General features: G+C 45.2%; 1 protein-coding gene and 2 long non-coding RNA genes across 11 annotated transcripts; 2 read left to right on the plus strand and 1 right to left on the minus strand.

Annotated features, from left to right (window-relative positions):
* Nucleotides 1-6,974: 6,974 nt before the first annotated feature.
* On the plus strand, nt 6,975-121,645 carry mapkap1 (MAPK associated protein 1). 9 transcript variants are annotated; one of them, XM_061293491.1, is made up of 14 exons: nt 6,975-7,146; nt 24,664-24,965; nt 53,620-53,709; nt 67,700-67,848; nt 69,071-69,243; nt 69,313-69,489; nt 76,651-76,725; nt 102,639-102,748; nt 111,227-111,334; nt 111,568-111,708; nt 117,437-117,453; nt 117,511-117,574; nt 118,159-118,256; nt 121,435-121,645. In XM_061293491.1, the coding sequence occupies exons 2-14, from the start codon at nt 24,683-24,685 to the stop codon at nt 121,555-121,557; spliced, it is 1,608 nt and encodes a 535-aa protein (XP_061149475.1). In that variant the 5' UTR covers nt 6,975-7,146; nt 24,664-24,682; the 3' UTR covers nt 121,558-121,645. The 9 variants fall into 9 exon arrangements, with proteins under 9 accessions (XP_061149475.1, XP_061149478.1, XP_061149479.1 ...); XM_061293494.1 differs by having other exon boundaries at nt 24,664-24,817; nt 24,911-24,965; nt 117,437-117,574; XM_061293495.1 differs by lacking the exon at nt 53,620-53,709 and having other exon boundaries at nt 24,664-24,817; nt 24,911-24,965; nt 117,437-117,574.
* On the minus strand, nt 24,681-38,348 carry LOC133163523 (uncharacterized). The gene is made up of 3 exons (XR_009716409.1): nt 36,542-38,348; nt 30,027-35,406; nt 24,681-25,227 (listed from the first exon to the last, which is right to left on the minus strand). It is a non-coding gene; the product is annotated as an uncharacterized LOC133163523 (long non-coding RNA).
* LOC133163522 (uncharacterized) lies at nt 53,720-55,800 on the plus strand. The gene is made up of 2 exons (XR_009716408.1): nt 53,720-54,761; nt 54,859-55,800. It is a non-coding gene; the product is annotated as an uncharacterized LOC133163522 (long non-coding RNA).
* Nucleotides 121,646-121,896: the final 251 nt, after the last annotated feature.

The following is a 121,896-nucleotide window of genomic DNA, read 5'->3' on the forward strand; positions in this document are numbered from 1 at the left end:
CTGCGACCGTCGCCAGACTTCGATCCAGCTGCACACAGCCCCGCCTTCCGAATGCCGCTGATCGCGGTCCAGACTTCCAAACGCCGCCGATTGCAGCTCTGACTTTTCGTATGCAGCCGATTGCAGTTCGTGTCCCTAGAGTTGCCGCCGATTGTGTTTCGTGTTCCAGAATTGCCGCCGATTGTGGTTCGTGTTCCAGAGTTGCCGCCGATTGCAGTTCGTGTTCCAGAGTTGCCGCCGCTTGCGGTTCGTGTTCCAGAGTTGCCGCCAATTGCGGTTTGTGTTCCAGAGTTGCCGGCGATTGCGGTTCGTGTTCCAGAGTTGCCGCTGATTGCGGTTCATGTTTTAGAGTTGCCGCCGATTGCAATTTGTGTTCCAGAGTTGCCGCCGATTGTGATTTGTGGTCCAGAGTTGCCGCCGATTGCGGTTCGTGTTCCAGAGTTGCCGCTGATCGCGGTTCGTGTCCCAGAGTTGCCGCCGATTGCGGTTCGTGTCCCCAGAGTTACCGCCGATTGCGATTCATTCAAGATTCAAGATTCAAGAGTTTTTTATTCGCCATGTTTGAGCGTGCCAAACAAGGAATTTGACTTCGGTAAAAACACACCCTCTGTTCAACATTTAGGTGACTAACAACATTCAGGACATGTGGATAATGGCAAAAACAGTGTAGACAAATTCAAAAAGGTGTGAAGAGCAGGATTCATGTCCCCAGAGTTGCTGCCAATTCCGGTTGATGTCCCCAGAGTTGCCGCCGATTGCGGTTCATGTCGCCAGAGTTGCCGCCGGCCGCGGTTAGGACTTTGCCGTGGTCGTTGAGGCCATTTGGACTGGTGTGCTTCCCCTCCGCCCCCCCATTTACCACGTGGGGGTTTCAGTTTTTGGGACGTCGGGAGCCGTCCCTTGTGGGGGGGTACTGTCACGTCTCGTCCCCAGCCGTTCCACTATGTGTCTGTTGTCATGGTTTCTGTGTGTGTGCTCGCCCATCCCCTCCTGTGTGCCCATGATTAGTTTGATTATTCTCACCTGCCTCTTGTTACCTGAGATTTTTTTTTTTAACCAAATCACCAGCAGGGAAATATGCAAATAAGAATAAACTGTTGTTACAAATAAGCAACATTTAGTACAAAATAGTATCTTTTACGACGTTGTGTAAACAAAGCAACTTTGATTGCTTCCTCTGCTAGTCAATCAGTTGAAAAGATCTTAGCACTTTGTTCTACTACTTTTGTTATGACAGGACAAGCTAGGTAAATTATTACAGGTTACATTCCAACATAATCATACGATGAAGATATTCTGTAAACCCTAACATAGCCCTCCTGTTTTATCATATGATTATGTCAACCCCGATCGATCAAACATAAGTAAGAAAATACAATGACAGCAATAATTTCCAGTGAAGATGAGGTTTTTCCTCAATACTCCAGTGCAAATTTTGTATGAGTGAACAACCTGTGGCTAGATATTATTTTGCAGGAAAAGTCTCACACGGTCCCTCTGCCTTAGGCGACCAGAACGCTATCAATAATAACAGTTCAAGACAAAAATTGCTCGTGATTGTTCAGCCGTTGGGGGCTTGGCACGCCCACTGGTGGAGGGTGAGCACAATTCTCACCCCCTTCGCAGCTCTGCTCCGTCCGGGGAGAACTTGGAAATATCTGCTGCGTGGATGTTGTCTTCAGTGGCTCAGGGTGGACTACTTGGCCACCAAGGGGGAAGAGGATTATTCTGCCTCTGATTGAACTGGGGGCGGGGACGCTGTCGATGGCGGATCTGGTTCCTTGCAGGAACCCTTCACTGGGGCGCACTGGGACAGATGATACCACATATCTCCTTTGCCGGCCAGCCGGACGGCATGTGAGATGCGCTCCACCAATTTATAGGGTCCAGTCCACGCAGGCTCCGTCCCCCTTCTTCTTGGGACCTTCAGCCAGAACGTTGGGGTGATCTGGACCTCGGTCTTTGCTTCCGTATCCGCAGGAGTCTACTGAGCAAATCCCTATCTGGATCCACCACCGAAGGAACAGCAGCACGTCCGGAAAAACAGCAAAAAACAGCACCTTTTCTGCAACCTTTGCATTAGTCATTTAAGAGGTTTCTTCTGCTCCTCTCATCACTGTTTTTGTTGCCCTGGTTACAGACGCGTTGCTACACTAAAGGGAGGGGAGATTGTGTCTGTAGCAACACTGATTAGCTAAGGAATGTAGTGTGGTGTGAATTAGCACTTCATTGTCGGCCCGTGACGCCCGCAGAATCTGTCCTCTTTCCTCAACCAGCTGTTCTTCTCTCATGGTTGGCTGACTCGTCCTCGAGTGTGATCAGATAACTCAAATTGCCGCTTTCCTGTGGAACAATGCAACTAAACCTTGGCTAACTTTATCTACTTGGTAAACCAACACACAATAATAATAAGTACCGTTTTTTTCCGTGTATAATGCGCCCCCATGTATAATATGCACCCTAAAAATGGCATGCTGATGCTGGAAAAAAGCCTGTACCCATGTATAATACGCACCCAATTTTTATGAATTTTTTTTATTTTTATTTTATTTATTTTTTTAAGTCCCAATGATCGTCACACACGCAGGGAGGCAATGGGTCCCATTTTTATAGTCTTTGGTATGGTCTTAACTAGGCTGGATGTAATGTTTTTTGTTGGCGTTGATTTCTCCGACTGCCCGTAAACGCACCACCGCGCTCCGTGCGCGCATGTGAAAAAGACGTGCGGACGTGAAAAAGGCGGCTCTGTAAAATAAAAACACCCTTGGAAACCAAAACTTGCCCCTCGTCGTGACTCGGAGCCGCAACAAATGTTTCGGATTTGTATAGGGTACATTGTGACAGACAGCAAACGAGCAGGTGATCGAGCAAGCGTCTGATACGAGAGCATTGCGGTCGTATGTTGTACCATGACTTTCTTTAAAAAAAAAAAATTAAAAAAAAAAAAAATTAAAAAAAATTTGTACCCATGTATAATGCGCACCCCAGATTTTAGGACAATAAATTAGTTAAATTTTGCGCACTATACACGGAAAAAACGGTAACTTGTCCTAAACACTAAAACAAATGTTAAGTAAATGTAAGGTAACTGGTATGCAGTTCCTTAAACAAACATTGAGTAAATATAGGATAACTTGTACACAACTACTTCAAACTGTATATCAAAGTCAAAGTCAAAGTCTGCTTTATTGTCAACATCTTCACATGCCGAGACACACAAAGACATCGAAATTACGTTTTCCCTATCCCACGGTGACAAGACATATTACACGATAGACACACAAGTAAACAACGCAATATGAAAAACAAGAAGGCACAAACAATAAATAAGAGTAACAATAAATAATAAATAAATAGATAACACAACGAATAAAAGCCAGTGTGCATACAGACAGTAAAAGTACAGGACGCTACGCAGAACGGGGAAGCAAGTTCAGGATCCTGACTGCCTGGAGTATGAAGCTGTTTGAGAGTCTGGTGGTGCGCGAGCGCAGGCTTCTGTACCTCTTCCCAGAGGGCAGAAGCTCAAACAAAGAGTGAGCGGGGTGACTCACATCACTCACAATCGTGGTCACCTTGCGGGTGAGATGGGAGGTGTAAATGTCCTTCAAGGAGGGGAGCGAAGCACTAATAATCTTACCAGCCGTGTTCACTATGCGCTGCAGGGCCTTCAAGTTGTAGTCAGTGCAGCCGCCACCCCAAACAGCAATACAGCTGGAGAGGACGCTCTCAATGATGCCGCGGTAGAATGTAGTCATGACGGCCGGAGGAGCGCTCGCTCGCCTGAGTTTCCGCAGGAAGTACGCTGGCGCTGGGCTTTTTTTTGCCAGTGATGCGGTGTTGGTGGACCAGGAGAGATCCTCACTGATGTGCACCCCCAGGAACTTGGCGCTGCTCACTCTCTCCACCACAGCACCGTCGATGGTCAGCGGCAGGTGTTGGGTGTGAGCCTTCCGGAAGTCCACAACAATCTCCTTGGTCTTGTCGACGTTCAGCAGGAGGTTGTTGTCCCTGCACCACGTGGTCAGAAGGTCAACCTCCAGCCTGTATTGAGTCTCGTCTCCCTTGGTGATGAGACCCACCAGAGTCGTGTCGTCAGCAAACTTCACTATGCGGTTGTCGCTGTAGGTTGCAGTGCAGTCATGCGTCAGGAGGGTGAAGAGCAGTGGACTGAGCACGCAGCCTTGGGGGGCCCCCGTGCTCAGCGTGATGCTGGCGGAGATTTTGTCGCCAACACGTACCACCTGTGTCCTCTGACAGAGGAAGTCCAGTAGCCAGTTGCAGAGGTAGGTACTGAGGCCCAGCGTGTCAAGTTTGCTGATGAGGCGTTGTGGCACAATTTCAACCAAATAAGAACAATTCGCCTATGCAAATAAGCTCTGCTCATTGTTAGTGAAGGCCTCTTACAGAAACAAAAACACACAGATAACTTAAGGACAGGAAGGATACATATGGCTGACAGGGATCAAAAGACATCCCTGACACTAAAGAGGAAGAACCTAGATAAAAGGAAAGTCATAAACTCGTAAAGACAAGGCCTCCAGGTCTGGCAGGCCAAGGCTTCACTTAAATTATTCCAACATTTCCCTTCTCTTTATAACATACTTGCTCAATTTTTTCATTACCAAAAACAACCACTTCTCTCGATGTTCAGTTGTCGGATCACAAGTATGAGCACAAATATTTCCACCAAAAAGGATAAATGTTGCATCATCATCATTCGAAAACACACAGATCTGGGAAGAAGTCTGTAAACTCAAGTGCAAAAATTGCATCATCATCATCGTCATCATCAACATGCTGGTGTTCAGACATTAGGCATACCCGGGCCATCTCGTCTTCCATGGGCGATATTGCTGTAGTGATGAGACGTTTAAACAGAGCACGGAGACATGGAATACAACAACATCCACACAAGGTGGATATAGCAGTAAATACCGCAACTGATGTTATAATTGAGCACACATTCTGGCATACTTTCCCAGCAGACCCTCACAGAGCGTTTGGGTCTGCCAGGTCGGACCGGCATCTTCCCCCACCATCGGAGCCAACCCACCACCAGGTGGTGATCAGTTGACAGCTCCACCCCTCTCTTTGCCCGAGTGTCCAAAACATGCGGCCGCAAATCCGATGACACGACTACAAAGTCGATCATCGAACTGCGGCTTAGGGTGTACTGGTGCCAAGTGCACACATGGACACCCTTATGTTTGAACATGGTGTTCATTATAGAAAATCCGTGTCGAGCACAGAAGTCCAATAATAGAACACCGCTCGGGTTCAGATCGGGGGGGCCGTTCCTCCCAATCACGCCCTTCCAGGTCTCACTGTCATTGCCCACGTGAGCATCGAAGTCACCCAGTAGAACGATGGAGTCCCCAGAAGGAGCGCTCTCCAGCACTTCCTCCAGGGACCCCAAGAAGTGTGGGTACTCTGAGCTGCCGTTCGGTGCATAACACAGACAACAGTCAGGACCCGTCCCCCCACCCAAAGGCGGAGGGAGGCTACCCTCTTGTTCACCGGGGTGAACCCCAATATGCAGGCGCCCAGCCGGGGGGCAATAAGTATACCCACACCTGCTCGACGCCTCTCACCGTGGGCAAGTCCAGAGTGGAAGAGAGTACAGCCCCTCTCGAGAGGGCTTGTACCGGAACCCAAACTGTGCGTGTAGGCAAGTCCGACTATGTCTAGTCGGAACTTTTCTGCCTCGCACACCAGCTCGGGCTCCTTTCCAGCCAGAGAGGTGACATTCCATGTCCCAGTTTCTGCAGCCGGGGATCAGACCGCCAAGGTCCCTGCCTTTGGCCGCTGCCCAGCTTACACTGCACCCGACCCCTTTGGCCCCTAACACAGGTGGTGAGCCCATGGGAAGGGGGACCCACGTTTCCTTTTCGGGCTGTGCCCGGCCGGGCCCCATGGGCGAAGGCCCGGCCACCAGACGCTCGCCTTCGAGCCCCGCCTCCAGGCCTGGCTCCAGAGGGGGGCCCCGGTTACCCGCGTCCGGGCGAGGGAAAACGAAATCCATTTATGTTTTTCTTCATAAGGGGCTTGTGTGAGCCGTGCTTTGTCTGGGCCCTCACCTAGGGACCCGTTTGCCATGGGTGACCCTACCAGGGGCATGAAGCCCCTGACAACATGGCCTCTAGGATCATAGGGGCACGCAAGCCCCTCCACCACTATAAGGTGACGACTCACGGAGGGGGTTTATCATAATATAAAGGTTTATTAATATTAATGATATTAGTATTTCGTTTTAGAAAACAATGTGTTGGGTCTTTGTTCAAAAGGCTAAATTCATTTCAATATGATTTAATAAGCATTTAACCAGTCCGGCCCTCGGCTTGTAGCAGATTTGTTTTTTTGGCCGTCGGTGTATTTGACTTTGACATCTCTGCGGCTAGACCCAACAATGCAGAGGAGCTGAAGGCGACGGTCAGAGCAACCTGCGCTCTCATAACACATTAGCAGTGCCACAGACTGATCGACTCCATACCACGCCACATTAATGCAGTAATTGAGGCAAATGGAGCCCTGACCACGTATTGAGTGCTGTACATACATAGAGTTAGGCAACATTTTGATGTAACAAGTCATGTTCTAATTCTTTGAGATACTGTATTCTAATTTTTTGAGATACCGAATTTGGAGTTGTCATCAGTTGTGACTAATAAATTTCAAAATTAAAAGAAAGGAACATTTGAAATACATCAGTCTGTGTGCAATGCGTGAATGTACAAGTTTCACCTTTTGAATGTAATTACTGAAATAATTCTAATTTACTGGCCATCACCTGTGTGTGTTTGCACTATTAATGGATGGAAGGATAGATATTATAGTACTTTTCTTCTCCGTGTTTTGATGTGAATGACGCGTATGCCGAAAACACAAGCGCATCCTCACTAATTTATTTGTGATTCCTCCGTAAGTGTCCGTTATCCACACTCCGGAACTGAAAGTGGCAGTAGTGCGCCGGAAAGCAAGCTGAAAAATATGAGAAAAGAAGACGTAAACGGAAAGCAGTAATGTCGTTATGTGACCATCGGAGCGTTACTTTATTTATACGTCAGATGCACCTGGAATATTTTATTCACAATGTTCAAATGAATTCTGAGTGGCCGCTGTAATAGTGGGGCGCGATCAACCCAGGTAACGTTTAAATATATTACTTAGAATAGGGTGAAATGGTGCATTTATCGTTTCTTGTTTACAATGTAGATGTGGTTTAGCACGTTTAAACGACGCTTCGCGTCATCTAACTTCAAACGGAACTTCCTTGTGTTAAAAAAAGAAAGAAAGGACTATTGTGTAAAACCGTCTTGGTCGACACGAACGTATCCTTGTCGATGTTCACGTAAAAGGAGGATCCAAGTACGACCTTTCAACGTTTTCACGTCAAATGTCGAGTCGTGGTTCACCTAAACACGAGCGTGCTAGTTAGTACCCCGACGTGCAAGTAAGTACCCGATGTGGCTAGGGTTGCGAGGGCCCTTTATAGTCACTACCGGCCATAGACATCCCAAGTTCCAAAAACTCCTTTCAGGGAAATGCTTATTTTATTGTTATTATTAGTGTGAAGGTGAAGACCTTCACACTATTGTTATTCCTGTGCTTTATTATTCAACATCTTCCGCTCACTTTTTTGTCCATTAACTAGTTCCACATACTTCAACCGATTCACTCCGTTCCACTTTTCACTCATTCCAAAAATTCATGGCATGGGTGCTCACATTTTTCTCGTTCCAAAAATTTTCCGTTTTCGCATAATTCACAAATTTATGGCGATTTTTGCCCCATTCATTCTTAATGGCAGATTCAACATCTCACATTTACGTTGTTCCAGTTTGATATTCACATAATTCAACACATTCAAATCACATTGGGGACATTCCCAAACTTGCCAAATTCAAAATTTCCACGTTTTCACTTTTAAAATTTGCATAAAATTTTGCAAAATTTCATAAAATTTCATTTTTCACTTCTAACTTCTACATTTTTCCACCGATTCAACTCGTTCCAACTTTCAACTGTTCATCTTTTGCCTAGCTATTCCACAACTTCCCACTTACCAAAAACTTCACATCTTTTATTTTGAAATTCAACCAAAATTCTCTAAAATTTCCGTTTTTCTACTCTAATTTCTACATTTTTCAACTGATTCAACCCATTCCAACTTTCAACTGTTCATCATTTTTCTACCTATTCCACAACTTACCAAATACTTCACATCTTTTATTTTGAAATTCACTCCCAATTCCTTTTTCCCTTCTCATTTCTACATTTTTCAACCAATTCAACCCATTCCAACTTTCAACTGTTTATCATTTTTCTACCTATTCCACAACTTCCCACTTACCAAAAACTTCACATCTTTTATTTTGAAATTCACACCCAATTCCTTTTTCCCTTCTCATTTCTACATTTTTCAACCGATTCAACCCATTCCAACTTTCAACTGTTCATCAGTTTTCTACCTATTCCACAACTTCCCACTTACCAAAAACTTCACATCTTTTATTTTGAAATTCACACCCAATTCCTTTTTCCCTTCTCATTTCTACATTTTCAACCGATTCAACCCATTCCAACTTTCAACTGTTCATCATTTTTCTACCTATTCCACAACTTCCCAAAAACTTCACATCTTTTTTTTGAAATTCACACAATTCCCTTTTCCCTCCTCATTTCTACATTTTTCAACCGATTCAACCCATTCCAACTTTCAACTGTTCATCTTTTTTCTACCTATTCCACAACTTCCCACTTACCAAAAACTTCACGTCTTTTATTTTGAAATTCACACCCAATTCCTTTTTCCCTTCTCATTTCTACATTTTTCAACCGATTCAACCCATTCCAACTTTCAACTGTTCATCATTTTTCGACCTATTCCACAACTTCCCAAAAACTTCACATCTTTTATTTTGAAATTCACACAATTCCCTTTTCCCTTCTCATTTCTACATTTTTCAACCGATTCAACCCATTCCAACTTTCAACTGTTCATCTTTTTTCTACCTATTCCACAACTTCCCACTTACCAAAAACTTCACGTCTTTTATTTTGAAATTCACACCCAATTCCTTTTTCCCTTCTCATTTCTACATTTTTCAACTGATTCAACCCATTCTAACTTTCAACTGTTCATCATTTTTCTACCTATTCCACAACTTCCCAAAAACTTCACATCTTTTATTTTGAAATTCACACCCAATTCTCTTTTTCCTTTTTCCCTTCTCTGTTCTACATTTTTCAACCGATTCAACTCGTTTCAACATCATTCTGCAGCATTCCTTCAATATGTATTCAACTTCTTCACCTTCACACGCAATTCCTTCAGGAATTGCAAATTCTAGTTATTATTGTTGCTCGCAGTAATAGTTGCAGACGCCCCAATTCCCAAAAATCATTTCAGGTAGATGCTTACTGACCACCTAACCTCGCAATTTCCCTGCCACTTCAAGGTCATCATTGAATTTGTTAATCTTACAAATGTTACAATTTGTTAATCAGGTTCACAATAGTTTGGTGAGGCATCTGACGCCTGACTTCTGTTTTGATATGACACTCCAAACTGAATGCTTCCTCAGATCACAATTGGAATTGGGTAGAACCACCAACAGCTTTTCTGCAGAAAAGAACTGTTTTCCAGATAATTAGGCCCATCATTTCTATATATTTTGTACAATTAATTTACCCTTTGTTAATTTAACCTACATCTATTAATATACAGTCAGACCTCTACATATGATTTAATTGTTCCGGAACCTGCTTTGTATGTGAAATGGTTGTATTTTGGATTAAATATTCCCACATGAATACACTGGAATTTGTTAGATTCGTTCCACAGCCAAAAGAACAATGATAATTATCTAATTCTGCAGATAATTACACATAGCAAAAAAGAAATGCATTAACAGAGATGTAAAAAGAAATACATTACAAATAAATAATAAATAAAAAGAGGTTTTATTGTTACTACCTTAGAGACACATAGAGGTACATAAATTCCATAACGTACTTTAACTGACAGTATGTGGACTTCAAACTAACTTAGCTTTTTAATTTTATATTTTATATATATTTTATATTTTTCAGTTTGGTTTTTATCTGACTTGCATAACGTTAACATAACACAATATTTGGCACTGACTTTCTAACTTATGATCGTTTCGATCATGATTTCGCCAGCAATCTCCTTGTCCTTTATCCACACAAGCAAAAGGCGTTCCATCTTTTCCAGGGTAGGGCTGCGACGTTTAGAGATGATGCCGATGCCCTTGGATGGCTTGACCGCTTTGAGGGCTTCTGTCTGCTTAATGATCATCGAAATTGTTGACACATTTTTACGGCCATATTGTTTTGCAAAATCACTCCGTGCTCATGTTGTCCTGGGATTTCTTGTTTTAATTGTCAGGAAATCATCACCTTCCTTTTTTTACCACTAGATTTGCGTTAACCTTCTTGGGACGCTAACTGACATCATCCCGACGTGCCGCCATCAAGCGAAATTACCATGATGACGTCGTATGTTGGGAATTACTTCCGATGCTGAGACAAATATTTGATAACATTTCACATATGTTTAAAAACAATGTACCGTAAAATCCGGACTATTAGCCGCACCGGATTATAAACCGCACCAGCTAAAATTGGGGGATATTTTAGTTTTTTTCTTATATAAACCGCACCGGACTATCAGCTGCACGTGCACACGTGTTTTTTACAAAGAAAGACCGTTCACAGAAAGCCTTTTTAAAGTTTTAATAACATACTTTAACATGTCTTTCTAAACATTGCCTGTGACGCAGCAGTAGTACCGCAGCAACACGGAAGTGTGCACGCGAGTTATTAACAAAGAAAGACTGGACACAGAAAGCTTTTTTAAAGTTTTAATAACATACCTTAACATTTCTTTCCAACGCGAGTTATTAACAAAGAAAGACTGGACACAGAAAGCTTTTTTAAAGTTTTAATAACATACCTTAACATTTCTTTCCAAACACTGCCAGTGCCGCGGCAGTAATACCGCAGCAACACGGAAGTAACACAAGACTAATAAAAGTCACTGAGACGCGGCGGTAACACAGCAGCAACACGGTAGTACAGCACCAACAGGGCTCGTTAAAAAACATACCAGTAAAAGTAAAAAAAGAGCTTCATTGTCTTCATCTTCCTCCTGTGCAAGGTGAAACCATCGAAGCCTTCCTCCTCAGCGTCCGATTGGAATAGCGTTAGATATCCTTCGCCTTGTGGTGTGCAACAACGGGCAGACTCTTTTCCCTTTGAAATCCTAACACACACTCCACTAAACAGGAAAGTCACACACGTGTAAACTGTCCCACCGGAACTAGGTAACGTGAACTTAGGTTCCGGGTGAATTATGTCAACCCACTACAGCCTCACACTTTCTCAGTCTCTCTTTCGTCGTCGCTTTTATGCATTTCTTTGAGTGTGATGAGGGTCTGTTCATGTTAATTTTATTCATGCACGAAGCGCTAAATTACATTAAACTAGCGAGCGACACGTATAGCTCCCGTAGACGGACGGGACCACGAAATAAAGAAAAGGGTGACGCAACCGTCTTGACAAACTATCACGTCATCTTCGGCGCATTATCTCTTCTTCGTCTGTCTCGCTCTTGCTTCCTGCTAGAGCGCCCCGGAAGCGGTAAAAATCCATAAATACGCCGCGCCGCCATTTAAGGTCTATTTCCCTCTTTGACAGCCAAATCGATTGCTTTTAACTAAGCTGCATCAAATGCATTTCTTCGTATTTTCCATGAGGGTGTGTGCATGATGCGCGAAACGTTCAAAACACAAACTAGCACGTCTTCTTCGGCGCATTATTTCTTGTTTGTCTGTCAGCGAGACAGACGAAAAAAAAAAATAAGAATAATAATAAGAAGCAATCCTGCTAGAGCGCCCCCTGGAGGCCGTAAAAATCCATAAATACGCCACGCCGCCATTTAAGCCTCGGGGTTCAAAGTAACCTTCTGAATAAAATGCATTAAAAGTTCACGTTCATTACAACTTGTTTTTGGTGAGCAAGAAGAATTTAATTTAAATGCTGATTGATTGGGTTTTAATGCAATGCAGAGGGTCCAAACAGCGCCACTGCTTTCAGAGAAAATGAGGCTTAAGTTTCATCTATCCTCCAATATTTCATCTTACCGTATTTTCCGGACTATAGTCAAATCAAGTTTATTTATATAGCCCTTAATCAGAGACAAATCTCAAAAGGGCTTCACATGTGCAACATTGACAATTCTAGACATCCCTCGCTACTTTGCGGTTCATTTATCGCGGCCTCAGTACATTGCGAGTTTTTATGAAAACAAATATTGTGCATATATTTGGTCCATCGTGGCTTTTTGAGGCGTCACTTGGAGCGCAAGGGCTTTGTCTGCCCATATGACTTTACAGCACACTATTGGCCGGTAGGAGACCAAGGGGAACATGTTAATCTGTATAATTGCCGATGATTTGGTTAGAGCTGTAAAAGCAGCTCTAACCAGGCTTTATCTCAATCTCCTGCTATGTATCCCCTGCTCCACTTTGTTTGTGTCAGCAGAATCAGCAGCATCGCTGATTCGCGCTTCGTTTTGTTGTCACAAAGCAGGCAGGACAACCAAATGCAACACGGGCTCTTTATTGAGGGAAAGTTTAAAGGAAACAAAGAGGGCTGGAATGCCGGCAGAGCAGGATAATGAGGCAAGCTGACGAGCTGGTCAGCAAGCTCGCGTCGTGCGGGCATCTTGTTACACAGTGGGTCAGGCAAACGAGAATCAGGTGGCAGCCGTGCGTGTCAAAGCAGACAAAAAGGTGAGGACTGACCGTTAGCAGCTCCGTACTGGCGACCTCAGAGGTCTAGCGCAGAGGGCGCGTGAGCCGGTCAGCAGGGTGAGAGTGAAGACTTAACACAACCGCGCACGAGAACAAGTGCGGCTGGGTGCCGCGCACGTAGGAAAAAAGCACTGCCGTTCAGGGTTTGCGACAATGAGCACTAAATGCGCGAATGCCCTCGCGCTGGGCCGCCGGGGCATGTCAGCACGGCAATAAATGTTTCTTCTGAGGTAGCAGTTATGATATCTATTGACTTAGACTTAGACAAACTTTATTGTCGTTTTGTCTGCACAGAGTGCAGACAAAACGGAATTCCGTTGCATACATCTTACAACAATGCAGTGATATTGCGGTTGAATAAAAATAACATACTATATAAAAATATAAAATAAAACAAGTAAAGTGCAGCAGTGATAAATATGTAATAGTGCAAGGAAACAAAATTGTATTTAAAAAGTGTGCAGAGGAATGCTAAACCAGGTTGCGTACTTTTAAATTTACGTGGATTATAAAAGTTCAGGAAAGTTGGCAGTGCAAGATAGTGGTTCGTAGTGTCATAATGTTCAGTTCTGTGTATGTGTGATGCAGAGTCCAGTTTAGAGTTCAGTAGTTCAAATGTTCAACAGTCTGATGACAGCAGGGAAAAGCTGTTGCAGAACCTGGTGGACCTGCAGCGGATGCTGCGAAACCTCTTCCCAGAGGGCAGCAGGGAGAACAGTCCATGGTGGGGGTGTGATGGGTCACTGATGATGTTACGGGCTCGGGACATGCAGCGCTGAGATGAAATGTCCTGAATGGAGGGAAGAGGAGCCCCGATGATGCTCTCTGCTGTCCTCACCACTCTCCTCACGTTCTTCCAATTGGAGGCGCTGCAGCCTCCACACCACACAGAGAGACAAATTGTCAAAATGCTCTCTATGGTGCTTCTGTAGAACGTCCTCATGCTGGGTGGGGGCAGGTGGGCTCTCCTCATCCTCCGCAGGAACTACAAGCGCTTCTGTGCCCTCTTGACCAGTGCCGTGGTGTTCACAGTCCAGGTGAGGGCGTCTGTGATGTGGACCCCCAGGAATTTGGTGCTGCTGACCACCTCCACAGCTGAGCTGTTGATGATCAGTGGAGCGTGGCGAGGCTGCTTTTTCCTGACGTTGACGATGATCTCCTTCGTCTTCTCCACATTCAGGATCAGGCTGTTGTCTCTGCATCAGCCCACCAACTGCTCCACCTCCTCTCTGTAGTCCAGGTCGTTGTTGTCTCTGATGAGGCCCACCACCGTTGTGTTGTCTGCGAACTTCACGATGTGATTGGTGGTGAACCTGGGGATGCAGTCGTGTGTCATCAGGGTGAACAGCAGGGGGCTCAGGATGCAGCCCTGAGGGGAGCCTGTGCTGAGGGTGATGACATTGGAGGTCTTCTGTCCGACCCGGACTGACTGAGGTCTGTTAGTGAGGAAGTCTAGCAGCCAGTTGCGAAGGGGGGTGGGGGTGCTGAAGCCCAGGTGTTCCAGTTTTCCTACCAGATGGCGTGGGATGATGGTGTTAAACGCTGAACTGAAGTCCAGGAACAGCATCCGCACATGGGTGGTGTTCTCCTCCAGGTGAGGCAGGCTCAGGTGAAAAACGGAGGAGATGGCATCCTCAGTGGAGCGGTTCTGCCGGTAGGCAAACTGGAACGGGTCGAATGTTGGGGTAAGTCTAGAGACGATGTGTTCTTTAAGCAGCCCTTTGAAGCACTTCATCATGATGGGAGTCAGTGCAACAGGCCGGTCGTCATTAAATGAGGTGATTTGAGGTTTCTTCGGCACCGGAATGATGGAGGCAATCTTGAAGCATGCTGGCACTGTTGCTTGGCCCAGCGAGGTGTTAAAAATGTTTGTGATGACACCAGCCAGCTGACCTGCACATTCCCTGAACACCCGCCCAGGTATGTTGTCGGGGCCTAGGCCTTAAGTGGGTTGACTCTCCTCAGAGTCTTGAACACGTCGGCTGAGTCAAGGCAGAGTGCCTCCTCTTCCTGATGGGGAACAGTTTTAACTGCTGGAGTTCTGTTTAGTGCCTCGAACCTCCCAAAGAAGTTATTTAGTCCATTAAGGAAGTCAGCATCCTGACTGAGGGTGAGTTGTAGTCTGTAATCGCCCGTATGCCTTGCCACATACTCCTGGTGTTGTTGGCGTCGTGGAAAAGATCCTGAATTTTCCGACTGGCTCCGCTTTGCTATCCTGATGGCACGGTTCAAGTTGGCTCTCGCTGTCCTCAGGGCCTCCTTGTCGCCAGACTTGAAGGCTGAGTTCCGTGCTCGTAGCGTTTGACGTACGTCCTCAGTCAACCAGGGTCGTTGGTTGGCCCGGGTAATGATGTTCTTAGTGGTGCTGACGTCCTCGGTGCATTTGTTGATGTAGGCTGAAAAAGTCATGGCGTATTCATCAATGTTGATCTGGTTGTCATACGTTTCTGCTGATTTGAACATGTCTCAGTCAGACCACTCAAAGCAGTCCTGGAGTGCCTCCATGGCCCCCTCAGACCACACCCTCACCTGCTTCACTGTGGGTTTTGCTCTGATCAGCAAGGGCCTGTATGCAGGGATTAGCATAACAGATAGGTGGTCTGAAGAGCCGAGATGGGGGCGGGGGGCTGCTCTGAATTCATCTTTTATATTGGTGTAATCCAAGTCTAGAGTGTTCTCTCCCCGAGTTGGAAAATCCACGTGTAAAAATGAGGGAGAATAGTCTTCATATTAGCCTGGTTAAAGTCCCCAGCAATGATGAAAACATCCTCTGTGTGCGTGGATTGCAGCTCACCGATTGTCCGATAGAAAACGCTCATGGCCTCTTTAGTATTAGCGCTGGAAGGCACATACACAGCAGTGATGCTAATAACAGTAAACTCCCTGGGCAGGTAGAAGGGTCTGCAGTTAACAGTCAAAAGCTCAATGTCCGAAGAGCAGTAGCTGGTGACAGATCTAGCATTTTTACACCAGTTGTTGTTGATGTAAACACAGCCCACCCCCTCGGGATTTACCGCTTAGTTCGCTGTTTCTGTCGGCGCGGAATGTATTGGTAGAACATTCCAAAGCTCTGGGGCCGAATAGAGACTGCTCTAGAAGCTGCGGACTTCTTTTTGGCCCTCGGGGTCACTGAAAGACCAGCGCTGTGCGAACAAAGGTTTCTAGACAGAACGTAAGAGACAACTAGGTTGACAAGATATGAAGGCGCTAACCCAGGGGTGGGCAAACTACGGCCCGCGGGCCACATCCGGCCCACGGGACCGTTTAATCCGGCCCGCCAACCCTGAACAAATTGTATTATTAAACTTTGTTTTTGGGTCATTTTGCCTGCAATGACTGCGTTTCCCCAGTAGATGGCGAAGCGCTCGCCTGCGCATTTACTACCGCAAGCCGTGTCAGAAAGCTTGGTGCACACTCACAAGTGCGTATACGTACTCAGTAGTACGGGCATGGCGCGCTCTCGCTCTATTCGTAGCAGTCCCGAATTTAGAGCGTGGGCTGTGACGACAGCATTCTTGTAATTCGCGCGCTGAATTTTCAGATGCAGTTTTGCGCTAAAGCCACCCACAAACCTTCCCCTGGAATCATTCCATTAAAATGAGTGGCCCGAAGAAAAGAAGTGAGTGCCGAATGTTAAAAAAGAGTGGCCAATTTGGCTCGACGTACGCGACGTGACGTTCAGCCACATGAACGTCAACATCAACCCGTCACAGATCGAGGTAAACGGACCAACACCTCGGATCTCTCCTAAGAATTGCCACAACAAATTTTACTCCAGACTATGACGCACTAGCAAAAAAGGGAGACCAACCACACTGTTCCCACTGAAAATGAAGGGGAGGCATTTTGAATAGGATTTATACACATAGCACGGATTGAAACTAGCGACCATTCTCATTTTCAAACAATGCAGGATGCTCAAGGACATTGATGCACCACCTATTTGCGACTAATCTTAACCTGTAAAGTTCTTAAGGCTTACTTTAAGGAAGTGTTTCCCGTTTCCTCACCTCTGTTACCAGGTGTTTGTGAGTTAAAACTCTGCTCTGATTTTCAGATAACCCTCACCGTGTTGCTTTTTTGATTACTTTATTTGGATGTATGCTTTCACCGATTCTTCAAGATCAGCTCAGTGGCCTAGTGGTAGAGTGTCCGCCCTGAGACTGGAAGGTTGGGGGTTCAAACCCCGGCCGGGTCATACCAAAGACTATAAAAATGGGACCCATTGCCTCCCTGCTTGGCACTCAGCATTAAGGGTTGGAATTGGGGGGTTAGATCACCAACTGATTCCCGAGCGCGGCACCGCTGCTGCTCACTGCTCCCCTCTCCCCCAGGGGATGGATTAAAATCACACGGGGATGGGTTAAATGCAGAGGACAAATTTCACCACACCCAGGTGTGTGTGTGACGATCATTGGGACTTTAATCTTAATCTTAATGATATATTTGGTCAGAATGTTTGCCGTTTGATGTGATCTCATAAAATAAACATCTTTCATTAATCTGACCTGCAGGCACTGAAGTGATGGAGACTGTTATTCATAATAACAGTGTCGTATTTTATGAGAATCACTGATAGCAGTTTTTTAGTGTGTTTTTTTTTTTTAATGCTGTTAATAAATGCATTTGTTTTCAAAAAACTTGTCTGGAATATCCATGCTTTACTACCTACTAAAGGCCAAAATCTTTTATGCAATGACCTTTACAGGTCGCTTATATGACTTCACACAAAGCCTACGTCCATCTGCTCCTGGTTCGGCCCTCCGGTCCAAATTTAGAACCCAGTTCGGCCCGCGAGTCAAAAAGTTTGCCCACCCCTGCGCTAACCCATACAATGTTTCATAGGTTAATAAAAGAAAAGTCAAAGTCAAAGTCAGCTTTATTGTCAATCTCTCCACATGTCACAACACACAAAGAGACCGAAATTACGTTTTTCTCTATCCCACGGTGACGAGACACATAACACGATAGACATACATGTACGCGACACAATATAAAAACAAGAAGGCAAAAATTCTAAAAATCAATAGTAAGAGTGATGAATAAATAATAAATAAACAGATAACACAATAAATAACGGAGCCAGCAAGCATAGCGCAAAAGTAAAAAACATCATAAACAAAAAGGCACAAACAATAAATAAGAGTAATAACAAATAATAAATAATAAGAGCCAGTGTGCATTCAGACAGTTCAGACAGTGAAAGTACAGGACGCTACGCAGAACGGGGGAGCGAGTTCAGGATCCTAACAGCCTGGAGTATGAAGCTGTTTGAGAGTCTGGAGGTGCGGGAGCGCAGGCTTCTGTACCTCTTCCCAGAGGGCAGAAGCTCGAACAAAGAGTGAGCGGGGTGACTCGCATCACTCACAATCGTGGTCGCCTTGCGGGTGAGATGGGAGGTGTAAATGTCCTTCAAGGAGGGGAGCGAAGCACCAGCAATCTTACCAGCCGTGTTCACTATGCGCTGCAGGGCCTTCAAGTTGTAGTCAGTGCAGCCGCCACCCCAAACAGCAATACAGCTGGAGAGGACGCTCTCAATGGTGCCGCGGTAAAATGCAGTCATGACGGCCGGAGGAGCGCTCGCTCGCCTAAGTTTCCGCAGGAAGTACAGGCGGCGCTGGGCTTTCTTTGCCAGTGATGCGGTGTTGGTGGACCAGGAGAGATCCTCACTGATGTGCACCCCCAGGAACTTGGCGCTGCTCACTCGCTCCACCACAGCACCGTCGATGGTCAGCGGCAGGTGTTGGGTGTGACCCTTCCGGAAGTCCACAACAATCTCCTTGGTCTTGTGGACGTTCAGCAGGAGGTTGTTGTCCCTGCACCACGTGGTCAGAAGGTCAACCTCAAGCCTGTATTGAGTCTCGTCTCCCTTGGTGATGAGACCCACCAGAGTCGTGTCGTCGGCCAAACTTCACGATACGGTTGTCGCTGTAGGTTGCAGTGCAGTCATGCGTCAGGAGGGTGAAGAGCAGCGGACTGAGCACGCAGCCTTGGGGGGCCCCCGTGCTCAGCGTGATGCTGGCGGAGATTTTGTCGCCAACACGTACTACCTGTGGCCTCTGACAGAGGAAGTCCAGTAGCCAGTTGCAGAGGTAGGTACTGAGGCCCAGCGCGTCAAGTTTGCTGATGAGGCGTTGTGGCACAATGGTGTTGAAGGCAGAACTGAAGTCCACAAACAGCAATCTCACATACGAGTCCCTCCTCTCCAGGTGGGTGAGGGCCGAGTGGAGGGCAGAGCAGATGGCATCCTCCGAAGACCGCTTTGGCTCGGTACGCAAACTGGAAGGGGTCAATGGTGGGCGGGAGAACGGATCGGATGTGCTCCATGACAAGCCGCTCAAAGCACTTCATGATGATGGGCGTAAGTGCCACGGGGCGGTAGTCATTGAAGCAGGACGGAGCGGGTTTCTTCGGCACAGGTACGATGGTGGCAGCTTTGAAACACGACGGGACGATGGCCTGCTGCAGGGAAGTGTTAAAGATGTCCGTGAAGACATCCGTCAGCTCACCAGCGCAGTCCTTCAGCGCCCGACCCGGGATGTTGTCAGGGCCCGCCGCCTTACGGATGTTGATGGCGGCAAGCGCCCTCCTCACGCTGTCGGCGGAGAGGCACAGGGGCAGCTCGTGTGAAGGGGGAGTGGCCTTCAGCGGGCAAGTGCTGTTCTGAGCGTCGAAGCGAGCAAAGAAGCGGTTGAGGTCATTGAGCAGACGGACGTCGCCTTCACAGCTCTGCGGCGCGGGCTTGTAATCCGTGATGGTCTGAATACCCTGCCAAAGGCTCCGTGCGTCCCTGCTGTCCTTGAAGTGGGCGGTAATTTTGCACGAGAACGCCCTCTTTGCTTCTTTGATGCCCTTGAAGTCTCATCTTAAATGGACCGGGAGCCAATTCAAGTTGGCTAATATTGGGGTAATGTGATCAAATTTTCTCGTCCGTGTGAGCAGCCTCGCTGCTTTTTGTACCAACTGTAGACTTTTAATACTGGATTTAGGAAGACCCGAGAACAATACGTTACAGTACTCAAGGCGCAACGTAATAAACGCATGTATAATAATTCCCGCATCACGAGTTGAAAGAATCTAATGAATCTTAGCTATATTGCGGAGGTAGCTATATTGCGGAGGTGAAAAAACGCAGTTCTATTTATGTTTTTAATGTGTTTTTGAAAGTAGAGTGTTTGCTCAAATATAACAAAATCTCGGTTTTATCTGGGTTAAGATGTTGGAAATTGAGAAACATCTATTGTTTAATCTCACAAAGGCGCGTCTCAAGATTATAACAATCCCGCGGATTTGTCATTGATAACGTCTCATATAATTGGGTTTCAGCCGCATAACCATGAAAACTAATGTTAGATTTACATACAATGTCCCCAAGCAGAATCATATGAATACAAAATAGTTTAGGTCCGAGTGCCAATCCCTGCGGGACACCACATATAACATTGAGCTCAGAGGTCGTGTTGCCATGGACTACGCCAGTGCTTCTCAATCATTTTCTGTGATGCCCCCCCCCCCCCTAGGAAGAAGAAAACATATTAACATTAAAGAAAACAAAAAATAAATAGGAAAGAAAGAGCAATTTACAATAAAGAATAACTTGAGTAATATTGTTTTTTAGTCTGTAACAGAACAGATTCAAAGTGCATCACTTTGCCTGAAATTAAAATATAAATTATAATTATTCAAACTAGGGATGCACCGAAAATTCGGCCACCGAAGATTTTCGGCCGAAAATGACCCAAAAGTCCATTTTCGGTTTTTGGCCGAAAGACCTAAATCACCGAAACAACACGGCCGAAACTTGTGATGACGTGAGCAAACAGCGCAGCCAGCAGGCGGGAAAACGGGATAAGAGCCAGCATTTCTGCGGTGTGGACTGATTTCACTATCTCAGAGAAAGACCCACGGATAGTGATTTGCAAAACATGCAATGCTGAAATTTCAAGAGGGGGTGCATCTGCAAAAGGTTTCTCCACGTCGGGTGTAATTCATCACCTGAAATCCAAACATCCCGATCGCCATTCTGAATATGAGAAGAAGGCGACACAGAAAAGGAAACTGACACCGAGCACGCCCACTCCGTCTGTGGGGGACGTTTTTGAAAAGGCAAGAAAGTTCTCTTTGTGTTTTTATAAGAGAACATATTTAATTTTACGGTCTTTCAGCAGGCCAGTCAGTTATAAGCCTGTAAATTATTATTTAATGTACACATGAGTTGGGTCAAGTTAAACATTTTATTTTATTTTATTTTTGAATTTTAATTTATATTGTGCATTGTTGTAATGTCAGTGCTAAATAAATATTTTCATACTTTTGTAAGTGGTTTATTGCAATGCCTTGATTTTAGTGATTTAGTGAGATTAGTACTGTGTAAATGCTGTGGTTCTAATAACTGACATTTCTTTTGGTGTTTCGGTTTTCGGTTTTCGGCCTTGGTTTCCTCATCGTTTTCGGTTTCGGCCAAGAATTTCTATTTCGGTGCATCCCTAATTCAAACTATAAATATTCTTGACCAACTGCCATTTTATGCTGAAAAAAATACAATAAAATAATAATAAACATACATGATATTAAATTAAATAACAGCAATAAGTAATATTCAATTCAAAGTAATCAGCAAAATTAACTCAGGAGCACAATATACAAAACATTTTAACCTACAAAACAAAAACGAATAAAACACTTTGTGTTGTTTTTTTAATCAAAATGAGGCAACATGATGGAGACCATGTCCACGGCTGCAGGTAGTATCAGCTCTTCTGCAATGGTGTGGGTTTCTTTTTTTGCACTGGGCAATTTGGTACGCTGCTTTATATGATGCTTACAGTGCTTGCTGATTGACTGATGTAGAATTCACAAAGTGGGATGATTGTTCGCAATATTCAGCTCGTTTTTGCTGAAAAACCTCAAGCATCTTATCAGCGTGATTGGGGTGCAATGACTTTATAAGTGCCGCCTTACCGTTTTTTTCCGTGTATAATGCGCAAAATTTAACTAATTTATTGTCCTAAAATCTGGGGTGCGCATTATACATGGGTAAAAATTATTATTATTTATTTATTTATTTTTTTTACTTTTTTTTTTAGAAAATCATGGTACAACAAAACCAACAACAGGACTGACCGACAAAGTCGTGGAACAAAAAGACAGGGTGACATTACCAAAGACAGGAACAGAAACCAAACAGACATCATGACAGTAACACATGCAATGATCCGACGGTGAGCGAGGGGCAGACAGGACTTAAATACAAAACACGTTACATTGATTGAGGTGACACAGGAAGGGAGGGGCGACGCGAACAGAAACTATGGCAACCTAGACACATAACAGAACTGGGGACGAGACATGACAAATCTCCCTCGAAATAAAACTTGAAATCACCTTTCTTCTTGTTTGTTGTCAATCGTGCATCGCATTCAGCCATCCTGCCCAACACACTTAGTCAGTAAAATTCATAATTGATGACACATCGTTTGATGCGATGGTGCAATCCTTGATGGTGTGTTATTGTCAAATATTGTTTGGTTTTTAATCTCCATCGCAAACCGGATAACATACGGAGGCCGCCATTACAGATGCGCAGAACGGATGCGCAAGACACGTCAGCTATATAAAGAGCGAGAGTTCAGTTCTCCACCTAATTCCGTTTTCTTCCGTGTATAATGCACCCCCATGTATAATACGCACCCTAAAAATGCTAAAAGTTGTTTTCTTCCTATTAGTTTCAATTCACAGTTTAATTAGCAGTTTCAATCAGCAAATAACAAAATGCGTATTACAGGTAATATTTTATTTCACAACACTTTGCCTTGTTCTTTTCGTCTCTGCTATTCACTTCAAACACGCTCCATACGACCGCAATGCTCTCGTATCAGACGGTTGGTCTATCACCTGCTCGTTTGCTGTCACAATGTACCCTACACAAATCCGAAACATTTGTTGTGGCTTCGAGTCAGGACGAGGGGCAAGTTTTGGTTTCCAAGGGTGTTTTTATTCCTCTTCAATGTCTCTCCCATACAGAGCCGCCTTTTTCACGTCCGCACGCCTTTTTCACATGTCCGCACTGATCGCGGTGGTGCCTTTACGGGCAGTCGGAGAAATCAACGCAAACAAAAAAAATTACATCCAGCCTAGTTAAGACCATACCAAAGACTACAAAATGGGACCCATTGCCTCCCTGCGTGTGTGACTATCATTGGGACTTAAAAAAAAAATTGGGTCCGTATTATACATGGGTACAGGCTTTTTTCCAGCATCAACATGCCATTTTTAGGGTGCGTATTATACATGGGGGCGCATTATACACGGAAAAAAACGGTAATTTATTTGGCTTCATACTGTCCGCTGCCAACATTGTAAGGCACAGTAAACACACTGGTCTTTCCTCGTCTCCCATCATAGTCACACTGAAGCCGAGCGCTACGTACCCTTCGTCATAATTCTCTCAATTCTCTTATCTCTGTCTCTCTCCGCCGTTCTTTTGAACCCTGTTAAATACTTTTCCATGGTGTCCCACTGCACTTTTTATCGCCTGCTCTGTGCTGTGTGTGCGTATGTTCCGTGCGCTCTACACTGTAGAGCGAATACTCCTTGCGCACACTCTTCCAGTGATACCGCCACTCCCACCTATTGCAGTGGATGTCTAATTACACTTTAATATAGTACCGCCAAAAGAAAAGCATGTTCCTTGATGTCACATGCGCCCACCTTGGTATCGCAGGGCGCGCTCCACTATATGAGAAGGGCTGGGTCCGGTCAGAGAGATAAGAACTAAACCAACAAAGTGCTGACCCTGAAATACCAACGCAGGTTTTGAGGCGCTCTAATAAAATATAATATATACACATATATTTATACACAATCTTTGAACCCTGAGGCTTGTAGTCCGGTGCGACGTATCTATGGATTTATCGTGATTTTTATGTCAACTACACCGGTGTGGCATATCTATGGATTTTTTGTGATGTCTAACACACTTGTACACTCATTACTAAAAAGGTTGTGGAGCGCTGTTGTGCGGCACCGCTTTGCTCGGCGGAGGGATATGTGACAAGACACACGGACACTGGGGAGAAGAGTGGTGCGTAGATCGCATGTCCTTCCGCCAGGCAAACAATTGACACGAACAAGAGACAGAACAAGATCAAGATGGACATTACTGGAGAAAGGAAGCTTTTATACACAAACCCTCATTATAGGGAACAAAAGATGATGGCGCACTTAACGGAGGAAATAGAGCTGCTGCATCTATTGTAGAGGGATCTTCCGGCCACTCGAGGGCACTAGGTTGTTGTTGATGGAATCTTGTTGCGTCACCCTTTTCAGTATTCTTTTCCTGGGCCATGTCTTCTCTGCAGCTTCACGTGTAGCTCGTATCGCATTGCCAACTTTACCCCTGTAAGTGGTCCCATTTTCTTTATTATTAGTTGTGTGTTGCTCGTGTTCCCTGCACGTTAAGTTTATTATGGTCGTCGCTGAGACTTTTTTGCAGAGCTCCTTCATCTCTATCAATAAACGTTATGTTAATAAAAGGTATGCGTTCCAAAAGAACCATATTTTCCCTGACAGTCCTCTTTGTGTCTCTTAAAATGGTAATTAAACATTAAAACACCTGCGGCTTATAGTCAAGTGCAACTTTTATATGAACAAAACAAGATGTTCCCCTAATTTTAGCTGTTATGGTTTATAATCACGTGTGTCCTATAGTCCAGAAGTTATGGTATAGTTTTTACTGCTTTTTATTGTTTTTTTACAACTAAAGTTATTTAATGGCTGTTGGTAAAGTTAGGAAAATAAACTAATTTCATTTCTGTCTCAGTTTTTACAAAGGTGAAGAAATGGCCTTCTTGGACAATCCAGCTATTATTCTTGCCCACATCAGACAATCCCACGTGACCAGTGATGATACAGGAATGTGTGAAATGGTCCTAATCGATCAGGATGTGGATCTGGAGAAATGTCATCTGACCCAGGTACCTGGTAGCGGCTATGAGTCAGCAATATTGAGTTCCTTAAATGAGGGATTTGGCTCCATGACAGACGGTTACACTTGTGACCTCTCCCAGTCTATGGACATCACCTCCAGCTGGGACTTTGGCATCCGACGACGCTCTAACACAGGTAGGTTGTTCTTAAAGGCTCTTCTGATGAGCAGGACAGGTTTGTTGTGAGGTCTTTCTTGCACTAATTTGTGCATGGACAGGCAAAAATCCCGCTTTGTGCTGTTTGAAGGGTTTGTGTGACCATTTTGGCCTATTTAAAACTGTTATTGACATTGTTCAAGATAACCATTGAAATCTAGAACAAATATAAATAAATAAAAAATACCAAAATATGCACTCCTCTGGGGCTCTCGTCTTGACAAGTTTGGCTTCAGAAGATCCTACAAGGTCAGATACAATGAATTAGTGGTGGGCGACACGACAATATTAGATTGTGAAATAATTTAACGTGTTGACGATCTCATGAAGCCAAAAAATCAGTAGATCGTCTGTAAGGCACATTGTATCAAGATATACGCGGGGTTGTAAAAGGTATTTAAAGGTAGTAAACGAAATTAGTGAAAAATAAGGCCATTAACTCTTTGCATGCCAAGCGTTTGAAAAAAAAAGAAAAACTAAAATCCCAGCTGGTTTCAAGCATTTTGACTACCGTATTTTCCGCACTATTAGGCGCACCTAAAAACTTACATTTTACTAAAAAAAACACAGTGCGCCTTATAATGCAGAGCGCCTTATATATGGATCAATTGATGAATTTGTTAATCCATACTGGTTGTACACAGTGCTCTGCCAAAATGTTTCAGTACGTTTTAGTACGACTAGTAAATTACAAGGTCGCATCGCTTCCCAACATTACGGCAACTGTAGTCAGGTGGCGTCGCCGAATAGCTGTTGTACCCGCGAGGCTATTTCATTTCAAAATAGGCTGCTCCGTTAATGTTTCAAGTAAATTTACGGATTGATATGGGAGGGAAACATAGGTAAGCAGTACCAATGTGTTAGATCGAACTTTAGTCAGTTCCGATCATTTTAGGAGATAGTTTGAAAAACGCAATTGTTTACACTTTGCTGAGGCTCATGGGAGATTGCGAGCTGAGGCTCATGGGAATTTGCGGATGGCTAATGCTATAACGATAGCTGCTATACGCACCAGGCTATTTCATGTCAAAATAGGCTGCTCTGTTAATGTTTTGAGTAAATCTACGGATCGATATGGAAGGGAAACATAGGTAAGTAGTACCAATGCGTTAGATCGAACTTTAGTCAGTTCTGATCATTTTATAGGAGATCGTTTGAGAAACGCGATTGTTTACACTTTGCTGAGGCTCATGGGAGATTGCGAGCTGAGGCTCATGGGAATTTGCGGATGGCTAATGCTATAACGATAGCTGCTATACGCACCAGGCTATTTCATGTCAAAATAGGCTGCTCTGTTAATGTTTCAAGTAAATCTACGGATCGATATGGAAGGGAAACATAAGTAAATAGTACCAATGCGTTAGATCGAACTTTAGTCAGTGCCGATCATTTTATAGGAGATCGTTTGAGAAACGCGATTGTTTACAGAGGGCTCGTTGGTTATTGGCTAGTGGATGCATACCGCAACCCTAGTCAACCTCAGTTTGTTGTAGTATAGCTTCTATTTTATGCGCCTTATAATCCCTATATATGGACAAAGTTTTAAAATGGGGCGTTCATTGAAGGTGCGCCTTATAATTCGGTGCGCCTAATAGTGCGGAAAATACGGTAATTCCCAACATAAATCATCATGGTTGGCCCGCTAGACGGTGGCACGTCCGGATGACGTCAGCGTCACGTTATCATATCGTTATCAATGGTAGTAGTGATGAAGTCAAGCTATCGAAAAGGATCACCATTACCGTTTTTTTTTTTTTTTTTTTTTTTTAAGTCCCAATGATCGTCACACACGCAGGGAGGCAATGGGTCCCATTTTTATAGTCTTTGGTATGGTCTTAACTAGGCTGGATGTATTTTTTTTTGTTGGCGTTGATTTCTCCGACTGCCCGTAAACGCACCACCGCGCTCCGTGCGCACACGGGAAAGACGCGTGCGGACGTGAAAAAGGCGGCTCTGTATGGGAGAGACTTTGAAGAGGAATAAAAACACCCTTGGAAACCAAAACTTGCCCCTCGTCGTGACTCCGAGCCGCAACAAATGTTTCGGATTTGTGTAGGGTACATTGTGACAGACAGCAAACGAGCAGGTGATCGAGCAAGCGTCTGATACGAGAGCATTGCGGTCGCATGGAGCGTGTTTGAAGTGAACAGCAGAGAAGAAAGGAACAAGGCAAAGTGTTGTGAAATAAAATATTACCTGTAATACGGATTTAGGTAGAGAACTGAACTCTCGCTCTTTATATAGCTGACGTGTCTTGCGCATCCGTTCTGCGCATCTGTAATGGCGGCCTCCGTATAATATCCGGTTTGCGTGTGTGCGCGTGAGCGTGTGTGCGCGTGTGCGAGAGCGAGAGACCGCGAGAGAGAGAGTGTGAGAGAGAACGCTCAACCGTAGCGCGCCGCCGACCGCCCAACTGCACCGCGCTGGTCGCATTATTGTGACAGAGCCGTCGCTGAAATTTAGAAGATATTTTTAAAGTCCTGATGTACTTTCTAAAATTTAAGTGGACCTCAGTGCGCACTGCGCAGGGAGTTTAATTTGGTGCGGTCGCGCAGCCGCAGCGCGCCGGGCGCTCACTGTCGCATTGCTTAAAGAGCGCCTTTGTGTTTTAGGATGAACAGCAGAGACCAAAGGAACAAGGCAGTGTTGTGAAATAAAATATTACCTGTAATACGCATTTTGTTATTTGCTGATTGAAACTGCTAATTAAACTGTGAATTGAAACTAATAGGAAGAAAACAACTCTCGCTCTTTATATAGCTGACGTGTCTTGCACAGCCGTTCTGTGCATTTTATTTCACAACACTTTGCCTTGTTCCTTTCTTCTCTGCTGTTCACTTCAAACACGCTCCATGCGACCGCAATGCTCTCGTATCAGACGCTTGCTCGATCACCTGCTCGTTTGCTGTCTGTCACAATGTACCCTACACAAATCCGAAACATTTGTTGCGGCTCCGAGTCACGATGAGGGGCAACATTTGGTTTCCAAGGGTGTTTTTATTCCTCTTCAAAGCATTTACTCCCGGAAGCCGCGTCAGAAAGCGCGGTGCAGACTCACAAGTGCGTGTACGTACTCCGTAGTACGGACCCGGCGCACTCCGCGCTCTATTTCTATCAGTGCCGAATTTCGAGTGCGGGCTGTGAGGTCAGCATTCTCGTAATTCGCGCACTGAGCTTTCAGATACAGTTTTACGTCAAAGCCACCCACAAACCTTCCCCTGGAATCCCTCCATCAAAATGAGTGGCCCAGGGAAAAGAAAGGTGGACACTGACTGCCGAGTGTTTAAAAAAGAGTTGACAACAAAATTTTTTTTTGCTGAAGTCGGATCAATGCCGTTATGTCTGATATGCCAAGAAACGGTTGCAAGGAGTACAATATTAGCCGTCACTTTGCTACGAAGCATGCTAACTACGCTAGGAGTCAACACATGAACGGGCGGCTACAGTGGAGAGGTTGACAGCTAATTTGAAGACTCAGCAAAACTTTAAACTTTTTTCACCGACAAACTGCGGATCTAAAGTCAAGTACATGGGCAAGTTTATGATGCACCCTCTATTTTCGACTAATCTTAACTTTTAAAGTTTTTAAGGCCGACTTTAAGGAAGTGTTTCCCGTTTCCTCACCTCTGTCACCAGGTGTTTGTGAGTTAAAGCGCTGCTCTGATTTTCAGTAAATCTGTCACCGTGTTGCTTTTTTGATTTCTTTATAAGTCATTTCTATATTAGTACTTTATTTAGATGTATTCTTTCACAGATTCTTCAAGATGATGTATTTGGTCAGAATGTTGGCCGTTTGATGTGATTTCACCTCATTAGATAAACATCTTTCATAAGTGTGACCTGCAGGCGCTGAAGCGATAGAAATTGTTAGTCATACTAACAGTGTCTTATTTAATGAGAATCACTGATAGTAGTTTTTAGGTAAAATAGATTTTTAATTCTGTTAATAAAATGCATTTGTTTCCAAAAAACGTTTTTCCAGTATCCATGCTTTACTTTCCTACTAAAGGCCAAAACCATTTATGCAATGACCTTTAAATGTCGTTTATATTACTTCACACAAACACTACATCCATCTGCTCCTGGTTCGGCCCTCCAGTCAAAATTTAGAACCCAATTCGGCCCGCAAGTCAAAAGGTTTGCACACCCCTGGTGTAGGGGGTTGGCTCAGATGGTTATGCTTTTTTCGCCCCCGAGTGTCGGTCAGAACACAGGAGGGAAGACATGGTTCAGTTTTGATTGCTTTGCTGAATTATTGGCAAAAACGTAACAGGCACTGTGGCTCATAGGTGCATACTGGTAGGCACATGTTTGGTCGTAAGGATGTGAGAGCAGGTGTGTGTAGTGTACACGGGTGAGTCTTTGGGTGTGTGAATGTGATTCTTGTGTGTGTGATTATTGTATGAAGCGTGTGTGTGTGTGTGTTTGTGTGTGTGTTTGTGTTGTCAAACGGGCACTTTTTTTTCGAAGTGCCTCCGGCTCCCCAGTAACGGGTTCAATAAGCCGGGGCGAAGGGACTCGCCCGTAGCTGACCACCCGAGTTAAATTAATTCTACCAGAATCAATGTCATTTCTATACGACGCCAACCCCTTTCAAGTCATCCGACGCGCGAGCCGAGTAACTCAATTCGAGGCAAGTCGCCGGTATGACCGCGCCGTAATGATGGCTCCCTTCGGTTGTTTGATGCTGGTATTACGTTACGGATATTTTTTAGATGCCTTTGTTAAGACCTCAAGGATTCGTTAATTTACTAGAGCGCCCTCGCCCTAGCTGAGCTCAAGATAACTACTTCGAACCAGATCTGACAATTCCTGATGTTAAGGATTAAAGCTGTCTTCACTTTAAAAAGAATTGAACGGATTTAAAGAATGACTATGATAGGGAAATAAAGACATTTTAAAGTTGTAATTACCGCATATAACACCATGCTCGACATACTCAATATGAAATAATCAATACCGAATTAAGGCTCAAGAAGAGATTTAATGAATAAGCAAGAAAAAGAATTGCAAGTCGAAAAAACAAAATAACAAGACTCACCCAGACAGAACGAGAGGAGACTAAAGGTCTAAAATCCTATTTGGTTGAACAAGCCGAGTGATCGGCTCTCCTTTGTTCCAAAATCCGAATTCTGTTTAAAAAAGAAGAAAGGTCTGGCCATGAGGAGAAAGTAAAAGTGGCAACTTCCCCTTTTCTGCCCGGTGGATTTCTCCCCTGCTTTTCTCGAAGCTTAAAATTTGACAAAGTCCAATTCGAAGACTCTGGAAATTCATTTTAGTAGATTTTGGTTCAATCTCAAAAAGAATGCAAAATCCATCTTCATTCTTTTACTCCGGGCAGCGTCACGGCCATCGCCCTGACTAGGAAGAAGCGCGCCCGCTCTGTGTCCGGGCAACCTATTTATAGGCTTCTGGCATTAGCTAATTGGAATTACATCATCTGGCACGTCAGGTGGCCTTCCTGGAAGTTTCTGGAAGTTTCGAGAATGTTCCTTAGCTGATGCCTGTCCAGGCCAGCTAAAAACCACTGGTTGTCTTGGCAACCTTGCTTCAAGCAGAAATCACCGGAAACAGATGTTTCCTGTTTTGCTCGTTCTTTACTTTTAGTATTAGCCCTTAAGTCTCCTCTCAACTTAATGCATTCAGGTATGGATGGAACACCAATGTTAAATACAGGTTGGACAAAACATTGCAACATGAATCACATATATCTTGTCTAATAAAGATCAATCTCAACACATAATAGTACTTAACACAATAATGGGTTCTTCCAACCTAAACACATATATTGATATTGCTCAAGCTGTTGCATCTTAAAATTATGGCATAGCAAATTCATATTCCAAAATTGTGCGTTGCTACGTGCTAGAACAGGTCGTGTCCTCCCAATTGCTAACTATTTAATTTATTAGATTTGTTAATTTCCATCAGGTCACCCCTATGTCAAGCTTTAACACCATCTCCTGGTGAAATTTTGAACTACTACATGTTTTGGGATAGCCAATGTGCCTGGGCCAAATTCGCTACCTAATTTTACACCATCTCGTACCACCATGTCACTTGACATCCCCTCCTTGAATCCCGCAAGCCCCTCCGAAGCAAGCACTCCACGCGGTCCTGAATGAACACGCCGCCGTGATGGACGCTGATGTCGCCGTCGCTGCCGTTGCCATTGTTGTCGATGTTGTCGTTGACGTTGACGCCCCCCTCAGTGATGGCTTGAAGAAGAAGCCGTCACCGGACCAATGTCCGAGGCAAGCCACGACAGGAGCAGCATCGGGTCCCTCTACTCGGGTGTAGAAGTCTTTGGACACAGGATGATGAGCCAGGCTAACAGCCACACACCGGCCACACCGCCAGTGGGACGTGAAGCATTGTGAACCGTCCAGGTGGCTCTAAGCCATGTGAACCAGAGGCCAGATGGTGCGACAGGATATCACTCTGTCTCAAAACAAGGACAACCCATGGTCTCGGTGGGCCGTGGGACGTCTCGAGCTGCGTTGCTGATGTCATCAGGTCAGAGTAGCCACCCCATCTAAGGCGCTCATCTTAGCCTGCTCTCCCAGCTTGACATTAGGGGCAAGCCATTTAAAGACGGCGGGGATGTGGGAAAGCCACAGCTCACTACAACCTTCCGACCGTCCAGGCAAATTTCGACAGATTCAATCTACTAAGAATGCACCTGGGTGCATTCAAAACACGTACTTGTCTGAAACACATAGACGCACAAGTCTAGAACATAGAACGGTCAATCCCTCCGCATGGCAGAGGGACTGGCCGGCAGGTGTTTCGCTCATTTGCTTCCAAAATAAAACCCAAAAATAAAATGGTAGTTGCTATTACAAAACCATTCTACATTATACTTTGACACTCTGACAAATTTTCCTAAACAGGCTTTGAGGAGCCCTGTTAAGAAGACGTTTAAAATTTGAAAAGGAGGAAGTTATCATTACTAACTCCTTTAAAATGATAAAATCAGGACTTATTCTATCTAATTATTTTTGACACTCTCCAATGCCTTCCCAGACAGGCTTTTTGGAGCCCTGTTAAGAAGACGTTTACAATTTAAAAAAGGAGGAAGTTGTCCTTACTAACTCCTTCAACATTATAGAATCAGGATTTATTCTATCGAATTCTTTTTGACACTCTCTGACAAATTTATCCTCCACTTACATTTGCAAATCAAATCTAATGTAAGATTAGCAAAGTTGGCTGGTGCGTTAAACTACCAAATTTACCTGTCTAAATTTGCACCATTCTATATCACCGTTGCTGAGGAGTTACCCCATCAACTCAACATTGCTGGGACAGTAAGCCTACACACTCACTGGTCACCTATTTATCTTGCAAAACATCTGGAGACCCGGGGCCGCAGAGGCTCCGGGAGTCGCCAAAGGTCAGTCCACGTCACGTGTCTTGCCTCCGAAGCACCGATGTCGTCTTCCTCCTGGAGGCTTGGGTCTTTACTTCAGACTCCTTCCACTTGACAACGATGCTCACAAATGCTCACACGGTGCTTCGTCGTCCCTGTTCCAATAAAAAGAGTCACATCGCCTAGGGACACAGCCCCGTGTGGCTCGTCTCAGCAGGTCCAGGGCCCGACCGGCCATTTTTCCGTTCTGTTTTCTTCGTATGATAACCGCACCTTTGCATGCGGCCAAACACACCAAGGCGGGGACAGCTAAGTTGTCAGCTGTAATCTGGTTCTTTTGGTTACATCTTAGCTCGAATCGGGTCAGCTGGCATTGGTTTCAACTGCTCACCCTCTAGATTTTATTCTTCAAGCGTCTTGATCACGCTCACGATTCCTGTTGGCGTCGGCTCTTCTCACAGCTTCCAGCCCTTCATGTCTTGACAAGGAGTCCACAAGCACACCTCTTGTGCTGTCAACTCACATGGGTCCAGCGACATACTGGCCCCCATGGCACAGTGCTTGAAAGTCAATCCGTCTGTTCGCTGTCCTCTGCGACCTGTGCTGTACCTGTTACACAGTTCATGCAAGGCAGCACGAATTGCACTTTCGGAAATCCAGAGCTCCAGCTTCTCCAACTCCTTCCGTGTAGGCACGGCTCTTCCGTGCCCTATCTTCATGTACGGCCGTTACCACATTCTTCACGGACTCACATATGGGACCACTTTCCGCGAGGGGTTTTGTCCCATTTCTCAACTCCTACAACTATAATTATCCTTTCTTGGACGTTTCGATGAACCTTCATTCTTCCAGCAGGCCCCCTCCTAGGGCCCATCCGGTCTTCCTTTCACACCCCCGTAGTCATGTTCTTCCCAAATGGCCAGAACGTCTATGAGGGCTTCTTCACCATAACGGCTGTCGGTTATGACTCTCACGCTCCCTGCGTGTCTGTTCACAACCTCCAACAGTCTTTCTAGCACTGTGGGAGCAATTTCTCTTGCCTGTGCGTCACCGGGCGTTCTTCCCCAACGTCGGTAACCCCTCTTAGGGATGAAGCCCCAATGAGCTTGCAGGTCTCCATCCTTTCTTGATCCGTCTCTTTTCGCAGTGTCTGCTTCTGCGGGCCTGTCTGCAACTCGTTTCCTTTTGACATCTCATCAGTCCTGTGTGTGTGTGCTTGTGTGCTGGACACATGCATATAGCTTTCTTTTTGTGGCAATTGGACTGCCTCTACAACATTTTTTGCTGGCACATGTTCTTCAGTCACGTTTCAATAATCTCCTGATTGTTCACAGCAAAAATGTTTACAATTTTGAAGAAAGAAAAAAAAAAAAGAAAAACTTAAAAAATGTTCAGCTTCTTCTAAGTCAGCCAGCCTCAGAGGTCTTACTCAAGGCTGTCGACAGTTCCCTTTTTCGAGACAGCTGTTTCCTCTTTTTCTTCTTTCAAAGATTCTGATAACTCACTTCCCCAAAAAGAAAAGAAAATGGATTAAAAAAAACAGCTGCCAATATGTAGATTAATCAAAATTCTTGCTGCCTCAACTTTATATAACCTAATCTCTCTTATTTTCCTGTGCAAATACTTGTATAGTCTTGACACAGCCAATCCACTAGTTCTCCTGACTTTAGGATTGGAATGTCTTTATTTCATAATTTTGCTATTTCAGACAGAAAGCTCTCTGTCCTAAAAAAAAGGGGGAAAAAAAATCAAAAATTCTATTAGGGCTAGACCAGTTCCTGTAAACAACTAATCCCCCCACTTTTTTTTTTCTCCCATTTTGCGGTGCAAACCAGACAAACTACAGTCCAGCATATTCTTCAGTGCACCATTATAGCCAATTTCGTCTTACAACACATAACGCCATCAGACAACATAGAAACAAACAAGCAACGCAGCGCAAATGTCATCTTCTCCCCGCTTCAAACACCCTGTGGGAAACACAGACTGTCGCTTTAACACTCTCCCCGAGGACACTCAGCCCCCACTGGGCAAACGGCCTGCTCTGCTCTTCCTCTTTAGCTTTTTCCTTTTTTTCATTCTCTAATACTCCTTCCTCAAAAAGCACACACACTACACAGCGAGGCGCCGCTCCCATGCCAGCTTTACTATGTATTTAGCAAACTCTGGAGGCCAGCTTCGCTTCACAAGCCGCCTCCAAAAAATAGTTGAAGGTTCGAGCTGTCTCCTTTTGAAGCCTTTCCGTGTGCACTCGGAATAGGGACGATACAGCTCTTAGTTACTCAACGGCGCCTTTTGCGTCGCCTCTACTCAGAACACCAATTCGAGAACTCCCGCCTCGCTAATTGATGCTCTCAACGGCGGGATGCACTTTCTGAGTTTCAATGTACCGCCACGCAAGAAACGTGCCCATGTACCGACCCCTCTAGCTTTCGCAAGTTCTGCCGAATACTCTGCGAACAAAACTCATCCTTATAGCAACGTGCTAAGGGGTAGCGGTCACCGTTTACTATTACACAAAACAGTTCTAATCCTCCCATGCTTTAAAATGATCTTTTCTAGGAAACTCTATTCCTTAAAGCGACTGTTTTTATGTCACTCAAGGCCGTTCTGACATTTGTTTGTATCGGTGAGCGGAATTATGACCGTTCCTAGGAAGAAAAAACTGAAAAAACTCCACACATATTCGTTTTGGAGCTGCGGGCAAACATCTATTAATAAATCTTAACTCACAACCCCCCTCCACTCGTTGGCCGCCAAAATGTCAAGCGGGCACTTTTTATCGAAGTGCCTCCGGCTCCCCAGTAACGGGTTCAATAAGCCGGGGCGAAGAGACTCACCCGTAGCTGACCACCCGAGTTGAATTAATTCTACCAGAATCAATGTCATTTCTATACGACGCCAACCCCTTTCAAGTCATCCGACGCGCGAGCCGAGTAACTCAATTCGAGGCAAGTTGCCGGTATGACCGCGCCGTAATGATGGCTCCCTTCGGTTGTTTGATGCTGGTATTACGTTACGGATATTTTTTAGATGCCTTTGTTAAGACCTCAAGTCAAGTCAAGTCAAGTTTATTTGTATAGCCCCAAATCACAAGCAGTCTCAAAGGGCTTCACATAGACAGAAATTGACAATTATTCTCAAAGCATCCCCTGATCTTAAGCTCCCAAAAGGGCAAGGAAAAACTTAAAAACCCCTAGCAGGGGAAAATGAGAAACCTTGAGAAGGGACCACAGATGGAAGGATCCCCCTTTCAGGATCACCAGGTTGAAATGGATGCAGAGAGGGCACAAATGATACAACATGAAAATCAATTAAATAAAAAGTGGATGTCCATGTCACAGCAGAGGGCTGCCGAAGGAGCCCTCAATTGTCCTGGCAGTGCTCTTCGAGGAGGTTGAGCTGCAGTTCCCCTATCCTGAATTGGCCCACGAGAATCCAGATAGCCGCTGTCAGCATGGGTGCCACCTAACCACCTCCCCGGCCGGGGAGGGGGGAGGGAGGGGGTGGAGAGGGAGAGAAAACAAACTCCAGCCGAATCGGCCACTACAGGTTAGTTAAAGGCCATGTCATAGAAATGTGTCTTTAAACGTGTCTTAAATGTTTCTACTGAGGTAGCAATCCTAATATCCATTGGTAGGGCATTCCAAAGCTCTGGAGCCCGAATAGAAAATGCTCTAGAGCCTGCAGACATTTTCTTAGCCCTCGGTGTCGCTAAAAGGGTAGCGTTTTGCGAACGAAGGTTACGAGACGGAACATAAGGAACAACTAGGTCGACGAGATATGAAGGCGCTAAGCCATGCAGCGATTTATAGGTTAATAGAAGAACCTTGAAGTCACATCTTAAATGGACCGGGAGCCAATGTAAGTTGGCTAGTATTGGGGTAATGTGATCAAATTTTCTTGCCCGAGAGAGCAGCCTTGCAGCGGCATTTTGTACTAACTGTAGACTTTTGATGCGGGACTTAGGAAGACCCGAAAATAGTACATTACAGTAGTCCAGGCGCGACGTGACGAACGCATGTATAATAGTTTCCGCATCACCGGTCGAGAGGATCGGACGAATCTTTGCAATATTACGAAGGTGAAAAAACGCAATTCTGGTTATATTCTTAATGTGCTTTTGAAAGGAGAGAGTTTGGTCAAATATTACCCCGAGATTAGTTACAGTATCGCTTTGTCACCTCAAGGATTCGTTAATTTACTAGAGCGCCCTCGCCCTAGCTGAGCTCAAGATAACTACTTCGAACCAGATCTGACAATTCCTGATGTTAAGGATTAAAGCTGTCTTCACTTTAAAAAGAATTGAACGGATTTAAAGAATGACTATGATAGGGAAATAAAGACATTTTAAAGTTGTAATTACCGCATATAACACCATGCTCGACATAGTTAATATGAAATAATCAATACCGAATTAAGGCTCAAGAAGAGATTTAATGAATAAGCAAGAAAAAGAATTGCAAGTCGAAAAAACAAAATAACAAGACTCACCCAGACAGAACGAGAGGAAACTAAAGGTCTAAAATCCTATTTGGTTGAACAAGCCGAGTGATCGGCTCTCCTTTGTTCCAAAATCCGAATTCTGTTTAAAAAAGAAGAAAGGTCTGGCCATGAGGAGAAAGTAAAAGTGGCAACTTCCCCTTTTCTGCCCGGTGGATTTCTCCCCTGCTTTTCTCGAAGCTTAAAATTTGACAAAGTCCAATTCGAAGACTCTGGAAATTCATCTTAGTAGATTTTGGTTCAATTTCAAAAAGAATGCAAAATCCATCTTCGTTCTTTTACTCCGGGCAGCGTCACGGCCATCGCCCTGACTAGGAAGAAGCGCGGCCGCTCTGTGTCCGGGCAACCTATTTATAGGCTTCTGGCATTAGCTAATCGGAATTACATCATCTGGCACGTCAGGTGGCCTTCCTGGAAGTTTCTGGAAGTTTCGAGAATGTTCCTTAGCTGATGCCTGTCCAGGCCAGCTAGAAACCACTGGTTGTCTTGGCAACCTTGCTTCAAGCAGCAATGACCGGAAACAGATGTTTCCTGTTTTGCTCGTTCTTTACTTTTAGTATTAGCCCTTAAGTCTCCTCTCAACTTAATGCATTCAGGTATGGATGGAACACCAATGTTAAATACAGGTTGGACAAAACATTGCAACATGAATCACATACATCTTGTCTGATAAAGATCAATCTCAACACATAATAGTACTTAACACAATAATGGGTTCTTCCAACCTAAACACATATATTGATATTGCTCAAGCTGTTGCATCTTAAAATTATGGCATAGCAAATTCATATTCCAAAATTGTGCGTTGCTACGTGCTAGAACAGGTCGTGTCCTCCCAATTGCTAACTATTTAATTTATTAGATTTGTTAATTTCCATCAGGTCACCCCTATGTCAAGCTTTAACACCATCTCCTGGTGAAATTTTGAACTACTACATGTTTTGGGATAGCCAATGTGCCTGGGCCAAAATCGCTACCTAATTTTACACCATCTCGTACCACCATGTCACTTGACAGTGTGTGTGGTTCTGCAACAGACCAAAATGCAGAACGTAAGTCGACTTCTGACGTCACACAACACTAGTAGACGGCACACATTACATCACTAACTGGGCGTAACGGTTCGGCTATACTAAATAACCATAATGAGATACTCTCGGCAACACACCAAACATAAGTCATCGAAACAACAAAATACATTTGGTGGCGACCGTTAGTTGCCGTGCCACTGCGTAACGGCTACTCGTAGGATGCGAGCCAAACTTCAAGGAGCGTGCTGTCAATCAAACGGCACACACACAAGGCAAACTGCGGACAAAGGGCACAACAGTGGACACTTGTAACAATGAAATACTCACTTTGTGTCAAAGACGCACACGATCACAGCAACTTACTCAGTCGATACCAGCAACCTTTAACTTACCGCTGCGCACAAGTGCATGGGTATAATGTCTGTACCCCGAATGTAAGACGGCCCCCACTTTTTAAGTCTTATTTCAATGCAAAAAACCATCATCTTATACCAATACGGTATATCTTTATTAGGGCGTTATTGTTGTTTTATTCGCCTGTGAAACGAATTAATTGAATTACAGTGTATTATTATGGGAATATTTGATCCAACATACGACTACAGTCAAAACCTCGGTTTTCGAACGTCCCGGTTCTCGAACAAATCGGAATCCGAAGGAAAAATTTTAGATTTTATTTCTGCTTCGGTTGTCGAACGAAATTCGGAGGTCGAACCTCGCGAGATAAGCCGAAAGGACCCGAGAAAACCCGACCGCGCGGCCCGGATGCCGACTGACTCTGTTCGTTATTGTATTTTCGTTACTTTGAAGATTATATTAACCCCTAATCATACCTCCAAAGAAAGCAAGTGAAAGCAGTAACACCATCCTAAAACACAGACGCTCTTAAAGCAATGCGACAGTGAGCGCCTGGCGCGCTGCGGTTGCGCGATTGGACCAAATTAAGCTCCCTGCGCACTGAGGTCCACTTAAATTTTGGAAAGTACATCAGGAGTTTAAAAATATTTTCTGAATTTCAGCGACGGCTCTGTCACAATAATGCGACCAGCGAGGTGGTTGCGCGGTCCGCGGCGCGCTACGGTTGCGCGATCGGACAAAAATACGCAAATGAAAAAATGCTTAAAAAAGGCGTTTGTTTTAGTCTTTGAACCGATTACATTTTTTTCCATTATTTGTAATGGGAAAAATAGATTCGGAATTCGAACGATTCACTTCTCAAACCGCCTTCTGGAACGGATTGTGGTCAAAAACCGAGGTTTGACTGTATTTCAACATACGAGTTCGGTCCTGGAATGAATTAAATTCGTATGTAGAGGTTTGTAATATTTTTTGGTTCTGTGACATCTCAAATATCTCAACAGACCTTTCTGTCTATAAAACATGAACAAAAATAATGAAAATGTCTTTTTGATGGCAAAAACATTTATTTACATATTACAAACCGAATTCGGTTGAAGTTGGAAAATGGTGTAAAATGATTTGAAGATCCTTCTCAACCCATATTCAATTGAATGCACTACAAAGACAACATATTTAATGTTCAAACTGATAAACCTAATTGTTTTTTGCCAAATAATAATTAACTTAGAATTTCATGGCTGCAACACGTCCAGTAGAAGTCGGGGAAGGTGGCAAACAATACTGAGAAAGCTTAGAAAAGCTCATCAAACACCTACCGTTTTTTTCCATGTATAGTGCGCAAAATTTAACTAATTTATTGTCCTAAAATCTGGGGTGCGCATTATACATGGGTACAAAATTTTTTTAAATTTTTTCTTTTTTTTAAATTTTCTTTTTTTTTTTTTTTAAGTCCCAATGATCGTCACACACGCAGGGAGGCAATGGGTCCCATTTTTATAGTCTTTGGTATGGTCTTAACTAGGCTGGATGTAATTTTTTTTGTTGGCATTGATTTCTCCGACTGCCCGTAAACGCACCACCGCGCTCCGTGCGCGCACGGGACAGCAAACGAGCAGGTGATCGAGCAAGCGTCTGATACAAGAGCATTGCGGTCGCATGGAGCGTGTTTGAAGTGAACAGCAGAGAAGAAAGGAACAAGGCAAAGTGTTGTGAAATAAAATGCACAGAACGGATGCGCAAGACACGTCAGCTATATAAAGAGCGAGAGTTGTTTTCTTCCTATTAGGTTCAATTCACAGTTTAATTAGCAGTTTCAATCAGCAAATAACAAAATGCGTATTACAGGTAATATTTTATTTCACAACACTTTGCCTTGTTCCTTTGGTCTCTGCTGTTCATCCTAAAACACAAAGGCGCTCTTTAAGCAATGCGACAGTGAGCGCCCGGCGCGCTGCGGTTGCGCGACCGCACCAAATTAAGCTCCCTGCGCAGTGCGCTCTGAGGTCCACTTAAATTTTAGAAAGTACATCAGGACTTTAAAAATATCTTCTAAATTTCAGCGACGGCTCTGTCACAATAATCGACCAGCGCGGTGCAGTTGGGCGGTCGGCGGCGCGCTACGGTTGAGCGTTCTCTCTCGCGCTTTCTCTCTCGCTCTCTCTCGCTCTCGCACACACGCGCACACACGCACACGCGCACACACGCAAACCGGATATCATACGGAGGCCGCCATTACAGATGCGCAGAACGGATGCGCAAGACACGTCAGCTATATAAAGAGCTAGAGTTCAGTTCTCTACCTAAATCCGTATTACAGGTAATATTTTATTTCACAACACTTTGCCTTGTTCCTTTCTTCTCTGCTGTTCACTTCAAACACGCTCCATGCGACCGCAATGCTCTCGTATCAGACGCTTGCTCGATCACCTGCTCGTTTGCTGTCCCGTGCGCGCACGGAGCGCGGTGGTGAGTTTACGGGCAGTCGGAGAAATCAACGCCAACAAAAAAAATTACATCCAGCCTAGTTAAGACCAAACCTAAGACTATAAAAATGGGACCCATTCCCTCCCTGCGTGTGTGACGATCATTGGGACTTAAAAAAAAAAAAAAAAAAAAAAGATACATAAAAATTGGGTGCGTATTATACATGGGTACAAGCTTTTTTCCAGCATCAGCATGCCATTTTTAGGGTGCGTATTATACATGGGGGCGCACTATACACGGAAAAAAACGGTAATTCCATCCATCCATTTTCTGTACCGCCTAGTCCCCCACGGGGGTCGCAGGCGTGCTGGAGCCTATCCCAGCCGTCATCGGGCAGTAGGCGGGGGACACCCTGAACCGGTTGCCAGCCAATCGCAGGGCACACAGAGACAAACAACCATACGCACTCGCACTCACACCTAGGGACAATTTGGAGTGCTCAATCGGCCTACCAAGCATGTTTTTGGGTTGTGGGAGGAAACCGGAGTGCCTGGAGAAAACCCATGCGGGCCCGGGGAGAACATGCAAACTCCACACAGGGAGGGCCGGAGGTAGAATCGAACCCGCACCCTCCTAACTGTGAGGCGGACGTGCTACCCAGTGCCGAGCCGCCTTCTAAGTTAATTATAATTTGAAAAAAAAAATAAAGTTTGAGTTTGAGCATTGCATATGTTGTCTTCGTAGTGTATTCAATTGAATATAGGTTGATAAGGATTTTCAAATCATCGTATTTTGTTTTTATTTACAGTTTACACAATTTCCCAACTTCAGCCGAATCCAGTTTGTAGATAACGTGCACAAACAGCAACATTTTCACATTTAACAACCTTCTACAATTTTTGGGCTATTTACAGAGATGTTTGCGTGTGTGCTCACAATGCGTGTGCGTGTTTTGCTATTTACAAAGGATGTCCGAACTGTATCACAAAGCCCGAGCTGGCCGGCGTTAGCTTGTGATGCGGACTTCCATGTCTGTCGCGTACTCACAACCTCATCTTCTAAATTCACTCTATCGTTTTGCTCTACCGCACTCAAGACAAGCAATGGTTTGCTCGATTGTAAGCTGCTTGAAAGCCAATCGCTTCTGTTTCACCATGTTCCAAAACTCCAATTGCCACTCAGTACATGTATGCCTGAGCTGGCGGTGGCTTTTCAAGTAGACTTCAGTGTTTGTCGCGTACTGAAAGCCATGTCCTCTAAATTTGCTCCATTGTTTTGCTCTACCGCAATCACGAAGAACAATAGCCTTCTCTTTTGGCATTTTTGCTCACTCTCTGATTTCTTCCTCCCTAATTTACAAGTACATTCTCCATTGTTCTCCCGTGTGGGCTGGGCTTACAGTTTACATCACCTCTCTATGAGCCTGCTAGAGCAACTCTGCCATCAAGTGGTCGAGGTTAATCACTACAATGACTTGATTTTAAGTGGAGAGGTGGCCGGGATTCTTATCTACCCATTATCATCATCGGTTTAAAGTCCGTGTTCCAGGCGCCGCTGGGTTGAACTGGATTCTCAGTATGGCTTTCTTCCACCGTGGACAGTCCATGGCCATCTCGTGGTTGAGAGTCCTATACCAAGAACATTTTTGGAGCAAAACTTTTTTACAGCCGGATGCCCTTCCTGACACCAACCCAAGGGGAAATTGATTTTCTGTAGGGGTTGACTCCCTTAGCCCATTCCTCTCCCGAGTAGCCCACTGGGCAGTGGTACTATTTAACCCAGGGGTGGGCAAACTTTTTGACTCGCGGGCCGAACTGGGTTCTAAATTTGGACCGGAGGGCCGAACCAAGAGCAGATGGACGTAGGCTTTGTGTGAAGTCATATAAGCGACCTGCAAAGGTCATTGCATAAAAGATTTTGGCCTTTAGTAGGTAGTAAAGCATGGATATTCCAAACAAGTTTTTTGAAAACAAATGCATTTATTAACAGCATTAAAAAATAATAATAATTAACTAAAAAACTGCTATCAGTGATTCTCATAAAATACGACACTGTTATTATGAATAACAGTCTCCATCACTTCAGTGCCTGCAGGTCAGATTAATGAAAGATGTTTATCTTATGAGATCACATCAAACGGCAAACATTCTGACCAAATATTCTTGAATTCTTGAAGAATCGGTGAAAGCATACATCCAAATAAAGTAATCAAAACAGCAACACGGTGAGGGGTATCTGAAAATCAGAGCAGAGTTTTAACTCACAAACACCTGGTAACAGAGGTGAGGAAACGGGAAACACTTCCTTAAAGTAAGCCTTAAGAACTTTACAGGTTAAGATTAGTCGCAAATAGGTGGTGCATCAATGTCCTTGAGCATCCTGCATTGTTTGAAAATGAGAATGGTCGCTAGTTTCAATCCCTGCTATGTGTACAAATTATATTCAAAATGCATTTTTTTTACAATAAACTTGAGAGCCTCCCGTTCATTTTCAGTGGGAACAGTGTTGTTGGTCTCCCTTTTTCGCTAGTGCGTCATAGTCTGGAGTAAAATTTGTTGTGGAAATTCTTAGGAGAGATGCGAGGTGTTGGTCCGTTTACCTCGATTTGTGACGGGTTGATGTTGATGTGGCTGAACGTCACGTCGCGTACGTCGGGCCAAATTGGCCACTCTCTTTTAAACGCTCGGCACTGTGTCCACCTTGCGTTTCCTTGGGCGACTCATTTTAATGGAAAGATTCCAGGGGAAGGTTTGTGGGTGGCTTTAGCGCAAAACTGCATCTGAAAGCTCAGCGCGCGAATTACAAGAATGCTGTCGTCGAAGCCCACGCTCTAAATTCGGGACTGATACGAATAGAGCGAGAGTGCGCCATGTCCGTACTACTGAGTACGTACACGCACTTGTGAGTGTGCACCGAGCTTTCTGACACGGCTTCCGGTAGTAAATGCGCAGGCGAGCGCTTCGCCATCTACTGGGGAAACGCAGTCATTGCAGGCAAAATGACCAAAAAAAAAGTTTAATAATACAATTTGTTCAGGGTTGGCGGGCCGGATTAAACGGTCCCGTGGGCCGGATGTGGCCCGCGGGCCGTAGTTTGCCCACCCCTGATTTAACCCATAGTTGGGGGCTGGTTCGTGGGCACCAGGGCGTGTCCACACACCGGTGGGCCTGCGTGCCGCACGTCTAGGGGCCAAACCTCCTCCGAGTCCCTTGTAGTTTAGCCTGGGTCCGTGTTGTACCCAGTTACCATGTGTCGCCGCGTGGAGGCACTACATAGGGCTTGCTGTTAGAGAGGCTTTGTACTGGCAGGGAGAGACTTACGCACTCGGCTCTCCCGTTCGCATACTGCTAGCCAGCGGTGAGGGTTGACAGTGAGAAGTGACATGCACTGGGCCCTCCACCAACACATTAGACGCATCATAACAACCCGACTTGGTCTTATGAAGTCAGACACACTTATGAAGTCAGACACACCATTAATAAAATAAAAACAAGCTGATGGGAGTACTCGTCGACAGTACCCTGTGTCATTAATGTCGATGACTAGTATGCTCGTCGCTGGCACACAAAGCAAGAAGCAAGTAGATATTACTTCACACAAACACTACATCCATCTGCTCCTGGTTTGGCCCGCCAGTCAAAATTTAGAACCCAATTCGGCCTGCAAATCAAAATGTTTGCCCATCCCTGGTAGAGGGGTTTGGCTCGGATGGTTATGCTCTTTTCCCACCCGGGTGTCGGTCAGAACACAGGGGGGAAGACGTGGTTCAGTTTTGATTGCTTTACTGAATTATTGGTAAAAAAGTAACAGGCCATGTGGCTCATAGGGGCATACAGGCAAACTGGCAAAAGGGTATATAGGCGTGTGTAGTGTAGATAAGTGAGTCTTTTGGTGTGTGAATGTGATTCTTGTGTGTGTGATTATTGTATGAAGGGTGTGTATGTGTGACGTGTTTGTGCGTGTGTGTGTGGGTTTGTGTGGTTCTGCAACAGACAGCACGTCACACAACACTAGTCACAACACTAGTAGATGGCACACATTACATAAACTAATTGCGCGTAACGGTTCCGCTATACTAAATAACCATAAATGAAATACTCTCAGCAACACACCAAACATAAGTCATCGAGACAACAAAATACATTTGCTGCCGACCGTTAGTTGCCGTGCCACTGTGTAACGGCTACTCTTACAATGCGAGGCAAACTTAAAGGAGCGCGCCGGAGCTGTCAATCAAACGGCGCACACACAAAACAAACCTCGATCGGACAAACGGCACAACAGTGGACAGTAGGAACAATGAAATGTATATACTCACTTTTTGTCAGACAATCACGATCACAGCAACATACTCAGTCGATATCAGCAACTTACTGCTGCGCACAAGTGAATGGGTATAATGTCTAGACCCCGAATGTAAGACAACCCCCACTTTTTCAGTCTTTTTTCAATGCAAAAAACATTGTCTTATATTTGGGCCAATACGGTATGTCAGAGTAGGACCTGTGACCTACAGTATGTTGTAGTGTGCAGCATTAATAATAATAATAATATTACATTTAATTTACCCCTCCCTGAGTCGTCACTTTATCGTGGTGGAGGGGTTTGCGTGCCCCTATGATCCTAGGAGCCATGTTGTCTGGGGCTTTATGCCCCTGGTAGGGTCACCCATGGCAAACGGATCCTAGGTGAGGGGCCAGACAAAGCACGGTTCACAATAGCCCCTTATGATGAAAAAAATTAATGGATTTCGTTTTCCCTCGCCCGGACGCGGGTCACCGGGGCCCCCCTCTGGAGCCAGGCCTGGAGGCGGGGCTCGAAGGCGAGCGTCTGGTGGCCGGGCCTTCGCCCATGGGGCCCGGCCGGGCACAGCCCGAAAAGGAAACGTGGGTCCCCCTTCCCATGGGCTCACCACCTGTGGGAGGGTCCAAAGGGGTCGGGTGCAGTGCAAGCTGGGCGGCGGCCAAAGGCAGGGACCTTGGCGGTCTGATCCCCGGCTACAGAAGCTGGCTCTTGGGACATGGAATGTCACCTCTCTGGCTGGAAAGGAGCCCGAGCTGGTGTGCGAGGCAGAAAAGTTCCGGCTAGATATAGTCGGACTTGCCTCCACACACAGTTTGGGCTCCGGTACAAGCCCTCTCAAGAGGGGCTGGACTCTCTTCCACTCCGGAGTTGCCCAGGGTGAGAGGCGTCGAGCAGGTGTGGGTATACTTATTGCCCCCCGGCTGGGCGCCTGCACATTGGGGTTCACCCCGGTGAACGAGAGGGTAGCCTCCCTCCGCCTTCGGGTTGGGGGGACGGGTCCTGACTGTTGTTTGTGTCTATGCACTAAACGGCAGCTCAGAGTACCCACCCTTCTTGGAGTCCCTGGAGGAAGTGCTGGAGAGCGCTCCTTCTGGGGACTCCATCGTTCTACTGGGTGACTTCAATGCTCACGTGGGCAATGACAGTGAGACCTGGAAGGGCGTGATTGGGAGGAACGCTCCCCCCGATCTGAACCCGAGCAACACCGCTATTATTGGACTTCTGTGCTCGACACGGATTTTCTATAATGAACACCATGTTCAAACATAAGGGTGTCCATGTGTTAGAGATGCACCGATCCGATATCTGGATCAGATATCGGCCCCGATATCAACAAAATTGATGGATCGGGTATCGGAAAATGCAGCCGATCTGTGAGCCGATCCTTTCCTTAATCTATTGGGACGCGGGCTACGTCATACGTCAGCAGCACGTGTGCCGTGGGCTACGTCATACGTCAGCAGCACGTCTGCCGCATGCCACGAGAGTTTTCTAAACAAACGCAAACATGGAGCGAACGAAAGAGTCAGCTGTGTGGAGGTACTTTAAACCAGTGGTCCCCAACCACCGGGCCACATTCAAAACTGCTTCAACACATGGAGACCAAGCATCCTGCAATAAAAGACAAACCTTAATCACTTCGGGTGTCATTGTCTCCGATTGCGTCTAGATGGGACCGGCTCGTTTCTGAGAAACAAACTCAGTGCTCCCACTAATTCAACGTAATGGTGGGTTTTATTTTTGTCATTTGTACTTGGTTTTATGTCAGTCGTATCATTTTATTTCATCGTATTTATATATTTATTATAAATGTATCTATTTAGTTATTTATTTATTTATATAAATGTATTATTTCTTCATATAAATGCCGGTCCGCGAAAATATTTCTGACATGTAACCGGTCCGTGGCGCAAAAAAGGTTGGGGACCACTGCTTTAAACTGAACACGGCAACTAGCTCGACGGCAGTTTGTAATGTCTGCAAAGCTAATGTTGCCAGGGGTGGTCGTAGTACTGCCAGTTATAGTACTACCAATTTAATTAGGCATCTCCAGAAACACCACGCAACAGAGCACCAGGAGTTCCAGCAGTTGAGCAGATCAAAGGGAGCGGGAGGTGGACCTACATAGCAGTTAACGTTAGCAGATGCACTGCAAAGACGGGAGAAATTCCCAGGCAACAGCGCAAAAGCTATGAGAATTACGGAGAAAGTGCTGGAATTCATGGTTTTGGATGGACAACCGATGAGTGTTGTTGAAAACGAGGGCTTCCGACGTTTACTTGAGCACCTGGAGCCACGGTACAATTTGCCATTGCTCAAGTATTTTTCTGAGACCGCACTGTCAGAAATGTATGAGAAAGTGTGCGAACACTTGTCACAGGATTTAAGAGATGTAGATGCCATGAGCTTCACAACTATGTAGAGACGTGTTTACATTCCTAGATTATTGTATTTGACCAAGTCACTTGTTTATTCTCTTGTCCCGATGCTATATTTTATTTTTAATTCCACTCTGCACTTACAGTATTTAGAAATAATTTTGAATGTTTTTTTTGTGTTCGACTAAGCAGAGCATGTTTTCAGGGAGCATTTCTCATTGCTGCTTAAATGAGCATTTAGAGCAAATAACTGTGTAGTCATGCCTGATGCCATTGCCTTTAGTCTTTTCTGTTCCACATGTGGAGGTATGTAGCTTGTCAAGTCTACCATAATATCGGATCGGTATCGGGTATCGACCGATACGCAAAGCCACGGCATCGGTATCGGTATCGAAACCGAAAAAGTCGGATCGGTGCATCTCTACCATGTGTGCACTTGGCACCAGGACACCCTAGGCCGCAGTTCAGTTGTCATCGGATTTGCGGCCGAATGTTTTGGACACTTGGGCGAAGAGAGGGGCGGAGCTGTCAACTGATCACCACCTGGTGGTGGGTTGGCTCCGATAGAGGGGTAAGATGCCGGTCCGACCTGGCAAACCCAAACGCTCCGTGAGGGTCTGCTGGGAACGTCTGGCGGAATCCCCTGTCTGGAAGAGCTTCAACTCCCACCTCCGGCAGAGCTTTTCCCACGTCCCGGGTGAGGCGGGGAACATTGAGTCCGAGTGGACCTTGTTCCGCGCCTCCATTGTTGAGGCGGCCGACCGGAGCTGTGGCCGTAAGGTCATTGGTGCCTGTCGTGGCGGCAATCCCCGAACCCGCTGGTGAACACCGGCAGTAAGGGATGCCGTCAAGCTGAAGAAGGGGTCTTATCGGGCCGTTTTGGCCTGCGGGACTCCGGAGGCAGCTGACAGGTACCGGGCGGCCAAGCGGAACGCGGCTTCGGCTGTTGCTGAGGCAAAAACCCGGGCGTGGGAGGAGTTTGGCGAGGCCATGGAGAATGAGTTCCGGACGGCTTCGAGGAAATTCTGGTCCACCATCCGGCGTCTCAGGAGGGGGAAGCAATGCAACGTCAACACTGTTTACAGTGGAGATGGCGTGCTGCTGACCTCGACTCGGGACGTCGTGTGTCGGTGGGGAGAATACTTCAAAGACCTCCTCAATTCCACCTACACGCCTTCCATTGTGGAAGCAGGGCCTGGGGACTCTGAGGCGGACTCTCCAATCTCTGGGGTCGAAGTCACTGAGGTAGTTAAAAAACTCGTCGGTGGCAAGGCCCCGGGGGTGGATGAGATCCGCCCGGATGTTGTGGGGCTGTCATGGCTGACACGTTTCTACAACATCGCGTGGACATCGGGGACAGTGCCTCTGGATTGGCAGACTGGAGTGGTGGTTCCCCTCTTTAAGAAGGGGGAGCGGAGGGTGTGTTCCAATTACAGGGGAATTACACTCCTCAGCCTCCCTGGTAAGATCTATTCAGAGGTGCTGGAGAGGAGGGTCCGTCGGGAGGTCGATCCTCGGATTCAGGAGGAACAGTGCGGCTTTCGTCCTGGCCGTAGGACAGTGGACCAGCTCTTCACCCTCAGCAGGATCCTCGAGGGTGCATGGGAGTTCGCCCAACCAGTCCACATGTGTTTTGTAGACTTGGAGCAGGCGTTCGACCGTGTCCCTCGGGAGGTTCTGTGGGGGGTGCTTCGGGAGTATGGGGTACCGCGCCAACTGATAAGGGCGGTTCGGTCCCTGTATCACCGTTGTTTGGTCCGCATTTCCGGCAGTAAGTCGGATTCTTTCCCAGTGAGGGTTGGACTCCGCCAAGGCTGCCCTTTGTCACCGATTCTGTTCATAATTTTTATGGACAGAATTTCTAGGCGCAGCCGAGGCGTTGAGGGTGTCCGGTTTGGGGACCTCAACATCGCGTCTCTGCTTTTTGCAGACGACGTGGTGCTGTTGGCTTCTTCAGGCCGCAACCTCCAGCTCTCACTAGAGCGGTTTGCAGCCGAGTGTGAAGCGGTCGGGATCAGGCTCAGCACCTCCAAATCCGAGTCCATGGTCCTCGATTGGAAAAGGGTGGATTGCCCTCTCCAGATTAGGGATGAGATCCTGCCCCAAGTGGAGGAGTTTAAGTATCTTGGGGTCTTGTTCACGAGTGAAAGGAGGATGGAGCGCGAGATCGACAGGCGGATCTGTGCAGCGTCGGCAGTCATGCAGACTTTGTACAGGTCTGTCCTGGTAAAGAGAGAGCTGAGCCAAAAGGCAAAGCTCTCAATTTACCGGTCGATTTACGCTCCTACCCTCACCTATGGTCACGAGCTATGGGTCGTGACCGAAAGAATGAGATCCCGGATACAAGCGGCCGAAATGAGTTTACTCCGCAGGATGTCCGGGCTCTCCCTGAAAGGTGAGAACTTCGGTCATCCGGGAGAGACTCGGAGTAGAGTCGCTACTCCTCCACGTTGAGAGGAGCCAGATGAGGTGGCTCGGGCATCTCATCCGGATGCCTCCTGGATGCCTCCCTGGGGAGGTGTTCCGGGCATGTCCCACCGGTAGGAGACCCCGGGGACGACCCAGTACGCGCTGGAGAGACTGTCTCTCAGCTGGCCTGGGAACGCCTTGGGATCTCCCGGGATGAGCTCGATGAAGTGGCTGGGGAGAGGGAAGACTGGGAGTCCCTCCTGAAGCTGCTGCCCCCGCGACGCGACCCCGGATAAGCGGAAGAAGATGGATGGATGGATGGATGGATGGATGGATGGATGGATGGATGGATGGATGGATACATTTAATTTAGAAGCGCCTTTCAGGTCACTCAAAGTCTCTTTACAAGAGTTAAGAAGTTAAAACCAAGTTAAAAACAAATTAAAACAATAGCAAACAGTAAAGAAGATTGTGAAAAACATGTTAAAAACAACAACAGTAAGGCAACTACAAATGAAATCCTGTCCCGAATAGGTGGGGTTTGAGAGTGGATTTAAACTGTGGGAGGGAGTCAATATAGCGAATGTCAGGCGGAAGTGTGTTCCAAAGTTTGGGAGCAGAGCAGCTAAAAGCTCTGCTCCCTTTGGTGGTAAGCCGGGCATAGGGGACAGCCATCGAGGATGACACCCAGACTCTTAACCTGGGGAGAGAGGGAAACTAAGAAGCTGTCAATGCAGGGCTCGAAACTAACGATTGCCCGATTGCCCGGGGCAAGTAGCGATGGCAGACGGGCAAGTAGAATTTTTCCTCACTTGCCCGAACTTGCCCTGCCATAATACCATGTTTTCAAGCTGTAAAAAGACGATTTTGTGCATAATTTCTCGCAACTTCTGCCGCTTCTGGTCCGACATTTTGTTTTCTAGGGAGCGGTTAGTTTCTCGTGTAAGTCTGCAATACATTGATAACGGCAAAGCGCTTCGTAATTAAATGCATGCTCCCTCACCCGTCCCTGGCTTTTCTGCGCCTGCGCACCAGCAGAGCTTGTTTCCGGTTGAATTTTGGTACTACAGTAGACTAGTGTGGTTTAATTGCATCAAAAGTTCTACACTGTATTAAAACAGGCTGCAGGCACAATATGATGGAATAAAAACATATGAAGGCAAAACTTAGTGTTGTCTTTTTTATTGCAAAAATGTGTCGGGCAAGTAAAAATCCACTCCAAAAAAATTCGGGCAATTAAAATTTTGTTTCGGGCAACTAAAATTTTCTCCAACTTGCCCGAGGGCAACTTGGGCAAAAAATAAGCTTCGAGCCCTGCAATGGGGAGGGAGAAACTGTCAACTTTTGATAGAGTAGATTTAGAACCAACTAAAATGATTTCAGTTTTATCCACTGTTAAGTTTGAGAAAATTGGAGGTGAACCACTTTTGTAATTCGGAGAGGCAATGAGTCAGGGAAGAGGGCGGGAGGGTGGAGTTGGGTTTGCTGGACAAATAGAACTGGGTGTCATCCGCGAAGCAGTGAAAGAGGACATTGAATTTACGGAAAATAAGACCAAGAGGGAGGAGGTAGGTGATGAAAAGGAGGGGACCCAGGACAGAGCCGTGGGGGACACCAGTGGAGACAGCAGAGGATTGGGAACGGAAGGATTTAAGTTGGATGAACTGAGTGCGGCCTTAGAGGTAGGACTAAAACCAGGCAAGGGGGGTGCCCGAGATAACGATGGAGGAAAGTCTATTGAGGAGGATGGAATGAGAGATAGTGTCAAAGGCCACACTCAGGTCAAAGAGGATGAGGATGGAGAGTAAACCGGAATCAGCTGCAGTGAGGAGGTCAATGGTGATTTTTAAGAGGGCTGTTTCGGTGCTATGGCGGGGGCAGACTGGAACTGTTCAAATAAATTATTTCGTGAGAGATGAGACTGAAGTTGCGAGGCAACAATTTTTTCAAGAATTTTAGAAATGAAAGGTAAGTTGGAAATGGGGCGGAGGTTATTGAAGTTGTTGGGATTTTTTAAGTGAAAAACAAAAGGAGTGAGATGGGGGGGTAGGAGATCTTGGGGTTGATGAATTTTGTTGAGGAGTGAAAAAACAGCCTTAGGGTTCCCACGGTTGGATGAAATGAGACTGGAAAAGTAAGTGGATTTGGCTGAAGCAATAGAGTCCTTGTACTGTAAAATGTGTTTTTTTGTGCATGTCTAGGTGAACAGAGACCAGTTTTTTTATGGAGGCGTTCAAGTTGACGTCCTTTCGACTTCATGAAGCAGAGAGCAGTGGTGAACCAGGGCGCAGAATGGGTGAAAGAAACAGACCGGGTTCTGACTGGAGCGAGGGAGTTGAGAATGTTGGTAAATGAGTTGTTGTAGTGGAGAACCAGTTCATCAGGAGAGGAAGATTCCGGGTATGGTAGAAAGGCAATGATGGAGGAGAGAATGTCAGTATTTATGTCTTTGATGTTACGGAATGTGATGAGACTAGGTGGCTTGATTATGGAGAGGTGGAGTGTAATGTAATGTTGTGGATGCCAACAACCATAAAAGTTCCTTGATGTCTATCGGTGTGAACAAAAAACAGTCATTTGTGAAACTAAAAGCATTTGCAGGTTATTACAAACCTGCCAAACAAGCTTTTTAACCCATTTTAGAAGATCTTAATGCTGTTTTCTTTGCACAAACGATACTATTTATTTATCAATGGTGGCGGAGGTATGTCCTCTACGTGTTACGTGAAGTCCTCTGATTGGTCTGCCACCCCAATCTATGTAAAACGTAATGTCCTTTGATTGGTTCATCTGGTCTACATATTACGCCTGTTTATTACGTTTCTGTGTGGCAGAAGCCACATAAAACAACTCAATAGATTAGCACAAACGATAGTATTTATTTACCAATGGCAGCGTAAGTACGTTATGTCTAGTTGTCTGATCTACGTAAAACATAATGTCCTCTGATTGTTTCATCCGGTCTTCATATTTCACCTGCATATTACGAAAACCACACAAAACAACTTTACCTATTTCAGAGTTTGGTCCGCACAAAAGGCGCACCTTATTAAAAGGCGCACCTTCATTTTTTGAGACAATTAAAGGCTGTTAAGTGCCCCTTATGGTGCAGAAAATACGGTAATTGAAATCAAACACAATTAAAATCAAAACTTATTTATAGGTGAAGTTACATTTGAACATAGGACCCCTTGTTCAAAGGGAGCATCTGAATTCTCCCATCCATTGAATTTGTCTGTTTTTGGACAGCTTCAATTACTTTGCATGAGGACAGAATATTCTCCCAGAGCTGCTGTTTGGATGTGAACTGCCTCCTGCCATCATAGACACTTCATTTGATGATGCTACTATTGATGTTCTCAATAAAGTTGAGGGGAGGATGGGGGCCACACCATGAGTTTCTCTTCTTTTATGCCCAAAGCAGCCAGAGATGCAGACGTATTCTTTACAATAGAGGTCGAGAAAGGCTTACTTTACATTTGTATAGCACGTGGTGTTAAATCTTCACAAAATATACAGTTTATCTGTATGTTTGAAACCTGAAATATGGAGGGAAAAGTTAAAAAACCTAAAGGAGGCTAACACTTGCAAGGCATCTTACTGGTTTAAAAAATGTTTGACTTGACTTACTCTTTAAAGTTCATGTTTGAAGCGCAGTTCAGTTATGCTTGCACTTCAAAGTCAAAGTCAGCTTTATTGTCAATCTCTCCACATGTCACAACACACAAAGAGACCGAAATTACGTTTTTCTCTATCCCACGGTGATGAGACACATTCGTTTCATTCATCACGCTTTTTCTTTTGTCATCTTGAGTCTGACTAAAATTTCACATCTGTGCTCCTTTTTTTCAGCCCAAAGACTTGAAAGACTGAGGAAGGAGCGTCAAAACCAAATCAAATGTAAAAATATTCAGTGGAAAGAAAGATCTTCCTCTCAATCAGGTAGTGTTCCTCAATATTTTTGATAACACCATCAAAATTACATTACATTACATTTAACTCACTGGTTTTGTTAATATAGTTTGAAAGTCTGTCTGATGGTGCTTTATTTAAATCAATTACTGTTAATACCATGCATAATGCGCAAAATTTAGCTAATTTATTGTCCTAAAATCTGGGGTCAAAAGTCAAAGTCAAAGTCTGCTTTATTGTCAACGTCTTCACATGCCGAGACACACAAAGAGATCAAAATTACGTTTTCTCTATCCCACGGTGACAAGACATATTACACGATAGACATACAAGTAAACGACGCAATATAAAAAACAAGAAGTCACATACAATAAATAATAAGAGTAATAATAAATAATAAATAAACAGATACCACAACATATAAGAGCCAGTGTGCATATAGACAGTAAAAGTACAGGACGCTACGCAAAACGGGGAAGCGAGTTCAGGATCCTAACAGCCTGGAGTATGAAGCTGTTTGAGAGTCTGGTGGTACGGGAGCGCAGGCTTCTGTACCTCTTCCCAGAGGGCAGAAGCTCGAACAAAGAGTGAGCGGGGTGACTCACATCACTCACAATCGTGGTCGCCTTGCGGGTGAGATGGGAGGTGTAAATGTCTTTCAAGGAGGGGAGCGAAGCACCAATAATTTTACCAGCCGTGTTCACTATGCGCTGCAGGGCCTTCAAGTTGTAGTCAGTGCAGCCGCCACCCCAAACAGCAATACAGCTGGAGAGGACGCTCTCAATGGTGCCGCGGTAAAATGTAGTCATGACGGCCGGAGGAGCGCACGCTTGCCTGAGTTTCCGCAGGAAGTACAGGCGGCGCTGGGCTTTCTTTGCCAGTGATGCGGTGTTGGTGGACCAGGAGAGATCCTCACTGATGTGCACCCCCAGGAACTTGGCGCTGCTCACTCTCTCCACCACAGCACCGTCGATGGTCAGCGGCAGGTGTTGGGTGTGACCCTTCCGGAAGTCCACAACAATCTCCCTGGTCTTGTCGACGTTCAGCAGGAGGTTGTTGTCCCTACATCACGTGGTCAGAAGGTCAACCTCCAGCCTGTATTGAGTCTTGTCGCCCTTGGTGATGAGACCCACCAGAGTCGTGTCGTCAGCAAACTTCACTTACCGGTTGTCGCTGTAGGTTGCAGTGCAGTCACGCGTCAGGAGGGTGAAGAGCAGCGGACTGAGCACGCAGCCTTGGGGGGGCCCCCGTGCTCAGCGTGATGCTGGCGGAGATTTTGTCGCCAACACGTACTACCTGTGGCCTCTGACAGAGGAAGTCCAGTAGCCAGTTGCAGAGGTAGGTACTGAGGCCCAGCGTGTCAAGTTTGCTGATGAGGCGTTGTGGCACAATGGTGTTGAAGGCAGAAGTGAAGTCCACAAACAGCAATCTCACATACGAGTCCCTTCTCTCCAGGTGGGTGAGGGCCGAGTGGAGGGCAGAACAGATGGCATCCTTAGAGGACCGTTTGGCTCGGTACGCAAACTGGAAGGGGTCAATGGTGGGGGGAGAACGGATCGGATGTGCTCCATCACAAGCCGCTCAAAGCACTTCATGATGATGGGCGTAAGTGCCACGGGGCGGTAGTCATTGAAGCAGGACGGAGCGGGTTTCTTCGGCACAGGTACGATGGTGGCAGCTTTGAAACACGACGGGACGATGGCCTGCTGCAGGGAAGTGTTAACGATGTCTGTGAAGACATCCGTCAGCTCACCAGCGCAGTCCTTCAGCGCTCGACCCGGGATGTTGTCAGGGCCCGCCGCCTTACGGATGTTGATAGCGGCAAGCGCCCTCCTCACGCTGTCAGCGGAGAGGCACAGGGGCAGCTCGTGTGAAGGGGGAGTGGCCTTCAGCGGGCAAGTGCTGTTCTGAGCGTCGAAGCGAGCAAAGAAGCGGTTGAGGTCATTGAGCAGACGGACGTCGCCTTCACAGCTCTGCGGCGCGGGCTTGTAATCCGTGATGGTCTGAATGCCCTGCCAAAGGCTCCGTGCGTCCCTGCTGTCCTTGAAGGACATTATGCGCATTATGCATGGGTACAACAATCTTTGAAGAAAAACCCCTCAAAATAAAACTTGAAATTACCTTTCTTCTTGTTTGTTGTCAATTGCGCATCGCATTCAGCCATCCTGCCCAACACACTTAGTCAGTAAAATTCATAATTGAAGACACATCGTTTGATGTGATGGTGCAATCCTTGATGGTGTGTTATTGTCAAATATTGTTTATTTTTTAATCTCCATCGCAGACCGGATATCATACGGAGGCCGCCATGACAGTATGCGCAGAACGGATGCGCAAGACACGTCAGCTATATAAAGAGCGAGAGTTCAGTTCTCTACCTATTAGTTTCAATTCACAGTTTAATTAGCAGTTTCAATCAGCAAATAACAAAATGCGTATTACAGGTAATATTTTATTTTACAACACTTTGCCTTGTTCCTTTCCTCTCTGCTGTTCACTTCAAACACGCTCCATACAAACACAATGCTCTCGTATCAGACGCTTGCTCGATCACCTGCTCGTTTGCTGTCACAATGTACCCTACACAAATCCGAAACATTTCTTCGCTCTCGAGTTTGCTAGCGCATGCGCAGTGATACTGACCGGCAGAATAACATCCGGTTGTTCCCAAAGATGATCTTTTTTCTGAAATAATTTTACGTTTACGGACTTAAGTAAGAGTCCGAATTTGGGTGCGTATGATACATGGGTACAGGCTTTTTTCCAGCATCGACATGCCATTTTTAGGGTGCGTATTATGCGCGGGGGCGTATTTTACATGGAATATCACGGTAACTGTTTTGTCCATTAATTATTTACAAATGAAAATAAGTGATGTTGTAAAGTATAAAATCATCTTTCTTAGTCCAAAAACAAGGGAATTTGCATAGTTTCAGCAGTGGATACAGGGAATATTCAAAAATAGCATTCAAGCGGACAACAGGATACGTACCCATTGTACATCTAACGCCTAGTAAGCCACACCCATTAAGAAAGTGGGTCTAGAGCAGAGATGGGCAAACTACGGCCCGCGGGCCCCATCCGGCCCACGGGGCCGTTTAATTCGGCCCGCCAAACCTGAATAATTTGTATTATTAATTTTTTTGGGGTCATTTTCCTTGTAATTACTATGTTTCCCCAGTAGATGGGGAAGCGCCCGCCCGTGCATTTACTCCCGGGAGCCGTGTCAGAAAGCTCGGTGCACACTCACAAGTGCGTATGCGTACTCAGTAGTACGTTGTAATTTCATCTATCAGTGCCGAATTTCGAGTGTAGGCTGTGACGTCAATATTCTCGTAATTCGCGCGCTGAGTTTTCAGATACAGTTTTACGCTAATGCCACCCACAAACCTTCCCCTGGAATCATTCCATTAAAATGAGTGGCCCGAAGAAAAGAAAGGTGGACACTGAGTGCCGAATGTTAAAAAAGAGTGGACAATTTGGCTCGACCTACATGTGTGATAAGACGTTCAGCCACATGAACGTCAACAAAGCCCGTCACTGATCTAGGTTAACGGACCGACACCTCGGCTCTATCCTAAGAATTACCACAACAAATTTTACTCCAGACTCTGATGCACTAGCAAAAAAGGGAAACCAACAATACTATTGATTTCTTTATTACTTTATTTAGATATATTCTTTCACTGATTCTTCAAGATGATGTATTTGGTCAGAATGTTTGCCGTTGGATGTGATTTCGCCTCATTAGATAAACATCCATCCATCCATTTTCTGTACCGCTTAGTCCCCACTGGGGTCGCGGGCGTGCTGGAGCCTATCGCAGCCGTCATCGGGCAGTAGGCGGGGGACACCCTGAACCGGTTGCCAGCCAATCGCAGGGCACACAGAGACAAACAACCATTTGTTTTCAAAAGGCTTTTTTAATATCCATGCTTTAGTTTCTACTAAAAGTAAAACCCTTTTATGCAATGACCATGTCATTTGTATTACTTCACACAAACACTACATCCATCTGCTCCTGGTTCCGCCCCCCGGTCAAAATTTAGAACCCAATTCGGCCCGCAAGTCAAAAGGTTTGCCCACCCCTGGTCTAGAGAGTACGCCATCCAATCCAGATGGGTCTTGGTTCAAACCGACCTGTCAAATCAAATGTGTTAATTTGCTGTGTAATTTCCTCTTTCAAAATGGTGCGGCTTGCAATAATGGTCCGTCAAGAGGTTGGTCAGCTCCAGATTCAAAAGGTTGCTGTTTTCAAAGGGAACATATTTGAACACATTCATAGTATCTTTCGCTGATGTGCCAAACATATAAGCATCAATACAAATAAAAACTTCAATAATAACCTTACTTCTGGGCACCATATCAAGTCATCTATTGCCTCCTGAATCATATTCTTTAATGGCAAAATACTAAGTGATCAAGTGGGCCATTTTTCTTGGCAGTTTTGAGTGGACCCAGGTTTTTTATTAGATCTTCGACAACAGCAATGGCAATCCTAAGTGTAAAAGTTTTGTCGTCAGTTCTATAGAGCTGTTCCAGTGTGTGACGTCCACAATTAGTTTGTACATGTTTGTGCGCTTAGACGTCAAAAGTGGCATCTTATTAAAACGTTCATCTCGTACCAAGATTGTTTATTAGCGCCCGAGCAGAGACCACTGTGAGGCCACTATTGTTTTTATGGGAACACTACTTCTTTTGTTTGTTTTCTCCGTAAAGGACTGCCTTTTTGACACCCTAAACATGCCCGAAAACTCACTACATTTTGCAAACTTGGTGAACATTTTGATAGTTTAATGTTGTCATAAACGACGACAACAAAGATTTCTTAGTTGTGCCATCTAGAGTGTAAAAATAAACCTTATACCTACAAAAATTGGCAGGCACGAGACATACAACGTCCATTGGAGGCACAGTCTAAAAAGAACAGAAAAAGAGTTGTGAATTTTTAAATGACCAATTTTAGCCCACTTTTGCACAATAACTGGTCATACTTTTACACCCTTGTGCAGGGGTGTCAAACTGCAGTCCTCAGGGGCCGCATTACCTGATTCAATTGATCAGGATAATTATCAGGCTCCTTCAGAACGTCAGGATGACCTGACCATTTGAATCAGGTTTGTTTAATGAGGGAAACTTCGAAAACATGCAGGAATGGGCCCCCGAGGACTGACACCTGTGTCCAGGACTCCTAGAGAACTCATCTGATAGACTTCAAACTTGGGTTGTACCATCTTGCACGTGCAGAAACAAAGGTCACACACACACTCCTCTTCTCGCATTCCCAACAATCGTCTGCATTCTTTAATGCATGAAATTGCACTACGAGATGTAAACCTTCTGTGAAACAAATTAAAACTTGGCCAGAGAGGGCCATCTCAGCACTAAAAGACTGTTTTGACCACACCAATTGGACCCACTTCCAACCAGTATGTGTCAACATAACAGAATACACTGAGTCTGTGACGGGTTACATATCTAAATGCATGTCACAAAACAACACCACGAGGGCAAACGACAAACCCTAGTTCACAGGGGAGGTATGTGAGCTCCTGAGAGCACGGAACTCTACTTTTAAGTCTGGCGACAGGGAAGCCCGAAGATCAGCGAGGGCTAACTTGAGAATCGCCAAGCTTGCCTATGGACAGAAAATCCAATCTCATTTTACTGGCACAAAAGACCCCAGACGCCTATAGCAAGCAAGGCATTCACTCAGTAACAGACTACAGGCCCACTCCTCAATCCTGCGAGGATAACGCAGGCTTTCTCAACTCTCAATGTCTTCTTCAGTCGTTTTGAAGAAGACACCACCACCACTCCAACAAAAGCCCCCCACTGCTTGGACAATACAATACTTAAACTGAACCCAGCTGATGTGCGTAGGACCCTTGGAAAGGTCAACCCAAGAAAAGCTGCAGGGCTGGACAATATAGAGGGGCTGGCCAGTGAATTAGAATATCATCAAAAAGCTGAATTATTTCAGTGATTGCATTCAAAAAGTGCATTATACATTGTACATTATATTCATGCATTGCACACAGACTGATGTATTTCAAATGTTCATTTCTTTTAATTTTGATATTTATAAGTGACAACTAATAAACTCCAAATTCGGTATCTCAAAAAATTTAGAATAAGATATCTCAAAGAATTAGAACATTACTATTTTTTTTCCCAAAATGTTGGCTAACTGACAAGCATGAACATGAAAAGTATGAGCATGTACAGCACTCAATACTTGGTCGGGGCTCCTTTTGCCTCAATTACTGCATTAATGTTGCGAGTCGATCAGTCTGTGGCACTGCTCAGGTGTTATGATAGTCACCTTCAGCTCTTCTGCATTGCTGGGTCTACTGTATTGCATCTTCCACTTCACAATACCCCATAGATTTTCTATGGGGTTAAGGTCAGGCGAGTTTGCTGACAAATCAAGGACAGGTATACAATGGTCCTTAAACCAGGTACTGGTGGTCTTGGCACTGTGTGCAGGTGCCAAGTCTTGTTGGAAAGTGAAATCTGCATCTCCATAAAGTTGGTAAGCAGCAGGAAGCATGAAGTGCTCTAAAACTTCCTGGTAGACGGCTGCATTGACCTTGAATCTCAGAAAACAAAGTGGGCCAATACCGGCAGATGACATGGCATCCCACACCATTACTGACTGAGGAAACTTTACACTGGACTTCATGCAACGTGGATTCTGTGTTTCTCCGTTCTTCCTCCAGACTCTGAGACCTTGATTTCCAAAGGAAATGCAACAATTACTCGAATCAGAGAACATAACTTTGGACCACTCAGCAGCAGTCCAGTCCATTTTGTCCTTAGCCCAGGCGAGACGCTTCTTACGCTGTCTGTTGTTCAAGAGTGACTTAATACAAAGAATCCGACAGCTGAAACCCATGGCTTTCATGCGTCTCTTTGTAGTGGTTCTTGAAGCGCTGACTCCAGCTGCAGTCCCCTCTCTGTGAATCTCTCCCATAATCTTAAATGCGTTTTGTTTCACAATTCTCTACAGAGTGCGGTTATCCCTATAGTTTGTACACTTCTTTTCTACCACATCTCTTCCGTCCCTTCACCTGTCTATTAATGTGCTTGGACACAGAGCTGTGCGAATAGTTAGCCTCTTTAGCAATCACCTTTTTGTGCAAGATGTCAATGGTCGTCTTTTGGACAACTGTCAAGTCAGAAGTCTTCCTCATGATTGTGTACCCTTCAGAACAAGACTGAGAGTCCATTTGAAGGCATTTTCAGGGGTTTTGAGGTAATCAACAGACGAATGTGGCACCAGGTGTCTTCTATATTGAACCTTTTCAAAATATTCAAATTTTATAATAAAATTTTGTAATATTGCAAGATGGCGGCGCATGCAGTTGTAGCGGCTCAGTGCTCTCCCGATCTGCGCATTGTTTGTTTTTTGTTTTTAGTGTTTGTACCCACTGTATGTCGATCATACACCACCTACAACCGGCAGGAGCTCCTCAGGATAGGGGTTTGCTGCGAGTTGAGTGTCGCGGCGGAGTTTCACCGCTCGCAAAACATACTGGAGGATATCATCAGGCTCCCCTTGGATCACCATCCCCGCTGGGAGGAAGCGAAGGCAACTCAGAGAGAGGAGGCAAAAACGAGGCTGCAGGGCCGGCGCGCTAACCAGGCTACGGAAGCGGCCGTTCAGACCACCGCTCCCTAGCCTGTTACTTACACACGCCAGGTCTCTTGCTAACAAGATGGATGAACTAAGGCTACAGATGTCTGCGAACCAGACCGCGAAGGACTGCTGCATGGTGCTGATCACCGAAACCTGGCTTCATCCACTCATACCGGACTCTTTTATCTAGCTAGCAGGCTACACCACACAGCGTCATGACAGGACTGAGAACTGCGGCAAGAGTAAGGGGGGGGCGGGGGGGGGGGTTGCTCTGTATGTACGTCAATAACAACTGGTGTACGAATATGGCGACTGTAGACAGTCACTGCTGCCCGGACCTGGAGTATGTGACTATTAAATGCAGGCCCTTTTACCTCCCTCGTGAATTTACCGTAGTCATGGCAACTGTTGTTTACATACCTCCGGAGGCTAATGCTAAGCTAGCTATTGGACTATTACATGGCAGTATTAGCAGCCAGCTGAGCAGATATCCTGACGCAGTCCACATCATGGCAGGGGACTTTAATCATGCAGACTTGAAAGCAGCACTCCCTAGTTTCCACCAGCATGTTAAGTGTGCCACTAGAGGAGTTAACACTCTGGACAAGGTCTACTCAAACATCAAGCTCGGCTACAAGGCAAAACAGCTACCAATTTTTTCCGTGTATAATGCGCCCCCATGTATAATACGCACCCTAAAAATGCCATGCTGATGCTGGAAAAAATCCTGTACCCATGTATAATACGCACCCAATTTTTTAATTTAAAAAAAAATATACCGTTTTTTTCCGTGTATAGTGCGCAAAATTTAACTAATTTATTGTCCTAAAATCTGGGGTGCGCATTATACATGGGTACAAAAAAATTTTAATTTTTTTTTTTTTTTTTTTTTTTTAGAAAACAAAACCAACAACAGGACTGACTGACAAAGTCGTGGAACAAAAAGAGAGGGTGACATTACCAAAGACAGGAACAGAAACCAAACAGACATCATGACAGTAACACATGCAATGATCCGACGGTGAGCGAGGGGCAGACAGGACTTAAATACAAAACACGTTACATCGATTGAGGTGACACAGGAAGAGAGGGGCGACGCGAACAGAAACTATGGCAACCTAGACACATAGCAAAACTGGGGACGAGACGTGACAAATGTCCCTCGAAATGAAACTTGAAATCACCAAGTTTTGGTTTCCAAGGGTGTTTTTATTCCTCTTCAACATCTCTCCCATACAGAGCCGCCTTTTTCACGTCCGCACGCCTCTTTCCCGTGCGCGCACGGAGCGCGGTGGTGCGTTTATGGGCAGTCGGAGAAATCAACGCCAACAAGAAAAATTACATCCAGCCTAGTTAAGACCATACCAAAGACTATAAAAATGGGACCCATTGCCTCCCTGCGTGTGTGACGATCATTGGACTTAAAAAAAAAAAAAAAGATTTCATAAAAAAAAAATTCATAAAAATCGGGTGCGTATTATACATGGGTACAGGTTTTTTTCCAGCATCAGCATGCCATTTTTAGGGTGCGTATTATACATGGGGGCGCACTATACACGGAAAAAAACGGTATATATATATATATATATATATATATATATATATATTTTTTTTTTTAAGTCCCAATGATGTGAAAAAGGCGGCTCTGTATGGGAGAGACGTTGAAGAGGAATAAAAACACCCTTGGAAACCAAAACTTGCCCCTCGTCGTGACTCGGAGCCGCAACAAATGTTTCGGATTTGTGTAGGGTACATTGTGACAGACAGCAAACGAGCAGGTGATCGAGCAAGCGTCTGATACGAGAGCATTGCGGTCGTATGGAGCGTGTTTGAAGTGAACAGCAGAGACGAAAGGAACAAGGCAAAGTGTTGTGAAATAAAATATTACATGTAATACGCATTTTGTTATTTGCTGATTGAAACTGCTAATTAAACTGTGAATTGAAACTAATAGAAAGAAAACAACTCTCGCTCTTTATATAGCTGACGTGTCTTGCGCATCCGTTCTGCGCATCTGTAATGGCGGCCTCCGTATGACGTCCGGTCCGCGATGGAGATTAAAAACCAACAATATTTGACAATAACACACCATCAAGGATTGCACCATCGCATCAAACGATGTGTCGTCAATTATGAATTTTACTAAGTGTGTTGGGCAGGATGGCTCAATGCGATGCGCGATTGACAACAAACAAGAAGAAAGGTGATTTCAAGTTTTTTTTCGGGGGAGATTTGTCATGTCTCGTCCCCAGTTTTGCTATGTGTCTAGGTTTCCATAGTTTCTATTCGCGTCGCCCCTCTCTTCCTGTGTCACCTCAATCGATGTAACGTGTTTTGTATTTAAGTCCTGTCTGCCCCTCGCTCACAGTCGGATCATTGCATGTGTTACTGTCATGATGTGGTTTCTGTTCCTGTCTTTGGTAATTTCACCGTCTTTTTGTTCCACGACTTTGTCGGTCAGTCCTCTTGTTGGTTTTGTTGTACCATGACTTTCTTTAAAAAAATAAAAAATAAATTAAAAAAAATAAATAAATAAATACATTTTTCTGTACCCATGTATAATGCGCACCCCAGATTTTAGGACAATAAATTAGTTAAATTTTGCGCACTATACACGGAAAAAAACGGTACCTCACCTGGGCCAGTCTGACCACATGTCACTGCTATTAATCCCGGCATATACCACCATCAGGAAATCAGCTCTTGTCATCACTAAAACTGTTAAAACCTGGCCTGATGACGCCTCTCAGCAGTTGCAGGACTGATTTAACAGGACTAACTGGGACATCTTCGAACACCGGGACTTGAACGTGTTCACAGACAGTGTTCTGTGTTATATCAAGCACTGCACAGACACTGTCACAGTGGACAAACCTATACGGATTTACCCCAACCAGAAGCCCTGGATGACCCGGGAGGTCCTTCGGCTGCTGGAGGAGAGGGACACCACCCTGTCCCTCAGGTCTGAGGACGGGGCTCTCTACAGCACAGCCAGAGCCAACCTGAGGAGAGGCATCAGAGAGGCCCAGCTTGCCTATAAGAAGAGGATTGAGGATCACCTGGACGGCAACAACAGCAAGCAGGTGTGGCAGGGAGTCCAGCATCTCACCAACTACAGAACCAGGGGCGTGAACACCTCTGAGCTGCTAACAAAGGCCCAGCAGAGACTTTACTTCCTAAGGATGTTGAGGAGGGACAGCATTACACGAAGACTGCTGGTGTCCTTCTATCGCTGCTTCATAGAAAGCACTTTAACGTACTGTATATGTGTTTGGTACTCCAGCTGCACTGCTGCTCAGAGGAAAAAGCTCCAAGGGGTCATCAACACAGCACAGAAGATCATTGGCTGCCCTTTCCCCACACTGAAAGACCTACACAGAACCCGCTGTCTCAAAAAAACACAGAACATTCTGAAGGACACTTCCCACCCTGGCCACTCCTTTTTCAAACTGTTGCCATCAGGCAGACGCTATAGATCAATTAGGTCAAGGACTAGCAGATTGACCAACAGTTTTTACCCTACAGCGGTAGTCACATTGAATGCCGCTAAACGTAAATGATTATGTCTGTGTATGTTCTTTTGTGGGTTTTTAGCTTTTTATTCTGTTTATTCTATTTATTTTTTATCTCATGCGCCGATCGGTTGGCACATTTTAAATTTCGTTGTACATGTGTGACAATGACAATAAAAATCTATTCTATTTTCTGAGATATTGAATTTGGGTTTTCATTAGCTGTCAGTTATAATAATCAAAACTAAAATGAATAAACATTTGAAATACTTGTCTGTGTGCAATGCATAAATATAATGTACAAGTTTCACTTTTTGAATGCAATTATTGAATTAATTCAACTTTTTGATGATATTCTAATTTACTTGCCAGCACTTGTACCTGGGCATGTGCTTAGAGACTGTGTGGACTCACAAATGTCATCACAGATATCTTCAAGATCTCTTTTAGCCAAACCATCATACCTCATTGCTTCAAAGCCACCACCATCATACTGTTACCCAAGAAATCTCCAGCAACAGATCTGAATGACTACTGGCTCATAGCACCCATCATGATAATGATGATAGAACTTTATTCATCATGAGGTGCTTTGAAAGATTGGTCAAAGCCCACATACAATCCAGCCTACCTGCTACCTTTGACCCATTGCAGTTTGCGTAACGCCCCAAGCGCCCCACGGATCATGCCATAGCAGCAAGCAGAAGCGGCATGCGGCAAGCAGCAGCAGCAAGGAGCAGCAGCAAGGAGCAGCAGCAGCAAGCACTTAGCCTCAGCCTGGCTCATCTGGAGAACGAAAACAGCTATGTGCGGATGCTGTTCATTTGCTTCAGCTCTGCCCTAAACACGGTCATTACGCATAACCTGGTGAACAATAGCTTTTCTCCATGGGCCATCAGAGTGCTTAACTCAGTCCTGAAAACATGCATAAACACACACACGCACGCACACAAACGCAACTACTCCATGCACCTTACAATTTTTCCTTCTATGCTGCTCTGGACTTTGCCACTGCATCCGCGCTGTCATTACTAGTACTGCTTGCACTCCAGTAAGGAATACCTCAACTGATTGCCCGTTTGCACCTGTGTCGTTGTACCATCCGCACTCTGGTAACAATATCTCATTGTGAATTGTTGTCCTTTTAATGATAGATATTTCAAATCAGGGGTCACCAAACTACGGCCCGCGGGCCGGATACGGCCCACGGGACCGTTTAATCCGGCCCGCCAACCCTGAACAAATTGTATTATTAAACTTTTTTTTTTTTTTGCTCATTTTGCCTGCAATGACTGCGTTTGCCCAGTAGATGGGGAAGCGCTCGCCTGCGCATTTACTACCGGAAGCCGTGTCAGAAAGCTCGGTGCACACTCACAAGTGCGTGTACGTACGGACATGGCGCACTCGCGCTCTATTTGTATCAGTCCCGAATTTAGAGCGTGGGCTGTGACGACAGCATTCTTGTAATTTGCGCGCTGAGCTTTCAGATGCAGTTTTGCGCTAAAGCCACCCACAAACCTTCCCCTGGAATCCTTCCATTAAAATGAGTGGCCCGAAGAAAAGAAGTGAGTGCCGAATGTTAAAAAAGAGTGGCCAATATGGCTCGACGTACGCGACGTGACGTTCAGCCACATGAACGTCAACATCTACCCGTCAAAGATCGAGGTAAACGGACCAACACCTCGGATCTCGCCTAAGAATTGTCACAACAAATTTTACTCCAGACTATGACGCACTAGCAAACTTTAACAAAAAAGACAGCGGTGTCGACAAGCCTACTGGAACCTACAAAAGGATTATAAGGAAGGAACACAAGAACTTTAAGAGACTGCTCATATGTGTCAGAGAGGTTCTGCTCTGACAACTGAGCTGAACTTTTATCTGTTAAGATTGTGCATGGCACAACAGAAAGTTAATGTTCCATGGTTTTCTTTCTATGAAGAACCCAGAGAGAGTTATTTAGTTATTATTTATTTCCTGTTTTTTCTGTGAAGAACTCAGAGAGGGTTATTTAGTTATTATTTATTTCATTAATACGTAGTGTTATTATTTGTTTCCTGACTTTTTTTCTGTATAGAACCTGGAAAGGGTTATTAAATAACCGTTATTTGGTTATGTGTGGCTTTCTGGAAAACAATAAAATTTTTAAGCTCCCCTACGATCGTCACACTTTTTCTGTTACAAACTGACACCGGCCCGCCATCAGAGAAGGGAAAGGTTATGTGGCCCTCACAGGAAAAAGTTTGGGGACCCCTGTTTTAAATGCTCTTTATGTCCAATGATGTTTTATGTCCTAGTTATAGTTAGCTGTGTTTTATTTTACCCTCTTACTGCACATTGGAGTTTGGAGAAACGCAATTTCAGTCTTCTGTGTACCGTTGCATAGTTTGAGTGACAGATAAGTTCACTTTGTCTTTGAGTTCTTGAAGAGCATCAAGCGCTTTCAGCTGATTTTTGATTTCTTGTTTCTGCTTGCTGCTTCGCAAGATCCTTCTTTGGCGCCATCACTCTTGGATTTTTGTGGCTTTAAAAGTTGGAGCTTTTCCGTACTTTTTCTTTATTTGCTATCCAATGTGCATATGAGTTAATGCAAATTTCCATACTGTCGAACAAATAAAGGTTTCCCATGTCAACAGCATCTTTCAGCATTGACATTAATTTTTTATGCTGTGCATAATATTTTGGAGTGACTGTTAACCTCCAGGTTATTAACAATGAAATAATTGAAGGTTAAAATGTGTTATATAAATTATATTAATTAAATTAATTATTAATATTTTTTAACACCATAAACCTCCTGCCAACCTTATTCATGTGCATTACCTCTTGTAATGTGTGTAATGTTTCTGTTTTATTTTCTGTTAAGTGGAGGATTTGGGGTCCTTTTTTGAAAAACGTGACATTAAGGATAGAATGCGGTCAACATGTGTGAAATCTACTCTTTCACTTCGATTGGAGCAGTGTCCCCAGCAGCTCAACAACCCATTCAATGAATATTCAAAATTTGATGGCAAGGTGGGTTCTTTACATTTTTTTTAAAATGACAGACTGTACTTAATGAAAATTTTGTACATTGTTTTGAATCAGATGATTTGTGTTAAGAGGATTAAAGTGAGGATAGTTCAGTTTTGACTAACTTGCCCAATTAATTTTTTTTATCAAGAAAATGCAAAGTCCATTATTCATTCATTTTGGAGAAATAATGAAACAACAAATGCCTTTAAAAACGCCCACTTTTAATGAGGAATAGGGCCGCACACACTGTTGCCCATGTTTTGGTTGATGATGTCACGGAAGTAAGCGATCACAATTTCCCCATTGGAAATCATTGTGCAGACACTATCGCTTAAAACGACCAAAAACAGCTATCGATTGGCACCAAAATTTACGTGGACATCTCTACTTATGACTACTTTCATACATCACAAAGATTAGCCTCTCAGTGGCTGATTTAAGAGCAAGAAATAAGCAGCCTCTCTGTCCCCTGTCATATTTCCTTTCACCATTCACCAACATACGCAAACATAATGCATTCAGAAAGGCTTTATGTAAGCAGGGTTGTTCACACGTCGTGTATATATATATATATATATAGTCAATTGAAATTGGTAAGTCTTCATGGGACTCACCTTTCCCCTGAAGTCCGCGTATGCGGTACCACCTCCGCCTCCAATCTGAAAAAGAGGTGCTTTAAACGGCCACACACCTGAAGTGTCGGTCTCCTAGCCAGAAGTTCAGTGCCGTCAATCTTTCCAACAAGCCGACCTCTGGGCGTTGTGACGCAGTCCAGGGTGAGCCTCCTGGCTGAGCTTTCTTCCGTGACATAGTCAAGCTGATATGTTTAATCAAGCAGACTCTGCCCAAAAGGTGGGTGTCAGTAAGTGTATTGTCCTTCTGTTCCAAAATACCGTTAAATCTCATCTGAGTTTTTTTCATGGGGGAATTGTAGCACTGACATCATTTGTTAATAAAGTTCTATCCTATAAGTGCCAATGTTGGCTTGCTTTACCACCCCTTTACAAGGAGTTAAATCTCAACCACTAGTCAAGCATTTCACTCTGAAAAGAGTGGAACTCCTAGTGTTCTAGTGAAGTGGCTAAAAATTCAAAACAATTTATTAAACTGGAATGGTAAAGATGGTTTTCCTCAATTGTGTGCTGCGTTTTACAAGTGAATGCCAATGCTGTTATTTTTTGGGGATTTTCTTGACTGTGTAACATTGGATATCTCATTCAAGGGCCATATTGGCACAACAGCGACAAAAAAGATAGACGTCTACCTTTCAATGCAAATGGGTCAGGAGAAAGTGCATCCCATGGCAGTCGTCACTATTGCGAATGCCCGTGTTCATGATCTTATTGGGCTAATCTGTTGGCAATACACAACTGAGGGACGAGAACCAAAACTCAAGTATGTACAAACATTTCAGTTAACATTCAGCAAATGTTATTTTTTTTCTAATGTTCATTTTCTCGACAGTGAAAATGTGAATGCCTACTGCCTTCACATTGCAGAAGATGATGGTGAGGTGGACACAGACTTCCCTCCCCTGGACTCCAATGAGCCAATACACAAGTTTGGTTTCAGCACTTTGGCGTTGGTGGAGAAATATACTTCACCTGGCCTTGGTTCACGACAATCACTGTTTGTCAGAATGTAAGTGACAAATACAGTACAGTAAAACCTCTGACTTTGACCATAATTCGTTCCAGAAAACTGGTGGGATCCCGATTTGGTCCGATTACATTTTTCCCATAACAAATCATGGAATATGGATTAATCCGTTCTGACGTAGCAACAATGGACACTTTTGCGTTATAATTAGTGATTTTTGTGATGTTTAATACACTAATACACTTGTATACTTGTTAATAAAAATGTTGTGGACCACTGTGCGGCACCGTTTTCCTGGATATGTGGCCAGACACGAGGTCACTGGGGAGAGAGGTGTGTTGATCGCATGTCCGTCTGCCAAGCAAATAGTGGCGCACAATTGACACAAATGAGCCAGAACTAGATCAAGACGGCCATTACTGGAGACAGAAAGCTTTTATACGCAACTCCTCATTATGGGGGACAAAAGAAACGCACATGATGCCATTTTTAAGGTAAAGACTTGGCTCTTAACGAAGGAAATGGAGCTGCCTCTTCCAGCCACTAGAGGGCACTGGGCTATTGTTGATGACATCTTGTTGCATCACCCTTTTTAGTAATTTTGTTCCGGGTCATGTCTAGTTTACGCTCTCGAGACGTGCTTTAGCTTGTCAAGCCGAACCTAACGTTGCTTCTGGGACGCGTGTGCGTGCATCTGACAGAATTGCCAATAGGGTGCCAGTGGTATTAAAGATTAAAAGATTAAAGATTAAAGTCCCAATGATCGTCACACACACACCTGGGTGTGGTGAAATTTGTCCTCTGCATTTAACCCATCCCCGTGTGATTTTAATCCATCCCCTGGGGGAGAGGGGAGCAGTGAGCAGCAGCGGTGCCGCGCTCGGGAATCAGTTGGTGATCTAACCCCCCAATTCCAACCCTTAATGCTGAGTGCCAAGCAGGGAGGCAATGGGTCCCATTTTTATAGTCTTTGGTATGACCCGGCCAGGGTTTGAACCCACAACCTTCCGGTCTCAGGGCGGACACTCTACCACTATGCCACTGAGCCGGTTAATTAATTCAAGATTCAAGAAGTTTACTGGCCATGTTAGGGCATGCCAGATGATGATGATGATGATAGAACTTTATTTATCCCACAGCGCGGAAATGTACTTGTCACAGCAGCGTACAAGAGTGCAAGAATACAAGAGTTCAAAGTTCAAAGACACTTTATTGTCAATCCCTTCATATGTCAAGACACAAAGAAACCGAAATTCCGTTTCCTCCATCCCACGGTGACGAGACACAGTACACGATAAACATACAAGTAGACGAAACAAGAAGGCACAAACAATAACTAATAAATAATAAATAAAATGAGTGATGAATAAATAATAAACAAATAACCCAATAAATAAGAGGAGCAAAACTGAGTCAGTGTGCGTACAGCAGACAGTAAGCATAGCGCAAAGTACAGGACGCTATGCAGAAAGGGGGGGCGAGTTCAGGATCCTAACAGCCTGGAGTATGAAGCTGTTGGAGAGTCTGGTGGTGCGGGAGCGCAGGCTCCTGTACCTCTTCCCAGAGGGCAGAAGCTCAAACAAAGAGCGAGCGGGCTGACTCACATCACTCACAATCGTGGTCGCCTTGCGGGTGAGATGGGAGGTGTAAATGTCCTTCAAGGAGGGGAGCGAAGCACCAATAATCTTACCAGCCGTGTTCACTATGCGCTGCAGGGCCTTCAAGTTGTAGTCAGTGCAGCCGCCACCCCAGACAGCAATACAGCTGGAGAGGACGCTCTCAATGGTGCTGCGGTAAAATGTAGTCATGACGGCCGGAGGAGCGCTCGCTCGCCTGAGTTTCCGCAGGAAGTACAGGCGGCGCTGGGCTTTCTTTGCCAGTGATGCGGTGTTGGTGGACCAGGAGAGATCCTCACTGATGTGCACCCCCAGGAACTTGGCGCTGCTCACTCTCTCCACCACAGCACCGTCGATGGTCAGCGGCAGGTGTTGGGTGTGACCCTTCCGGAAGTCCACAACAATCTCCTTGGTCTTGTCGACGTTCAACAGGAGGTTGTTGTCCCTGCACCATGTGGTCAGAAGGTCAACCAACCTCCAGCCTGTATTGAGTCTCGTCTCCCTTGGTGATGAGACCCACCAGAGTCGCGTCGTCAGCAAACTTCACTATGCGGTTGTCGCTGTAGGTTGCAGTGCAGTCGTGCGTCAGGAGGGTAAAGAGCAGCGGACTGAGCACGCAGCCTTGGGGGGCCCCCGTGCTCAGCGTGATGCTGGCGGAGATTTTGTTGCCAACACGTACCACCTGTGGCCTCTGACAGAGGAAGTCGAGTAGCCAGTTGCAGAGGTAGGTACTGAGGCCCAGCGTGTCAAGTTTGCTGATGAGCCGTTGTGGCACAACGGTGTTGAAGGCAGAACAAGAGATAAGATTCAAATGTAAAAATGGATAAATAACAGACAAGGACAAAGACAAGTGCCACTAGTAGCCGTAGAGACAAAACACATGATCAGGTGCCACGTATGTTGTAGAGTCTGACAGCAGTGGGAATGAAGGACCTGCGGAATTTCTCCTTCCCACATGGAGGGGGTGAGAGGTGTTGTCCATGATGGATTTCAGCTTAATTAACGTCCTCCTATCACCCACAACCTCTACGGAGTCCAGGGGACAGCCAAGGACAGAGCTCGCTCTCCTGACCATCTTATTTAGTCTCCCCCTGTCCTGGTCCGTACTGCCCCCACCGCAGCAGACCACAGCGTAGAGGATGGCTGAGGCCACCACAGACTCATAGAAGGTCCTGAGGAGAGCCCTGCAAACACCGAAGGACCTCAGTCTCCTCAGCAGGTAGAGGCGACTCTGGTCCTTCTTGTACAGGGCGTGGGTGTGATCAGTCCAGTCCAGTTTGTTGTTAAGGCGAACACCCAGGAATTTGTAGTTCTCCACTACCTCAATGTCCGATCCCTGGATGTTCCCCTCCGTAACATATCCAACAATGACCGTGTCGTCCGAGAACTTCTGGATGTGGCAGTGTGCGATGTTGTGGGTAAAGTCCGAAGTGTACCGGGTGAAAAGAAAAGAAGAGAGCACCGTACCCTGGGGGAAACCTGTGCTGCAGCGCACCATGTCAGACTCACAGCGATGTAACCTCACATACTGCTCCTGTTGGTGAGGAAGTCTGTAGTCCATGCAGCCAGCCGTAGGTTCACTCCCGCCTTCTCCATCTTCACCCTGAGCAGTGATGGCTGGATTGTGTTAAAAGCGCTGGAGAAATCGAATAACATGATCCTCCTAGTGCTCCCGATGTCCTCCAGGTGAAGCAGTGATCTGTGCAGTAAATAAATAACTGCATTGTCCACCCCAACACCAGGCCGGTAAGCAAACTGCAGGGGGTCCAGCTGCGCTCCCACCAGTGAACGCAGGTGACCCAGGATGATCCTCTCCAAAGTCTTCATCAGGTGGGAATTCAAGGCAATAGGCCTGAAGTGGTTAGGCTCCTTGGGGCGCGGCAACTTTCGGTACGGGGACCAGCAGGTCTTCCACAGGGCTGGAACTTAGTTCAGGCTCAGGTTGAACAGGTACATGACCATGCCACTCAACTGGTCCGCACAGTCCCTGAGCAGTCTCTCCTGAAGTCCACTGTCATCTCCACGGTCTGTTGGCTGTATCAGTGGACAAGCCGCTCCACCTCCTGTCTGTACGCAGTCTCGTCACCGTCCCGGATCAGTCCGATAAGAGTGGTGTCGTCCGCATACTTCAGGAGCTTCACAGAAGAGTCGCCTCAGGAGCAATCATTGGTGTAGAGCGAAAAGAGCAGTGGGGAGAGGACGCACCCTTGGGGGGCGCCAGTGTTGGTGGTCCGGGTGTCTGATGTGATGGTCCCCAGACTCACATGCTGTTGGTCAGGAAGCTGGCAATCCACTTACAGGTGGAGGCAGGCACCGCGAGCTGGATGAGCTTCTGGTGGAGGATGTCAGGAGTGATGATGTTGAACGCCAAGCTAAAGTCCACAAACAGTATCCTGGCATACCTCCCTGGGGTATCTAGGTGTTGCAGGATGTAGTGCAGTCCCATGTTGACCGCATCATCCACCGACCTGTCTGCCCGGTAGGCAAACTGTAGGGGGTCGAGCAGGGGGCCCGTAATGTCCTTCAGATGGTTCAACACCAACCTCTCAAAGGATTTCATGACCACAGATGTCAGGGCGACAGGTTGTAATCATTCAAACCTATGCTGGCGGGCTTCTTGGCCACTGGTACAATGGTGGAGCTCTTGAAGCATGAGGGAACCTCACACGGCTCCAGGAAAAGGTTGAAGATCCGTGCAAAGGTGGGTACCAGTTGTTCAGCACAGACTTTGAGGCAGGAGCGCCATCTGGGCCTGGTGCCTTCCTGACCTTTTGTCTCCGGAATATCTGACACCTCCTCCTCGCAGATCTGGAGTGCAGGCGCGGCTTCTGAAAGAGAGACAGGGTGATATCGACGATGGAGGTGTAGGTAGAGGGGTTGTGGGTGGAGGTGTGTATGTTGATTGTACTGCAGGAGTGCTCACTGTTGTGTGAGTAGACCGTTCAAACTTGCAGTAAAACCTGTTTAGCTGGTTTTGAAGCCTTGGGTTCTCTACATGACGGTGGGTTGGTTTCTTGAAGCCCGTGATGCTCTGCAGGCCTTTCCACACTGTTGAGGGATCAGGATTGGCAGTGAGGTGTCTCTCCAGGCTCTCCCCATAACACCTCTTGACTTTCCTGATCTCTCGGTTCAGTGTGTTCCTGGTCTCTCTGAACAGATCCCGGGCCCCACTACTGTAGGCCTCCTCCTTGGCTTTGCGCAGCACCCTGAGGTTTGGCGTAAACCAAGGTTTGTTGTTGTTGTTGTTGTACGCGCAGAAGTTAAAGTTAAGTTAAAGTCCCAATGATCGTCACACACACATCTGGGTGTGGTGAAATTTGTCCTCTGCATTTAACCCATCCCTGTGTGATTTTGATCCATCCCCTGGGGGAGAGGGGAGCAGTGAGCAGCAGCGCTGCCGCGCTCGGGAATCATTTGGTAAGCTAACCCCCCAATTCCAACCCTTAATACTGAGTGCCAAGCAGGGAGGCAATGGGTCCCATTTTTATAGTCTTTGGTATGACCCGGCCGGGTTTTGAACCCACAACCTTCCATTCTCAGGACGGACACTCTACCACTAGGCCACTGAGCTGTCTTAGTCTGCACACACAAGTCCTCACAAAAGCTAATATATGATGTCACAGTATCGGTGAGTTCATGCAGGTCTGAAGCTGCAGCTTCAAAAACACCCCAATCGTCAAAGCCTGGAGGTCCTGCTTTGACTCCACTGTTATTCCTCACAGTCTTCAACACAGGCAAGTTTTAAAAATTTCCCTGTAGGTTGGGATCAGATGAACTAGACAGTGGTCCGAGAGTCCTAAAGCTGCACGAGGCACAGAGTGGCATGCGTTCTTTATTACGGTGTTGCAGTGGTCCAGTGTCTGTGTACCTCTGGTGGGACACGTTATGTGCTGTCTGTATTTGGGGAGTTTGTGTGCGAGGTTCACTCTTAAAATCACCCAGAACAATGATCGGTGAGTTTGGTAATTTTTTCTCCATGTCTGTTACCTGGTCAGCCAGCAGCTGCGTGGCTTCGATCGCACGTGCATGTGGTGGAATGTAAACAGCCGCCATAATGATCGAGGAGAACTCACGTGGTGAATAAAACGGCCGGTAGTTTATGAAAAGTGTTTCTAGGAGAGGGCTGCGAGACTCTTTCAACACCGTGACAGTACACCAACCTTCATTAATATAGAAACATAGACCCTTTGTTTTTCCCGTGAGCTCCGCGCTGCAATCTGCGTGTAGTAGCTGCAACCCAGTTAACTCTACGGCGTGGTGGGGGGTTTCGACAAAGCACAGGGCGGCGGATCTGCTAACGTCCGTGTTCCTTGAAATGAGAAGCAGCAGTTCGTCTATCTTGTTAGCCAGAGAGTGGATATTCATCAGATGAATTGATGGTAGGGGAGCACGGGACCCTCTCTGCCTCGACTTCACGAGGGCTCCGGCGCGCTTGCCACGCTGCCGTCTTTGGCATGCTAGCTTGTAAAGCGCCCCCGCTCCGGCTAATATCTCCATCAAACAGACCGAGTCAGTGAAAACCGGAGAGAAAGTATCAGGTGAAGACTGTCCGATGTTTAACAGTTCTTCTCTGGTAAAAGTGATCTGGGGTGGGCAGCAGAAGACGCAAAAAAACACACAAAATAACACAAAGAAGCAGAGAGCGAGTCACCGAGACGGCCATCCGCGGTGCCATCTTGTTGGCACCCTATTGGCAATTATGTCAGATAAGGCTCAATTTCATGCAGAAAATTATTGCAATTACAAATGATTTGGTATTAATATCTTCATTTATTTTGCTTGAAATGAAAAAACACAAAAGAGAATGAAAAAAAAGAGTGAAATCAATTGTCATTTTGCAATAAACTCAAAGAATGGGCAGACAAAAGTATTGGCACCCTCAGCCTAATACTTGGTAGCATAACCTTTAGAGAGAGAGAGTCGGAGAGTCAGCTTTGTTGTCAATTCCTTCATGCCCAGACACACAAAGACATCGAAATTACGTTTCCTCCATCCCACGGTGACGAGACACAGTACACGAGTAACATACAAGTAAACAACGGGGGAGAGAGTTCAGGACCCCAACAGCCTGGAGATCACAAACTTCGCCAGAGGCGAGCAATGCTTGCATCCCACCACAGAGTCCCGGCACCATTCGTCACGGATGTAGACGCACATTCCACCTCCTCGCGATGTTCCCCCTCGTACAATGGCCCGGTCCGCCCGATAGCACGCTAGCCGCTCCAGATGCACAGCAGTTACGCACTGTCCAGTTCACCTTTAATGTCCCCGCTTCAAAGTCCAGATCGCCACAAAACTCGCTTTCGCCGATGTCGAGCAGAACCAGCCCGCTGTACTTGTAGCACAACCCGGTACGACGAGACGAACACACAAAACCGTCGGACAAACCCACATTAAACGACAAAACAAAACACCGTTCGGGACAGAGAGAGGCCGCTGCGTGTGCACGCGCCGCCATCTTACTTCCGATTAGACTACGATTATTAGACAAAATAACTGCGAATAACTGCTTCCGTTAACCATCAATGAGTTTATTACAATGCTCTGCTGGAATTTTATACCATTCTTCTTTGGCAAACTGCTCCAGGTCCCTGAGATTTGAAGGGTGCTTTCTCCAAACTGCCATTTTGAGATCTCTCCACAAGTGCTCTTCAGGATTCAGGTCTGGACTCATTGCTGGCCACTTTAGAAGTCTCCAGTGCTTTCTCTCAAACCAATTCCTAGTGCTTTTTGAAGTGTGTCATTGTCCATTACCTCTTTGGGAGACCCAGCTTTCTCACACTGAGACATTACGCTGCAAAATTTGTTGGTAGTCTTTAGGCTTCTCAATGCACACAGTCAACCAGTCCAGTGCCAGAGGAAGCAAAGCAACCCCAAAACATCAGGGAACCTCCGCCATGTTTGACTGTAGAGACCGTGTTCATTTCTTTGAAGGCCTTGATTTTTTTCCTGTAAACTCCTTTTTTCCAAAAAGCTCAATTTTTGTCTGTATTTTTGTCTGTTTTGTCTGTATTTTTGTTTGTAAAGAAATGAACATTTTTACCATTTTTAATCAATTTAATCATTGCAATTCATAATTGACGACACATTGTTTGATGGTGTGTTATTGTCAAATATTGTTTGTTTTATATATCATACGGATATCATACGGAGGCCGCCATGACAGTATGCGCAGAACGGATGCGCAAGACACGTCAATCGCGCATCGCATTCAGCCATCCTGCCCAACACACTTAGTTAATAAAATTCATATTTGACGACACATCGTTTGATGCGATGGTGCAATTCTTGATGGTGTGTTATTGTCAAATATTGTTTGTTTTTTAATTTCCATCGCAAACCGGATATCTTACGGAGGCCGCCATGACAGATGTGCAGAACGGATGCGCAAGACACGTCAGCTATATACTAAAGAGCGAGAGTTCAGTTCTAAACCTAAATGCGTATTACAGGTAATATTTTATTTCACAACACTTTGCCTTGTTCCTTTCGTCTCTGCTGTTCACTTCAAACACGCTCCATACAAACACAATGCTCTCGTATCACAAGCTTGCTCGATCACCTGCTCGTTTGCTGTCACAATGAACCCTACACAAATCCGAAACATTTCTCCGCTATCGAGTTTGCTAGCGCATGCGCAGTGATACTGACCGGCAGAATAACATCCAGTTGTTCCCAAAGATGATCTTTTTTCTGAAATAATTTTACGTTTACGGACTTAAGTAGGACTCAAAATTTGGGTGCGTATTATACATGGGTACAGGCTTTTTTCCAGCATCGACATGCCATTTTTAGGGTGCGTATTATACATGGGGGCACGTTATACATGGAAAAAAACGGTATATAATAATTAGCTTAGAATTTCACTCGGCGTCCACAGGCGCTCTAGACTAGCAAACAGAAAATGACGATATTTCAAAACAAAACATACAGAGGGCAGAACAGTACCGTATTGGCCCGAATATAAGACGACGCTGCTTGTAAGACGACCCCTCTTTTTCAAGACTCAAGTTTGAAAAAATACTTTTTTAACACTAAATTATGTTTTTTTATATTTTAATAAATAATGCAAATTGCTATCGCTATTGTTGGGGAGCCTGAGGACTGTATAGGGGGTTGGCTCGGATGGTTATGCTCTTTTCGGCCCCGGGTGTTGGTCAGAACACAGGAGGGAAGACATGGTTCAGTTTTGATTGCTTTACTGAATTATTGGCAAAAAGTAACAGGCACTGTGGCTCATAGAGGCATACAGGCAAACTGGCAAAAGGTTGTAGGCACATGTTTGGTTGTAAGGATGTGAGAGAAGGTGTGTGGAGTGTACACGGGTGAGTCTTTGGGTGTGTGAATGTGATTCTTGTGTGTGTGATTGTATGAAGCGTGTGAAGGGTGTGTGGGGTGTTTGATGTGTGTGTGTGCGTGTGGTTCTGCAACAGAAATACGGCACGTAAGTCAACGCTCAACTTCTGACGTCACACAACACTAGTAAACGGCACACATTACAGTGGGTGGGGGACACCCTGAACCGGTTGCCAGCCAATCGCAGGGCACACAGAGACGAACAACCATTCGTAGTCGCACTCACACCTAGGGACAATTTAGAGTCTTCAATCGGCCTACCAAGCATGTTTTTGGGATGTGGGAGGAAACCGAAGTGCCCGGAGAAAACCCACACGGACATGCGGGAGAACATGCAAACTCCACACAGGGAGGGCCGGAGGTGAAATCGAACCTGCACCCCCCTAACTGTGACGCGGACGTGCTACCCAGTGCCCCACCGAGCCACTATATAGCCACATATCTATACAGTGCCTTGCGAAAGTATTCGGCCCCCTTGAACCTTTCAACATTTCACGACGTTTCAGGCTTCAAACATAAAGATATAAAAGTTTATTGTTTTATATATAAAAAATGTATTTTATTTTTATTTTTTTTGTCAAGAATCAACAACAAGTGGGACACAATCGTGAAGTGGAACGAAATTGATTGGATAATTTAAACCTTTTTAACAAATAAAAAACTGAAGTGGGGCGTGCAATATTATTCGGCCCCCTTGCGCTAATACTTTGTAGCGCCACCTTTTGCTGCAATTACAGCTGCAAGTTGCTTGGGGTATGTCTCTATGAGTTTTGCACATCGAGAGACTGGAATTCTTGCCCGTTCTTCCTTGCAAAACAGCTCGAGCTCAGTGAGGTTGGATGGAGAGCGTTTGTGAACAGCAGTCTTCAGCTCTTTCCACAGATTCTCGATTCCATTGTAGATTTGGCTTTATGTTTTGGATCATTGTCCTGTTGGAAGATAAATCTCCGTCCCAGTCTCAGGTCTTTTGCAGACTCCAACAGGATTTCTTCCAGAATGGTCCTGTATTTGGCTCCATCCATCTTCCCATCAATTTTAGCCATCTTCCCTGTCCCTGCTGAAGAAAAGCAGGCCCAAACCATGATGCTGCCACCACCATGTTTGACAGTGGGGATGGTGTGTTCAGGGTGATGAGCTGTGTTGCTTTTACGCCAAACATATCATTTTGCATTGTGGCCAAAAAGTCCGATTTTGGTTTCATCTGACCAGAGCACCTTCTTCCACATGTTTGGTGTCTCCCAGGTGGCTTGTGGCAAACTTTAAACGAGACTTTTTATGGATATCTTTGAGAAATGGCTTTCTTCTTGCCACTCTTCCATAAAGGCCAGATTTGTGCAGTGCACGACTGATTGTTGTCCTATGGACAGACTATCCCACCTCAGCTGTAGTTATCTGCAGTTCATCCAGAGTGATCATGGGCCTCTTGGCTGCATCTCTGATCAGTCTTCTCCTTGTTTGAGATGAAAGTTTGGAGGGACGCCCGGGTCTTGGTAGATTTGCAGTGGTCTGATACTCTTCCCATTTCAATACATATAATTGCTTGCACAGTGCTCCTTGAGATGTTTAAAGCTTGGGAAATCTTTTTGTATCCAAATCCAGCTTTAAACGTCTCCACAACAGTATCTCGGACCTGCCTGGTGTGTTCCTTTGTCTTCATGGTTCTCTCTGCGCTTTAAACAGAACCTTGAGACTATCAAAGAGCAGGTCCATTTATACGGAGACAGTCATTTAGGACGACATTGGATCATTCAAAGATCCTCACTGAACTTCTGGAGTGAGTTTGCTGCACTGAAAGTAAAGGGGCCGAATAATTTTCAGTTTTTTATTTGTTAAAAAAGTTTAAATCATCTTGTTCCACTTCACGATTGTGTCCCACTTGTTGTTGATTCTTGACAAAAAATTACAATTTTATATCTTTATGTTTGAAGCCTGAAATGTGGCGAAATGTTGAAAGGTTCCAGGGGGCCGAATACTTTCGCAAGGCACTGTATATGTTTTCATCGTTACAGTTCAGTAGTTGTTGGCTCGTTGAACTCTTGTTCTGTTAAATAAAGAGCCGTTTACCAAACCCACGTCTTTCCTTGCACTTTGTTAATGCTACAATATAGTTATATACTAGATCTGTGAAATAACGACGAGGCTCATGTCAGGGCGCAGGCAAAGGACGAGGAATTTGATCAATGGATTTCATGATTTGGAGTGACACAGATGGTTTGGTAATATTATTGCTGATATAATAGTTATTTGATATATAATTCTCATATATATATATATATATATATATATCGTTATATGGGCTTGTGGAATAATTTGAAGTGCAACCGCCGTCAGCAGCGCGCACCCGGTCGGCATTGTTGACATAAAGGACAATCGATGGATTTAATGATTTGGAGTGATTTTATAAACATGTTATTTATGTACCGTGTTTTTCCATGTATAATGCGCCCCCCTGTATAATACGCACCCTAAAAATGGCATGTCGATGCTGGAAAAAAGCCTTTACCCATGTATAATACGCACCCAAATTTTGACTCCTACTTAAATCCGTAAACGTAAAATTATTTCAGAAAAAATATCATCTTTGGGAACAACCCCATGTATAATACGCACCCAAATTTTGACTTTTTTTTTTCTTTTTTTTAAATTTTTTGTTTTATTTAAAGTCCCAATGATCGTCACACGGTGGTGAAATTTGCCCTCTGCATTTGACCCATCCCCATGTGATTTTGATCCATCCCCTGGGGGAGAGGGGAGCAGTGAGCAGCAGCGGCGCCGCGCTCGGGAATCATTTGGTGATCTAACCCCCCAATTCCAACCCTTAATGCTGAGTGCCAAGCAGGGAGGCAATGGGTCCCATTTTTATAGTCTTTGGCAGGGCTGTGGACTCGGTCGGATTTTTGCACCGAGTCCGAGTCCGGCCTCTTGACCATGAGTCCGAGTCCGGCTGTCCATTTTTTCTGTTAATTCATGTGACTGCTTAGTCTTTATTCAAGGCTAATTTAGATCAAAATCAAAATAATTACAACAGTTTTGTGATGGCTTTGTCTTTATTAAACATATAAACGAATACAATAAACAGATACTTTCAAGTTTTAATCATTAATTACACTATTATAGCTCAGACATTTATCTAATCTTTATCAATATTCAAGATGGCGGCGCGTGCATACGCAGCGACCTCTCTCTGTCCTGCCCAAACGGTGTTTTGTCCGTCTAATGAGTGTTTGTCCGGCAGTTTTTTTTGTTCGTCTCGTCGTACTGAGTCGTGCTACAAGTACGGCAGGCAGGTTCTGCTTGACATCGGCCAAAGCGAGTTTTGTCGAGTTCTGGACTTTGATGCGGGAACATCAAAGGAGCTCGGACTGCTACGTCCTGAAGCGTCCCCGCTTCAATGGCAGAACGCGGATGAATTTAAAGACATCAAATGAGAATAATCCTTTATAAAAATTAAAACTGACTGATGCAAACGTGAGTTCTTCATGTTTTTATTGAAACCAACATAGTGCTGACGCCGTACGACGCCGTACGACATCGGTTTTTCGCTATAATTCGGTATAATTCGAGGTAGTCCACCCTCACCCAAAGTTAAGGTTTCATGGGAATATTATTGTCATAATTGTCTGGACCATATATGATAATTGTTTAATGGTAGTTATTGATAGATCTTGAAGATGTCAAGTTATAGGTGCATAAGACTATGTTGTTCATGCATATAGCACGTTCATTGTAAGAGGGGAAGAGATGTTGTGTATTTTGGGCTAACTTAAATTCCGTAGTAGAAAAACCCCGGAAGTGGGATGGGCATTCTGTGTTGTTGTGGTACGCCCTGTGAACGCACTGTGAGTAAGGAATAAAGCAGTTATCATTCACGTCGTTGTCCGACCTATTCTTGCTATCTAAGAACCTGGAAAATAGTAAGGATAGAACATATATCACGGGTCATTACGACGAGTTTGGTGGAGTTTTTACTGCTTCTTCCAACTCCTACCGCGCTGACTGTAACCTGACACAATCTGGATGTGTCTTGCCTCTTTTTTTTTACTGTCGGACTCGGTGGACTCGGTCAAAATCAGCACCGAGTCCGAGTCCGGCAAAAATGACAGAGTCCGACCGAGTCCGAGTCCCCGAGTCCGAACCGAGTCCACAGCCCTGGTCTTTGGTATGACCCGGCCGGGTTACTTAAGTCCGTAATTGTCATCTTTGGGAAAACCGGATGTTATTCTGCCGGTCAGTATCACTGCGCATGCAGTAGCAAACTCGATAGCGAAGAAATATGTGAGACTCTCAACGGAATCACCAATATTTGAGTGATGTTCCAGTTATTTATCACAATTATTTATTATTATAATAATATATGGATATAATATATATAATAATTATTTATTATTATTCACAATTGTCATGGTAATCTTTCTGGTGATTTCTTAACTAGGCTGGATGTATTTTCTTTGTTGGCGTTGATTTCTCCGATTGCCCAGAAAGACACCACCGCGATTAGTTAGGTTAAAATGGAAAATGAGGAAAGTGACGCACGGACATGTGAAAAAGGCGGCTCTGTATGGGAGAGAAGTTGAAGAGGAATTAAAACACCCTTGGAAACCAAAACTTGCCCCTCGTCGTGACTCGGAGCCGCAACAAATGTTTCGGATTTGTGTCAGGTACATTGTGACAGCAAACGAGCAGGTGATCGAGCAAAAGTCTGATACGAGAGCATTGTGTTCTTATGGAGCGTGTTTGAAGTGAACAGCAGAGAAGAAAGGAACAAGGCAAAGTGTTGTGAAATAAAATATTACCTGTAATACACATTTTGTTATTTTCTGATTGAAACTGGTAATTAAACTGTGAATTGAAACTAATAGGAAGAAAACTGAACTCTCGCTCTTTATATAGCTGGCGTGTCTTGCGCATCCGTTTTGCGCATACTGTAATGGCGGCCTCCATATGATATATGGGGTCTGCGATGGAGATTAAAAAACAAACAATATTTGACAATAACACACCATCAAGGATTGCATCATCCCATCAAACGATGTGTCGTCAATTATGACTTTTACTGACTGTGTTGGGCAGGATGGCTGAGTGCAATGCGCGATTGACGTGTCTTGCGAGTCCGTTCTGTGCATACTGTCATGGCGGCCTCCGTATGATATCCGTATGATATATAAAACAAACAATATTTGACAATAACACACCATCAAACGATGTGTCGTCAATTATGAATTTTACTGACTGTGTTGGGCAGGAAGGCTGAATGCGCTGCGTGATTGACAACAAACGAAGATGATTTCAAGTTTTTTTTCGAGGGAGATTTTCGTCAAAAATTGTTGTACCCATGTATAATACGCACCCAAGATTTTAGAACAATAAATTAGTTAAATTTCGCGCATTATACATGGGAAAAACCGGTAATAGTTATTTGAATAACACTGAGTTACGTCAGGCCCGTTCTCAGCCCTTCCTTTGTGTTTATGTCACGTTAGCATACCCATCGTTTGTGTGTATACATGTGTATATATATATATATACATATATACACACAGAGGAGCCTCGGTTTTCGAACATCCCGCATGCCAACTGACTCCATTCGTTCGCTATTACGTTCTCGTTACTCTGAGAATTGCATCAACTCTAATCATGCCTCCAAAGGAAGTAAGTGGGAGCAGTAAAGCCATCCTAAAACACAAAGACTCTCCTAAAGCAATGCGACACTGAGCGCCCTGTGCGCTGCAGTTGCACGATCGGACCAAATTAGGCTCCCTGCGCGGTCCTCTTAAATTTTGGAAAGTCCATTAGAACTTTAAAAATATTTTCTAAATTTTAGCGACCGCTCTGTCACAATATTGCGACCAGTGCGGTGCAGTTGCACGGTCGGCGGCTAGTTACGGTTGCACGTTCGCCGATGCGCTGCAGTTGCGCGATCGGACAAAGTTAAACTCCCTGCGCACTGATGTCCACTTAAATTTTAGAAAGTACATCAGGACTTTAAAAATACTTTTTAAATTTCAGCGACGGCTCTGTCACAATTATGCGACCAACGCGGTGCAGTTGCGCGGTCGGCGACGCGCTATGGTTAGGCGTTCGGGAGTGCGCTGCAGTTGCGCGATTGGACAAAAATGTGCAAATGAAAAAATGCTTAAAAAAGGCGTTTTTTTGTTTGTTTGGAACGGATTACATTTTTTTCCATTATTTGTAATGGGAAAACAGGAATCTGAATGCAAAAAATCCACCTCGAACAGCTTTCTGGAACGGATTGTGGTCGAAAACCGAGGCTCCACTGTGTGTATATATACTTATATATATTTTTTCCGTGTATAATGCGCGAAATTTAACTAATTTATTGTCCTAAAATATCGGGTGCGCATTATGCATGGGTAAATTTTTTTTTCTTTTTTTTGTTTTTTTAAGAAAATCATGGTACAACAAAACCAACAACAGGACTGGCCGACAAAGACGTGGAACAAAAAGACAGGGTGACATTACCAAAGACAGGAACAGAAACCAAACAGACATCATGACAGTAACACATGCAATGATCCGACGGTGAGCGAGGGGCAGACAGGACTAAAATACAAAACACGTTACATTGATTGAGGTGACACAGGAAGGGAGGGGCGACGCGAATTGAAACTATGGCAACCTACCCTCTTCACTCTCTACATACTACCCCTCGGCAATATAATCAGGAAGTTCGGCATCTCATTTCATTCTTATGCGGACGACACCCAGCTATACCTCAAACTTGACCCCCCGCCCTCCATAACCCAGCCTTCTCCATCTCCCTCATCCATCCTCTCCCTGTGTCTGGAGGAGATAAAGGCGTGGATGAATCTCAGCTTCCTGCAAGTTAACAGTGACAAAACCCAAGCCATGTTAATTGGCACTCCCCATCAGATCCATACCTGCCCAATAACAAGCATCTTATTCGCCGGTCTCACTATTCCCCTCTCAGCCACTGTCACCAACCTGGGTGTGAAACTGGACCCTCAACTCAACCTTGAGTCACACATAAAACACATCTGCAAAACCTCCTTCTTCCACCTCAGAAATATCTCCAAACTCCGCCCCACACTTACCCTGACGGATGCTGAGAAACTTGTCCACGCCTTTGTCTCCTCAAGGATGGACTATTGTAACGCACTCCTCATCGGGATCCCTAGCAAGAGCCTCCAGAGGCTTCAGTACATTCAAAACAGCGCTGCTAGGATCCTGATGGGGCTGCGGAAAAGCAATCACATCACACCCATCCTCCGTTCTCTGCACTGGCTCCCCATCAAATTCCGAATTGATTATAAGATCGCCCTCCTCACTCACCATTGTATCCTTGGACATGCTCCCCCATACCTCAAAGAACTCCTTGCCCCAAAACCTGCCACCCGAAGCCTCCGCTCATCCAATTCACACCTTCTCCACGTTCCTAAAACCAAGCTGCGCACCATGGGCGACCGGGCCTTCTGCCATACAGCCCCTACACTGTGGAACTCCCTCCCCGACCACCTAAGAGCACCCCAATCCACTGACTCTTTCAAAACTGGACTTAAAACTCACCTCTTTACCTTAGCATTTCCGTAATTTCTCTCATATCTTGGTTGTCGTCCAGTTGTTCTAAACTTGTCCTTGTTTTGTTTTTCTTGTTTTTTTTATCTGCCATGTAGCACTTTGAGATTCCCCCAAATGTAAAGTGCGTTATAAATATAATTTATTATTATTATTATTATTAACCTAGACACATAGCAAAACTGGGGACGAGACATGACAAATCTCCCTCGAAATAAAACTTGAAATCACCTTTCTTCTTGTTTGTTGTCAATTGCGCATCGCATTCAGCCATCCTGCCCAACACACTTAGTCAGTAAAATTCATAATTGACGACACATTGTTTGATGCGATGGTGCAATCCTTGATGGTGTGTTATTGTCAAATATTGTTTGTTTTTTAATCTCCATCGCGGACCGGACGTCATACGGAGGCAGTATCACTGCGCATGCGCATTATAGATCCGATGCGCAGAACGGATGCGCAAGACACGTCAGCTATATAAAGAGTGAGAGTTGTCCATCCATCCATCCATTTTCTGAACCGCTTAGTCCCCACGGGGGTCGTGGGAGTGCTGGAGCCTATCCCAGCCGTCATCGGGCAGTAGGCGGGGGACACCCTGAACCGGTTGCCAGCCGATCGCAGGGCACACGGAGACAAACAACCATTCACACTCGCACTCACACCTAGGGACAATTTGGAGTCTTCAATCGGCCTACCATGCATGTGTTTGGGACGTGGGAGGAAACCGGAGTGCCCGGAGAAAACCCACGCGGGCCCGGGGAGAACATGCAAACTCCACACAGGGGGGGCCGGAGGTGGAATCGAACCCGCACCCTCCTGACTGTGAGGCGGACGTGCTACCCATTGCACCACCGAGCCGCCAGTGAGAGTTGTTTTCTTCCTATTAGTTTCAATTCACAGCTTAATTAGCAGTTTCAATCAGCAAATAACAAAATCCGTATTACAGGTAATATTTTATTTCACAACACTTTGCCTTGTTCCTTTCGTCTCTGCTGTTCACTTCAAACACGCTCCATACGAACGCAATGCTCTCGTATCAGACGCTTGCTCGATCACCTGCTCGTTTGCTGTCACAATGTACCCTACACAAATCCGAAACATTTGTTGCGGCTCCGAGTCACGACGAGGGGCAAGTTTTGGTTTCCAAGGGTGTTTTTATTCCTCTTCAACGTCTCTCCCATACAGAGCCGCCTTTTTCACATGTCCGCACGCCTTTTTCACATGTCCGCACTGATCGCGGTGGTGCCTTTACGGGCAGTCGGAGAAATCAACGCCAACAAAAAAAATTACATCCAGCCTAGTTAAGACCATACCAAAGACTATAAAAACGGGACCCATTGCCTCCCTGCATGTGTGACGATCATTGGGACTTAAAAAAAAAATAAAATAAAATAAATAAATAAAGTAAAATTGGGTGCGTATTATACATGGGTACAGGCTTTTTTCCAGCATCAACATGCCATTTTTAGGGTGCGTATTATACATGGGGTCGCATTATACACGGAAAAAACGGTATATATATATATATATATATATATATATATATATATATATTAGGGGTGTAAATCGCGAGTTTTGTCACGATACGATATAATATCGATATAAAGAACTACGATACGATATTTGCCGATATCTTAAAGCCTGCTGCGATTCATTCACGATATATCGCGATATAGTGCTCTACGATCGATTTTTTTTTTTTTTTTAATAAAAAATATGGAACAATATCCTGATTTATAACAATTCATACGCAAAATCAACAAGGTACTGCAAACTCTTTATTTAGGAAATTACAAGAGTATTGTAGTATACAAATTGCTTACTTTAACACTGAACTTTGATGTTGTGGTTTTTCTTTAAATGTGCGGCGAGATTTGTGGTTCCTGAATATTTGATCACCGCATGGCAGGATTTACAAACTGCACGTGTCTTGCCCGTTGAGCCATCTTTTCTTTGGAATCCAAAGTGCTTCCAAACGAATGACTTGAAGCCTAAAGGGGAGCAAATTTCCTCGTCTTTTTGGACACTAGCCATAGCACTAGCCCAGGAGCCGCGTACTAGTTGTCGCCTCCCCCTTCACGTGCGTGCTCTGCTCACAACACAACAACGCCGGGCGCACTGCTCCCGGAGAGAGGAAGCAAGCAACAATGAACTGGATTTCAAAATAAAGTCGCGTCTAATGTCCGAGGTCAAACACGGCGATATAAATCGATGTTTACCTTTAGCATCGATGCCAATAAATCGTAGAGCATTATATCGATTAATCGATGTGTATCGATGTATCGTTACACCCCTAATATATATATATTGTCAAATCCGCACTTATCGACCAGACCCTCCATTTAAACTCCCCTTCCACCTCGCTGCTGTAACGCAGCCCTCATAGGGAGACGAGAGTCTAACCGCCTCTAAGATATCAATTCGGACAGAATTAATTTATTCTTTTTAGGACGCCAATCACTTTAAAGTCACTCTGAAACTTTTGCAGAGTAACCACTTGAGGCCCGGAATCAAGATGACCGCGCCCTTTTTACCAGCGGCTCCTACCCCATTTTTGATTTGAAGCATTTGTTATCGCTCAGATAAATTTATCTGTCTTTTGTCAGACCGAAGGGATTCGTTGATTTACTAGAGCGCACTCGCCCTATCTGAGCTCAAGATAACTACTTCGAACCAGATCTGTCAATTCCTGATGTTAAGGATTAAAGCTGTCTTTACTTTTAAAAGAATTGAACGGATTTAAAGAATGACTATGATAGGGAAATAAAGAAATTTTGAAGTTCTAATTACTGCATATAAAACCATGCTCAACATAGTTAATACGAAATAATCGATAATCAAATCAAGGATTAAGAAGAAATTTAATGAATAAGCAAGAAAAAGAATTACAAGTTGTAAAAAACAACACTGACCCATCTCAGAAGAAAGGAGGAGACAAAAGGTCTAAAATACTATTTGGTTGAACAAGTCGAGTGATCGGCTCTCCTTTGTTCCAGAATCCGAATTCTGTTTAAAAAAGAGAAAATGTCTGGCCATGAGGAGATTAGCCAATGCCGTAACATTGTCATCTTCCCCTTTCTGCCCGAAGCGGCTGTCTCCTCCTCCTTCCTCAAAGCTTAAAATTTGACAAAGTCCAATTCGAAGCTTAAAATTTGACAAAGTCCAATTCGAAGACTCTGGAAATTCATTTTAGTAGATTTTGGTCCAATCTCAAAAAGAATGAAAAATCCATCTTCGTCTAAACGGTGTTCTTTACTCCGGGCAGCGTCACGGCCATCGCCCTGACCAGGAAGAACCGCCTCGCTCTGTGTCAGGACAACATATTTATAGGCTTCTGGCATTACCTCATTGGAATATGTAGGTGAAAGGTCAGAATCACAGCACCAGTTCATAGGTATATCTCGGTGAAAGGTCAGAATCCCTGCACCAGGTCATAAAAATATCTAGGTGAATATCTGTCGATTCCAATAGTGTAACAAACAACCTCTTTTGTCTCCCCACAACTTAATACATTCATGTATCGATGAAACAACACTGTTAAATACAGGTTGGATAAAACATTCCAACATTAAAATCAGATAGATCTTCACACATAATCATACTTAGCCATAATAATGGGTTCTTCTAACTTTAACATTTATATTGATATTCCTCAAGTTGTTACATCTTTAAATTATGGCATCGCAAACTCATATTCCAAAATTGTGCGTTGTTTGAATAAGTCGTGTCCTCCCAATTGCTAACAATTTAATTTATTAGATTTGTTAGTTTCCATCAGGTCACCCCTATGTCAAGCTTTAACACCATCTCCTGGTGAACTTTTGGAACTACTACATGTTTTGGGATAGCCAATATGCCTGGGCCAAATTTGATACCCAATTTTACACCATCTTGTACCACCATGCCACTTGACAATATATACTGCTCAAAGAAATTGTTTTGTGCAAGGAGGAACAGGTTGAGCACTGCCCGAGCCCAACAGAATGACCTCCAGCAGGCTACTGGTGTGAATGTCTCTGCCCAAACAGTCAGAAACAGACTTCACGAGGGTGGGCTCCGGGCACGACGTCCTGTAGTGTGCCCTGTGCTCACTGCTCAGCACCGTGGAGCTCGATGGGCATTTGCCATAGAACACCAGAATTGGCAAGTCCGCCACTGGCGCCCTGTGCTTTTCACAGATGAGAGCACGTTTACCTTAAGCACCTGTGATAGACGTGAAAGGGTCTGGAGAAGCCAAGGTGAGCGCTATGCTGCCTGCAACATCATTCAGCATGACCGGTTCGGTGGTGGGTCAGTGATGGCCTGGGGAGGCATTTCCATGGAGGGACGAACAGACCTCTACAGGCTAGAGAACGGCAGTCTGACTGCCATTACGTATCGGGATGAAGTCCTTGCACCCATGGTCAGACCCTACGCTGGTGCAGTAGGTCCTGGGTTCCTCCTGATCCACGACAATGCCCGGCCTCATGTGGCAAGAGTATGCAGACAGTATCTGGAGGATTAAGGAATTGACACAATTAAATGACCCTCACGATCACCTGATCTAAACCCGATTGAACACCTCTGGGACATAATGTTTTGGTCCATCAGATGCCGCCAGGTTGTTCCTCAGACTTTACAGGAGCTCACTGATGCCCTTAGACCAGTGCTTCTCAATTATTTTCTGTTACGCCCCCCCCCTAGCAAGAAGAAAACTATTCGCGCCCCCCACTCCCCACCGTGACTATCCTAACTTGTCTTGTAAGTCGTAAAATGTTGCACTGTTGCAAACGTGACAGAAGTAACAATGAGAGCGCCACTGCCGTCTGCTGTAGTAGATGCGCAATTACACTCTAGTACTGCCAAAAAAAAAGCCTGTTCCCCAGGGTCACACGCGCCCCCCCAGGTATAGCACCCCTTGGGGGGCGCGCCCCACTATTTGAGAAGCACTGCCTTAGACAGACCTGGGAGGACATCCCACAAGACACTCTCCGTCGTCTCATTAGGAGCGTGCCGCGACGTCAAGCATGCATACAAGCATGTGGGGGCCACACAAGATATTAAAAATAATTTTGAGTTGCAGAAATTGAATTTAGGCAAAATGGACGAGCCCGCCACATTTTTTCACTTTGATTTTTGGGGTGTCTATATACTGAGCCCTCTGTAGGCTGAAAACTTTTATTTCCATCAAAAGATGTGGTATCCTTTTGTTCCTGAGACAACTGTCAGTATCAGTATAGATATAACCAAAAAAAAAATCACCATTGAAATCTGAAGTGTTTTCAAAGTGTTCCTTTAACTCTTTTGAGCAGTGTATACATATATAGTTTTCTTAAGCTGTATTCCATAATCAGCAATATTAAAATAATAAAAGGCTTGCAATATTTCAGTTGATTAGTAATGAATCCAGAATATATAGCATTTTTTAATTGCATTACAGAAAATAAAGAATATCAATTTTCTGAGACAGTCATAGATAGATAGATAGATAGATAGATAGATAGATAGATAGATAGATAGATAGATAGATAGATAGATAGATAGATAGATAGATAGATAGATAGATAGATAGATAGATAGATAGATAGATAGATAGATAGATAGATAGATAGATAGATACCGTATTTTTCGGACTAACAGTCACTCCGGAATGTACGTCGCATTAGCCATAAAATGCACAATAACGTGAAAAAAAACATATAAGTTGCTCCAGAGTATAAGTCGCATTTTGGGGGAAATTTATTCGACAAAATCCAACACCAAGAACAGACATGAACGAGCAACAACAGGCTAAACGATAGGTATGCCAACGTGACATAAACACAAACGAAGAGCTGAGAACGGGTCTGACGTAACGTTATTCAAATAACTATTACATAAATAACACGTTTATAAAACAATCTGTGTCACTCCAATTCATTAAATCCATCGATCGTCCTTTATGTCAACAATGCCGACCGGGTGTGCGCTGCTGATGATGGCGCTTGCACTTCAAAATATTCCACAGGCCCATATAACGATGTATAAATTACCGTATTTTGCGCCCTATTAGGCGCACCGGGGTATAAGGCGCACCTTCAATGAACGGCCCATTTTAAAACTTTGTCCATATATAAGGCGCACCGGACTATAAGGCGCATAAAATAGAAGCTTTACTGCAACAAACTGAGGTTGACTAGGGTTGCGGTATGCACCCACTAGCCAATAACCAACGAGCCCTCTGTAAACAATCGCGTTTCTCAAACGACCTCCTATAAAATGATCAGAACTGACTAAAGTTCTATCTAACACATTGGTACTACTTACCTATGTTTCCCTTCCATATCGATCCGTAGATTTACTCGAAACATGAACAGAGCAGCCTATTTTGACATGAAATAGCCTCGCGCGTATAGCAGCTATCGTTATAGCATAAGCCATCTGCAATTTCCAATGAGCCTCAGCTCGCAATCTCCCATGAGCCTCAGCAAAGTGTAAACAATCGCGTTTCTCAAACGATCTCCTATAAAATGATCAGAACTGACTAAAGTTTGATCTAACGCATTGGTACTACTTACCTATGTTTCCCTTCCATATCGATCCGTCGAGTTATTCGAAACATTAACAGAGCAGCCTAGTTTGACATGAAATAGCCTCGTGCGTATAGCAGCTATCGTTATAGCATTAGCCATCCGCAATTTCCTATGAGCCTCAGCTCGCAATCTCCCATGAGCCTCAGCAAAGTGTGAACAATCGCGTTTCCTCAAACGATCTCCTATAAAATGATCAGATCTGACTAAAGTTTGATCTAACGCATTGGTACTACTGACCTATGTTTCCCTTCCATATCGATTCGTAGATTTACTCGAAACATGAACGGAGCAGCCTATTTTGACATGAAATAGCCTCGCGCGTATAGCAGCTATCGTTATAGCATTAGCCATCCGAAATTTCCTATGAGCCTCAGCTTGCAATCTCCCATGAGCCTCAGCAAAGTGTAAACAATCGCGTTTCTCAAACGATCTCTTATAAAATGATCAGAACTGACTAAAGTTCGATCTAACGCATTGGTACTACTTACCTATGTTTCCCTTCCATATCGATCCGTAGATTTACTCGATACATGAACAGAGCAGCCTATTTTGACATGAAATAGCCTCGCGCGTATAGCAGCTATCGTTATAGCATTAGCCATCCGCAATTTCCTATGAGCCTCAGCTCGCAATCTCCCATGAGCCTCAGCAAAGTGTAAACAATCGCGTTTCTCAAACGATCTCCTATAAAATGATCAGAACTGACTAAAGTTCGATCTAACGCATTGGTACTACTTACCTATGTTTCCCTTCCATATCGATCCGTAGATTTACTCGAAACATTAACAGAGCAGCCTATTTTGACATGAAATAGCCTCGCGCGTATAGCAGCTATCGTTATAGCATTAGCCATCCGCAATTTCCTATGAGCCTCAGCTCGCAATCTCCCATGAGCCTCAGCAAAGTGTAAACAATCGCGTTTCTCAAACGATCTCCTATAAAATGATCAGAACTGACTAAAGTTCGATATAACGCATTGGTACTACAATACCTATGTTTCCCTTCCATATCGATCCGTAGATTTACTCGAAACATTAACGGAGCAGCCTATTTAGAAATGAAATAGCCTCGCGAGTACAACAGCTATTCGGTGACGCCCCCTGACTACAGTTACCGTAATGTTGGGAAGCGATGCGACCTTGTAATTTACTAGTCGTACTAAAACGTACTAAAACATTTTGGCAGAGCACTGTGTACAACCAGTATGGATCAACAAATTCATCACTTGATCCATATATAAGGCGCACCGGACTATAAGGCGCACTGTCGACTTTTGATAAAAATTTAGGTTTTTAGGTGCGCCTTATAGGGCGGAAAATACGGTATATATCAAATAACTATTATGTGAGCAATAATATTATCAAACGATCTGTGTCACTCCAAATCATTAAATCCATCGATCAAATTCCTGACCGGGCGTGCGTAAAAGCCATAATAGTTTTTCAAACCTTCTGTGTCACACCAAATCAATAAATCCTTCAAACTCTTCGTGTCACTTACAAACAAAGCCGTTCATGATGCCGGTAGTACGTGGGACCCTTCATCATCCCGTGATCGAAGCTTTGTCCTTTTATGTAAACAACCGCCGCACCGCGCCACTGACGTCACTGACGTCACTGACGTCACTGACGTCACTGACGTCACTTGAAATTTAAATTACCGTAATCCCTTGCTACATCGCGGTTCGTTTGTTGCTGTTTCACTTTTTTTTTTTTCTATTCTGAAATTTGGTGAAAAAAATCAGATATAAGTCGCTCCTCAGTATAAGTCGCCCCCCCCCACCCAAACTATGAAAAAAGTCAAAGTCTGCTTTATTGTCAACGTCTTCACATGCCAAGACACACAAAGAGATCAAAATTACGTTTTCTCTATCCCACGGTGACAAGACATATTACACGATAGACATAAAAGTAAACGACGCAATATAAAAAACAAGAAGGCACAAACAATAAATAATAAGAGTAATAATAAATAAACAGATAACACAACAAATAAGAGCCAGTGTGCATACAGGCAGTAAAAGTACAGGACGCTACGCAGAACGGGGAAGCGAGTTCAGGATCCTAACAGCCTGGAGTATGAAGCTGTTTGAGAGTCTGGTGGTGCGGGAGCGCAGGCTTCTGTACCTCTTCCCAGAGGGCAGAAGCTCGAACAAAGAGTGAGCGGGGTGACTCACATCACTCACAATCGTGGTCGCCTTGCGGGTGAGATGGGAGGTGTAAATGTCCTTCAAGGAGGGGAGCGAAGCACCAATAATCTTACCAGCCGTGTTCACTATGCGCTGCAGGGCCTTCAAGTTGTAGTCAAAGCAGCCGCCACCCCAAACAACAATACAGCTGGAGAGGACGCTCTCAATGGTGCCGCGGTAAAATGTAGTCATGACGGCCGGAGGAGCGCTCGCTCGCCTGAGTTTCCGCAGGAAGTACAGGCGGCGCTGGCGCTGGGCTTTCTTTGCCAGTGATGCGGTGTTGGTGGGCCAGGAGAGATCCTCACTGATGTGCACCCCCAGGAACTTGGGGCTGCTCACTCTCTCCACCACAGCACCGTCGATGGTCAGCGGCAGGTGTTGGGTGTGACCCTTCCGGAAGTCCACAACAATCTCCTTGGTCTTGTCAACGTTCAGCAGGAGGTTGTTGTCCCTGCACCACGTGGTCAGAAGGTCAACCTCCAGCCTGTATTGAGTCTCGTCTCCCTTGGTGATGAGACCCACCAGAGTCGTGTCGTCAGCAAACTTCACTATACGGTTGTCGCTGTAGGTTGCAGTGCAGTCATGCGTCAGGAGGGTGAAGAGCAGCGGACTGAGCACGCAGCCTTGGGGGGCCCCGTGCTCAGCGTGATGCTGGCGGAGATTTTGTCGCCAACACGTACTACCTGTGGCCTCTGACAGAGGAAGTCCAGTAGCCAGTTGCAAAGGTAGGTACTGAGGCCCAGCTTGTCAAGTTTGCTGATGAGGCGTTGTGGCACAATGGTGTTGAAGGCAGAACTGAAGTCCACAAACAGCAATCTCACATACGAGTCCCTTCTCTCCAGGTGGGTGAGGGACGAGTAAAGGGCAGAGCAGATGGCATCCTCAGAGGACCGTTTGGGTCGGTACGCAAACTGGAAAGGGTCAATGGTGGTGGGGAGAACGGATCGGATGTGCTCCATGACAAGCCGCTCAAAGCACTTCATGATGATGGGCGTAAGTGCCACGGGGCGGTAGTCATTGAAGCAGGACGGAGCGGGTTTCTTCGGCACAGGTACGATGGTGGCAGCTTTGAAACACGACGGGACGATGGCCTGCTGCAGGGAAGTGTTAAAGATGTCTGTGAAGACATCCGTCAGCTCACCAGCGCAGTCCTTCAGCGCTCGACCCGGGATGTTGTCAGGGCCCGCCGCCTTACGGATGTTGATAGCGGCAAGCGCCCTCCTCACGCTGTCGGCGGAGAGGCACAGGGGCAGCTCGTGTGAAGGGGGAGTGGCCTTCAGCGGGCAAGTGCTGTTCTGAGCGTCGAAGCGAGCAAAGAAGCGGTTAAGATCATTGAGCAGACGGACGTCGCCTTCACAGCTCTGCGGCTTGTAATCCGTGATGGTCTGAATGCCCTGCCAAAGGCTCCGTGTGTCCCTGCTGTCCTTGAAGTGGGTGGTAATTTTGCACGAGAACGCCCTCTTTTCATCTTTGATGCCCCGGGACGGGTCGGCCCTCGCAGTCCTCAAGCCAGCCTCATCCCCCGCTCTAAAGGCTTTGTCCCTGGCCCTCAGCAGCCTGAAGACAGCACCTGTCAGCCATGGCTTCCGGTTAGCCCGAGTGACGATGGATTTAGAGAGAGTCACATCATCAATGCACTTCCTGATGTAGGAGGAAACAGAGTCAGTATACTCCTCAATGTCTGTCCGATCGTCGCAAGTGGCAGCCCTCCTAAACATGTCCCAGTCAGTAGAGCCAAAGCAGTCACGAAGCGCATCAGAGGCACCCTCAGGCCACACCCGTACCTGCTTGCGAACTGGCCTGGACGCTCTCACCATTTGTCTGTATGCGGGCAAAAGCATAACAGTGATATGGTCAGAAAGTCCAAGATGGGGGAGGGGGGCGGCTTTGAAAGCTCCTTTATGCGAAGAGTAGTTAGTTAGTTAGTTAGTTTATTGTTTAGCACATATTATTATATCAATAACTGTGCAAGGAGGGAGACGAAGCCTAGGGCTTGTAAAGAGCTCCACTCCTTCTAACTCCCAATTCCAACCCTTTATGCTGAGTGCCAAGCAGGGAGGCAATGGGTCCCATTTTTAAAGTCTTTGGTATGACCCGGCCGGGGTTTGAACCCACAACCTTCCAGTCTCAGGGCGGACACTCTAACCACTAGGGCACTGAGCTGGTAGACCAGGTCCAGGAAGCTGTCGCCACGCGTAGGAAAATTAACATGCTGGTGAAGCCTCGGAAAAACAGACTTCAGGTTAGCATGATTAAAATCCCCAGCGAAGATGGTGAAACCGTGAGGGTGCGCTGTCTGTTGTTCACTGACAGCCTGGTACAGTTCACTAAGAGCCGCGATCCTTTCGCCTTCGATGTTGGAAGGCGGGATGTAAACCGCGACTAGCAGAATCGCGGTAAATTCCCTTGGCAGGTAAAAAGGACGGCACTTAATGATCACGAACTCGCCAGTGGCGAGCAGTGCTTGCATACCACTACAGAGTCCCGGCACCATTCGTCACGGATGTAGACGCATATTCCACCTCCACGAGATTTCCCCCCTTGTACAATGGCCCGGTCCGCCCGATAGCACGCTAGCCGCTCCAGATGTACGGCAGAGTCTGGATTGTTGACAGTCAACCAAGTCTCAGTGAACACGAGCACACAGCAGTCCCACACTGTCCGGTTTGTAGATCGCAGCAAGCGAATGTAATCCATTTTGTTGTCCAGCGATCGAACATTCACCAGAAGAATGGAAGGCACGGCCGGGCGAGCAGGGTTGGCCGCCAGCCTGGCCCGGACGCCCCCGCGTTTAACCCTCTTCAGCCTCCTCGCACACCGCTTTCGACGCTTCCCAACCGGGGGAGGAATAGCAGACGAGCCCGGCGACGCTTCAGGACGTAGCAGTCCGAGCTCCTTTAATGTTCCCGCATCAAAGTCCAGAACTCGACAAAACTCGCTTTGGCCGATGTCAAGCAGAACCCGCCTGTCGTACTTGTAGCACGACTCAGTACAATGAGACAAACAAAAAAGACTGCCGGACAAACACTCATTAGACGGACAAAACACCGTTTGGGCGGGACAGAGAGAGGTCGCTGCGTATGCACGCGCCGCCATTTTACCGTAAAGAACGCGACTTATAGTACGAAAAATACAGTATACAGTGCCTTGCGAAAGTATTCGGCCGCCTTGAACCTTTCAACATTTCGCCACATTTCAGACTTCAAACATAAAGATATAAAAGTTACATTTTTTGTTAAGAATCAACAACAGGTGGGACACAATTGTGAAGTGGAACGAAATTTATTGGATAATTTAAACTTTTTTAACAAATAGAAAACTGAAAAGTGGGGCCTGCAATATTATTCGGCCCCTTTACTTTCAGTGCAGCAAACTCACTCCAGAAGTTCAGTGAGGATTTTTGAATGATCCAATGACTGATGATGATAAATAGAATGGTCCTGTGTGTACCGTAATTTTCGGACTATAAGTCGCGTTTTTTTCCATAGTTTGGGTGAGGGGGCGACTTATATATGTTTTTTTTTCAAAAATTTCCCCCCCCCAAAAAAAAGTGAAACCGTGATAAACGAACCGCAATGTAGCAAGGGATTACTGTAATTTGAATTTCAAGTGACGACAACAGCGCAACGTCGAGTCAGCAGCAGCTCGTCAAGTCAATCTTTGTCCTTTATGTAAACAACCGCCGCGCTGCTAACGCAGCGTCGCAACAACACGTGAGCAACAACAGGCTAAATGACATGTGACATAAACACAAACTAAGAGCCCTGACGTAAAATTCAGAGTTATTCAAAAAACTATTACCGTATTTTCAGCCCTATAAGGCGCACCTAAAAACCTAAATTTTTATCAAAAGTCAACAGTGCGCCTTATAGCCCGGTGCGCCTTATATATGGATCAAGTGATGAATTTGTTGATCCATACTGGTTGTACACAGTGCTCTGCCAAAATGTTTTAGTACGTTTTAGTACGACTAGTAAATTACAAGGTCGCATCGCTTCCCAGCATTACGGTAACTGTAGTCAGGGGGCGTCACCGAATAGCTGTTGTACCCGCGAGGCTATTTCATTTCAAAATAGGCTGCTCCGTTAATGTTTCGAGTAAATCTACGGATCGATATGGAAGGGAAACATAGGTAAGTAGTACCAATGCGTTAGATCGAACTTTAGTCAGTTCTGATCATTTTATAGGAGATCGTTTGAGAGACGCGATTGTTTACACTTTGCTGAGGCTCATGGGAGATTGCGAGCTGAGGCTCATGTTTTTTTGCGGATGGCTAATGCTATAACGATAGCTGCTATACGCGCGAGGCTATTTCATGTAAAAATAGGCTGCTCTGTTAATGTTTCGAGTAAATCTACGGATCGATATGGAAGGGAAACATAGGTAAGTAGTACCAATGCGTTAGATCGAACTTTAGTCAGTTCTGATCATTTTATAGGAGCTCGTTTGAGAGACGCGATTGTTTACACTTTGCTGACGCTCATTGGAGATTGCGAGCTGAGGCTCATAGGAAATTGCGGATGGCTAATGCTATAACGATAGCTGCTATACGCGCGAGGCTATTTCATGTCAAAATAGGCCGCTCTGTTCATGTTTCGAGTAAATCTACGGATCGATATGGAAGGGAAACATAGGTAAGTTGTACCAATGCGTTAGATCGAACTTTAGTCAGTTCTGATCATTTTATAGGAGCTCGTTTGAGAGACGCGATTGTTTACACTTTGCTGAGGCTCATAGGAAATCGCGGATGGCTAATGCTATAACGATAGCTGCTATAACGATAGCTGCTATACGCGCGAGGCTATTTCATGTCAAAATAGGCCGCTCTGTTCATGTTTCAAGTAAATCTACGGATCGATATGGAAGGGAAACATAGATAAGTTGTACCAATGCGTTAGATCGAACTTTAGTCAGTTCTGATCATTTTATAGGAGCTCGTTTGAGAGACGCGATTGTTTGTTTACACTTTGCTGAGGCTCATGGGAGATTGCCAGCTGAGGGTCATTGGTTTTTGCGGATGGCTAATGCTATAACGATAGCTGCTATACGCGCGAGGCTATTTCATGTCAAAATAGGCTGCTCTGTTCATGTTTCGAGTAATTCTACGGATTGATATGGAAGGGAATCGTAGGTAAGTAGTACCAATGCGTTAGATCGAACTTTGGTCAGTTCTGATCATTTTATAGGAGCTCGTTTGAGAGACGCGATTGTTTGTTTACACTTTGCTGAGGCTCATGGGAGATTGCAAGCTGAGGGTCATTGGTTTTTGCGGATGGCTAATGCTATAACGATAGCTGCTATACGCGCGAGGCTATTTCATGTCAAAATAGGCTGCTCTGTTCATGTTTCGAGTAATTCTACGGATTGATATGGAAGGGAATCATAGGTAAGTAGTACCAATGCGTTAGATCGAACTTTGGTCAGTTCTGATCATTTTATAGGCACTCGTTTGAGAGACGCGATTGTTTACACTTTGCTGAGGCTCATGGGAGATTGCGAGCTGAGGCTCTTAGGAAATTGCGGATGGCTAATGCTATAACGATAGCTGCTATACGCGCGAGGCTATTTCATGTCAAAATAGGCTGCTCTGTTAATGTTTCGAGTAATTCTACGGATCGATATGGAAGGGAAACATAGGTAAGTAGTACCAATGCGTTAGATCGAACTTTAGTCAGTTCTGATCATTTTATAGGAGCTCGTTTGAGAGACGCGATTGTTTACACTTTGCTGAGGCTCATAGGAAATCGCGGATGGCTAATGCTATAACGATAGCTGCTATACGCGCGAGGCTATTTCATGTCAAAATAGGCCGCGCTGTTAATGGTTCGAGTAAATCTACAGATCGATATGGAAGGGAAACATAGGTAAGTAGTACCAATGCGTTAGATTGAACTTTAGTCAGTTCCAATCATTTTATAGGAGATTGTTTGAGAAACGCGATTGTTTACAGAGGGCTCGTTGGTTATTGGCTAGTGGGTGCAGACCGCAACCCTAGTCAACCTCAGTTTGTTGCAGTAAAGCTTCTATTTTATGCGCCTTATAGGCCGGTGCGCCTTATATATGGACAAAGTTTTAAAATGGTCCGTTCATTGAAGGTGCGCCTTATACCCCGGTGCGCCTTATAGGGCGGAAAATACGGTACATAAATAACACGTTAATAAAACCATCTGCGTCACTCCAATTCATTAAATCCGTCAATCGTCCTTTGCCAACAATGCGTGCGCGCCGCTGACGGCTCTTACACTTCAAAATATTCCACAGGCCCATATAACGATATATAAATTATATATCAAATAACTATTATATAAGCAATAATGTTATCAAGCCATCTGTGCACTCTAAATCATTAAATCCATCGATCAAATTCCTTGTCCTTTATCAACATCGCCGCACGTGCGCCCTGACGTCAGCCTCCACAGATCTACTATATAACTATATTGTAGCGTTAACAAAGTTCAAGGAAAGACGTGGGTTTGGTAAACGGCTCTTTATTTAACGAAACAAACTTACAGGCGTGTGGCGGCGTGGACTTCCAGCCACGGAATTGGAAGAGAGCTCCATAGAATAGGACCGGGCGTCTGTAAAAGCCATGACCGAGCCCCATCCACCGTCCTCGGACAGCTACCCGGCCGGCCGAGCGCCGGCGCCCGACTTCAATTTGCTTTTTTGGCCATTTTATGGCTGGTGCGACTTATACTCCGGTGCGACTTTTAGTCCGAAAATTACGGTAATCAAGTCTCCGTATAAATGCACCTGCTCTTTGATAGTCTCAGGGTTCTGTTTAAAGCGCAGAGAGAACCATGAAGACAAAGGAACACACCAGGCAGGTCCGAGATACTGTTGTGGAGAAGTTTAAAGCCGGATTTGGATACAAAAAGATTTCCCAAGCTTTAAACATCTCAAGGAGGACTGTGCAACCTCCAAACTTTCATCTCAAACAAGGAGAAGACTGATCAGAGATGCAGCCAAGAGGCCCATGATCACTCTGGACGAACTGCAGATAACTACAGCTGAGGTGGGAGAGTCTGTCCATAGGACAACAATCAGTCGCGCACTGCACAAATCTGGCCTTTATGGAAGAGTGGCAAGAAGAAAGCGATTTCTCAAAGATATCCAAAAAAGGCTCGTTTAAAGTTTGCCACAAGCCACCTGGGAGACACCAAACATGTAGAAGAAGGTGCTCTGGTCAGATGAAACCAAAATCGAACTTTTTGGCCACAATGCAAAATGATATGTTTGGCATAAAAGCAACACAGCTCATCACCCTGAACACACCATCACCACTGTCAAACATGGTGGTGGCAGCATCATGGTTTGGGCCTGCTTTTCTTCAGCAGGGACAGGGAAGATGGCTAAAATTAAGTATTAGCGCGTGGGGCCGAATAATATTGCACGCCCCACTTTTCAGTTTTTTATTTGTTAAAAAGGTTTAAATTACCCAATCAATTTCGTTCCACTTCACGATTGTGTCCCACTTGTTGATTCTTGACAAAAAAATAAAATTTTATGTCTTTATGTTTGAAGCCTGAAATGTCGCGAAATGTTGAAAGGTTCAAGGGGGCCGAATACTTTCGCAGGGCACTGTATATGCATGATGACTGCTGGGATAGGCTCCAGCACGCCCGCAACCCCGGAGGGGATAAGCGGTACAGAAGATGGATGGATGGATGGATGGATGGATGGATGGATGGATGGATGGATGGATGGATGGATGGATGGATGGATGGATGGATGGATGGAATGATGGATGGGTTGGGTTGGGTTGGGCGGTTGGTTGGTACTGCTGGCTAATCTATAGTGTTCTTTGGAATACCATAAATCATATTCTCATTATTTTATACTTATCATTATTTAATGTCTCTCCTAACGACTAAGGGAAATTTATGAATGTCTCCATAATCTTCCTTTCCTTATCCATTTTAGAAACGCTGCTCAGGGTTTTTCTTTAATCCCCGTGGACAGTCTGAAAGTAACCATGAAAGAAATTCTTCAGAAAGCACTCAAGAAGAGGAAAGGGTCACAGAAAGGATCAGGTAAATGGCACCAGATGAAATGTAACCGGCAATTATGAAACAAATTTTTGTTGTTGTTGTTGTTGCATTTATATTCTTATTCAATCCTTCCTGTTAGAGTGGTGCTCACTCTAACTTATTTTTGCAAGAACCACACGTGAGACAGTCTGCCCTTTTTAAGCACTTGCAAGTGGAGAGTCATTCGTCACTGTGCGTACAGCGATGATCGAATGAGGTCTGACTCAGGCCTCTTGTAAGAGCATTTTTATTGAGAGAAACAGGGTGGGGGTGAGAGTGGGGGTGAAACCCCTGGCCTATGATCAAATCATAGCAGGGGGTGTTTTGCGATGTTGTGTAAACAGAACAACTTTGATTGCGTCCTCTGCAGCGAGTCAATCAGTTCAAAGGATCTTAGCACTTTGTTCTACTACTTTGTTACGACAGGACATGTTTGATTAATTATTACAGGTTACATTCCAACATAAGCATAGGATTAAACTAATCTATCAACCCTAACACATCCCTCCTGTTTATCATATGATTATGTCACCGATTAACAAACATAAGCAAGAAAATATAACGAAGATAGAAAAATAAAAACACAGAAACATCATTGTATTCATCACTTGTGAGGGATTGTCGACGGTCCAATCATCAGGTTTCTGTGAAAAACGTTCAGCCAATCAGCATTATCGCAATCTTCTGTCCGCAGCGCATTAAAATCATCACATTCGACATGCCTGAGATATTGTATTTGCACTTCAGCTATGGTAGAAGACACAGATCTTGATACAGCTGACTTCAAACATGAGATAACGCAGGTGGTAAACGAGCACAACAATACCAGCACAACAAGCATAGGAATCACAAGTTTCAACAGCAGTTGCCACCAAGTGCCAGACAATAGCCATGAAAAGAAACCCCATTGATGTGGGACTTTGTCTTATGACATGGCCTGCTGTAAATTCTTCAGTGAGTTCACGGCGTCGTTGATGTGAGTGTCATTAACTCCTGGAATGTATGTGGATCAGGAAGGCCCAATGATGTGGCACACGCCACCTTGCTCTGCAGTCATCAAGTCCAGAATCATCCTGTTTTGTAAGACAGTCCAATAGGCTGAATCTCTCTGTTTTGTCCATCATTGAGTTGCAGCGAGAGATTCACAAAGGATTGAAAACGATAGTTCAGTGTCTTGATGAAGAGTGATCCGATCCAAGGAAAAAGCCCATGAATGATTTTGTCTCTGACGGACCACACTTTGTGGCTGTCAGGGACATTCGCACCCCAGACGGGGTAATGTGGTTCAAAGGCTGCAACAGCCCCGCGTCAACGTCCAGAAGAGTTGTGTGCTGTCGTCAGCTGATGATGTTGTATCCTGTAGGTGTGGTCGGTCACCCACACTCGTGCACACACTCGTGTCCAGGCGGCGGGCAACATCGGACAACTCAAAGCCACGAGCCATTCTGAATGAAGCAGGTCCCGTCCGATGGTGCAGCCATGTTGGTAGGAGAGCCCTGATGCCTTGAAATGGGTCTCCTATCCTGGCACTCAGCGGTGATGTCCAAAGCTCCCATCCAGTTTCCTCCTGGAGAGCAGTCGTTAATGCATTCGTGGGTTTCATTTTCTTGGATCAAACACGTGTAGTCCATTCCAGGTAGCCTTTTTGTTTAGGCCACTTGTGGCATCTAGCGTCCTTCAACAGTCACATTGGGACTAATCCAAAAGAGTTCGATCACAGGTTTTTTTCTGTGAGTCCAGGACGGGTAGCATTACTGACTGTGACAGCACGGTGTTAAAATCCAACCCCTCCCACAGAGGCCATGCATTTCGCTTCAGCAACAGTCATTGTTCTGGCCTCCAGGTGAACGTGCGTGGAGGAAGGGGGGGGAGTTTGGAACACACAGCATCCCTCCTGTGTGTGGGATCTCACAGTGAACGTCACACACGTCAAGGGTTGGTTTCGTGTGGGTTTCTGGGGTCCCATGACCAGTCCTCAAAGTTCTAATCATGTGACCATCTTTTTCCTCGGTCGACATTGTCAATTGGTCTATTCAGACGAACCCATAGACCAGACCTGGGCAAAATACGGCCCGCGGGCCACATCCAGCCCTTTGCCAATCGTAAATTATATTTGATTACAACTTAATTTAAAAAAAGAAAATCTGTGTCGTGCGTGCAACACAACTGTTTTGCTTTTATTTTGAAAAGCGTCGCACTTCCGTGTAGCGTACGTGTATGTGAGCTGTGCGTGAAGGTGAACAGTGCGAAGTAATGCTGCCCGAAAAATGTGTGCTGACCAGGGCTGTGGACTCGATTCGGACTCGGGGACTCGGACTCGGTCCGACTCGGTCATTTTTGCCGGACTCGGGCTCGGACTCGGTGCTGAATTTGACCGAGTCCACCGAGTCCGACATTAAAAAAAAGAGGCAAGACGCAGCCAGAGAGTGTCAGGTTACAGTCAGTGCGGTAGGAGTTGGAAGAAGCAGTAAAAACTCCACCAAACTCGTCGTAATGACCCGTGATATGTGTTATATCCTTACTATTTTCCAGGTTCTTAGATAGCAAGAATAGGTCGGACAACGACGTGAATGATAACTGCTTTATTCCTTACTCACAGTGCGTTCACAGGGCGTACCACAACAACACAGAATGCCCATCCCACTTCCGGGGTTTTTCTACTACGGAATTTGAGTTAGCCCAAAATACACATATCTTCCCCTCTTACAATGAACATGCTATATGCATGAACAACATAGTCTTATGCACCTATAACTTGCCATCTTCAAGATCTATCAATAACTACCATTAAACAATTATCATATATGGTCCAGACAATTATGACAATAATATTCCCATGAAACCTTAACTTTGGGTGAGGGTGGACTACCTCGAATTATACCGAATTATAGCGAAAAACCGATGTCGTACATCGTCGTATGGCGTCAGCACTATGTTGTTTTCAATAAAAACGTGAAGAACTCACGTTTGCGTCAGTCAATTTTAATTTTTATAAAGGATTATTCTCATTTGATGTCTTTAAATTCATCCGCGTTCTGCCGTTGAAGCGGGGTGCATTCAAAGACCAGTCGTACAGACGGAAACGTTTTGTGATCAAATCTTTCATAACGAGAAGGATTTGAGTAAATTGATTTGAATGAATAATTGAGAAGAAATTTCAGTTCTGGACGCTCCTTTTGTCCCAAGCAAAGTGACAGATGGTGGGGAGGGGGGATAAAAATTGTAAAACTCAAATCATTCTCTTTATGAAAGATTTGATCACAAAACGTGTGTGGCTTTTTCTTAAATGAACACGTTTGACATTGCTATCGTGTCAGCTTTTAATTATATTGCTCTTAGCATTCAACTTACTAAAAATCACTCTTTCTTCAAAGTCGCTCTACTAATTTTCTATAGTAGTCTTGAACAACTTCAACCATTCAACCTGTATTTTCCTTTCATTCAGGCAATCATTCATCAATGCTCATTTGCATCTCACACACGGTCTCCATCACATTGGTCCCAATTTATCCAAGCTCTCCACACAACATTCATAACTCAATCTCTCATGAGGGCTTGACACTAACATGCACTAGTGTGGATCAGTTTCTGCCCGCAAACAGATTTCTCTCTTTTCCTCTCATTCACAGACACGCACATCTCTCGCGCACGAACGAGGGGTGGGTCCCAGCACCAATGATTCGTCACAGGCTGGCCATTTCCTGCTGTCGATCATGAGCTGGTCCCGCCCACGCGCACGAGGACAGGACATTCTAATTTTTTATTTATCTTTTAGAAGCAATTTGCATTTCTTTACCACTTGATTTGCAAATTTTAACTTTAGTGTGCACACAATTTGATCAAACAGCATTGTCATACTTCTTGTATGGACAGGAGCTCTAATAATCTAAAAAATGTTCTAATAATCTGACAATGACATTTTTTGCTGTATGGACATCTATTATTTCTTTCTCTGTATGAGCATGAGCGGAAGGAGAGGAAGCTTGTCATGCTGAAAATTTAACTTTTCCTCTGCCACCTCCTCCACCCTTTGATGGGTTTTGTTTTTTATGACGACACTCTTTTGACCAGTGTCCATGTTTCCCACAGTTTCAACAGTTGTTTGAATCTGATAGGGCTTTTGATTTGAATGGTGGCTTGCGACCTTGTTGGTCTCTAACTCTTCCTCTGCCCCTTTGGGAACTTTGGAAGAAGATCGTTGTATCTTCATTTACATAATTATCTTCATCATCTAGATGAAATACATCAGAACTTTTGCCTTTCTCAATCACTTTCTCAGCGTCTCTGGCCCAATGCATGTTGTAACACAAGCAGTGTCCGCCTCCACCAAGTGTTTCCTCACCCAGTTGCCCAAGTCAGGGGGGAAACCAGTGAGGAGCGCATTTTTAAGATGTTGCTGATAAGCATTCTCAGCTGCACCACTGTGCACCCTGAATTCTTTTTCAAATCTTAATTGAATGGCGGCCTCATCACTTTTTATCTTTCTATTTTTCGTCTTTTGAATGTGTTCTCTTCTCTCTTGTGAAGCTTTCAACCACATTCTAGCACAATGCAGTTTTCTCTCTTTTCTTTCCTTTCTCAATCCCTTTGGCTTCCTAGCCACAGTCTCCTCCAAAATGTCTACCACTACGTTCCACATTTCAACTTTCAACTTTCCTTGTACTCCATACTTTTTCTTCCACTTCGGCATGTATTGCATACAATTAGAAAACCTACTCGCCATGTACTTCTCATCACCTTCAAGAGCTAGAGATTTACCCTTTTTATTTCCTATCTTAATTTTAGTAGTTTTAGTTTTTCCAATTTTTTTTCAAGTTTTTTTTTTTCTTTGAGGATCCTCAATGCAGGTTTAAGTCGACCTTTCAACAAATTACTGGCCTGTGTTATTGCCGTGGATCAATGCTAGAACTGCTATTTAGTCAATTTATCCTACCAGTCACCCTCAACCACACAATTGTCATGCGAACAGCTTGGAAAAACGGACAAAAAAGTATCTACGCCCTTCTTCAATTCAGAAAAATAAGCTCTGTTTTTTTTTCTAGCCCGTTTCTTTCACTGGAAGTCGAACCCAAGCTGTTCTTTGGCCGCAAAAACAAACAAAGAAGAATCTAAGCACTTAAAGTTAAAGTCCCAATGATCGTCACACACACATCTGGGTGTGGTGAAATTTGTCCTCTGCATTTAACCCATCCCCATGTGATTTTGATCCATCCCCTGGGGGAGAGGGGAGCAGTGAGCAGCAGCGGTGCCGCGCTCGGGAATTATTTGGTGATCTAACCCCCCAATTCCAACTCTTAATGCTGCGTGCCAAGCAGGGAGGCAATGCGGACAGAACCGCAATCGGCGGCAACCCGGGGAAACAGAACCACAATCGGCGGCAACTCGGGGAACAGAACTGCACTCAGCGGCGTTCAGGGGCCCAGGGCCACAATCGCGGCACACACTGGGGACCCGACCCGCAATCGGCAGCAACTTAGGGGACAGAACTGCACTCGGCGGTGTTCAGGGGCCCAGGGCCACAATTGCGGCACACACTGGGGACCTGAACCGCAATCGGCAGCAACTTGGGGTACAAAACTGCACTCGGCAGCGTTCAGGGGCCCAGGGCCACAATCGCATCACACACTGGGGGTCATGAAAGGAGCGTCCACGTCGCGGCCCCGGGAGTATTGACGAGATCAACTAGATCGACTAGATACTGCTAATCCTTTCACCACTACAAGCAAAAGTTACAAGCTACAACGCAGCTACAAGCTACGCTACAAGCTACGCTACAAGCTACGCTACAAGCTACGCTACAAGCTACCTACAGCTACGCCGAAAACTGCAAGCTACAAGCCACAAAGCTACAGAACAGAAAACAACATCATGCCTGGAGATAGACACAAAGGTCGACCTTGAAAACGAGGAACCTCCTCACGACCAGCATTGGCGGTCCTACAGAAATCGCGGGTCCGGCGCAGCTGGCTTGGAATCTGGTGATGCCCGCGGGTCCTGCAACGCTGGGGTGGAGCCCGATGGCGGTCGCAAATCTGAGGGCGCCGGGAGGCACTCCGATGGCGGCCGCAGGTCCAGCGTCGCATTAGCGAAGTCCGATGACGGTCGCGGAGCCGATGGCGCCAGGATGAACTCCGATGGCCGCCGTGAGTCCGGCGTCGCTGAAGCAAGATCCGATGGCGGCCGTGGAGCCGGTCTAGCTGGAGCGAAGTCCGACGGCGACAGCGGAGCCGATCGCGCTGGAACGAGCTCGGACGACGGACGTGGACCGGGCGTCGCTGACGGTAGCTGGTGGTGAGCGAGGTCCAAGCGCTGGTCGCTGTAGTGGTCGGATCATTCTGTCACGGGTGGGAATGGAAATGGAGCAGGGCAACCAAGTGCAGCTTGGACCAGGGTTTACTGGCGGAACTCAAAATAACAGACTCGGTAAACTGACATAACTGACTAACAAAACCAACAACAGGACTGACCGAAAAAGACATGAAACAACAAGACAGGGTGACGTTACCAATGACAACAATTCATGGTGATTCGGTGATTGTGCATATGAAACTGGTGGGGTTCGGTACCTCCAACAATGTTAAGAACCAGGGCTCTGGACTCGGTCAGATTTTTGCTCCGAGTCCGGCCTCTTGACCATGAGTCCGAGTCCGGCTGTCCATTTTTTCTGTTAATTCATGTGACTGCTTAGTCTTTATCCGAGGCTAATTCAGATCAAAATCTAAATAATTACAACAGTTTTGTGATGGCTTTGTCTTTATTAAACATATAAACGAATACAATAAACAGATACCTTTTGCTGCAATTACAGCTGCAAGTCGCTTGGGGTATGTTTCTATGAGTTTTTCACATCGAAAGACTGGAATTCTTGCCCATTCTTCCTTGAAAAACAGCTCAAGCTCAGTGAGGTTGGATGGAGAGTGTTTGTGAACAGCAGTCTTCAGCTCTTTCCACAGATTCTTGATTGGATTCAGGTCTGGACTTTGACTTGGCCATTCTAACACCTGGATACCTGTATTTGTGAACCATTCCATTGTAGATTTGGCTTTATGTTTTGGATCATTGTCCTGTTGGAAGATAAATCTCCGTCCCAGTCTCAGGTCTTTTGCAGACTCCAACAGGTTTTCTTCTAGAATGGTCCTGTATTTGGCTCCATCCATCTTTCCATCAATTTTAGCCATCTTCCCTTTCCCTGCTGAAGAAAAGCAGGCCCAAACAATGATGCTGCCACCACCATGTTTGACAGTGGGGATGGTGTGTTCAGGGTGATGAGCTGTGTTGCTTTTACGCCAAACATATCGTTTTGCATTGTGGCCAAAAAGTTCGATTTTGGTTTCATCTGACCAGAGCACCTTCTTCCACATGTTTGGTGTCTCCCAGGTGGCTTGTGGCAAACTTTAAAGGAGACTTTTTATGGATATCTTTGAGAAATGGCTTTCTTCTTGCCACGCTTCCATAAAGGCCAGATTTGTGCAGTGCACGACTGATTGTTATCCTATGGACAGAATCTCCCACCTCAGCTGTAGTTATCTGCAGTTCATCTAGAGTGATCATGGGCCTCTTGGCTGCATCAGTCTTCTCCTTGTTTGAGATGAAAGTTTGGAGGGACGGCCGGGTCTTGGTAGATTTGCAGTGGTCTGATACTCCTTCCATTTCAATATAATTGCTTGCACAGTGCTCCTTGAGATGTTTAAAGCTTGGGAAATCTTTTTGTATCCAAATCCGGCTTTAAACTTCTCCACAACAGTATCTCGGACCTGCCTGGTGTGTTCCTTTGTCTTCATGGTTCTCTCTGCGCTTTAAACAGAACCCTAAGACCATCAAAGAGCAGGTGCATTTATACGAAGACTTGATTACACACAGGTGCATTCTATTTATCATCATCAGTCATTTAGGACAACATTGGATCATTCAAAGATCCTCAATGAACTTTTGGAGTGAGTTTGCTGCACTGAAAGTAAAGGGGCCAAATAATGTTGCACGCCCCAGTTTTCAGTTTTTTATTTGTTAAAAAAGTTTAAATTATCCAATCAATTTCGTTCCACTTCACGATTGTGTCCCACTTGTTGTTGATTCTTGACAAAAAATTACAATTTTATATCTTTGTTTGAAGCCTGAAATGTGACGAAATGTTGAAAGGTTCAAGGGGGCCGAATACTTTCGCAAGGCACTGTAAATATCATAAGATGTGAAACAGTTGGGAATCGAAACTCATTCATGTTAAAGTGCACAAATGCATAGCTTGACACGTCTGTCAGGGTCATGTTCATGAGTGAAGGCAGGATAGGACGTGAATAGGTAGACAGGTGTATCGATTTAGCGTCCACTACGATACGGACCCTTTACCGATCTGTTGTGAAGAAGGAGCTGAGCTTTATCGGTTGACCTATTTTCCTACCCTCAAAATGTTGGTATCATTACAACGCTTGACTTATGTTCTTGCTGGGCATTTAATTTTTAAGTTTATTTGTCATCCTAAAACAGGGCCTCTGTATCGTTTGGAGAAGCAAACGGACCCAAATGTTGCAGTAGACCTAGATTCCACACTTGAGAACCAGAGCACTCTTGAGTTTTGCCTTGTCAGAGAAAACAGTAAGACTTTTCAGTATGTTGATTATTTTATTATGACTTCATAATAAAATAAAAATGTGATCTGATTTAGAATAGTTTAGCTTGATATGATTCAACTAACATGACATACAACAAATTCTCTCTCTTCCTCTCTCTCTACCTCTCCTCCTCCCTCCCTCTCTCTGTCTTTGCATCTGTCCGTCTCTCTCTCTGTCTGTGTGTCTGCCTATCGCGTCCAATCCTAACATCTCCAGGTTCAAGAGGCGAGGAGAGCTCAGAGGAAGACCCACCCATTGACATCACTTCCGTCCAAGATATGCTGAGCAGCCATCACTATAAGTCATTCAAGATTAGTATGATACACAAGCTGCGCTTCACAACAGACGTTCAACTCGGTATGAACTCCTGCAGGCTTATTTGTATGAGGGAACGTCATTATCATATTTAAGAGCCATTTGGTTTATCTAATATTAGTTGATGTCAATATGTTGTTACACAATGTCTGCTAATTACTTAATCATAAACCAGACATTTCAATTCAACATTTTCAGACATCACCCAGGCATTAAGTAGATGTATCATGCTTATAAAACCTTACTTTTTACATATTACTCATTCAGTTGTGTTCTATATAAACAGGAACAGAAATACCATCCATCCATCCAGCTTCTTCCGCTTATCCGGGGTCGGGCCGCGGGGGCAGCAGCTTTAGGAGGGACACCACAGACTTCCCTTTCCCCAGCCACTTCATCCAGCTCATCCCGGGGGATCCCAAGATGTTCCCAGGCCAGCTGAGACATAGTCTTTCCAGCGCATCCTGGGTCATCCACGGGGTTTCCTACCGGTGGGACATGCCCGGAACACCTCCCCAGGGAGGCGTCCAGGAGGCAGCCTGATGAGATGCCCAAGCCACCTCATCTGGCTCCTCTCAACGTGGAGGAGCAGCGGCTCTACTCTGAGTCTCTCCCGAATGACCGAGCTTCTCACCTTATCTCTGAGGGAGAGCCCGGACATCCTGCGGAGGAAACTCATTTCGGTCGCTTGTATCCTGGATGTCGTTCTTTCGGTCACGACCCCTAGCCCGTGACCATAGGTGAGGGTAGGAGCATAGATTGACTGGTAAATTGAGAGCTTTGCCTTTTGGCTCAGCTCTCTCTTCACCACGACAGACCGGTACAGAGTCCGCATTACTGCCGACGCTGCACCGATGCGCCTGTCGTTCTCATGCTCCATCCTCACTCGTGAACAAGACCCCAAGATACTTGAACTCCTCCACTTGGGGCAGGATCTCATCCCCGATCCGGGAGGGCATTCCACCCTTTTCCGACCGAGGACCATGGACTCGGATTTGGAGGGTTAGGCTGACCCTCATCCCGGCCGCTTCACACTCGGCTGCGAACCGTTCCAGTGAGAGTTGGAGATGATGGCTTGAAGAAGCCAACAGCACCACGTCATCTGTAAAAAGCAGAGATGCAATGCTGAGGTCACCAAACCGGACACCCTCAACGCCTCGGCTGCGCCTAGAAATTCTGTGAATAAAAGTTATGAACAGAATTGGTGACAAAGGGCAGCCTTGGCGGAGTCCATCCCTCACTTGGAACGAATGCGACTTACTGCCGGAAATGCGGACCAAACTCTGACATTGGTGATACAGGGAACAAACCGCCTTTATCAGTTGGCTCAGCACCCCGTACTCCTGAAGCACCCTCCACAGAACTTCCCAAGGGACACGGTCGAATGCTTTCTCCAAGTCCACAAAACACATGTGGACAGGTTGAGCGAACTCCCATGCCCCCTCAAGGGTGTAGAGCTGGTCCACTGTTCGATGGCCAGGACGAAAGCCACACTGCTCCTCCTGAATCCGAGGTTCGACCTCCCGACGGACCCTCCTCTCCAGCACCCCTGAATAGACCTTACCAGGGAGGCTGAGGAGTGTGATTCCGCTGTAGTTCTTCTTAAAGAGGGGAACCACCACCCCAGTCTGCCAATCCAGAGGTACCGTCCCCGATGTCCACGTGATGTTGCAGAGGCGTGTCAGCCAGGACAGCCCCACAACATCCAGACCCTTTAAAAGCTCTGGGCGGATCTCATCCACCCCTAGGGCCTTGCCCCCGAAGAGTTTTTTAACTACCTCAGTGACTTCGACCCCAGAGACTGGAGAGTCCACCTCAGAGTCAAGGAATTTGACTTTGGTACATCGCAGCCTCTGTTCAACATTGAGGTGACTAACAACACTGACAAATTGACAAATATTCTCAAACATCCCCTGATATTAAACTCCCAAGAGGGCAAGGAAAAACTCAAAACTCCTACTAGGGGAAATGAGAAATCTTGAGAAGAGACCACGGATGGGCAATGGATGCAGAGTGGACACATAGTACACATAATACAGACAATTCAAAAAAAGGTAGAAGAAGGTCTTCAGCAGCTCCTGTGGCAGATTGAACTTCCTGAGCTGTCTCAGAAAGTACAGCCTCTGCTGGGCCTTCTTCCGGTCAGAGTCTATGTGGCTGGTCCATTTCAGGTCCCGAGAGATTGTGGATCCCAGGAACTTGAAGGTGTCTGTTTAGAGAATAGTATTACTGTGGATAGTGAGGGGTGAAAGTGGTGAAGGGTCTCGCCTGAAGTCCACTGTCATCACCATGGTCTTGATCGGTTTCGGCTCCAGGTTGTTTTGGCTGCACCAGTGGACCAGCCGCTCCACCTCCTGTCTGTACGCAGTCCCGTCATCATCCCTTATCAGTCTGATGAGAGTAGTGTCGTCCTCATACTTCAGGAGCCTCACAGAAGAGTTGCCTCAGGAGCAATCGTTAGTGTAGAGAGAGAAGAGCAGTGGGGAGCGGACGCACCCTTGGAGGGTGCCAGTATTGGTGTCGGATGTGATGGTCCCCAGCCTCACACGCTGTCTCCTGTTGGTCAGGAAGTTGGTGATCCACAAACAGGTGGAGGCAGGCACTGCGAGCTGGATGAGGCTCTGTTGGAAGATGTCAGGAGCGATGGTGTTGAACGCGGAGATGATGTCCACAAACAGGATCCTGGCGTACGTTCCTGCGGTGTCCAGGTGGTGCAGGATATAGTGCAGTCCCATGTTGTGGGGGGAAGTATGTTGATTGTGCTGCAGGACGTCCTTTTGTGTGGGTGGACCGTTAAAACCTGAAGTAAAACCTGTTTAGCTGGTTTGCAAGCCTTGGGTTCTCCACAGGACGGGGGTTTGGTTTCTTGAAGCCCGTGATGCTCTGCAGACCTTTCCACACTGTTGAGGGATTGACTGTCCGATGTTTAACAGTTCTTTGGTAAAGGTTATCCGGGATGGACAGGCGAAGACACAGAAAACACACAAACTAAGACAAAGTAGCAGAGAGCGACTCACCGGGGCGGCCATCCACGGCGCCATCTAGACGTCATCCAGGTCCTGCTTCCACAATGGAAGGCGTGTCAGTGGCATTGAGGAGGTCTTCGAAGTATTCTCCCCACCGACTCACGAGGTCTCGAGTCGAGGTCAGCAGGATGCCGTCTCCACTGTAAACAGTGTTGACGGTGCACTGCTTCCCACTCCTGAGACACCGGATGGTCTCCCTGAAGCCGTCCGGAAGTCATTCTCCATGGTCTCGCCAAACTCCTCCCACGCCCGGGTTTTTGCCTCAGCAACCGCCAAAGCCGCGTTCCGCTTGGCCATCCGGTGCCGCCACGACAGGCACCGACCACTTTACGGCCACAGCTCCGGTTGGCTGCCTCAACAATAGAGGCACGGAACATGGTCCACTCGGACTCAATGTACCCCTCCACCCCCGGGACGTGGGAAAAGCTCTCCCGGAGGTGGGAGTTGAAGCTCTTCCTTACAGGGGATTCTGCTAGACGTTCCCAGCAGACCCTCACAGAGCGTTTGGGTCTGCCAGGTCGGACCGGCATCTTCCCCCACCATCGGAGGCAACCCGCCACCAGGTGGTGATCAGTTGACAGCTCCGCCCCTCTCTTTACCCGAGTGTCCAAAACATGCGGCCGCAAATCCGATGACACGACTACAAAGTCGATCATCAAACTGCGGCCTAGGGTGTCCTGGTGCCAAGTGCACACATGGACACCCTGATGTTTGAACATGGTGTTCATTATTGAAAAGTCGTGTCGAGCACAGAAGTCCAATAATAGAACACTGCTTGAGTTCAGATCGGGGGGGGGGGGCGTTCCTCCAAATCATGCCCTTCCAGGTCTCACTGTCATTGCCCACGTGAGTAGAACGATAGAGTCCCCAGAAGGAGCGCTCTCCAGCACTTCCTCTAAGGACCCCAAAAAGGGTGGGTACTGATGTAGTTGCTGTTCGTTGCATAGGCACAAATAACAGTCAGGACCCGTCCCCCCACCCGAAGGCGGAGGGAGGCTACCCTCTCGTTAACTGGGGTGAACTCTAATGTGCAGGTGCCCAGCCGGGGGACAATAAGTATGCCCACACCTGCTCGACGCCTCTCACCGCAGGCAACTCCAGAGTGGAAGAGAGTCCAGCCCCTCTCAAGATGGCTTGTACCAGAGCCCATGTGTGGAGCCAAGTCCGACTACGTGTAACCAGCCTTTGGCCGCCGCCCAGCTCGCTTTGCACCCTACCCCTTTGGCCCCTCCTACAGGTGGTGAGCCCATGGGAAGGGGGACAGACATACGTTTGTCTGAATTCCTCGTCATCATAGCATCACAGGGCCCTCTTTTACCCATGTTCTGAGGAGCGGCTCAGAGCAAGCCGCTTTGATGCGGTTTCTCGAAATCCAAATGAGATACTTCACTCCCCAATCCCTCCAGATGTGCGCCTCCATTTCCGGTCAGACATATTTGTATTTTTTTTAGCGGCGGTAGCGTTTATTTGAGCGACAATTGATTGATTAAAAGATGTGAACAGCAGAAGACGTCCATCCAACCACACATAACACGTAACAGAACAAATCCCCTCACAATATTTATGAACAGGGCATGTAAACAAGCACTGCAGTCAAGTTGAGAAGTAAGCTAATCCTAGCACTAGCATTAATGATAAGATAATGAATGCATTTAACACACGACAGTGTTCCCCAAGAATGAACTGTGGCTGTGATTCGGCCAAAGCTCACAGAATAGGCAAACATACTACATGCAGCGTCCTGGGCACTCGGGCGAAAAAAGGAAACATTTAAAAACTTTACAATAGGAATAAGATAAATAATTTACACTAGAAACAGATCAGTCAAAACAAAAGAAATCAGACTTGAGCATCTTCAACTCATCATATCATTGTTTAATCAGTTCATATCATTCAAAATCATTCCACATTCTTTTATTTCATTCTTTCAGCCAATTTCCTGAGAAATTGCACTCTTGTATGATGTTGCTTGTTGATTTGATAGATCTGATCTCATCAGTATTTATTGCTATTGCTTAAGCAAAAAAACAGTGAATAGGGGAGTTTTTTAATTATCAAACCAATGTAAAGAGCTGCACATTTACACCACTGTGCTTATTTAACATAATAAAAAAACAGTGTTCCAAAAAACTAATGTCTTTGAAATCAGATTAACAGATTAATGGACTAAATCAATGACAGACAATGATTAGTTGCAGCTCTAACCTTGTCACAGTGTCGTGATGAATGACGTGCCATGATGTGAGGCAGAGTTGTTCACATTGCTTGTATTATCTGTAAATGCATATGTTTTATTTCAAAAGCCATTTCAATAGTCTTTGCTGTTTTATAGAAGAAAGTATTATCAAATTCACTGATCTTTTTTCACAAAAATATAGTTTTCTCCACTTTTCAAGAGAAATGGCTACATTTTGGGAACCCAACCAATGTTCTCCTGCTGATTACAAAAGAATAGAAAACTTCACACTTAATCTTCCTCCTCAAAGAATAATATATTCTTACCTTGAGTAGATTTGGTGGCAAACATGTTATCAAAGTACAATATTCTGTGGGTCTTAAAATCAAGTCAGGCTACTCTGAAAAGAGCTGTCAGTGGATTAGTAAATAAGTTTTGGGGTCTCGCATGCATGAAAATAAATGTATTGAAATGGAGCTATGTACTACATGGACTCATGGCTTAGATCCTTCAAGCTGTACATTGAAGAAAAAAAAATTGAAATGACAATTCTTTACTTTGCTTTCAGGGATATCAGGAGAAAAGGTAGAGATTGACCCTGTCACCAATCAGAAAGCCAGCACTAAGTTTTGGATTCGACAGAAACCTATTTCGGTCGATTCGGACCATCTATGTGCCTGTGACCTTGTCGAAGAAAGAAGCCCCAGTAAGTGCAAAGCCTTGTCAACCATGTCCACATGTATGCTGTTGATAGTTTTTGCTATACTGAAACATGATCCTGGCTGATTTCTGCCAACTGGTGGACAGTTTTAATGATTTTTACTGCAAACAAGACTGATTTTCAGTCAGAAGCTGCGTAAGACCCTACTGGTCACTGACATTAAATAAAAAGCAAACACATACCTGTATGTCTTGGGTAGATGTGCCTATTTCTTTAGACGTACAACTACGTCCTGGGGAATGAAAGACTTAATAATAGAGGTACTTAGTAGGAGTCGCAGGAGTAGTAGTGGTAATATTACAATACTGTAAGACCATTTCTAAACAATTTGGAGTTCAACATTCCAAGGAAAAGGTATCGCAAAGGCACAAGTTTTTCTCAGTGGCCTTCTTAAGGCTAATTTGTGGCTTGTATGTGACAGTCATGCTGTGATTTTGATGAGCCGAAACCAGATGATGGACAGCAAAACATATGATGTCATACTGCATAGAGAAAGTGTCTTACCATTTACTGATTTTCTCAAGTGATTTTTTTTAACCCATTGATCTTCCTTTCTTTGCCTCTTCCAGACCATGCCATATTCAAGATTACTTACATGAGCAACCATGACTACAGACCTCTGTACTTTGAGTCAGATTCCACGACTGTCAATGAAATAGTTCTCAAGGTGAGTTTTGACTCACTGATGTCTGGGATGACAGAATAAAGTCTATAAACATACCGTATTTTCCGCCCTATAAGGCGCACCGGGGTATAAGGCGCACCTTCAATGAACGGCCCATTTTAAAACTTTGTCCATATATAAGGCGCACCGGCCTATAAGGCGCATAAAATAGAAGCTTTACTGCAACAAACTGAGGTTGACTAGGGTTGCGGTCTGCGCCCACTAGCCAATAACCAACGAGCCCTCTGTAAACAATCGCGTTTCTCAAACAATCTCCTATAAAATGATTGGAACTGACTAAAGTTCAATCTAACGCATTGGTACTACTTACCTATGTTTCCCTTCCATATCGATCCGTAGATTTACTCGAAACATTAACAGCGCGGCCTATTTTGACATGAAATAGCCTCGCGCGTATAGCAGCTATCATTATAGCATTAGCCATCCGCGATTTCCTATGAGCCTCAGCTCGCAATCTCCCATGAGCCTCAGCAAAGTGTAAACAATCGCGTCTCTCAAACGAGCTCCTATAAAATGATCAGAACTGACTAAAGTTCGATCTAACGCATTGGTACTACTTACCTATGTTTCCCTTCCATATCGATCCGTAGAATTACTCGAAACATTAACAGAGCAGCCTATTTTGACATGAAATAGCCTCGCGCGTATAGCAGCTATCGTTATAGCATTAGCCATCCGCAATTTCCTAAGAGCCTCAGCTCGCAATCTCCCATGAGCCTCAGCAGAGTGTAAACAATCGCGTCTCTCAAACGAGTGCCTATAAAATGATCAGAACTGACCAAAGTTCGATCTAACGCATTGGTGCTACTTACCTATGATTCCCTTCCATTTCAATCCGTAGAATTACTCGAAACATGAACAGAGCAGCCTATTTTGACATGAAATAGCCTCGCGCGTATAGCAGCTATCGTTATAGCATTAGCCATCCGCAAAAACCAATGACCCTCAGCTTGCAATCTCCCATGAGCCTCAGCAAAGTGTAAACAAACAATCGCGTCTCTCAAACGAGCTCCTATAAAATGATCAGAACTGACCAAAGTTCGATCTAACGCATTGGTACTACTTACCTACGATTCCCTTCCATATCAATCCGTAGAATTACTCGAAACATGAACAGAGCAGCCTATTTTGACATGAAATAGCCTCGCGCGTATAGCAGCTATCGTTATAGCATTAGCCATCCGCAAAAAACAATGACCCTCAGCTGGCAATCTCCCATGAGCCTCAGCAAAGTGTAAACAAACAATCGCGTCTCTCAAACAAGCTCCTATAAAATGATCAGAACTGACTAAAGTTCGATCTAACACATTGGTACAACTTACCTATGTTTCCCTTCCATATCGATCCGTAGAGTTACTCGAAACATGAACAGAGCGGCCTATTTTGACATGAAATAGCCTCGCGCGTATAGCAGCTATCGTTATAGCATTAGCCATCCGCAATTTCCTATGAGCCTCAGCTCGCAATCGCCCATGAGCGTCAGCAAAGTGTAAACAATCGCGTCTCTCAAACGAGCTCCTATAAAATGATCAGAACTGACTAAAGTTCGATCTAACGCATTGGTACTACTTACCTATGTTTCCCTTCCATATCGATCCGTAGATTTACTCGAAACATTAATAGAGCAGCCTATTTTTACATAAAATAGCCTCGCGCGTATAGCAGCTATCGTTATAGCATTAGCCATCCGCAAAAAAACACGACCCTCAGCTCGCAATCTCCCATGAGCCTCAGCAAAGTGTAAACAATCGCGTCTCTCAAACGATCTCCTATAAAATGATCAGAACTGACTAAAGTTCGATCTAACGCATTGGTACTACTTACCTATGTTTCCCTTCCATATCGATCCGTAGATTTACTCGAAACATTAACGGAGCAGCCTATTTTGAAATGAAATAGCCTCGCGGGTACAACAGCTATTCGGTGACGCCCCCTGACTACAGTTACCGTAATGCTGGGAAGCGATGCGACCTTGTAATTTACTAGTCGTACTAAAACGTACTAAAACATTTTGGCAGAGCACTGTGTACAACCAGTATGGATCAACAAATTCATCACTTGATCCATATATAAGGCGCACCGGGCTATAAGGCGCACTGTTGACTTTTGATAAAAATTTAGGTTTTTAGGTGCGCCTTATAGGGCGGAAAATACGGTAGTTTTATCTACTATACCTTCCGGACTATAAATTGCTCCGGAAAATAAATCCCACCAGCCATAGAATGGACAATAAAGAAGAAAAAGACATAATTCGCAGCGGAGGATGTCGCATAACACCGTACTGTAAAATCCAACACCAAGAACAGACATGTCATCTTGAAAGGCAATTTAAAATAAAGGTTGAATTGGCAACCACAGGCTGAACGGTACGGTATGCTAACGTTACGTTAACGTAATAAAAAGTTAAAGTCCCAATGATCGTCACACACACATCTGGGTGTGGTGAAATTTATCCTCTGCATTTAACCCATTTTTGATTTTGATCCATCCCCTCGGGGAGAGGGGAGCAGTGAGCAGCAGCGGCGCTGCACTCGGGAATCATTTGGTGATCTAATCCCCCAATTCCAACCTTTTATGCTGAGTGCCAAGCAGGGAGGCAATGGGTCCCATTTTTATAGTCTTTGGTATGACCCGGCCGGGGTTTGAACCCACAACCTTCCAGTCTCAGGGCGGACACTCTACCACTAGCCCACTGAGCTAACTGAGAATGTGCCTGATGTAACATATTATGAGTTATTCAAATAACTGTAGCATAACTTCTGTTCCAACATATTGTTAAATCTCTTCTGAGTTTCTTTTCCCCACGGGGAAATTGTTGCGCTGTTGTTTTTTAATACAGTTCTATCACATAAGTGGCAATGTTGAGCTCGCTTTACCCTTCATTAAATGTATGTGTTTATAACACTGGATCATGTCTTTGGGCTACAAAGCGTTTACATTTGAGCAAAGATTGAGCATGCCACATCCATGTTTGCTAATCCACCTCTGAATCTGTCTTGTTTATGTGCACTAAACATGCAGACAGCATCCTAAATTGCTTAAACAGACAGAGCAATCGCACAAGAGATTTCCTTACAGTGAGTGAATGCACTAAATTGTTGACTTGTGAATTCTTGTGGTGTGAATAATTTAATTTTCATGTACTACTATTTATCAACAGGTGAACTACATCCTGGAGTCACGGGCAAGCACCACACGGGCTGATTTTTTTGCCCAAAAGCAGAGGAAACTCAGCCGTCGGACAAGTTTCAGTTTCCAGAAGGACAAGAAGGCTGGACAGTAGAGGGACTCATTTATGCAGTTGTTATTTTGTCTGGAAATCTGTCGTCGAACACGCAGGCACGCACACACACGTATGTTACGTACTAGGGGTGTAGTCACGATACGATATCATATCGATACAAAGAAACACGATACAATATTTGCCGATATCTTAAAGCCTGCTGTGATTCATTCACGATACATCACGATATAGTGGTCTACGATCGATATAGAACAATATCCTGATTTATAACATCATACGCAAAATCAACAAGGTACTGCAAACTCTTTATTTAGGAAATTACAAAGTGCTTCCAAACGAATGACTTGAAGCCCAAAGGGGAGCGAATTTCCTCGTCTT

The sequence above is a fragment of the Syngnathus typhle genome, linkage group LG12 (assembly GCF_033458585.1).
Source record: "Syngnathus typhle isolate RoL2023-S1 ecotype Sweden linkage group LG12, RoL_Styp_1.0, whole genome shotgun sequence".
Classification (NCBI taxonomy): Eukaryota; Metazoa; Chordata; class Actinopteri; order Syngnathiformes; family Syngnathidae; genus Syngnathus; species Syngnathus typhle.

What these genes read in the sequence shown, in the direction of transcription:
- mapkap1 (XM_061293489.1), top strand. Translation starts at nt 24,683, where the DNA reads ATGGCCTTCTTGGACAATCCAGCTATTATTCTTGCCCACATCAGACAA. An exon ending in GGACGAGAACCAAAACTCAA is followed by an intron (nt 69,244 to 69,312) that starts GTATGTACAAAC and finishes TTTTCTCGACAG; the next exon opens with TGAAAATGTGAATGCCTACT. An exon ending in CACAACAGACGTTCAACTCG is followed by an intron (nt 111,709 to 117,436) that starts GTATGAACTCCT and finishes CTTTGCTTTCAG; the next exon opens with GGATATCAGGAGAAAAGGTA.